General features: G+C 45.8%; 1 protein-coding gene across 1 annotated transcript; it reads left to right on the top strand.

Moving 5' to 3' along the window:
* Window positions 1-35167: 35167 nt before the first annotated feature.
* Window positions 35168-108904, top strand: HSPB8 (heat shock protein family B (small) member 8). The gene is made up of 3 exons (XM_077292095.1): window positions 35168-35998; window positions 60244-60307; window positions 107892-108904. The coding sequence occupies exons 1-3, from the start codon at window positions 35620-35622 to the stop codon at window positions 108049-108051; spliced, it is 603 nt and encodes a 200-aa protein (XP_077148210.1). The 5' UTR covers window positions 35168-35619; the 3' UTR covers window positions 108052-108904.
* The last annotated feature ends 35275 nt before the right edge of the window (window positions 108905-144179 follow it).

Genomic DNA, 144179 nt, shown 5'->3' with positions numbered 1-144179 from the left:
AGTGCTTATTGAAAACTTATCCTGGGTTCTCCGACCTGCTCCTCAAAGTGCGTGCACTTTGCTCACATATCCGACGTTCGCCTGTACACGCCAGCCGTATGCAGACCTATCAGCGGTCTTTGAACCTTCCCCAGCATCGCCTAATCATAGACGTTGCAACAAGGTGGAACTCAACACTGCACATGCTTCAGAGACTGTGCGAACAGAGGCGTGCTGTTATTTATTTGTGGGAGGATACACGGGCAGGCAGTAGGATGGCAGACATGGAGTTGTCAGGTGTGCAGTGGTCTAAGATACAAGACATGTGTCAAGTCCTTCAGTGTTTTGAGGAATGCACACGGCTGGTTAGTGCAGACAACGCCGTAATAAGCATGAGCATCCCCCTAATGCGTCTGCTGATGCAAAGTTTGACGCACATAAAGGAGCAGGCGTCTGCACCAGAGGAAGAGGAAAGCCTTGATGACAGTCAGCCATTGTCTGGTCAGGGCAGTGTACAGGACGAGGTAGCGGGCGAAGAGGAGGTGGAGGACGAGGAGGATGATGGGGATGAGTATATTTTTAATGCCGAACCTTTCCCGGGGGCACAGGAAATTGGTTGCGTGTCACGGCCGGGTTCTGGTTTTTTGAGGGACACAAGTGACGTAGATTTGCCTGCAACTGCCCCTCAACCAATCACAACCGGAGATTTGACAACTGGAACTTTGGCCCACATGGCGGATTATGCCTTACGTATCCTAAAAAGGGACACACGCATTACGAAAATGATGAACGATGACGATTACTGGTTGGCCTGCCTCCTTGATCCACGCTATAAAGGCAAATTGCAAAATATTATGCCACATGAGAACTTGGAACTAATATTAGCAACCAAACAATCAACTCTTGTTGACCGTTTGCTTCAGGCATTCCCAGCACACAGCGCACGTGATCGTTCTCACACGAGCTCCAGGGGGCAGCAGACTAGGAGTGTTAGGGGTGCACACATCAGAAGTGGCGTTGGACAGAGGGGTTTTCTGACCAGGTTGTGGAGTGATTTTGCTATGACCGCAGACAGGACAGGTACTGCTGCATCAATTGAAAGTGACAGGAGACAACATTTGTCCAGTATGGTTACTAACTATTTTTCATCCCTTATCGATGTTCTCCCTCAACCGTCATTCCCATTTGATTACTGGGCCTCCAAATTAGACACCTGGCCAGAATTGGCAGAATATGCATTGCAGGAGCTTGCTTGCCCGGCAGCAAGTGTCCTATCAGAAAGAGTATTCAGTGCTGCAGGTTCAATATTAACCGAAAAAAGGACTCGTCTGGCTACCCAAAATGTTGACGATCTAACATTCATTAAAATGAACCACAACTGGATTTCGAAATCTTTTGCCCCACCTTGCCCGGCCGACACCTAGCTTTCCTATGAAAAGCTCTTGCCTGTGAATTACTTTTCTAATGTCTAATTTGCTGCAGCTGATTGTACAGCATACGACATGTTTACACCTCCCTAAATGGCAAAACTCCCCACACGGGGCCGTGGTATCGCGACTTGGCGCAAGCACCCGTGAGACTGCTGTTTGTCTGAAGAGGTGGGTGTGCTCGCTTTTGGTTGACGGCATTGCTACTGGGTCCCTCATAGTACAATGTAGTGTCTCTGGCGGTGGTGGTGCGCACCCAACGTCAGACACACCGTTGTAACATGAGGGGCCCTGGGGCGGTCCCGCCGGCCTCAAGAGAGTTCCCCCCTACCCCAGCTCAAAATGTGCTCTACCACGTGCAAAATTATGTCGCACAGCTCCACCAATCTTTAGTCTATTCGCTGACATCATTCAATGTCTGGCACTGACAATACAAATTTGTAGACATCTATGATGCAACTTAAAGTAGTCTGTGTCTGTGTCCTATATTGGCACCATTAAATAGTTACTGCCAAATTACTATGTCAGAAACTCAGTAGATGAGCCCACCCCTGTACCTAAGTATGCCACCTTTTTTTTTGTTTTGGTTGTTTTGCGAGACATTAACATCTATTTATATTTTGGGAGTACTGGGACAGACACTCCTTGCACTACTCCTCCACTCACCACCAAGCTGCCTGTGTATCCATGTAACCGCTGTAAAGCTGCCATGAGCCTATTGTTTGTTATTTTAGGCCTTTGATAGCCTGTCTGCGGTCCCTACTTTAAATACTCCTCCACTCACCACCAAGCTGCCCGTGTATCCATGTAACCGCTGTAAAACTGCCATGAGCCTATTGTTTGTTATTTTAGGCCTTTGATAGCCTGTCTGCGGTCCCTACTTTAAATACTCCTCCACTGACCACCAAGCTGCCTGTGTATCCATGTAACCGCTGTAAAGCTGCCATGAGCCTATTGTTTGTTATTTTAGGCCTTTGATAGCCTGTCTGCGGTCCCTACTTTAAATACTCCTCCACTGACCACCAAGCTGCCTGCCCGTGTATCCATGTAACCGCTGTAAAACTGCCATGAGCCTATTGTTTGTTATTTTAGGCCTTTGATAGCCTGTCTGCGGTCCCTACTTTAAATACTCCTCCACTGACCACCAAGCTGCCTGCCCGTGTATCCATGTAACCGCTGTAAAGCTGCCATGAGCCTATTGTTTGTTATTTTAGGCCTTTGATAGCCTGTCTGCGGTCCCTACTTTAAATACTCCTCCACTGACCACCAAGCTGCCTGCCCGTGTATCCATGTAACCGCTGTAAAACTGCCATGAGCCTATTGTTTGTTATTTTAGGCCTTTGATAGCCTGTCTGCGGTCCCTACTTTAAATACTCCTCCACTCACCACCAAGCTGCCTGTGTATCCATGTAACCGCTGTAAAGCTGCCATGAGCCTATTGTTTGTTATTTTAGGCCTTTGATAGCCTGTCTGCGGTCCCTACTTTAAATACTCCTCCACTCACCACCAAGCTGCCCGTGTATCCATGTAACCGCTGTAAAACTGCCATGAGCCTATTGTTTGTTATTTTAGGCCTTTGATAGCCTGTCTGCGGTCCCTACTTTAAATACTCCTCCACTGACCACCAAGCTGCCTGTGTATCCATGTAACCGCTGTAAAGCTGCCATGAGCCTATTGTTTGTTATTTTAGGCCTTTGATAGCCTGTCTGCGGTCCCTACTTTAAATACTCCTCCACTGACCACCAAGCTGCCTGCCCGTGTATCCATGTAACCGCTGTAAAACTGCCATGAGCCTATTGTTTGTTATTTTAGGCCTTTGATAGCCGGTCTGCGGTCCCTACTTTAAATACTCCTCCACTCACCACCAAGCTGCCTGCCCGTGTATCCATGTAACCGCTGTAAAACTGCCATAAGCCTATTGTTTGTTATTTTAGGCCTTTGATAGCCTGTCTGCGGTCCCTACTTTAAATACTCCTCCACTGACCACCAAGCTGCCTGTGTATCCATGTAACCGCTGTAAAGCTGCCATGAGCCTATTGTTTTTGTTATTTTAGGCCTTTGATAGCCTGTCTGCGGTCCCTACTTTAAATACTCCTCCACTCACCACCAAGCTGCCTGTGTATCCATGTAACCGCTGTAAAGCTGCCATGAGCCTATTGTTTGTTATTTTAGGCCTTTGATAGCCTGTCTGCGGTCCCTACTTTAAATACTCCTCCACTCACCACCAAGCTGCCCGTGTATCCATGTAACCGCTGTAAAACTGCCATGAGCCTATTGTTTGTTATTTTAGGCCTTTGATAGCCTGTCTGCGGTCCCTACTTTAAATACTCCTCCACTGACCACCAAGCTGCCTGTGTATCCATGTAACCGCTGTAAAGCTGCCATGAGCCTATTGTTTGTTATTTTAGGCCTTTGATAGCCTGTCTGCGGTCCCTACTTTAAATACTCCTCCACTGACCACCAAGCTGCCTGCCCGTGTATCCATGTAACCGCTGTAAAACTGCCATGAGCCTATTGTTTGTTATTTTAGGCCTTCGAAGCCTGTCTGCGGTCCCTCCTTCCACTAGGCCTCCACTGACCAGACCACTGCTGCCCGTGTACCCCTGGAACCAATTTTAAAGTGCCTACAGCCAGCCCATTTTATTGTGTTAGGCCTTCGAAGCCTGTCTGCGGTCCCTCCTTCCACTAGGCCTCCACTGACCAGACCACTGCTGCCCGTGTACCCCTGGAACCAATTTTAAAGTGCCTACCGCCAGCCCATTTTATTATGTTAGGCCTTCGAAGCCTGTCTAAGGTCCCTCCTTCCACTAGGCCTCCACTCACCTGACCACTGCTGCCCGTGTACCCCTGGAACCAATAATAAAGTGCCTAGAGCCTATTTTTTTATTTAATTTAATATTAATAAAGCCAGGATGAACTACGATATACCACGCTATGAGCTACCCAGTTGACAATTCTTTTGCGAGAAAAGCCATCCCACCCCTCCACCTGCATGTTAAAGACCGCATTGTCCTTGCATTCTGTCAATTTGTCAGTCCAAAGGTATACCTGACAACAGACACATGGACCTGTAGGCCTGGCCACGGAAGGTTACGTGTCCTTTGTGGCTAAATGGGTTAATGTATTGGATGCATGGTCCACACAGGGGACAGCCTGCAAAGTCTGTCTGCAGTCCCTAATTCAAGTTGTCCTCAACTGAATAAAGCTGAGCTTCTACCTTCTGGCTCTGATTAACTGCTGTTTTTAAAAAAATTGGCTGTTCCGTCCTTCTAAAGGTGTCTGCCCCTGCCTGGTGTTGTCCTCAACTGAATAAAGCTGAGCTTCAACCTTCAGTTCCAAACATACAACAGAAAACTGGTACAATACAAAAAGTGGCCTCCAGCTACAAAAACTTTCTCCTACAAGTAGTTAACTGACAGTTTTTTTTCCAGTGAAAACACAGATATGGCATCCAACGAGTGTTGTCCTGTCTCGTCTTCTTTATATTATTGCCAAGAAGCTGCAACTGAATAAAGCTGAGCTTCAACCTTCAGTTCCAAATTACCATTTTTAAAAATGCAATTGGCTGTTCCGGCCTACTAAAGGTGTCTGTCTGCCCCTGCCTGGTGTTGTCCTCAACTGAATAAAGCTGAGCTTCAACCTTCAGTTCCAAATTACCATTTTTAAAAATGCAATTGGCTGTTCCGGCCTACTAAAGGTGTCTGTCTGCCCCTGCCTGGTGTTGTCCTCAACTGAACAAAGCTGAGCTTCCACATTCTGGCTTTCGCCCTATACTATCAGATATTAAACTGCATTTGGCCTACTAGTGTGGTTATGCCCTTGAAACAGTGTCTGCTGCTCTTGGGTTTGCTACTCCACTGAACAAAGCAATGCCGCCTGTTTAGTCCTGTTACCAATTTTGAACTGCATTTAGCCTACTTTATTCTTTGGCCCTATATCTGTTTCCTCCTCATCCTGCCCATTGCCCAGCCACTGCTAGATGAGTCTGCTGGTACATTGACCTAGACCACTACATTCCCCTTATACTCTACACAGCCAGAATCTGACCCTGCTGAAAGTAAGGTTCCCCTTCCCGCATGTTATACCACCTTACACAGGGACAGAGAGGAAGGTGCAGATGAAAGTGCAGGTTCCTTCATCAGGTGGGGGGGCATACTCGTTGGCGACGTCACTGGCACAGGGCCCCTCAGAGTACGCAAAAGTGTCGCTGCTGGTGGGAGGCGCCCCCGCCATGCAAACACACATCGCTGTACTTTGAGGGGCCCTGTGCCAGTGCCAATGCGAACGAGTGGGCCCCCCCTGCTTGCTCAGGATCACAGCACTTGCAACGTTGAAATACTTACCTTTCCCTGCAACACCGCCGTGACGTAGTCCGCATTTCCTGGGCCCACGAAAAACTTGAGCCGGCCCTACTTCCCCCACAACTTTTGCCAAATGACCCCCAATTCCCTATGCCCAACTATTATTATAAAGTTAATTAAGATTGACAAGCTTCAGAAACAAGAATGGATGTTTTTGGCATTAAAATGGGCACTGTAGGTGTTTTCCTGGCCTCCACTCACTGCCGACTATGCTTCCCCATTGACTTGCATTGGGTTTCGTGTTTCGGTCGATCCCCGACTTTTAGCGATAATCGGCCGACTGCACTCGACTCGACTCTGGACAAAATCGGGTTTCACAAAACCCGACTCGATCTTAAAAAAATGAAAGTCGCTCAACTCTACTTGCACAGTATATTCCCTGACAGAGTGATGCCACCACATCCACCCATATAAAATATGACACCCCTATCAATTCCCAGACACATAGTATGAGGTCCCCCACAGTCCATCTACACTCAGTCATGCCCCCCAAAGTTGCCCCACATTGTATGATGCTCCCAAAGCCCTACACATATAGTTTTATGCCCCCACACAAACAACCCACTACTTGTGTGTCCTGCTTCTCTGCCGAGCTGCTCTTTGCTGCCAGTCATGTGATGCGTTCCTAGTATGTAACATTTTTTACTTTCTAAATATGCACTATTTTTTTCCAATATGTAAGTTGCAAAAAAAGTAATTGCGGCTGCGATCCTATATACAGACATTTTTAGTTGTGACTATAATGAGGATTCTGTGGCAATAAATATTACAGTTTTCTCTAATCACAGAACAGGGATTTCACTAATGTTTTGTGATTCAAACCATTTAACCTATAAAGCTCCATTATTCTCTAGCTGGTGATATTTGCCAGTCCCATGGTTACCTTCCATTTAATTCTTAGCTCTGAACGTTTACAGGTCACAATATAATGAAGTTTCCGTCATTGTGAAAGAATGAAGCTAGCTTTGTTAATTTTCTATATACAAACAAAACTGTAGCACAAGTCAAAGGAGTATTCCTGTTGTGAAAAGATGTACGTCACTAATGATCTTCATAGGTAATAAATACATAATGCTTTGTATAAGGTCACTGTAATTTTTAATTTTATATAAAACTTATTATTAATCCAAAATTATAGTTAAAACACAACGTGATCTCCATTGTACAGAATGGAAGTTTTGAAATGGAGGAATAGCGGAAATACGGAAATAATGATAACTCAAAAAATTCTTTACTATACTATGAGACTTAGGGCATTACACTCATTCTCATGTATAATTTTAACAAATCCATAAAGCCTTTGGGTAGGCAATCCATCATTAGTAAAGATTAAGTGAATGATACAATTTCTTCTCACTCCTTTTGGGTATGTGTACACAAGTTTTTTGTGGCAGTCAAAAATGTGTTTTCTGATATAAACGGCTACAGGAAATGCTACTTCTTTTAGAAGTTTTTACATTTTTTGTTTCCTGAAGTGAATTTGAAACATTTTTCAAGTATTTTTAGAGAGGTTTTTTTTTTATTGAAGCCTTTTGATTAGACAGTGCCTTCTTCGGAGCGTTTTTCATCAGGAAATATGAAAAAGTGACACGCACTTTCTATTCTCTCATTAGTTATTCCAAAGCTTGAAGAGAAAGAAAACTGCTCAATAGATTGATCTTACAATCAACTAATCGTTTTATAGTAGAAATCAATGAGAAGAGTATTTCAAGCATTTTTTGAGTGGTTTTTGAGGTGTCTTTTGAAGTAGACCCACCTCAATAAGCTACTCAAAAACTGTGTGCACATACCCTTATTGTACATTCATATAGCCTGTGAGGCAGTGACTCATGTCACGGGTAGGGGCGCTGTGTGTTCTCCCCAGGTTGTGCATGCAGACGGATGAAGTCCATAGGTGTGCATGGAAGTCACTGATTTCCGGTCTGGGTTTTCCATGTGGCTGAAGGCCACAGGTTTGTGTTGTTAAAAGCCCTGCAGTAAAGGGTATGGGTGTGTCTGTCAGGTGTGTGAGGTGCACGTCAGTGTCAGTCTGGTGTGTGCTGGTGTGCAGAGCAGAGGCCTGCAGAGCGCTGGCTGAGTGCATGGAGGCACAGGCCAGTGGAGCCAGCACCCAAGGCAGCTGACTAGCCTGGCACCCGCAGCATATACAGTGATGCAAGTCGTCCATGGTACTGGTCTCGGATGTGGACAGTCCTGTGCCTGGACGTGGATGACCTGTGCCCGTAGGAGTTGGATGTGGCCAGTCCTGTGCCCGAAAGAGAAGGATGTGGACAGTCCTGTGCCCGGAGGTTGATGTCCTATGCCCAAAAGAGACGGATGTGGACAGTCCTGTGCCCGGAGGTGGATGTCCTGTGCACGGAAGAGGACTAGCATGTGTAATGATTGCAAACAGGTGGATATGGTGCCCGGCTGCTATCCAGAGGATATCCTGGGCTGTGTACGGCTGTGTAAGTAAAGAGACTGTAAGAGACAGTGATGCAGGACACCCACGGGAACTAGTCAGAGGGGGCTGGCGTGTGTAGTGTCTGCAACATATGAGGCTGTGTGTATGGAGACTGTAATATGGCGTGCGGTCACCCAGGGAAACTGGACAAGGGAAGTCTGGCCTGTTTGGGACTGCAGATCTAAAGACATATGATATGTATTGCTTTGAACTGGTGTGAACTGAACACTGATAATATACACTGAAGTTATATGCATTTGTGTGAATTGGACTTTAATGCTGTGAGGAAACACATTAAAGAGACTTTTGTGTTGGAACTTTATGGGTCAATGCCTCTTCACTGTGTACGATGCTTCCACAATCTTACAAGCCATACAATATTACCTAGAAACCCACCATTTTTCCGGTGCCCTAAAAGCTGTGACCTAGTCAGAAGCCCTAAAGTCAAAACTCATACAGTGGTGGAGATTAATTGGAAATATCATAAAGTTGCCTAGAAAAAACTAAAGGAGAACCTGTCACGTGAGAAAATGCTAGTAACCTGCAGATATAGTGTTTACCTGTAGTTTAATAGTGTTCTGAACCTGCCGGTGGTGGCACTTAGACCAACGCTGTCAGGAGGAAATTAACTTTATTCCTCCTGGCAGCGTTCGGGTTTCAGTCACAGGGGTGGCGCTGGTGCCCAGAACGATCATTGTTACCAGTGGCACCTTATCTTGTTATTCTGCGCAGTGTGATTGTGACACATTTACACAAGACAAATGCTCTTTCTCAATTACCAGCTTTTCTAAATGTGCCTTTAGACTAGACAGTCTTAGCCCCTTGACCACCTTGCAATTTTCCATTTTTGCGCTTTTGTTTTTTTTTTTATCCCCTTATTCAGCTTCAGCACTATGGGTAGCAAAAATCATGATCACCTATGAAAAGCTGGCCTCGGCATTCATAGGAGAATCACAATTACAGGCACAAGGGTCCTCTGCAGACCCCCGACTGTCATGACAACTCATCATGTGACAAGAGTACCGATGAACGGGACTTGATGTGCTTCCACCTGACTCATGTTAAACTGATTAATAGCCGAGGGGGATCTTGGATCCACCTGCGACTGTTAGAGGCACATGACTTGTGATCTGATCAGCTGTCATGCGAGGGGAAAGATGCAGGCTCATTGTCGGAGCCCACATCAAAGGCAGAGACACAACCTTGAACATACCTATACGTCCAAATGTGTGAGAGGGTTAAAATGTGAAAGATTTATCATAGTGCTTCATGATGTTTAAATATGCTACACTAGATGGCAGCCCGATTCTAAAGAATCGGGAGTCTAGAATCCATATATACTTTATTTATTCAAATGTAAGAATAATACAATTAATAAATAATAGTAAGAAAGAACAAAAAATGGCTGCACTCACCAGCTCTTGACAATTCTTGACAGTACGGCACATTTCTGATTGGTCGCTCGCGGCAGGCGGCAACCAATCAGAAAAGTGCCGCGCACCACGAAGGCATATATCTTTGTCCACCCTGAGCGGGTGTAGGACGCTGGTGACGTCACTTATCTCCGGACATTATCTCCGGACAAAGCCAAAGAAGTTGGCACAAATTGCCGGAAGTAGTATTCTAGGCAATTATATATTAGATTTTAATGTTATCAGTGTTTACCTTTGAACGTTTATATTGTATTGTCCTGTCACCAGCCATGTGTACGATTATCGGCCGAAAGCCTCTCTGGAACCAATAATCACCCCATGTAAAGGTATCTTTATAAGTTAAAGATTCAGAATACTATGACTTTTATCATATCCTGAACAGTCAAGTTTTTTATGAACCGTTAAGGTTTTCTGGTTGAAGTAAAAAAAACTCTGAGTGTTTACAGTTTGAAACCATAAAATGTTGAAAAATTATGTCATTCTTGAGTATATCACTCAATGGTGCTCATAAACGTGTCAAATTTGATCTATAATATACTTTAATATACGTTACTTTAATCTTTAATATACTTAAGAACAGGGCCCCAGACATCACACACGGGGTCTGAAACACCGCACAGTGGTCCAAAATATCGCTGTGCTCTGCCTGGGGCCCCATATGCTGCCTGGGGCCCCTGTGCTCTGCCTGGGGCCCCATATGCTGCCTGGGGCCCCTGTGCTCTGCCTGGGGCCCCATAGGCTGCATGGGGCCCCTGTGCTCTACCTGGGACCACTGTGCTCTGCCTGGGGCCCCATATGCTGCCTGCGGCCCCTGTGCTCTGCCTGGGGCCCCTGTGCTCTGCCTGGGGCCCCATGTTCTGCCTGGGGCCACTGTGCTCTGCCTGGGGCCCCATAGGCTGCCTGGGGCCCCTGTGCTCTGCCTGGGACCACTGTGCTCTGCCTGGGGCCCCATATGCTGCCTGTGGGCCCTGTGCTCTGCCTGGGGCCACTGTGCTCTGCCTGGGGCCCCATATGCTGCCTGGGGCCCCTGTGCTCTGCCTGGGGCCCCATAGGCTGCCTGGGGGCCTTGTGCTCTACCTGGGACCACTGTGCTCTGCCTGGGGCCCCATATGCTGCCTGGGGCCCCTGTGCTCTGCCTGGGGCCACTGTGCTCTGCCTGGGGCCCCATATGCTGCCTGGGGCCCCTGTGCTCTGCCTGGGGCCCCATATGCTGCCTGGGGCCCCTGTGCTCTGCCTGGGGCCCCTGTGCTCTGCCTGGGGCCCCATGTTCTGCCTGGGGCGCCTGTGCTCTGCCTGGGGCCACTGTGCTCTGCCTGGGGCCCCATATGCTGCCTGGGGCCCCTGTGCTCTGCCTGGGGCCCCATATGCTGCCTGGGGCCCCTGTGCTCTGCCTGGGGCCCCTGTGCTCTGCCTGGGGCCCCATGTTCTTCCTGGGGCCACTGTGCTCTGCCTAGGGCCCCATAGGCTGCCTGGGGCCCCTGTGCTCTGCCTGGGACCACTGTGCTCTGCCTGGGGCCCCATATGCTGCCTGGGGCCCCTGTGCTCTGCCTGGGACCACTGTACTCTGCCTGGGGCCCCATATGCTGCCTGGGGCCCCTGTGCTCTGCCTGGGGCCACTGTGCTCTGCCTGGGGCCCCATATGCTGCCTGGGGCCCCTGTGTTCTGCCTGGGGCCCCATGTTCTGCCTGGGGCCCCTGTGCTCTGCCTGGGGCCCCATATGCTGCCTGGGGCCCCTGTGCTCTGCCTGGGGCCCCATGTTCTGCCTGGGGCCCCTGTGCTCTGCCTGGGGCCCCATGTTCTGCCTGGGGCCACTGTGCTCTGCCTGGGGCCCCATAAGCTGCCTGGGGCCCCTGTGCTCTGCCTGGGACCACTGTGCTCTGCCAGGGGCCCCATATGCTGCCTGGGGCCCCTGTGCTCTGCCTGGGGCCCCATGTTCTGCCTGGGGCCCCTGTGCTCTGCCTGGGGCCCCATGTTCTGCCTGGGGCCACTGTGCTCTGCCTGGGGCCCCATAAGCTGCCTGGGGCCCTTGTGCTCTGCCTGGGACCACTGTGCTCTGCCAGGGGCCCCATATGCTGCCTGGGGCCCCTGTGCTCTGCCTGGGGCCACTGTGCTCTGCCTGGGGCCCCATGTGCTGCCTGAGGCCACTGTGCTCTGCCTGGGGCCCCATATGCTGCCTGGGGCCCCTGTGCTCTGCCTGGAGCCCCATATGCTGCCTGGGGCCCCTGTGCTCTGCCTGGGGCCCCATGTTCTGCCTGGGGCCCCTGTGCTCTGCCTGGGGCCACTGTGCTCTGCCTGGGGCCCCATATGCTGCCTGGGGCCCCTGTGCTCTGCCTGGGGCCCCTGTGCTCTGCCTGGGGCCACTGTGCTCTGCCTGGGGCCACTGTGCTCTGCCTGGGGCCCCATATGCTTCCTGGGGCCCCTGTGCTCTGCCTGGGGCCCCATATGCTGCCTGGGGCCCCTGTGCTCTGCCTGGGGCCCCATAGGCTGCATGGGGCCCCTGTGCTCTACCTGGGACCACTGTGCTCTGCCTGGGGCCCCATATGCTGCCTGCGGCCCCTGTGCTCTGCCTGGGGCCCCTGTGCTCTGCCTGGCGCCCCATGTTCTGCCTGGGGCCCCTGTGCTCTGCCTGGGGCCCCATATGCTGCCTGGGGCCCCTGTGCTCTGCCTGGGGCCACTGTGCTCTGCCTGGGGCCCCATATGCTGCCTGGGGCCCCTGTGTTCTGCCTGGGGCCCCATATGCTGCCTGGGGCCCCTGTGCTCTGCCTGGGGCCCCTGTGCTCTGCCTGGGGCCCCATGTTCTGCCTGGGGCCCCTGTGCTCTGCCTGGGGCCCCATGTTCTGCCTGGGGCCACTGTGCTCTGCCTGGGGCCCCATAAGCTGCCTGGGGCCCCTGTGCTCTGCCTGGGACCACTGTGCTCTGCCAGGGGCCCCATATGCTGCCTGGGGCCCCTGTGCTCTGCCTGGGGCCACTGTGCTCTGCCTGGGGCCCCATATGCTGCCTGGGGCCACTGTGCTCTGCCTGGGGCCCCATATGCTGCCTGGGGCCCCTGTGCTCTGCCTGGAGCCCCATATGCTGCCTGGGGCCCCTGTGCTCTGCCTGGGGCCCCATGTTCTGCCTGGGGCCCCTGTGCTCTGCCTGGGGCCACTGTGCTCTGCCTGGGGCCCCATATGCTGCCTGGGGCCCCTGTGCTCTGCCTGGGGCCCCTGTGCTCTGCCTGGGGCCACTGTGCTCTGCCTGGGGCCACTGTGCTCTGCCTGGGGCCCCATATGCTTCCTGGGGCCCCTGTGCTCTGCCTGGGGCCCCATATGCTGCCTGGGGCCCCTGTGCTCTGCCTGGGGCCCCATAGGCTGCATGGGGCCCCTGTGCTCTACCTGGGACCACTGTGCTCTGCCTGGGGCCCCATATGCTGCCTGCGGCCCCTGTGCTCTGCCTGGGGCCCCTGTGCTCTGCCTGGGGCCCCATGTTCTGCCTGGGGCCCCTGTGCTCTGCCTGGGGCCCCATATGCTGCCTGGGGCCCCTGTGCTCTGCCTGGGGCCCCATAGGCTGCCTGGGGCCCCTGTGCTCTGCCTGGGACCACTGTGCTCTGCCTGGGGCCCCATATGCTGCCTGTGGGCCCTGTGCTCTGCCTGGGGCCACTGTGCTCTGCCTGGGGCCCCATTTGCTGCCTGGGGCCCCTGTGCTCTGCCTGGGGCCCCATATGCTGCCTGGGGCCCCTTTGCTCTGCCTGGGGCCCCATAGGCTGCCTGGGGCCCCTGTGCTCTACCTGGGACCACTGTGCTCTGCCTGGGGCCCCATATGCTGCCTGGGGCCCCTGTGCTCTGCCTGGGGCCACTGTGCTCTGCCTGGGGCCCCATATGCTGCCTGGGGCCCCTGTGCTCTGCCTGGGGCCCCATATGCTGCCTGGGGCCCCTGTGCTCTGCCTGGGGCCCCTGTGCTCTGCCTGGGGCCCCATGTTCTGCCTGGGGCCACTGTGCTCTGCCTGGGGCCCCATAGGCTGCCTGGGGCCCCTGTGCTCTGCCTGGGACCACTGTGCTCTGCCTGGGGCCCCACATGCTGCCTGGGGCCCCTGTGCTCTGCCTGGGACCACTGTACTCTGCCTGGGGCCCCATATGCTGCCTGGGGCCCCTGTCCTCTGCCTGGGGCCACTGTGCTCTGCCTGGGGCCCCATATGCTGCCTGGGGCCCCTGTGTTCTGCCTGGGGCCCCATATGCTGCCTGGGGCCCCTGTGCTCTGCCTGGGGCCCCTGTGCTCTGCCTGGGGCCCCATGTTCTGCCTGGGGCCCCTGTGCTCTGCCTGGGGCCACTGTGCTCTGCCTGGGGCCCCATGTTCTGCCTGGGGCCACTGTGCTCTGTCTGGGGCCCCATAAGCTGCCTGGGGCCCCTGTGCTCTGCCTGGGACCACTGTGCTCTGCCAGGGGCCCAATATGCTGCCTGGGGCCCCTGTGCTCTGCCTGGGGCCCCATATGCTGCCTGGGGCCCCTGTGCTCTGCCTGGGGCCACTGTGCTCTGCCTGGGGCCCCATAGGCTGCCTGGGGCCCCTGTGCTCTGCCTGGGACCACTGTGCTCTGCCTGGGGCCCCATATGCTGCCTGGGGCCCCTGTGCTCTGCCTGGGGCCACTGTGCTCTGCCTGGGGCCCCATATGCTGCCTGGGGCCCCTGTGCTCTGCCTGGGTGTAGGACACTGGTGACGTCACTTATCTCCGGACATTAGCTCCGGACATTAGCTCCGGACATTATCTCCGGACATTAGCTCCGGACATTATCTCCGGACATTAGCTCCGGACAAAGCCACGGAAGTTGGCACAAATTGCAGGAAGTAGTATTCTAGGCAATTATATATTAGATTTTAGACTGTCTAGTCTAAGTTAACACCATCTATTAGTTTAAAGGGACTCTGTCACCTGAATTTGGAGGGAACAATTTTCAGTCATATGGGCGGGGTTTTCGGGTGTTTGATTCACCCGTTCCTTACCCGCTGGCTGCATGCTGGCTGCAATATTGGATTGAAGTTCATTCTATGTCCTCCGTAGTACATGCCTGCACAAGGCAATCTTGCCTTACGCAGGCGTGTACTATGGAGGACAGAGAATGAACTTCAATCCAATATTGCAGCCAGCTTGCAGCCAGCGGGTAAGGAAAGGGTGAATCAAACACCCGAAAACCCCGCCCATATGACTGAAAATTGTTCCCTCCAAATTCAGGTGACAGAGTCACTTTAATTACTTTGTACCTGAAACATGCACCAAAATTTTGATGTAATTTTTTACACACAGGTTGGATGATACATTAGCACCCCTTTTTGCTAAGCCATGCGTCTTATCAGCGATGTCACACAATAATGACATGACTTAGGATATTTAGTCAAGCCAGAGTGTTCTCCAGAAGGGATAGACATCCATCTAGACAGCTGTTTCGGTGTTCAAGCCCCTCGTCGTGCAGAGTAAGATACTGTTTGACAGGGTGAGATGCCATTGCAAAAGAGTTAGGAGTAAAGTTTGACTGTGTGGTGCTCATTTTGCCAGAGCTGTTAAAGAAATTAAATCTGAGCTGTGGTAGCTATGATTTTCTTTAGACAGTTTTAATAAATGAGTGTTTCAATTTTTAGCACTTAGCAGAAGTAACATGTATGCGTATAGTTTCATAGTTTTTAAAGTAGACATAAGTCTTCAAAGTTCAACCTATAGCCTAAAATGCTGATAAAGAGGAGAGGAAAAACCCCATGAGGCAGATGCTAATCACCCCATATTAAGGGAAAAATGTCTTCTTGACTCCACATACAGCGGAGTCAGTCTCCTGGATAAACATACCATCACAGAATCTAGTACCCAAAACCAGGCCCTCCTTGAACTTTTTTTAGTGAATCATCGCTGTTATAATAAAGAATTGCTGCCTGTAATTGTGATCAAACTTCAATTCCTCTAGACATAGAGGCTGCACACTAGTCACCGTTGCAGGCCTAGGTGTCAAAAGATCATTGGAAAGATCTCTGTATTGTCCATTGTAATAATGTCGCCCTCCACCAGCAGCCATTTTATGGACAAGAGCTGTGCAGTCTGTGAGGAAAGCTGCACTATCAAGAGTGGGATAATAATCGGTCATACTAATATAATAGTGAGTGCCACACAATCATGTCCCCAACACATCTCTTAATACATAGATAATGTAGCCAACTCCTTTAACTCTCTCTGCAGCCAGCAATAGACAGTGTAATACAGTAGCGATAGGAGACAAACAGTACAAAATTCTTAATGAAACCTCTTTGCAAAAAATATTTTTTTTAGCCCCAATTGCATGAATTTAAGTAAGAAAAATAAAATAATTCCCAAAAGTGGACAACCCCTTTAAATGATAGTCTTCTGTTTTGATTGCTTTTCAGTGTTTGGTTACATCTGCAAATATGGAAATTATGCTCTGTGTGCTCGCTACAAAATAATTAATAAATATTTTAAAAAGAAGAGGGCCTAATACTGACCCCTGTCATACCATACTGTTAACTGTGACCTAATCAGAGTGTGCTCCATTAATAACCATCCTCTGCTTCCAATCACTGAGACAGTTTTTAACCCAATTACACATATCCACCTAGTCCCATTGCCCCTGGAGCGCCCCGTCAGGGCAATGGGGTACTTGGTACCGGGTCCGGTCGGCTCAAAGGGGATGTCACGGCGGCGACCTGGTCCGTGGACCTGGGATGTCTATATAAAGGGGGAAAGGTCTTTAAAGGGATAAAGTTTATGTTCGTGATGCCACCTGTGGTATTCGGTCAGTGTGACTGACGCTGCTTTAAGGGGTCCACTTGAGTGATGTTATGGCAGCTAGGTAGTATACCTTCCCACAGGTGAAGTATATCCCCAGGGCTTCCCGGTGTGTAGATAGTGGAATAGTGAGAGGTGCAGAGAAGAACGAGGACACAGGATTGTAGTTTCTTTACCTTGTTTACTGTTGGTTTCAGCAGCCACAGTCCAGGGCACCAGATCACAGGGCAGGCAGAGTCTGGCCGGTTTGGAGGCAAGTCCAGAGTCCACTTGTCCAGGTGGAAATCATAAGCCTTCCCTTGCACTGTAGTGGTGTAGTCCCTTACTGCATAAGCTTCAAATAAGGTCCTCACTGATGTTGTGTCTCTCTGTCCCCTGTAGTCGGATAGGACAAAACCCGTATGACTGGTGGCTTGAGGCTGTTTATAGGGACTCTAGCATGCCCCGGCCTCTGAGGGGTGCCAACATGCCTCCTGGGTGTAGGTGCGGACAGGTAACATGCAATTAGCTGTCCTGCCGGTCTCTGAAGTAAGGCATAGAGGTCCTTACTACCTTGGTGCTCCGGCTACTGGTGATCTGCGCCTCAGAAGGAGTCAGCCTGTTCGGGGCTGGTCCCCTTCTGGTATCCTATCCTTTGCTTTCCTTCACGCTCGCTGCAATACAATTATGCTTCAAAATGTCTCTTTCTGAGAACTGCAGCTCTGAGGGCATGCACAGCTCCGTGGACCCTTTCTTCTGTCCTCTGACAGGAATTCGCTCCTGCCAGGAACAGCTTCCCTGAAGGACTGACTGTGTCCAGGAACTTACTGACTTTCCCTACAGACTACCAGTTATATATACTGTATATGGGAAGTCACCTAGTAAATAGGATCAAAAGCTCCCCTTGGTGGCCTGGAGTGTGAATGTGTTGCATGTTTGTGATACCTGGATGCAGTTATCCTTCCTTGCTTCCAAACGTAGCATCACTCTCCCCTAGAGGAAAGCAATACCACTGTGATGGCCAGGACCCTGGGGCGCCAAACCCCCATTTTATGTATCAATCTTTTGTGCGTATCAAATGCATTTGAATAGTCAAGATTGCCACAATTAGTTCAGTCTGAAATTTTTCTTCTCATAGAAATTTTCAATTTTCTTTAGACAGGACTAATCCCTCATAAACCCATATTGATGCCTAGAAATGGCTGCAGAAATACCAGTAACACAGTCCAATGATGGGACCCAGTTGCCACTGATTTACACTCTCCCCCTGGTTTCTCACTGTAGGCTTCGAAGTACGAAATAAAATACAAGCTGGAAAAGCAGCAGTAACCCTATGCACAGAGTGAAACTGAGCAAGATGCTTGGAACGACGTCTCTGCTGAGCAGACTCCACTGCGGCTGGAGAAGAATGGGAGACCGCAGCGGAGATGGTTCGAGATTCCCCCTGTGCAGAGGCGGGAACTCGACACCTAACGTTGGACCTCACTACGCTCGAAGGCAGCAATGAGCTGTGGAGCTCGAATGTGTTCAGCAGGCTCCCAGGACCTGTCCTCTGGGCCATAACCCTTCCAATCCACCAAATAGAATCATTTGCCATGTACCACCTTGCACCCCAAAATAGTGTTCACCTCGTAATCGTCCGTAGACGAACCCGATGTCCCGGCAGATGACTCGGAAAACCGGGACATGTATATGGGCTTCAAGAGGGACACATGAAAGGTGTCGGTGATACCCAGGTGTGGAGGAAGAGCCAGACGGTAGACCACAGGGTTAACCTGTTCGAGGACCTTGAAGGGACCCAAGTAGCGAGGTGCAAACTTAGTGGACTCAACACGCAGCCTGATGTTACGGGCGGAGAGCCACACTAAGTCGCCAGGAGCAAAGGTCGGAGCGGGGCGCCAATGAGCATCGGTGGAGGACCTCATTCTCTCCTTGGAGGCCCGAATGGCATCCTGAGTGCGGTCCCAAATGCCCCATGCCTCCACAGCCCAGTCTGCCACCCTGGAGTCGACGGCAGACACCAGCATGGGCACAGGGACACGCGGATGCTGGCCGTAATTTAGGAGGAATGGAGTCTGACCTGTGGAGTTGGCTACGGCGTTGTTAAGCGCAAACTCTGCCCACGGTAGCAAGGATGCCCAGTCATCCTGCCTGGCAGAAACAAAATTTCATAAATATGTGACCACGGTCTGGTTGGCCCTCTCTACCAACCCATTCATCTCGGGATGATATGCTGAAGAGAGATTCAACTCAATACTGAGTAGACGACAAATCTCTCTCCAGAATCGAGATGCAAACTGGGAACCCCGGTCACTGACAATTTTGTCCGGCATACCGTGTAGGCGAAAGATATGTTTGATGAACAACGCAGCCAGAGCCCATGCAGAAGGTATCCGTGGAAGAGGCACCAAGTGCCCCATTTTGGAAAAATGGTCGGTGATCACTCAGATAATGGTGCAGCTACGAGACTTGGGTAAGCCCACCACAAAGTCCATCCCAACCATCTCCCAGGGCCTATCCGCCACCGGCAGGGGGTAAAGCAACCCAGCTGGCCATTGCCGAGGAGACTTGTTCTTGGCGCAGGAGACACAAGCCCAAACATAGTCTATGACGTCATGAGCCATATGTGGCCTCCAGTATGTCCTCGCCAAGGGCTCAGATGTCCTCTTTGTCCCAAAATGTCCACCCACCCTGGACGAGTGAGCCCAAGAGAGAACCTCCGGTCGCAAATTAGATGGAACGAAAGTCTTGCCTGGGGGCACAGACTCTAGCGAAACCGGAGCCACAGTTCTCAGGCTCTCTGAAGGGACAATAAGCCGAGGCTCCACCTCCTCCACCTCTGATGACATTACAGAGCGAAAGAGAGCATCGGCACGAACGTTCTTCTCCCCGGAAAGAAAATGGAGGGTGAATTGGGACCGGGAGAAGAACAGGGACCATCTAGCCTGACGAGAATTTAGCCGCTGGGCTGTCTGTAAATACACCAAGTTCTTGTGGTCTGTGAACACCTGGAAGGGAAAGCGAGCTCCCTCCAGAAGATGTCTCCACTCTGAGAAAGCCAACTTCATAGCTAGCAACTCCCTGTCCCCAATGGAATAATTCCTCTCCTCTGGTGAAAAGGTCTTAGAGAAGAAGAAGCAAGGATGCTTCCAACCTTGAGCATCCTTTTGGAAGAGGACTGCTCCAGCACCAATGGATGAGGCATCCACCTCCATAATAAATGGCCTATCTACATCGGGGTGATGTAGGATGGGAGCGGTAGCGAAGTGTGACTTAATCGAGAGAAAGGCTTTGGAGACCTCCTCCGACCACAACTTGGGATTTGCCCCCTTCTTGGTGAGGGCAACCAAGGGAGCTACCAAAGTTGAGAAGTGGGGAATGAACTGGTGATAGTAATTAATGAACCTCATAAAGCGCTGCACCGCTTTGAGAGAATGGGGTTCCTGCCAGTCCATCACAGCCTGTAGCTTGGCAGGATCCATAGCCAATCCCTGGGCAGAGACGATATAGCCAAGGAAAGGCAAGGATTCCTGCTCAAACACACACTTCTGCAAATTGGCATAGAGGGAGTTAGCCTGTAGGAGGTCGAAGACCTTGCAAACATCTCTCCGGTGGGAGTCTATATCTGGAGAGTAGATGAGAATATCATCCACATAAACTACGACCGAGGTGGAAAGCATATCCCGGAAGATGTAGTTTACAAAGTCTTGGAAAACGGCTGGGGCATTACAGAGCCTGAAGGGCATCACCAGATATTCATAGTGCCCATCCCTGGTGTTAAAAGCCGTCTTCCATTCGTCCCCCTCAAGGATGCGAATCAGGTTGTAAGCATCCCACAGATCTAATGTAGTAAATACCCTTGCTCCCCGTAGCCTATCAAAAAGCTCAGATATCAGGGGTAGTGGGTACTTATTTTTAACGGTGATCGCATTAAGACCTCTGTAGTCTATGCATGGACGTAGTTCTCCACTCTTCTTCTGTACGAAGAAGAACCCAGCCCCTGCAGGTGACACTGACTTCCTAATGAATCTTCTTGCCAGATTCCCTTGGATATACTGTGACATTGCCTCCGTCTCCGGGAGAGACAAAGGATAGACTCGACCCCAGGGAGGCTCAGCACCAGGCAAGAGGTCAATAGGGCAGTCATAGGGGCAGTGAGGCGGAAGGGTCTCCGCAGCCCTTTTGGAGAACACATCCGCATAGGGCCAATATTGCTTGGGAAGAGGATAAATCTGCGGGTAACTCAGTAGTAGCAACCTGAATGCTCTCCCTCTGACATCTACCCCCACCAGATTCACCCCATCCTAAAATTCTGCCTGTGGACCACTCGATATGAGGAGAGTGATACCGTAGCCAAGGCATCCCTAACAGGATCTCATCAATTCCCTCAGGAATGACGAGCAGAGATATAATCTCCTGATGAGATGGCAACAAGGACAGAGTGAAAGGGATGGTTTGGTGTGTTACCTGTGAGGGCAGTGTTGACCCATTCACCACTCGTACAGTTACTGGTTGAGCTAGCATTACCAGGGGTATTGCGTGATGCTGGGCGAAGGCAGAAGACATAAAATTGCCCTCCGCTCCAGAATCCACGCAGAGCTCTACCGAGTGAGTGAATGAGCCTATTGTAATTGTCCCCTTAAAGGACAATTTGGAGGCAAACGTCACCGTGTCTAGTGTACCTCCAGCTACTACCACTAGACGCTGACATTTCCTCGACCGCTGCGGACATCTGGTGGCAAGATGTCCTGACTGCTGGCAAACATGACAAACCTGGAGTGCACGAGCGGTCTTGAACTTAGATCCCGCTTGTGACACTTCCATGGCCTCATGTGACTCAGGGGCCTGGACTGGAGATTCCAAAGGTTTGGCGAAGGTGGGAGCCAGCCGAAACCTCTGCCTACACTGGGCTCGTTCTAACCTCCGCTCGTGAAAACAGAGGTCAATACGAGTGGACACTGCTATTAACTCCTCCAGTGTGGCGGGAATCTCTCTAGTGGCCAGGGCATCCTTCACGTGGTCAGCCAGCCCCCTCCAAAATATCGGAATAAGGGCTTTATCTGACCACTCCAGCTCAGATGCTAGGGTGTGGAAGTGGATGGCAAAATGGCTGATCAAGGACGAGCCCTGAGTCAATGCCAACAGTTGGAGCGCCGTATCATTGGTGACACGAGGTCCTAAAAAGATCTGCTTCAGAGTGCTCAGAAACAACGAAGCACTCTGCACCACATGATCGTCACGCTCCCACAGCAGCGTAGCCCACTCCAACGCCCTGTCCGACAGGAGAGACACAATAAACCCCACCTTAGCCCACTCTGTAGGGAAACGAGAGGCCAGAAGCTCAAGATGTATAGAGCACTGGCTCACGAAACCCTACAAGACTTACTATCACCAGAAAATGTTTCTGGCAGCGGGAGGCGAGATAGTCGGTACAGGGGTGGCAGTGGACAAGGTTGCTGCAGCCACGCTAGCAGCCTGAACAGCAACTGCGGTTACATCCACAGCTGAGGTTGTGCGCTCAAGAGCCGCGAACCTACCCTCCAGCTGGTGGATGTACAGCAAGGATTGCTGTTTGTCCGTCATTACTAGCCAGACCCTGGCGCTAGTGTAATGTTAGGGCTAGCGGAACGCACCAAATAATTAGGACAGAGTAAGGTGCGTTCGCAGCCCCGGATCCATCGTGCAGAGATGGAACCTGCTGCTAAGTAATAACGGACTATATGGTGGTACAATGTGGATACACACACGGGTTAACTTCACCCTGTGTGGAGGAAGCGAACCCTTTTGCATCACAGGGCCGCGGTAAAGCACCAAGAGCGCAAGCAAGGAGTCCCAGAACTCAATCCCAAGACACAGGATTTGAGTTCATATAGACCTCTCGCGCTCGACACCGCAACTGGGGTGTCAGAGAGAAAGAAATAATATTAGTAAAGATGCACGAGAGTGCGTGTGGTGCCGCACTGGCGGACGCCACTAACCACCCAGGCTTGGGTCAGGAAAGCGTTGTGAAAGCACACGGCGCCGCACTGGCAGTCACAGCAATAGATGCTGTTTTGTGTGTTACATGCTGATGGCTAAGTCGAGCGCTAGGTATCAATCATCCACCTTACGCGAGCATTCATTCAATAGGGATGGGATATTTAAGGACGAATTGCACTCATCAACACACACATATATACAAATGTACACTAGCGCATGGCCGTGCGGTCATGCAAACCTTTTATAGCTGCAGCATGTACAGGACCTTCCCAGAAGGACCAATGGGAAGCTGCCACAGAAGTTGAGCACCTTCAGGACCCTCCTGGAGGACCAATGGAATCTACTGCAGTATCTGAGCTTGTGACCCTCGATCTCCAATGGGAGATCTTGCCCTGGGAATGCTCAGAAGGGGAAAAGCAGGATCCCCAAAACCTCTGCCGCTGCCCAGCACTGGCTTCAATGGCAGAAGCTGGGAAAGCAGCAGTAGCCCTATGCACAGAGTGAAACTGAGCAAGACGCTGGGACCGACGTCTCCACTGTGCAGACTCCACTGCAGCTGGAGAAGAATGGGAAACCGCAGCGGAGATGGTTCAAGATTCCCCCTGTGCAGAGGTGGGAACTCAACAGCAGAGTGTGGCTGTGTAACTGCCTGCTTCCAGTTTCACTGGAAGAAAAGACTGCAAAGACTTAACTGTTGTGAACTCTATTTTTGGGCTCCCTCTAGTGGTCACAAGCGGTACTGTGTAGTGTTGTCTTTCTGCAGGTTAGCAGCATCAGCTGGTTCGTTATCCTTGGTTGGTTTCCTATTTAGCTCACCTGGATACTCAGTTCCTTGCCTGCTGTCAATGTATTCAGTGCTCCTCAGATTCCTTGTGACTACCTTGCTCCCAGTCTCTCCAAGACAAGCTAAGTTTTTGTTTGTTCATTTTTTGATTATCAGCATTCATTATGTTTCTTGTCCAGCTTGCTAAAATGTGATTTCCTCGCTTGCTGGTTGCTCTAGGGGACTGAGTTTCTCCCCCCACACCGTTAGTTGGTGTGGAGGTTCTTGAAATCTCAGAGTGGATATTTTGTAAGGGTTTTTTACTGACCGCATAGATTCCCTTTTCTATTTTCTGCTATCAAGTATTAGTGGGCCTCATTTGCTGCATCTGCTTTCACCCCTGTGTATGTGCCTTCCTCTTACCTCACCGTTATTATTTGTTGGGGGCTTCTATATCTTTGGGGATTATTTCTCTGGAGGCAAGAGAGGTCTTTCTTTCTCTCTAGGGGTAGTTAGTTCCTCAGGCTGGCTCGAGACGTCTAGGATTTTTAGGCACGTTCACCGGCTACTTCTAGTGTGTTTGGATAGGTTCAGATTTGCGGTCAGTCCAGTTTGCCACCTCCCTAGAGCTTGTCCTATGTTTGTTACTTAGCTGGAGTAATTTGTGATCCTCAACCACTAAGTATCATAACAGTATAGCAGGCCAAAAAGTGTTTAATGCATCGCAGAAGTGGGATAAAAAGAATACCTGAGTAAATTTTTTTTTTTTCCTCCCGCTTTTCCTTTGCTGCAGTCTTTTTAGCTTCTTTCATCCCCTTGAACTCTGGGTGGTTTTGAGCTCAGCTGCAGACATGAATATTCAGACTCTGACTTCTAGTGTGGATCATCTTACGGCACGGGTGCCAAGTATTCAGGATTTTGTTATTCATAGCCCTATGTCAGAACCAAAGATACCCATTCCTGAGTTGTTTTCTGGAGATAGATCTAGGTTTCTAAATTTTAAAAATAATTGTAGGTTATTTCTATCTCTGAGACCTCGTTCCTCTGGTGATTCCGCTCAGCAAGTTAAAATTGTTATCTCCTTGTTGCGTGGCGACCCTCAAGATTGGGCTTTCTCTCTGGCGCCAGGAGATCCTGCATTGCTTAATGTAGATGCATTTTTTCTGGCTCTTGGACTGCTTTATGAGGAGCCTAATCTTGAGAATCAGGCAGAAAAAGCGTTGCTGGCTATCTCTCAAGGTCAGGATGAAGCAGAGGTGTATTGTCAAAAATTTCGGAAATGGTCGGTGCTTACTCAATGGAATGAGTGTGCCCTGGCTGCAAATTTCAGAGAAGGTCTTTCTGAGGCTGTTAAGAATGTTTTGGTGGGGTTTCCCACCCCTACAAGTCTGAGTGATTCTATGGCTTTAGCCATTCAGGTTGATCGGCGTTTGCGGGAGAGCAAATCTGCTCATCCTTTGGCGGTGTTTTCTGAACAGAGACCTGAGTCTATGCAATGTGACCGAACTCTGACCGGAATTGAGCGACAAAGTCATAGACGTCAAAATGGGTTGTGCTTTTACTGTGGTGATTCTACTCATGTTATCTCAGCATGCTCTAAACGCTTAAAAAAATTCGCTAAACCTGTCACCATTGGTACTATACAGCCTAAATTTATTTTGTCTGTTACTTTGATTTGTTCTATGTCGTCCTACCCGGTTATGGCTTTTGTGGATTCGGGTGCTGCCCTGAATCTGATGGATTTGTCGTTTGCCAGGCACTGTGGTTTTGTCCTGGAGCCTTTGGAATTTCCTATTCCTCTGAGGGGAATTGATGCTACGCCATTGGCTGAGAATAAGCCTCAGTATTGGACGCAAATGACCATGTGCATGACTCCCGTACATCAGGAGGTGATTCGCTTTCTTGTTCTGCATAATTTGCATGATGTTGTCGTTTTGGGTCTGCCATGGCTGCAGGCTCATAATCCAGTTTTAGATTGGAAAGCTATGTCTGTGTCAAGTTGGGGTTGTCAGGGAATTCATGGCGATACTCCGTTGGTGTCTATTGCTTCTTCCACTCCTTCTGAGGTCCCTGAGTTTTTGTCTGACTACCAGGATGTATTTGATGAGCCCAGGTCCAGTGCCCTGCCCCCTCATAGGGATTGTGACTGTGCTATAAATCTAATTCCTGGTAGTAAATTTCCTAAGGGACGACTTTTTAATTTGTCTATACCAGAGCATGCCGCGATGCGGAGTTATATAAAGGAGTCTTTGGAGAAGGGACATATTCGCCCATCCTCTTCCCCTCTTGGTGCAGGATTTTTTTTTGTGGCCAAGAAGGACGGTTCTTTGAGACTTTGTATAGATTATCGTCTTCTGAATAAAATCACAGTCAAATTTCAGTATCCTTTGCCACTATTGTCTGATTTGTTTGCTCGGATTAAGGGTGCCAGTTGGTTCACCAAGATAGATCTCCGTGGTGCGTATAACCTTGTGCGCATTAAGCAGGGAGATGAATGGAAAACAGCATTTAATACGCCCGAAGGCCATTTTGAGTACTTGGTGATGCCTTTTAGACTCTCTAATGCCCCTTCTGTGTTTCAGTCCTTCATGCATGACATCTTCCGAGAATATCTGGATAAATTTATGATTGTTTATCTGGATGACATTTTGGTCTTTTCTGATGATTGGGAGTCCCATGTGAAGCAGGTCAGGATGGTGTTTCAGGTCCTGCGTGCTAATGCTTTATTTGTGAAGGGCTCAAAATGTCTCTTCGGAGTACAGAAGGTCTCCTTTTTGGGTTTTATTTTTTCTCCTTCTACTGTGGAGATGGACCCAGTCAAGGTCCAGGCTATTCATGACTGGACTCAGCCCACGTCTGTTAAGAGTCTTCAGAAGTTCTTGGGTTTTGCTAATTTTTACCGTCGTTTCATCGCTAATTTTTCTAGCATGGATAAACCTTTGACGGATTTGACCAAGAAGGGTTCTGATGTGACTAATTGGTCTCCTGCGGCCGTGGAGGCCTTTCGGGAGCTGAAGCACCGGTTTTCTTCAGCTCCAGTCTTATGTCAGCCAGATGTCTCTCTCCCCTTCCAGGTCGAGGTTGATGCTTCTGAGATTGGAGCAGGGGCTGTTTTGTCGCAGAGAAGCTCTGATGGCTCTGTGATGAAGCCATGTGCTTTCTTTTCAAGAAAGTTTTCGCCTGCCGAGCGGAATTATGATGTTGGTAATTGGGAGTTGTTGGCTATGAAGTGGGCATTTGAGGAGTGGAGACATTGGCTCGAAGGAGCTAAACATCGTGTGGTGGTCTTGACTGATCACAAAAATCTGATTTATCTTGAATCTGCCAAGCGCCTGAATCCTAGACAGGCTCGTTGGTCGTTGTTTTTCTCCCGTTTCAACTTTGTGGTCTCATACCTGCCTGGTTCGAAGAACGTGAAAGCTGATGCACTTTCTAGGAGTTTTGTGCCTGACTCTCCGGGAGTTTCTGAGCCGGCTGGTATTATCAGAGAGGGAGTGATTTTGTCTGCCATTTCCCCAGATTTGTGACGAGTGCTGCAGAAATTTCAGGCGGATAGACCTGACCGTTGTCCACCAGAGAGACTGTTTGTCCCGGATAGATGGACCAGCAGAGTTATTTCCGAGGTCCATTCTTCGGTGTTGGCGGGTCATCCTGGGATTTTTGGTACCAGAGATTTGGTGGCTAGGTCCTTCTGGTGGCCTTCCTTGTCGCGGGATGTGCGTTTCTTTGTGCAGTTTTGTGGGATTTGTGCTCGGGCTAAGCCTTGCTGTTCTCATGCCAGCGGTTTGCTTTTGCCTTTGCCTGTTCCGAAAAGGCCTTGGATGCACATTTCCATGGATTTTATTTCGGATCTTCCAGTATCTCAGAAAATGTCTGTCATCTGGGTGGTGTGTGATCGTTTTTCCAAATGGTCCATTTGGTGCCCTTGCCTAAGTTGCCTTCTTCCTCCGATTTGGTTCCTCTATTTTTTCAGAATGTGGTTCGCTTGCACGGCATTCCTGAAAATATTGTGTCTGATAGAGGATCCCAGTTTGTGTCCAGGTTTTGGCGGACTTTTTGTGCTAAGATGGGCATTGATTTGTCTTTTTCGTCGGCCTTCCATCCTCAGACTAATGGCCAAACCGAGCGAACTAATCAGACGTTGGAAACTTATTTGAGATGTTTTGTTTCTGCTGATCAGGATGATTGGGTGACTTTTTTGCCATTGGCCGAGTTTGCCCTTAATAATCGGGCTAGTTCTGCTACTTTGGTTTCGCCTTTTTTCTGCAATTCTGGTTTCCATCCTCGTTTTTCCTCGGGTCAGGTTGAGCCTTCTGACTGTCCTGGGGTGGATTCTGTGGTGGATAGGTTGCAGCAGATTTGGAACCATGTGGTGGACAATTTGAGGTTGTCACAGGAGAAGGCTCAGCGCTTTGCCAACCGCCGCCGCGGTGTGGGTCCCCGACTTCGTGTTGGGGATTTGGTGTGGCTGTCTTCTTGGTATGTTCCTATGAAGGTCTCCTCTCCTAAATTTAAGCCTCGCTTCATCGGTCCTTATAAGATCTTGGAAATCCTTAACCCGGTGTCTTTTCGTTTGGATCTCCCAGCATCGTTTGCCATTCATAATGTGTTCCATAGGTCTTTGTTGCGGAGGTATGTGGTACCTGTGGTTCCTTCTGTTGAGCCTCCTGCTCCGGTGCTGGTCGAGGGCGAATTGGAGTACGTGGTGGAGAAGATTTTGGATTCTCGTGTCTCTAGACGGAGGCTTCAGTATTTGGTTAAGTGGAAGGGCTATGGTCAGGAGGATAATTCCTGGGTTGTCGCCTCTGATGTTCATGCGGCCGATTTGGTTAGTGCCTTCCACGCGGCTCATCCTGATCGCCCTGGGGTTCTTGATGAGGGTTCGGTGACCCCTCCTCAAGGGGGGGGTACTGTTGTGAACTCTATTTTTGGGCTCCCTCTAGTGGTCACAAGCGGTACTGTGTAGTGTTGTCTTTCTGCAGGTTGGCAGCATCAGCTGGTTCGTTATCCTTGGTTGGTTTCCTATTTAGCTCACCTGGATACTCAGTTCCTTGCCTGCTATCAATGTATTCAGTGCTCTTCAGATTCCTTGTGACTACCTTGCTCCCAGTCTCTCCAAGACAAGCTAAGTTTTTGTTTGTTCATTTTTTGATTATCAGCATTCATTATGTTTCCTGTCCAGCTTGCTAAAATATGATTTCCTTGCTTGCTGGTTGCTCTAGGGGACTGAGTTTCTCCCCCCACACCGTTAGTTGGTGTGGGGGTTCTTGAAATCTCAGAGTGGATATTTTGTAAGGGTTTTTTACTGACCGCATAGATTCCCTTTTCTATTTTCTGCTATCTAGTATTAGTGGGCCTCATTTGCTGCATCTGCTTTCACCCCTGTGTATGTGCCTTCCTCTTACCTCACCATTATTATTTGTTGGGGGCTTCTATATCTTTGGGGATTATTTCTCTGGAGGCAAGAGAGGTCTTTCTTTCTCTCTAGGGGTAGTTAGTTCCTCAGGCTGGCTCGAGACGTCTAGGATTTTTAGGCACGTTCACTGGCTACTTCTAGTGTGTTTGGATAGGTTCAGATTTGCGGTCAGTCCAGTTTGCCACCTCCCTAGAGCTTGTCCTATGTTTGTTACTTAGCTGGAGTAATTTGTGATCCTCAACCACTAAGGATCATAACACTTAACCCCAGAGTCTACAGTTCCCAGGAGACAGAGGAGAGACTTCAGGATCTTCAAGTGCTGCTGGTGACTGTACCCACGTCCACCGCCCTGGACTGATAAGTTACAAGAACATTCGTTAACGTTTTGATTCTGCTTAACTGTTTACTGTTTGCTTTACCTCTGTTAACCCCCTGTTTACTCACTGCAAGGAGAATCTTACTCCTGTTAATAAATTCCCCTCAACAGTTGGACTGTCTGTTCCATGGTGACATACTCAACCCTGCACTCTATTACACTTGGCGTAGTCGGCAGGATGTCACACGGTAGCGTGGAAAGGGCAGACCAAGCAGTTGGGGGAGGCCCCAGGTCTAGCATCTCCCTGGGAGCCATGTTGGTTAACCTGCCAAAATTCTCGGGGAGCGATGTCATGTTGTGGAGTTGGACGGAGCGCATCCGAGGGATGATGCGGATGCATCCTATGACGCCAGCTCTTCAGGCGGAAATAGCTGTGATGGCCCTAGAAGGGATGCACAGGACTCTGTTATGCACAGACCCCCCCAGGCAAGAGATACCCTGGACAAAGTATTACGTATACTTGAGAAGACGCATGGGGACCCCACTGACATAGGGGAGCTGCGCATGCGACTGTTTCGCTGGGTACAAATAGAGGGGGAGACCGTGATGCAATATATGAATGCCCTGCAGGAGCTTCATGCTGCCATTATACGGAAGGACGGCATAGGTGTGGGGTCAGTTGACATTGTGCGGTGAGACCAACTGGTGACAGGCTTGCGAGATGTGTTGATGAAACAGGCCCTGCGAGAGCGCATGCGCATAAAGCCAGATATGACCTTCTCTGAGGTCGGGAGTGAGGCACGCACACGTGAGCAAGAGCAAGGGGTGGTAGTGCCAGAGGGAAAGGTATGGAGCGGGGAGGTAACAGCCCCTCAATGAGTAGAAGACTTGAAGAAGGAGGTTAAGCGGGTCCGTGAGGAAGTGGCTGAATATAAGAAGACCCCTGCTGCAGAGTACAGCCCTCCGGTGCGAGAAAGAGAGACCACCCCCGAAAGTGAGACTAGTGCCGCTCGGTGAAGAAGACTGCCGACATGCTACAATTGCGGAGCACCCAGTCAGAATGAAAAGGAGATGACATGGACCCGGGATTCCCGGTTGAAGATAAGAAAAATCTGGGAAGAGATTGAGAGTCTGGGGAAAGCCCTGACTGTCATTTTGGGGACCAGCGGCATACCCCGAGGTAACGTGTGGAAGCAGCCAGAAAGAGCTAGCGGAGAGGTGAAAAGCATGAAGAAGGCTTCAGTGGTGGCCCCAGAGTGTAATTCCGTATCCTGGGGTGAAGAGCATCCACAGATGAGAGATGTCTCCCGCCGAGGTCGATGATCCAGACTAAAGCGCCCTCCAGATAGACGCAGGCGTGAGTGTTGGTCATGCAGAAGGGTGGGACACATGTCCAGAAATTGCCCTACCCGAGAAGAGCAGTGGAAGAGATCCGCTCACCCCTCTGAGGGTCCTGCTAACTGGAGGGAACGTCGCCCCTGGAGAGAGTAGTACGGCAGGAAGAGAAGAGCCCCACCTAGAGCAAGACAGTACCACAATGTTGGATGCCCAGGAGAAGGGGAAAAAGTGCCAAGTGTTTCTGCGACGCTCGTTTTCAAGGTCCTAGTCGATGAGAAGGAGGAACCACTGATGTCGCCCCCAGAGGTGAAGAGTGTTTGGCTGTCAGCTCACAAGATCCTGATCAGACAGAGGAAATGGAACAGCTGTTTGAGACAGGGCGTGTGGCTGAGAAGCCCTGGGAAGTGATGCCCGCAGAGCTAGACACAGATGACAAAGAGTCCGGCCTGCATGGTCTTAATTCATCTGGTTCTAGTTTCAACGAAGAATGCTCCTGTCAAAGAGAGGGGGAGCTATGGAGAATAATTACTTGTACTAAGCCCCCAGACTGAGGAGCCCAGGCAAGAAATCCTTAAAGTTTCCGATAACTACAAGGAAAAGGAAGAATCGTCTATGCAAGCATCTGCTAGCGGCAAAGCCAAAAAGAAGAAGAAAAAGAAGAGGACAGTGAATGCTGTTGGAAAATCTAATGTAACAACACAAAATTCATCTGAGGAATTTTCTTCTATGGCTGCCGATGAGGTAGAGGAAGAATATCTCAACCTCACTGATGAACAACTCCTAGACCATTTAGTTTGGCAGTATGTGAAAGAAAGGCAGATGCAGATGCGAGAATTGCAGGTATCTGACTCCCCTCAAAAGAACAAAGAGAAGCACGAAGAGTCCTTGCCCGTGGAATGGCGAGCTTCAAGAGAGGGGGAATGTAAGGAGGTTGCTTTCCCTGGGGAAAGAGCGCACGAGACAGAGGGGACAGCATGCCAGAGAGAGAGCAGGCTGCAGCACCACACTCCCTGAAAGAGAGTGCTCCCCGTGAGGGCACTCTAAGGCCGAGATACCAGCCGTAGTGAAGGCTGGATGTGAGAGTGTGGACTTGGAAGCCTCCATAATCAGAGAAGACGTATCCCCTTACAGTGACCTGAGCGCACAGCTCCGGTGACCACACTGACAAGCCAGGACCCCTGAGTGTGACAAAGTAAACTGCTCAGTGTGTCTGTAGCATTGCTGCTGCAGAGAGAGAGACTGCCAGCCTAATATAATATACTGAGACTCGCAGCAGAGTGTGGCTGTGTTACTGCCTGCTTCCAGCTTCACTGGGAGAAAAGACTGCAAATACTTAACCCCGGAGTCTCCAGTTCCCAGGAGACAGAGGAGAGACTTCAGGATCTTCAAGCGCTGCTGGTGACTGTACCCACATTGGAATAAGGACCCTCCAGTCAGGACCGCCCTGGACTGGTAAGTTACAAGAACATTCGTTAACCGTTTCGATTCCGCTTAACTGTTTACTGTTTGCTTTATCTTTATTAACCCCCTGTTTACTCCCTGGGAAGAGAATCTTACTCCTGTTAATAAATTCCAATCAACAGTTGGTCTGTCTGTTCCGTGGTGACATACTCAACCCTGCACTCTATTACAAGGCATCCTGACTAACACCACATGCACATTATATCCAATAGTTATAGGTACAGAGGTGAAATATCGACACATACCATTGAACGAGGTGTGTACTACTATGGAAATCTACATAATGTGACCCATCTGATCATATGTTACCGTCATGGGGGCTAGTGTCCCGTTTGGGATGAGGATGTACTACAGGGACTCCCTTATCAACCACCAACTCTTGACTCTCAGGCTCGGGTCCCTTAACAGTTACCTCTTGGTAATTATACATCCGCTGAACTCTCCCCCTACTGAGGACAGCATGGGATTTGTGGTTGATGCAATGTTCGGCCCAACAGGGGGTAGAAGATGACTTCATGTGCATGATTTACAATAGTCCTTAGTGTCAGCTCTCATTCTTGGCCAGTAGAATCGATCGGCTCTACAGTCATTGGTCTTCTTAATACCCAGGTGCCCATGGTCATCATGCAGCAGTCTCATGACCATCTTCCAAAGAGAGTGGGATGTACCCACTGTATGCGAACTTCCCCATTGACACTTGACCTCTAGATATAACAGTCCATTTCTCACAACTAGGGACTCCAAAAGTTGAATAAACAAAGCAGAGCCTTCTGTCTTTGTCTTTGTCTGTCTTTGTTCCTCTCAGGCTCAAGGCCACTTTTCATGGACCATTGAACTACCCCTACAGAAGGGTCTTCCTGTTGAGACTTCTCAACCTGGCTTTGCATCAATGGTGGCAGAGAGAAGGTATTCACCTTAGCCAACTGGTAGGACAAATGTGCAGAGACTTCTTCTTAAATTCTCGAAAACTGAGCACTGGCCCTTGATGAAATAATCTTGCATCGGATTTGGTGACACTTGAATTCAGTTCCATGGCTAGGCATCTCCCGTTTGGAAGGTGGCCCAATACAGGACTCTTCATCTACAGATAACTTTTTCTCATGTTGGGGGAAAGACAGGAACTTCTTTAAACCTCACTGCTTTGAGCACTGACTAGCCATGTGATTGGGATTCCCACAGACAATGCATCCCTAGGAAGCCCACCATGCGAAATGCGCGTCGTGGCTGTGGCAAAAGCGTTCACCATCATATTGTCCCACACAGGTAAGCACTTTTTAATAGCACTTCTAATAGCACTTTATGTATATGTAGGGTTTTGGAAATAACAGTCCATACATGGCCTTGTTGGAGGTATTTGACTTGATTGTATCTCGGGATACATACTGTGAGATATTACAATCTCATGAACTTTATTATAAGTCTCATGAATTTTATACATAAAAGGACTACTTTGTGGCTTTTCTACTCCATTATCCGGACTGCACACATATGTATGTGAGCCTCTCAGTATTTTTTATAGTCTAACACTTTGTATTTGGAATGTACCATATGTACCGGTTGCTGGCCGGTGTTGTGGGTGTCTCCGGTGCCCAGTGATGCTGCGTGGGTGTCCAGCGCTGCCCAGGGCTCTGCCAACATTTTGTGACAGGCCAGAGCCCTGGTAATTCCATGGTTCCCTGTGCGTGTGCGGTGGACTCTGGGAATATGGCCGCCGCCGGGGGTGGCGCATGCGCAGATGGTGAACTCGGGACCAAGATCTCGAGAGATTAGATTTCAGAGCTGAGATCTCATCTCTCGAGATCTTGGTCTCGAGAGCATCATCTACGCATGAGCCACCCCCTGGCGGCAGCCATGTTCCTGGAGTCCACCGCACACGCACAGGTAACCGTGGAATTAACAGGGCTCTGGCCTGTAGCAAAATTTTGTCAGAGCCACGGGCAGTGCCGGACATCCATGCAGCACCGCTGGGCACCGGAGACACCCGCAGCATCGGCCAGCAACTGCCGGGCACATGGAGACACCCGGACACCCCCTCATCCCAGCCTGCGGCCTATACCCAAGGTATCGGTAAAGCATGTCCACTTTGTAAGATGCACCCCCCATTTTCCTCCTAACTTTGAGGGAAAGAAAAGTGCATCCTACAAAGCGAAAAATATGGTATATTATTTCTGATCACTGAGCTTTTTTGACTTTGCGACGTGCTATTATTGATGGCGTTGCTTCCCTTGTCTTAACCAATTGCACCCATCCTCACTGTGTTTGTATTTACCCTCTTTTATGTGAGTGAGAAATTTATAAACTTTCTAATATTACTATATATATGATCGTGACTCTCATCTCATTCATTCCTTTGGAGCACAGTGCTCCAATTTTTTGTAGGATTCTAGTATTAAGGGAGTTGCCCCCCTATTGCTTTTCTCTGTCTGGTTATGGTTCCTTATATACATGTGTATCTGGCATGTCATATTGTGTTAAACCTAATTCATCAATATTGTTGCTGAGACTTCTGGAATTAGTATACAAGCAATTTATATATTTTTCTGTATCTCCTTTCTCTATTAACTGTTCTAACCCGTTCCTCCCATATTACCCCCTATCTTTCCCTACTGTATAGTAATTCCCTCCAACAGTCCCTTGTTTAAACACCCTTCCAACATTCTAGCCATTTTTCGCTCCTACCAGTAATTTGCACACTTGATCCACTGTGTGTTGAACTGAAGTGCCAGGCAGGGATGCTATCTTGACTTTTTATTTTTTCTGGACAGCTTACGAAAAAATCACGGACAGACAATATTTTTATGGACACTTTGGAAAGCCATATTAATTATTATGATGAGTGATACATGTCTACAGCCCATAATTCTAATAGGAAGACTGCATTCACCATGAACTTTAAAATAATGATAATTACAGTGAGAATAATTTTCATAAGTTTCATCACTCATCAGCTTAAAAAAAATCACAGATGCCTTAATTTTTTTATGGACATGGCAAAAAAAGGTTACTATTTTTATTTACTGTCCTGGAATTTCTGGACTGCTGGCTACCCAGGAGCCAAGAAGGCAACACACCATTCTGGCCATTGTGACAAATTCCCCTAATTGACTTCTCTACTACCAGCACCTGTCTGACTTGCCCTGTGCACCTATTTCCCGCCTTACTGGAGAAACTCCCCTGGTTTTCAGACCGAGGATATGTCTTGTTGCAACAATGCTCTTCTATATTGACATCCACCTCATCTAAAATCTTGATGGGTTGTGTCACATCAGGACTAGCCTTCCCGACATTCTTCTCTCTAACATCTAAATTTTAACTTTCACCCATATATAACAACCGATGTAAATTCACTTGAAGCTGGATTAGAATAACACTTTTCAATTCCAGGAATGAAATCCTCGAAGTTATAGTCATACAAATGTGTTCAGGCACAACCCTGCCTAGCAAAAGAAGGGAGGATGACACAGAAGAGGGGGTTGTAAAAAAGGAGAGTGGTAAAGGAGGGACCAGCAAGAGAAGGCAGTCTAAAATTGGACACCCTGAGTTACAGGTCCAGTGTCTTCTGGGAGTCATCAGCTGTTAGAGGAGCAGATTCTTAGAGGGTGTTTCATAGGCTCCAAATACCCAGCTGACAGTCCACAGGCTGCAAGCATGAACAGGAAGATATAAATAGGAGCCTTTCACTGGCACACAGAAGTTTACAGAACTTTCTCGGCTGAAGGCAGTGATGTATATTACTGGTGGTGCAGGACATTTGCAGACTGAATCTGGAGGATTAAGACGCTGCTCTCACTCCCAATGACTTTGCTTAATTCTCTGAAGAATTTATAATACTTATAGTTTTTCTTGGCTCAGCTTCATTCTCTTTGCATATCCATTCTTTGGAAGTAACTGATCAGAGCTGCATACTTTGCCTGAAAACAATTCACTTCATCCGGAATTATTCTTTTTTTCCTTAAATCTTTCTGCGGATATGGCAGACAGTCAATTGCCCTTCTCTTGTCATTATCCTGCAAGCAGACTTGGCAGAGGCCGGGATCCTTTTCGAGAGCAAGGCCTGTCTACACGTATCCTGGATGATGATTTTGGATTTCCAGATGATTTAACTATGGACTGGCCAGACTGGGCAAGGCCCAGGCTAACTGCCTCTTGGTCAGGGCCTTTGAGATCAGGCCTGGCACGGACATCTGGTATATCCCCTCCTGGATATAGTGCTAGATACACTGGTTACCCTGAACCTCGTAATACTGTGGCCACCCCAAGCCAACCCTGGAAGGTGTGTGTTAATGTACAAAGTTTCAAGCCAGAAGAACTGACAGTGAAAACCAAAGAAGGATATGTAGAAGTGTCAGGTGAGTGAATGGTAAACTAACCTTGACTTAAAAAAATCATATGGCTGCCCAGACCATGTCACATTCTTTAGGACTATAACTTAGATTGACAGAAATAGCTTTGGATGCCAATCATACCAGATCAGTCATTTTATCCTTATTCAGCAATAGGAGTTTGTATTTGAGCCAAGAGATGAAGTACAGAAGTCTCAAACAATTGTATATAGTGTTTAGTTTGGCCATTCTCATACCACAATAATTTTAGCTACTTCAAACCCAAGAACATTTTGTCTTTTAAGCTACTGACCTTCAACCACAGTCACAAACCAATAAATGTTTGACACCTCCTGTTATTATGATGTGTGGAAGAGATTCTTAAAGGTATAGCACTACATTTCAGAATCGATACAATGTTGCATTGTAAGAGGTCACTTAGTTCTAATAGTTTATATGCAAAAGTATATAATGAACAAAAAGGGTTTATAAAAAGCTAAACCTAATGATCTGCCTCTGTAAACTTGGTGACCATCACCTGACAAACATGCAAAATGCTCGGTCATCAGGTGATAGGATCTTTTATGCCAGCAGGGGATGTGCAGCTGATAACATAATGCTGTATTTGGACACAACAATCCTATGTAGATCATTGTGTCCCCATCTTTGTTCATCGGTCAGTCTAAACAGGCAAGAAAACAAGCACCAAAGGGCTTTTATATAGTTGATCGCAGTCATGAAGGGAGCATTGATGAACCAAAATTGGCACATCTAAATGCATCATAAGGTTGGGACCACATACAGATCTAGCGAAAGTTGTCTTGATTCAGTTAACACATCACTGAGAAATCACAACTGATGCCTAAATTGATTCAAAAATGCAACAATTGTCATTAGTCTTTTTCACCATTTCCTAGCAGGTGCTGGTCCAGGGCCGTTCCACATATTTTGCATAAAACATTGTGACATGGCCCCAAGATCAACGCCAGCTCCCGTCTGGTGCACAGTTCAGATGGTAAGGTTCCTATGCGAACAATGGAATCAGATCCTCCACTAGTTTCCAATTTGTTTAGTTAATCAAGGAAAACTCAATAAGTGCAGGCCACTTTATAAAGTACATTTTAATATTAAGGTTTTGGGGTAAAAGGACTGAGAACCACGAGCACAACTTAGGAGATAGTAGGGTTTTCTTTTCAATGCTGTGACCATATACGTAGCTGTAAGGAAGCATGGTGTTAATACAGACGAATATACACAGTAATGTTAGTAATCATAGATCCCAACTTCACCATAAGTCACAAGGCCCCAGCATTTAGGATTTAGGATTCTGCAAATCCTCTTGTATGTAAGATCTCAGTATTAATAACCTTAAATTTACAGTGGATTTTTTTTACTATTATTAGTATTGAAAGTAACAAACAGAAACTGTATGTTTTAGCAGCTATACCATGTTTTCAGCAGACAATATGAGGTAAGAAAAAATATAACTAATGACTGGGACAGGTAATCGCTGTTTTATAGTTAGCTTAGTCTCAGGTGAGGCCTGTATTATATTTTTCATATTTTTCTTCATGCAAATATTATGGTCGTTTCACACACAGTTAGGCCTCTATTATCAAAACTATCTAAACGCAAAACCTGTCTTTGTTGCCCATAGTAACCAATCACAGCACAGCTTATATTTCTAACATAGCTTTGGTAAAATGAAAGCTGTGCTGTGATTGGTTGCTATGGACAAAACAGTCAGTTTTTCTTTTAAATAGTTTTCAGAATTCTACTCTACTTTCTTTTTTTTCATAAGAAAACCACTACAGTTTATTATGTAATGTTTTAGCCAAAGCCAGAAGTTGATAAACAAGAATGAGAAATAAAAGTCCTTCCTGTGTAACTCCCTTTTTCTTTTTTCTTCGACTTCTGGTTTTGGCTCAAAAACCTACATAAAAAAATCCTAGGGGTATTTTTTTCTAAGATATCTATGTTAATGATTCAAGAACATAAATTGTTGTCACAGTAGCTTCATAATAGATGCACACTTTTCATTTATTTTTAAAGGAAACCTGTCACCATGAAAATGCAGTCCAGTGTGCAGGGACCATGTTATATAGCAGGGGGAGCTAAGCAGATTGATGTATAATTTTGTGAGAATAGTTTCAGTATAACCTGTTTATTCATCATTTAATCCTCTGCTCCATTTGGAATTTTTGGTCCAGTGGGCAGTCCTGTCAGTGACTGATAGCTATGTCTGTAGGCACACTTATGCAAAAAAAGCTGTCAGTCACTGACAGGACCGCCCACTGGACTGAAAGTCTCAGCTAGAGCAGAGGATCAAATGATTAAATCACAGGTTATACTGAGTCTTTTTTCACTAAAATATAAATCAATCTCCTAAGCTCTCCTTGCTCTGTAACATGGGTCCTGCACATTGGATTGCATTTTCAGGGTGACAGGTTCCTTTAAATAGATTATTACATATAAAATAATTTATAACAAAATCAGCTTTGATATAATAAAGTATATATATTCATACTTTGAGAACTATCTTATCTGCAGAATTCATATGAAAGACACATGTCGCAATCCCTGGCAATCAGTTGATATAAAACCAAACAAACTGAACCCCACTAAAAGATATCATTTATTAGATGTGTAATAAAAATAGTGAACAAATATGGCATAGGTAAACAATAAAAAATATACATACTGGGGCAGAAAAGGAGATGTTTTAAAGATGTACCCTTTCAAATAGCAGCATGTATTGGGAACAAATAGGACAGTGAAACACTAATATTAGAAAGGGTCAATATGTGCACTTTCATTTAATGCAGTACCAGCAAAATTGCCAAAAATTGCAACATATGTAAGGTGAAAGTATAACCTCAGACACAATTCCATGAAATAGTAAATTTGCACAAAGCAACATTTATCCAAAAGGGTAGGCATAGGTACACACATGGTCAAAATTGTTGGTACCCCTCGGTTAATGACCGAAAAACCCACAATGGTCACAGAAATAACTTGAATCTGACAAAAGTAGTAATAAATTAAAAATCTATGAAAATGAACAAATGAAAGTCAGACATTGCGTTTCAACCATGTTTCCACAGAATGTGAAAAAAATAAAACTCATGAAATAGGCGTGGACAGAAATTATGGTACCCTTAGGGTACCGTCACACAGTGCAATTTTCATCGCTACAACGGCACGATCCGTGACATCGCAGCGTCGTATGATTATCGCTCCAGCGTCGTAGACTGCGGTCACACTTTGCAATCACGGCGCTGGAGCGATGCCGAAGTCCCCGGGTAACCAGGGTAAACATCGGGTTACTAAGCGCAGGGCCGCGCTTAGTAACCCGATGTTTACCCTGGTTACCAGCGTAAACGTAAAAAAAAAAACCAGTACATACTCACATTCCGGTGTCTGTCCTCCGGCGTTCTGCTTCTCTGCACTGTGTAAGCACAGCGGCCGGAAAGCAGAGCGGTGACGTCACCTCTGTGCTCGCTTTCCGGCCGGCAGGCGCTCACAGTGCAGAGAAGCTGAGACGCCGGAGGACAGACACCGGAATGTGAGTATGTACTGTTTGTTTTTTTTCGTTTACGCTGGTAACCAGGGTAAACATCGGGTTACTAAGCACGGCCCTGCGCTTAGTTACCCGATGTTTACCCTGGTTACAAGCGAACACATCGCTGGATCGGTGTCACACACAACGATCCAGCGATGTCAGCGGGTGATCAAGCGACGAAAGAAAGTTCCAAACGATCTGCTACGACGTACGATTCTCAGCGTGATGTCTGATCGCAGTAGCGTGTCAGACACAATGATATCGTAACGATATCGCTAGAACGTCACGAGTCGTGCCGTCGTAGCGATGAAAATGGCACTGTGTGACGGTACCCTTAGCTTAATATTTTGTTGCACAACGTTTTGAGGCAATCACTGCAATCAAACGATTAACTGTCAATGAGACTTCTGCACCTCTTGACAGGTATTTTGGCCCACTCCTCAAGAGCAATCTGCTCCAGTTGTCTCGTGTTTGAAGGTTGCCTTTTCCAGACGGCATGTTTTAACTCTTTCCAAAGATGCTCAATAGTAATTAGGTCAGTGTTCTTTTCTTGATATGCTTCATTTTTCCGTCTGTGAACATAGAGCTGATGTGCCTTGCCAAAAAGTTCCAAAAGTTCTCCCAAAAGCTTTGTGACTTTTCAACATGTATTTTGGCAAATTCCAGTCTGGCTTTGTTATGATTTTTTTCAAAAATGGTGTCCTCCTTGGCCATCTCCCCTGAAGTCCACTTTGGCTCAAACAAAGATGGATGGTGCGATCTGACACTGATGTTCCTTGAGCTTGAAGCTCACCTTTAATCTGTTTACACGTTTTCCTGGGCTCTTTTGTTACCATTCGTATTATCCGTCTCTTTGATTTGTCATCAATTTTCTTCCTGCGGCCACATCCAGGGAGGTTGACTACAGTCCCATGGATCTTACATTTCTGAATAATATGTGCAACTGTAGTCACAGGAACATCAATCTGCTTGGAGATGGTCTTATAACTTTTATCTTTAACATGTTTGTCTATAATTTTCTTTCTGATCTCCTGAGACACCTCTTTCTTTCGCTTCCTCTGGTCCATTTGAGCGTGATACACACCATGTCACCAAACAGCACAGTGAGTATCTGTAGCCCTATATACAGGCCCACTCACTGATTCCAAGATTGTAGACACCTGTGATGCTAGTTAGTGGACACACCTTGATTTAACATGTCCCTTTTGTCACATTATTTTCAGGGGTACCATCATTTCTGTCTAGGCCTCTTTCATGAGTTTTATTTTTTTTAAATTCTGTGGAAGCATGGTTAAAAAGCAATGTCTGACTTTTATTTGTCCATTATCATAGATTTTTTAGTTATTATTACTTTTGTCAGATTCAAGTTATTTCTGTGACCATTGTGAATTTTTCTGTCATTAAACAAGGGGTGCCAACAATTTTGACCACGTGTGTAGGTAGTACAGACAAGGAAAAAATAAAATAATAATTACTATTCCTGTTAATCCCTACCTGACTGCAGAGGATGGAACCATAAAATTAATATATACAATATGGTGCCCCCTACTTGGACATCGACTCACCCTATAGTCACATCCTAGTGTATGACCCACCCTTAATATAGAGACACTGTCACAGACAAAAATATTACAAGTGTAAACCAAGATAGCATCCCATGAACATCAAACACCACAGAGAGCAGCAAAAGCTTCAATGGCACAAGTGGACTCAGTAAGAAGGGGAAGTATAACTCCTTCCTTTATATCTCACATTTCTTTCACCTCTATTTATTGATTTGGGTCAAATCCTTTGAAAACCACAGTGACATTTAAAAAACCTCCCATATGTCAAAGACTCAAGAGCAAATAGTGCTATCATTGTACCTTTATAATAAGAGAAAGTCTTTGTTCTTTTTAATGATTGCTTAGTAATCACATTAAGTTGTCTGCATTTCATTTATTTTTAAATATATTATTCCATATAAAATAGTCACCTGATATATTTGAGGATGCTACAGACACTACACATTTACCCTTTATCAATAAAAGTGGGGGATATGCTATGTTATTACAGAGTACCGAGATTACTTGTGCAGGAAAAACTGTTTACAGCAGCTCTTTGCCCTGGTGGGCCCGTATAATACACTCATATGCCTTGAGAGGTCATATGGAAAGGAGCTGTCATGTTGAGACATTCCTATAGAACCTTTGAAATTTAAAAAGTCCAATCATGTAATTCACTGGACAGAACAATGCATAATCCTGCGTGGTGCTAAAGGAAACACCATGGCCCAGTTTCATCAAGACTAGCGTTGTTCATTATATTCTTGATGAGGCAGCGTGGTGGAGTCAATGGCACCTAATTCATTAAAATGGGCACACCTCCTAATAAATCCGACTCATCTGAAAAGTGGTGACCACGTTTGGCAAATCCTGTTCTAGTTGGAGACTTGAGTAAGATTTCTGGCAAAAGGCATGACATAGCTCATCATGAATTAGACAAACTTTGGTGTCATGCCCCCATTCTGCTTCAGCTCCACTAATTTTGGTGGAACTGGACAAAACTGGCGTGAAAACAGCAAAAGTTACAAAAATTATGCACAACCCTAAGTTGTGCAAAAATATTGCAAATTATCAAAGTGTTTCCACCAGATTTGTGGCCAAAACACTTTGATGAACTTGGGCTTATACCTGTAAATAGTACACATAGCAGTATAGTATTGTAATAGAATTTATTATATCATTTAGTACTGAACAAGGAGTAAAACTAAAACACCATTCCATCTGTTTTTTTTTCAGAGCTGGAGTAGCGCTTTAAATGTAAGCCCCTGCTCCTGTTCTTATACTCACCTTCCAGCGGCTTCACTTTTTAAGGACAACCGCTCCGGTCCCGCAGCACCATCATGTGCCCATAACCTCTGACAGGCCGGACGTCAGAAATTGCATCACAAGTGCTCAATGCCTCGTTCTGGCTCTCATAGACTTGTATTGAAAAGTGACCTCAGCAACGCTTCATGAAACACTGGAGCTGCCGGCTGGTCACTTTTCGCAGAGACCATTAGGAGCAAAGCTTGTGAATATGAAACAGGGAGAAGGGGAATTACCTTTAACCCCTTAATCTCATTGGACGTACTATCCCGTCGAGGTGACCTGAGACTTAATTCCCAGTGACGGGATAGTACGTCCAGCGCGATCAGTCGCGCTCACAGGGGGAGCGTGGCCGATCGCCGCCGGGTGTCAGCTGATTATTACAGCTGACATCCGGCACATTAACCCCCGGAACACTGCGATCAAACATGAGCGCAGCGTTCCAGCGGCACAGGGAAGCATCGTGCAGGGAGGGGGCTCCATGCATGCTTCCCTGAGACCCTCGGAGCAACGCGATGTGATTGCGTTGCTCTGAGGGTCTCCTACCTCCTCCTCCCTGCAGGCCTGGATCCAAAATGGCAATGGGGGGCCTTCCGAGTCCTGCAGGGCGGTGGCTTTCAAGCGCCTGCTCTGAGCAGGCGCCGGGTAGCCTCCCTGCAGTGCCTGTGTGATCGCTGATCTGACACAGTGCACTGCAAAGTGTCAGATCAGTGATCTGTCACTATAATGTGATGTCCCCCCCTGGGGCAATGTAAAAAAGTTAAAAAAATAATATTTACATGTGTAAAAAAAAAAAATATATATATATATATATATATATATTGTTCCAATAAATAAATTTCTTTATCTAAATAAAAAAAAGAAAACAATAAATGTACATATATTTAGCATCGCCGCGTCCGTAACGACCCAACCTATAAAACTGTCCCACTAGTTAACTTCTTCAGTGAACACCGTAAAAAAAAAAACAATGCAAAAAACGACGCTTTATTATCATACCGCCAAACAAAAAGGGGAATAACACGCAATCAAAAAGACGGATATAAATAACCATGGTACCGCTGAAAACGTCATCTTGCCCCACAAAAAGCGAGCCGCCATACAGCATCATCAATGAAAAAATAAAAAAGTTATAGTCCTCAGAATAAAGCGATGCAAAAATAATTATTTTTTATATAAAATAGTTTTCATCGTATAAAAGCGCCAAAACATAAAAAATTATATAAATGAGGTATCACTGTAATCGTTCTGACCAGAAGAATAAAACTGCTTTATCAATTTTACCAAACGTGGAACGGTATAAGCGCCCCCCCAAAACAAATTCATGAATAGCTGGTTTTTGTTCATTCTATCTCACAAAAATCGGAATAAAAAGCAATCAAAAAATGTCACGTGCCCGAAAATGGTACCAATAAAAACGTCAACTCGTCCCACAGAAAAACAAGACATCACATGACTCTGTGGACCAAAATATGGAAAAATTATAGCTCTCAAAATGTGGAGACGCAAAACTATTTTTTGCAATAAAAAGCATCTTTTAGTGTGTGACGGCTTCCAGTCATAAAAATCCGCTAAAAAAAACGCTATAAAAGTAAATCAAAACCCCCTTCATCACCCCTTAGTTAGGGAAAAATAATACAAATTTTAAAAATGCATTTATTTCCATTTTCCCATTAGGGTTAGGGTTAAAGTGGGGGCTAAAGTTAGGGTTAGGGTTAGGGTTGGGGCTAAAGTTAGGGTTAGGGTTGGGGCTAAAGTTAGGGTTAGGGTTGGGGCTAAAGTTAGGGTTGGAGCTACAGTTAGGGTTGAGGTTAGGGTTAGGGTTGGGGTTAGGGTTAGGGTTGGGGCTAAAGTTAGGGTTAGGGCTAAAGTTAGGGTTAGGGTTGGGGTTAAAGTTAGGGTTATGGTAGGGGCTAAAGTTAGGGTTGGGGCTAAAGTTAGGGTTATGGTTGGGGCTAAAGTTTGGGTTTGGATTACATTTACGGTTGGGACATCAGGGGCTCTCTAAACACAACATGGCACCCGATCTCAATTCCAGCCAATTCTGAAAATGTAAAACAGTGCTCCTTAACCTTCCGAGCTCTGTCATGCGCCCAAACGGTGGTCCCCCCCACATATGGGGTATCCGCGTACTCAGGACAAATTGGACAACAACTTATGGGGTCCAATTTCTCCTGTTACCCTTGGGAAAATACAAAACTGGGGGCTAAAAAATAATTTTTGTGGAAAAAAAAGAATTTTTATTTTCACGGCTCTGCGTTATAAACTGTAGTGAAACACTTGGAGGTTCAAAGGTTTCACAACACATCTAGATAAGTTTCTTAGGGGGTCTTCTTTCCAAAATGGTGTCACTTGTGGGGGCTTTCAATGTTTAGGCACATCAGGGGCTCTCCAAACGCAACATGGCGTCCCATCTCAATTCCAGTCAATTTTGCATTGAAAAGTCAACGGAGCTCCTTCCCTTCCGAGCTCTGCTATGCGCCCAAACAGTGGTTTACCACCACATATGGGGTATCAGCGTACTCAGGACAATTTGTACAACAACTTTTGAGGTCCAATTTCTTTTGTTACCCTTGGTAAAATAAAACAAATTGTAGCTGAAATAAATTTTTTGTTAAAAAAAAAGTTAAATGTTCTTTTTTTTTTTAAACATTCCAAAAATTCCTGTGAAACACCTGAAGGGTTAATAAACTTCTTGAATGTGGTTTTGAGCACCTTGAGGGGTGCAGTTTTTAGAATGGTGTCACACTTAGTTATTTTCTATCATATAGACCCCTCAAAGTGACTTCAAATGTGATGTGGTCCCTAAAAAAAAATGGTGTTGTAAAAATGAGAAATTGCTGGTCAATTTTTAACCCTTATAACTCCCTAACAAAAAAAATGTTGGTTCCAAAATTGTGCTAATGTAAAGTAGACATGTGAGAAATGTTACGAGTTAAGTATTTTGTGTGACATATCTCTGTGATTTAAGAAAATTGCGAAATTTTCTAAATTTTCGCCAAATTTCTGTTTTTTTCACAAATAAACACAAGTAATATCAAAGAAATTTTACCACTATCATGAAGTACAATATGTGATAAGAAAACACTGTCAGAATAATCATGATCCGTTGAAGCGTTCCAGAGTTATAACCTCATAAAGGGACAGTGGTCAGAATTGTAAAAATTGGCCCGGTCATTAACGTGCAAACCACCCTTGGGGCTCAAGGGGTTAAAGCACCACTCCAGTAGTGCAATAAAAAAAACCTGGAGTGGTTAATTGGCCAAAAAACAATATCAATGTGTTGTGACAACTTTACACTGAAAATCACAAAAAGCTAAATCTTGACCGTTTGATCAGACAATGTCAGATACTCAGAAGTGAAAAAAACAAACCGATAAGTGAAAATGGTACTAGATACTGCAGTTCATATGTCTAAATGGAAGTCATTAGCATACATACAGAAATTTTTATTGTAGGTACATTTCAACTGTGAGAGATACACTCACTGGCCACTTTATTAGGTACACCTGTCCAACTTCTTGTTAACACTTAATTTCTAATCAGCCAATCACATGGCGGCAACTCAGTGCATTTAGGCATGTAGACATGGTCAAGACAATCTCCTGCAGTTCAAACCGAGCATCAGTATGGGGAAGAAAGGTGATTTGAGTGCCTTTGAACGTGGCATGGTTGTTGGTGCCAGAAGGGCTGGTCTGAGTATTTCAGAAACTGCTGATCTACTGGGATTTTCACGCACAACCATCTCTAGGGTTTACAGAGAATGGTCCGAAAAAGAAAAAAAATCCAGTGAGCGGCAGTTCTGTGGGCGGAAATGCCTTGTTGATGCCAGAGGTCAGAGGAGAATGGGCAGACTGGTTCGAGCTGATAGAAAGGCAACAGTGACTCAAATCGCCACCCGTTACAACCAAGGTAGGCCTAAGAGCATCTCTGAATGCACAGTGCGTCGAACTTTGAGGCAGATGGGCTACAGCAGCAGAAGACCACACCGGGTACCACTCCTTTCAGCTAAGAACAGGAAACTGAGGCTACAATTTGTACAAGCTCATCGAAATTGGACAGTAGAAGATTGGAAAAACGTTGCTTGGTCTGATGAGTCTCGATTTCTGCTGCGACATTCGGATGGTAGGGTCAGAATTTGGCGTAAACAACATGAAAGCATGGATCCATCCTGCCTTGTATGGAGCATCTTTGGGATGTGCAGCCGACAAATCTGCGGCAACTGTGTGATGCCATCATGTCAATATGGACCAAAATCTCTGAGGAATGCTTCCAGCACCTTGTTGAATCTATGCCACGAAGAATTGAGGCAGTTCTGAAGGCAAAAGGGGGTCCAACCCGTTACTAGCATGGTGTACCTAATAAAGTGACCGGTGAGTGTATATCCTGTTGTTCTTGACCAAGTTTGCACACACTGCTTTTGGCTTACTCCTCCATACAGATCTTATCCAGATATTTCAGGTTTCTATGCTGTAGCTGGGCAACATTGAGTTTCAGCTCCCTCCAAAGATTTTCTATTGGGTTCAGGTCTCAAAACTGCCTAGGCCACTCCTGGACCTTGAACTTCCTCTTATTGAGCCCCTTCTTAGTTGCTCTGGCTGCGAGTTTCGGATCATTGTCATGCTGGCAGATCCAGCCATTACCCATCTTCAATGCTCTTACTGAGGGAAGGAGGTTGTTGGTCAAAATCTCGCGATACCTGACTCCATCTATTCTCCCCTCAATATGGTGCAGTTGTCCTGTCTGCTTTGCAGAAAAGCACCCTCAAAGTATGAAGTTTCCCCCACCATGCTACACAGTTGTGATGGTGTTCTTGGAGATCTACACATCCTTCTTCTTCCTCCAAACATGGTGAGTGGAGTTGATACCAAAAATTTCTAGTTTGGTCTTATATGACCACATGACCCTCTCCCATGCCTCCTCTTGACAATCCAGATCGTCACTGGAAAAGTTCAAACAGGCCTGAACATGTACTGGCGTGAGCAGGGGGACCTGGCATGCCCTGCAGTATTTTAATCCATGATGACGTAGTGTGTTACTAACGGTAATGTTTGAGACTGTGGTCCTGTGAAGGAAAAAATGGCTAATGAAATCAATTATTAAACCTTATATAAGTCAGTTCAGATATGGTGTAGCAAGATGGCGATTGTGTCTTTGAAGCTGTCTTGGAGATCCTTGAAACTGTCCTGGAAGGAATCTTTGGAATGCAGGAGTGAAGGCACTGGAATACACCATATGGAAATGAAGCTTGGACTGAACCAATTACAAAGTGACTAGTTGTTCAAAAGTTGTGTGACCCCCCTATTTCCTGCTCTTAGTATATTCTTTTGTTTTGAGAATAAAGTTCAGTTGGGCATAATCTTTGACTGAGAGAGGAGTGTGTATCGTCTCTGTGAATATGATACATTCTTAGCCTCTAAGCTAGCACTTCGCTTATATTTGGTCAGGTGCAAGCAATCATATAGATCTCGCTTTAAGAGATCACCCTCACAGTCCCAGCTCTCTTCAGGTCATTATCCGGATCCTCCCATGTAGTTCTGGGCTGATTCTTGACTTTTTTCTCAGAATCATCCTTACCCCATGAGGTGAGACCTTGCATGGAGCCCCAGACCGAGGAAGCTTGACAGTCATCTAGTGTTTCATCCATTTTCCAATAATTGTGCCAACAGTTGTTGCCTCCTTATCAAGCTGCTTGCCAATTGTCCTGTAGCCCATCCCAGACCTGTGCAGGTCTATAATTTTTTCCCTGGTGTCCTTAGACAGCTCTTTGGTCTTGGCCATGGTGGAGAGGTTGAAGTGTGATTGATTGTGTGGACAGGTGCCTTTTATACATTCAACAAGTTCAAACATGTGCAATGAATACAGGTAATGAGTGTAGAGTAGGAGAGCTTATTAAAGAAAAACTAACAGGTCTGTGAGAGCCAAAATTTTTGCTGGTTGGTAGGTGATCATATACTTATTTCATACAAGGAAGTTATATTTAGTAATTTAAAAATCATACAATGTGATTTTCTGCTTTTTATTTTTAGATTCTGTCTCTCACAGTTGAACTGTACCTATGATAAAAATTACAGAACTATCCATTCTTTGTTGGTGGGAAAACTTGCAAAATCAGCCATCAGTGTATCAAATACTTATTTTCCACACTGTGTATGCTTCTAACATAAATGTTTAGCTATTCATGGACCTTACATACTTTCCTTCAAATCTCATAAAGAAATCAGTGATTCTTCCTGTAAGTAAAAACACCCACCGTAATTCATCAGTTTGCTAGATCTGAGTTCCATCAGTGTTTCATCAGTGATATTTCATGGATGGAAAAAAAATACACTGCATAGCTTCTTTTATCCAAAAGACCAGGTACACACATTCAGTATATGGTCAGTATTGTACATTAGAATTCAGTATTTGTAGCCAAAACCAGGAGTGGGACAATCAGAGGGAAAGTCTAATAGAAACATATGCACCACTTCTGTATTTATCACCCACTCCTGGTTTTGGCTTACAAATACTGAAGTAAAATGCTTTCCAAATATTGAATGTGTGAATGTGGCCTAACTAGGTTAAGCTTGAATAGCAAATGGATGGCACACAGATGTCATTTGTGTGCTGTCTGTGATTTTCAAGGACCCATATACTGGTATGGGTAATTTTAATTTGGCAAATAAAAAATGGACATGTCTGTGAAACATGGACGTAGGAACATCCCCACAGACTATAGTAATATGTTCTATCGATGAAGAACAATTCAAAGTTTAAGAAATTATTTAGATTCTATGGATAGTAAAACAAGACTGTTTAACCCCTTCCCAACATGCGCCGTACATTTACTACTCTTCAGGAGGTGCATTCCTACAAAGAGCAGTTTATCTATGGCGGCACGACCATGCGGCCTCACGCTGAGCGACGCAGCAATCGCATGCAGGTGTCAGTTGTATGTGACAGCTGACACACCGCAGCAATGGTAGCACCGATCGCGGGCATTTAACCCCTCTGATGTCGCTGTCAGTAGTGACAGTGGCATAAAGAAGCATCGCGCAGGGAGGGGGCTCCCTGCACGCTTCCATCAGAACAACGCAATGAATTCGCATATTAAATACACTAAATATAATGCATTTTGATTTGTAGAGTTTTTGGAGTCAATTGTGTTTCTACAAAAAATGTGAAGCATATGAAGCTTTTCAAAATAATTCCCTGTATAGATCTAGCCTTGCAGAAAATGGATCCTGGAATTAAATGAATAGAATATACTATATACTGTATATGCAATTCATCCAATGTAATCCTAAGTAATAATTTGCCATGCTATGAGTTTAGAGACTCTGAATCTCTGTTCTAAAAGATTCCTTGTATGCGATTAGTTAAATGAAATCCTGAAAAATAACTGGGATGTCTGCACACGCACAGTTAGCGAGCCATATACTAACAATGTGACAAGGGAACTATGAATTTAAGAGGATATTACTTTTTCAATGCATTAAACCAGTGGTTGCAAACTCGGCTGGGTATATGGGCCACACATAGAAAAAAAATTGAATTTGATGGGCCGCGTTCTTTGCAAAGTGAGATAACATTTTCCAATATAACTTTTTGATATTTTTAATGCCATTCATGGTATGGGTTATGGTACAATTTTATAGCTGCTCACCTTTTTATAGCAATGTCCTCATCCTGGTCACATTCTTGTAGTAATGTCCCCATCCTGGGCAACTTCTTGTAGCAATATCTTAATCCTTATCACCAGTGGCGTAACTACAAAGTTATGGGCCCCGGTGCGAACTTCCAAATGGGCCCCCCCCCCCCGCCATAAAATTCAATGTAACCCCCATAGAATACAATGCAGCCCCCCTCATAGTATAATGCAGCCCCTCCATACAGGGGCAGTGAGAAAGACACGAGCAAATGGTGACTAGGGGGCAGGGGAGAGGGCACAAGTGGGCAAGGAAGACAGGCACAAGGGGACACATGGGGGCTAGGAGGCAGGGGAGAAAGTTACAAGGGGACTAGTGGGCAAAGGAGACTGACACAAGGGGACAATGGAGACTGACACAAGGGGCACACGGGGACAAGTGGGCAAGGAAGACAGGCACAAGGGGACACATGGGGGCTAGGAGGCAGGGGAGAAAGTTACAAGGGGACTAGTGGGCAAGGGAGACTGACACAAGGGGACAATGGAGACTGACACAAGGGGCACACGGGGACAAGTGGGCAAGGAAGACTGGCACAAAGGGCACACGGGGACTAGTGGACAAGGGAGACTGGCACACGGGGACACAGGGACTAGTGGGCAAGGGAGACTGATACAAGGGGACTAGTGGGCAATGGAGACTGACACAAGGGGACACACGGGGACAAGGGACAAGCACAAGGGGACACACAGGGACTAGTGGGCAAGAGACTGACACAAGGGGACAAGGGATACAAGCACAAGGGGACACACAGGGACAAGTGGGAAAGGGAGACTGACACACAGGGACTAGTGGGCGAAGGAGACTGACACAAGCACAAGGGGACAAAGGAGACTGACACAAGCACAAGGGGACATAGGAGACAGGCACATGGGGACACAAGCATAAGGGAGACGGGCTCAAGGGGACACACGGCCCCCTGACCTGCCAGAGCCGCTTGCAGCTGCGACCGTGGTAGTTACGCCGCTGCCTCACACACACACATACTACAGATGTCACACACACACTACAGATATCACACACACACACACACACACACACATCAGTTATCACACACACACTACAGATATCACACACAGATACTACAGATATCACACACACACTACAGATATCACACACACACATCATATTACAGATATCACACATACTACAGTTATCACACACACACTACAGATATTACACACACACTACAGATATCACACACACACACAGACATACTACAGATATCACACACATACTACAGATATCACACACACACTACAGATATCACACACACACACACACACACACACATCATATTACAGATATCACACATACTACAGTTATCACACACACACTACAGATATCACACACACACACTACAGATATCACACACACACACACACACAGACATACTACAGATATCACACACATACTACAGATATCACACACACACTACAGATATCACACACACACTACAGATATCACACACACACACATCATACTACAGATATCACACACACGCTACAGATATCACACACACACACACATACTACAGATATCACACACACACACACACACACACACACACACACCAGAGATACCAGCTCATATACACAACTCACAATTTCCTCTCTGGTACAGGGGTGGCTGATGTAAACCGGCTGCAGCTTCAGCTTCTCCTGACTAAAGCGGCTCTGTCCCGCACCTCCCCCCTGCTCTCGCCTTCTGTCCCGGGGTTATTTTGGCTTTCTCTTAAATACGATCTCATTCAAACGTACATGAGATGTATGAGGGGGGAAAAAACAGATTGAGAAGCTGTCTCATCGTGATGACTGGAGCTGCTTCCTGTCTCTCACGTGCCCCGGCTGCCCCCTTCCCCTAGATACGCCTCGGACTGTTGCCGTGCAGGAGGAATCTCCTGCACTGCAACATGGTGTTGGGTGCCAGCACAGCCCGCACAGTGGTCTATCCAGCACAGCCCGCACAGTGGTCTATCCAGCACAGCCCACACAGTGGTCTATCCAGCACAGCCCACACAGTGGTCTATCCAGCACAGCCCACACAGTGGTCTATCCAGCACAGCCCACACAGTGGTCTATCCAGCACAGCCCGCACAGTGGTCTATCCAGCACAGCCCGCACAGTGGTCTATCCAGCACAGCCCGCACAGTGGTCTATCCAGCACAGCCCGCACAGTGGTCTATCCAGCACAGCCCGCACAGTGGTCTATCCAGCACAGCCCGCACAGTGGTCTATCCAGCACAGCCCGCACAGTGGTCTATCCAGCACAGCCCACACAGTGGTCTATCCAGCACAGCCCACACAGTGGTCTATCCAGCACAGCCCGCATAGTGGTCTATCCAGCACAGCCCGCAGTGGTCTATCCAGCACAGCCCACACAGTGGTATATACAGCACAGCCCGCATCTCTCGCCCCCCCCCCCCGAGAATGCCCCCACAGTCCAGTAAAAATACAAAAAAACACTCTCCTTACCTTTCCTCTTGCCAGCGTTGCTTCCTGCTCCGATCTCAGGCTCGGCTGCAGTCTGCCCGGGACACAGCAGGTGCGCGATGATATGACGTCATCGCGCACCTGCAGTGTCAGAGGCAGAGCAGGGAATGATGGGAGAGGGAGCGTCTGTAGACGCTCTCTCCTCCGTCATTGCATTTAACTGTACCAGCGTCATAGACGCCGGTATAGTTGAATGCGACGGCGGGGGGGTGAGGCGGATCGAGCAGCCCATGACTGGCACCGGCTCTTCTGGCATTTGCCAGAAGTGCCCGATGGCCAGTCCGGCCCTGCTCTGACCTGCCGGCCCCGGGCCCCTGACCTGCTGGACCCGGTTGCAGTGGCGACCGCTGCAACCGCGGTAGTTACGCCCCTGTCCATACTGTACAATGGCCACACAGTGCTCTATACTGTACAATGGCCACACATGATGCTCCATACTGTACAATGGCCACACATGATATTGCCTACAGTATAATGGCCACACATAGTTACTCCTACACACGCGGCTGAGCTCCGTACACATTGCACATGCGGCTCCCCTCCGTACACCTCGTACACACCCGGCTCCGCTCCGTACACCTTGCACACACGGCTCCGCTCCGTATACCTCGTACACACATGGCTCCGCTCCGTACACCTCGTACACACCCGGCTCTGCTCCGTATACCTCGTACACACCCGGCTCTGCTCCATATACCTCATACACACACGGTTCCGCTCCGTACACCTCGTACACACCCGGCTCCACTTCGTACACCTCATACCACCCAGCTCCGCCTTGTACACCTCATACACACCCAGCTCCGCCTTGTACACCTCATACACACACGGCTCCGCTCCGTACACCTCGTACACACGCGGCTCTGGTCCGTACACCTCGTACACACGCGGCTCTGGTCCGTACACCTCATACACACCTAGCTCTGCTCCGTACACCTCATACACACCCGGCTCCGCTCCGTACACCTCATACACACACGGCTCCGCTCCGTACACCTCATACACATGCGGCTCTGGTCCGTACACCTCGTACACACACGGCTCCGCTCCGTACACCTCATACACACCTAGCTCTGCTCCGTACACCTCATACACACCCGGCTCCGCTCCGTACACCTCATACACACACGGCTCCGCTCCGTACACCTCATACACACGCGGCTCTGGTCCGTACACCTCGTACACACACGGCTCCGCTCTGTACACCTCATACACACGCGGCTCTGGTCCGTACACCTCATACACACACTGCTCTGCTACATCCACACAAACCCCTCCTGACCTCACACAAAAGCTTACCCTCCTCCGGCACGATGACATCCAGCACTGCACTACTGTCCTGCACTACACGGAAGCCCTTGATCATGTGACTCCGACTCCTCCCCTCCTGTGACCTCATCACAGGTCCTGTGCGCACAGAGCAGCTGCAGCCATAGTTGTGGTGTTCGGCTCTGTGCGGTGGAGAGGCTCTGCTGCGGGACAAGTGCAGTCCCACCCGTGATCGCGCATGCACTGAGAGAGTGCACGCGCACCAGGGCCTGTAAAGAAGGTTTATTTAAAGGGCCGGCGGCCCATTTTGTAGCTCAGAGTTCTTAGGGGCCCCTAAGCACTGCGGGCCCCGTCGCAATTGCGACCCCTGCGACCGCGGTAGTTACGCCCCTGCTTATCACCTTGTTTTAGAAAATGTCTCCATCCTGGTCACCTTGTTGTAGCAATGTCTCCATCCTGGTCACCTTGTTGTTGCAAATGTCCCCATCTTGGTCACCATATGGTAGCAAATGTCCACATCTTGGTCACCTTTGTTGTAGCAATGTCCCCATCCTGGTAACCTTTTTCTAGCAATGTCCTCATACTGGTCACCTTATTCTAGCAATGTCCCCATCCTGGTCACCTTCTCATAGCAAATGCCCCAAATGTTACCGCTCTTCACATACACATAAAAAAATCCTTTTCACTTGACCTTGCTCTCTCAGAAAACAGCGACCTCTTCCTCCTAAACAGCTGGGGCAGCGCATGGCACTGACATCGTAAGCTGCTGCGCCGGGATGTCAATGTCAGCTGCCGGCCTCTGATTGCCCATTGGCTGGTTTTGGTATTCCGATGCAGAGAGATGGTCTCAGCGCCACAATATATTTCAATGGAATGTGCATTGGCGGCCCCTGGACCAGACAATCAAAAGAAATAAAAGCATGAGCTGTTCAGATACAATTGCCTTCCTTAAACCCATGAATCCATTTAGGGTAATGGCTGTAAACATCCCTAAAAATGTCCGACTATTTAAAGACCATAACACAAGACAAAGGCAATTGTCTTTTCATCTTTTCTACACATTTTTGAAAACTGTTACTATTGTATTAAAGTTTATTGTTCTAACTATCTGTACTCTGAATTCTCCTATTTTCAAATATTTATTTGGAGTGATTTTCTTTTTATGAATAATTATACCCACTGCAGTGTTTTCTTTCACAAATGCAATTGGGTTTCTATTTGGTTAATTTTACCTGTCATTATGTCTGACCTATTACAATAGGAACTTCAGTATGATATTGGACATAATTGCACCCACCTGTCTCCAAGAAGTGCCCGACATAACTGCTGAAAACAAAGCATTTTCTAGTTCATATCACTCGCTAAGGCCCCATTCAAATATCAGTGTTTATCAGGCGATGAGACCACAGCTGTTAACATGTTAAATGCTGCTGTCAATCTCTGACAGCAGAATTTAACATGATCGTACCGGAAGCAAACCCCGCCCATCAGAGCCCTTGTCACATGACCGCGGGTCGCCGATGGGTTGGTTGAAGGATACCCCTGTCATTGCGGAAAGCTAGGAGCTCCACCCAGTAGCGCTGAAGCCCTGCTATGTGTAGCACAGGCAATCAGAAAGTTGCAGCTTCAAGTCTCCCATGGAGACTATTGAAGCTAGCAAAAATAAAAAAAAAGAAAGTTTTTAAAAATATTTGAAAAATTAATAAAAAAAATTTAAATCACCACCAATTTGCCCTATTCAAAACAATTATAAAAAGTACACATATTTGGTATCGCCGAATTTAGAATTGCCCGATCTTTCAATATATAAAAATAATTAATCCAATCAGTAAACGACATAACGAGAAAAAAAATCAAAACACCAGAATTAAGTTCTTTTGGTTACCACAAAATTTCATTGAAAATAAAATAAAGGGCGATCAAAAGATCGTATTTACACCAAAATAGTATCAATAAACACGTCAGCTCGACACACAAAAAAACAGCTCTCAATCAGCCCCAGATCACAAAAAGTGGAGACGCTACTATTCTCTGAATTTTTTATTTTTTTTTGCCACTGAAATAAAAAAGAACCTATACATGTTTGGTATCTGTGAACTCACAATAACCTGGGAATCATAATTGAAGGTCAGTTTTAGCATTTAGTGAACATGGTAAAAAAAACAATGGTGGAATTGCACATTTTTTGTTCCCTTTTTCCAGTACGCTATATGGTAAAATCAATGGTGTCGTTCAAAAGTACAACTCGTTCTGCAAAAAACAAGCCTTCACATGGCCATATTGATGGAAAAATAAAAAGTTATGGCTCTGTGAAGAAGGGGAGCAAAAAACTAAAACTCAAATGTATTAACGCAAGGTGGTGAAGGGGTTAAAGGGAACCTACCAGCAATGTTTTCTCCTGACAACAAGATGTAGTGTAAGATAGGGCAGTGTACAACAATGGCAACAATAAATCTTGTTTCAACCAGTTGCAGATACGCAAATTAGGCCGGAGTCAGACTACTCTACAATACGGCCTAGTGCTATGCGATAAAACATTGCATTGCACTCGGACGAATGTTATTCCATGAGGCGATCCAGATCAGCGTTTTTTTCTCAGGCATATTCACTATTTTAAAATGCGCGCGTGTCCAGCCTCCCGTGACGTCACGGCTTGTGATTGGTCGCGTCGCCCATGTGACCGCGACGCGACCAATCACAAGCCAGAACGTAATTTTAAAATCCTGAAGGACCTAAAATTACGTCACGGCTTGCTGTGATTGGTCGCGTCGCGGCCACATGGGCGGCACGCGACCAATCACAAGCCGGGACTTCACGTAAGGAAGGAAAAGCGCGAATTTTATACAAACAACGCTGCCGGTTCCCTCGCTGAGGTCCAGGCTGCGTCGGAGAGGTGAGTATAGCAATATTTTTTTATTTTAATTCTCTCTTTTACACATTTTTACATTAATGTTGTTTCGATACCGATACCCGATACCACAAAAGTATCGGATCTCGGTATCGGAATTCCGATACCCGCAAGTATCGGCCGATACCCGATACTTGCGGTATCGGAATGCTCAACACTACCTGCAACCCATAAAAAAATCCCAGAACACGCCACGGATCAACAATCAGTGGCTAAGGATGGTTTCAAACTTGCATTTGGGTACAGTACGTAGGGCTGCGTACTTCCTCCCTTAAGCTCCGCCTACTTTCCAACTTAATTTCTTAAGCTCCACCTACTTCCGCATGCATTATATGTACCTATCTTTAACATTAGGTATGCAGGGACATGTGTTGTATATGGATGCGTCCGCATGTGGCATTTTGACGTGCCCGCCGAGTGCAAGAAAATGCAACATGTTGCGTTTGGCGGGCACATCAGCGGACATATCCACATACAACACATGTCCCTGCATACCCAATGTTAAAGATAGGTATGCAGGATGACGCAGGACACATGCGGAAGTAGGCGGAGCATAGGCAGAGCTTAAGGGAGGAAGTAAGCAGCCATACACAGGCCAGCCAAACGCAAGTGTGAACCCAGCCTAAGGCTCCCCAAAACATTGAGACAAGACCCAATGCAAAAGAAACCACTCAGTTGTGTTTACGGTTAGCCTGTCACACATGTTTTTTACAAACCAGGACAAACAAGACACCAGCAGGGCCTTTATTTGAAAGATTTGAGGACTAAACGTCTTGTGGAGCCAATGTATGGCCTTTTTTATTAGATTTTTATTCATCTCAGACTATAGAGCCAGTTAATTTAATGGGACGGTACACTGGGAAAATCTGTGAGAAATGTAAAGCCATACGGATGTCATACGGATAAATGGTTGAGAGAAAATAGCTTCATCGCACTGCAAATGCATTACACACAGATTACCATATGGCAGTGAGAATCGGACCAATTTTTTTACGTCTAGTGTGACTCCAGCCTTAGACTGCAAGTGCACCTATGGGTATACCAATGCACTTTTCTCTTTTGGCACAATCCTCTACTGCAGTGTTTCTCAACTCCAGTCCTCAAGACCCCACAACAGGCCATGTTTTCAGGATTTCCTTAGTATTGCATAGGCGATGGAATTAATGCTTGAGCAGGTGATGAAGTTATGACCTGTGCAATACTAAGGAAATCCTGAAAACTTGACCTGTTGTGGGGTCTTGAGGACTGGAGTTGAGAAACACTGCTCTACTGTTTGAATGACAGTGGAAAGAGTCTCTGCTGGTTGACATTACTTCTGCTCCTGGCTCAAAACTCAAACATGTAACACTCTTTGTTTGTCTAGCGCAGTGTTCCCCAACTCCCATCCTCAAGAGCAACCAACAGGTCATGTTTTCAGGATTTCCTTAGTATTGCACAGGTGATAATTGCATCACCTGGACAGGCAAGCATTCAATCACCTGTGCAATACTAAGGAAATCCTGAAAACATGACCTGTTGGTGGCTCTTGAGGACCGGAGTTGGGAAACACTGGTCTAGCGCATATGCACTATGCTACTATGTGCTGTCCAAATCCATAGTCTTATACTGCACATGCGCTGGCCAAAACCAAGAGAAGAGTGTCGCTTGCTCAAGATTTAATTTGGAGGCAGAGTTGACGTACCAAGACTCTGCGCTGTAGGTGCACCTGCAAGATCAGTCTAATGAAAATCTACATTGCAGAGCATGAACTGATGCCACATTTTCATCAATGGTCGACAATCAGTTAATGAATCAAACTACTAGTCCAATGATATCTACTAGACATATGGTGAACATTTCTGACTAGCATGGGCTGCATTATGCTGATGTATTTGATCAGTTTGTTTATTTTTAGATCCTAGGAGAATAATACTATTTGTAAGTATATTCTGACAACTGGAGTGTGAATATCTTCAGAGCTGCAAATGACCCTTCTGACATCTCCAGTAACAGCTGCACTAAAGGGCCATGTGCACGAGAATAAATTAAGGAACAGCTGATAGGGAGGGTTGCAAGAAAGCACAAAGTAACAGCTCGGATCATTTTTATAATTAATATGCATTAAAGAATCTAAGTAGCTTATTGCCATATCATTGACTCTTCCTTGCTACTTTTTAATCCAATTAAAGAAATATGGTTCAAAAGGGTATAGGAAAATAACACAGATAATTTCCAGTAGCGATTGAATCTACTCATAGATTTAATTGCTGGCTCTAAAGTACAAAACATTGACATAAAAATGACTTATGATTAAAAAAAACTTAGCTAAGAAAAGCCTTCCATTTCTCAGAGTTATTTAACATATGCGTAATTAAATATGTTATCAGGTCAGGCAAAAGAACAACCTGAACCGGACATAAAGATATTATTAATTAAAATGTGTAAGTGAAATCAATATTTCCTTGCTACATAGGATTTATGTAATTAATAGGCCACTTGTTCTGTGCTCTCCAGGGGCAAATTTTACATAGGCATATTTTCCTATTTTCTCGTATGCGAAAAGAAAAAACTGATGGGGGATTCCCATTACTAGGCATGTAGATCAGGAGAGCAGACATCTCATTGCGAGGCATGTAGTTCAAAAGAGCAGACTGTCAGTTATTACATGTCTCACACTGGTAACGCCCCCTTTGATTTATAATAAGCTCTGGAGGCAGATTCTCAGGGAGATCTGTGCCTGGCCCATAGATCTTAACAACTCATTTACATAATAAGAAAAAAGTGGATTCTCTTGAATAAAATATCAGATCTTCAACAAATAACCTATATGTATGTAGGAGAGTGATCTTACAGACAGATTCCCTTTAATCTGGGTTACAATACTGGCAGACATAATATGTATTTTGATAGGATATAATCTGTAAGAAAGGAGGAAATACGGGAGCGCTATCTAAGCACAGTATTGAAAGTAATCAATGAAAACAAGGTGATAGAGGTATTGCTCACCTTATAGAGTTGTACAAGCAGGCACAACTCTGGGAGAAGTCAAATCACCAAATGAAGATCCTCGGCGGTGGCTTGCTGCCGGCGTGGTTGCCATAGACAATTCTGTGACCGGTTCCAAAGCACAAAAGGTAGATCAGAGAAAAACTAAACAAGCCAAGTGCGCTTCCTCTTGATGAAAAACGAATATCTGGAGGTGGAAAAAATCCTTTTTAATGTAAAAACTCTAATATCCAGTTTTCCACATTGACACATAAAAATTATTTTAAAAAAGTGAGAAACACAACGCATTTTGGCTATTCAGCTTTCATCAGCTTTCATATGTATTTTCCACAAGCTTCTAATATGTAATATTTCTTATGATAATTCAACATTTACAACATTTGTCATAACTAGCATTTTTTCATGAATTTACAATACATATTGCTACAAGTCTGGCTTCAATTTAGGGAGTTTGTATCTGTACTATACATTGGGTATGGATTTGTATCTTATTGTGTTCTCTGTTGTCTCTAATTCTAGGGACTCATGAGGAACAGCAGAAAGAGGGGGGAATCGTCTCCAAGAACTTTACCAAGAAGATTCAGTAAGTGCTTGTTAGTTGTTACTGCTGATCACAGCTGCTGACCCCAGACTCTTTGTCATTTAGAAAATGCCAGCAATGATCACTATCTGCACGTCGCTAGTTAAAGCTGCAATCGCATTTATTAGGGACAGTAAGCGGGGTGGTAGGAAAACTATACAATAATTAGCATATTATCATTCCATTAACATGCACATTGCCTGTGTGTTAGACAATTGCATGATTAAATACATTTTACTTTTTAATAAAATCACTGGCTTTAGAAGCAGCAGTGATACGAAAGCAGGTTATCAAATGTATCACTTTTAGTCCAGAAACCAATTAGAATGCCATGTAAAGATTATAAACCTACAATAGCTCTATAAGAGCTGCCACTGGCCCTCTTCTGCTCATAGGTTCCTAGTAGCCATGCAATCTGACACGTAATCCCACTCATAAAGGCACTGACTCTGAAAGTATAATGGCAGTAGAGATAATTGCTGTACATGCAAGCGTAAGTTGACACTTGGCTTACTAAAGGTAAACTTGTGCTTTATCTATAGGAAGAATATGCTTATTGATTTCAATGCAAAAAAGAGTTATGCATTTATTCATTTTCATATTCTCTCTCAATAAACGTTAGAAGAGAAGATTTCTAGATAGATTCTCTTGCTCATCATATCTTCAAAGTGGCGTTTTACATATGCTAGGCTTAGCAGAAAGTAAAAATGTATTTTTTTGCTAAGAATGAGAAGAAAAGTCAAGCCTGCAGACAAGACAGCTGTGATAGTTATGAGACTAATGAGCCATGATATTTTCAATATACATACAACTTGTAGATCTTCCTGCAAAAAGACGTAGGCCCCGATTTATCAAAGTTTTCCATCAGTTCTGGTATAAAACACTTTGGAAAGTAACAACATTTTTGCACAGCACAATGTTGAGAGAAAAATTAGCAACCTTAGGCAAGCAGAATAAAATAGTTTGGTGTTTTACTTTCTTTAATTTTGCTTCTCTATTGTGGAGATATTAGAATCAAACTTTGTGACATCTAATGAATTAACTTAAGTCCATGTAAAGGCCCCGTCTCACACAGCGACGCTGCAGCGATACAGACAATGATGCTGATCGCTGCAGCGTCGCTGTGTGGTCGCTGTGTGGTCGCTGGGGAGCTGTCACACAGACAGCTCTCTCCAGCGACCAACGATCAGGGGAACGACTTCGGCATCGTTGAAACTGTAAGTGTTATCAGAGTTTTCACCTGGGGCATGTACCTCTACCCCTGTATGATGCTGACTAATCATAAGCAGGCAGCATTACTCAAAGGAAAAAAGATTATGACCGCACCATAGCTTAGAGCTGATTCCAGTGTATGAAATGTATGACAGAGAGCACTGATCTAACATCTTACATCATTAGAAAGTGTTAGCAGATTAGAGCACAGATGGTTGACATCTTGACATCTTTTGTATAAGGTTCCTGTGGAGGAAGGTGCAGTGCAGCTGAGTTTAGCTGTGTCATATTACAAACCCTTCTCCCTTTCCTATCATGGTCAAGTTTGCCTGTCCACAGATGTATCAGTGTCAAACTTATGTCTAGTAGGTGCAACTTGTAATCGTTCTACTGTGAGAGCAGTGCAGGATGTCATTATATTTCACACATTAGTAGTTGAGAACAGACTGCTTCTTTGTGAGATGTAATGACAGTTCTTATCTTATTGAATAGTGATTATACGTTGCTTGAGCACAGCAGACATAAGTATGATACTGATATACTCAGTAATCAGGAGAGCTGATAAAAGGGTTTGTAATGTGACATAACTAAACTCAGCTGTCCTGCCCCTCCCCCCACACTAACTCATGCAGGAGATCAGAGCTGTATCATTGCATCTCACACACTGAGAAATCTGCTTTAAGCTTTGGAAGGCATATGTTTTTTTCTTTGAGTTTTGCTACCTGCTTATAATTGGTCAGCATCATACAGGGGAAAGAAGTACATGTGAAAACTATAACACTCACTTGGGCTTAAAGGGGTTGTCGGCCTTAGGGTGCTTTCACAATGCATTTTGACACCTGTTAATTCGTCCTTTCAGGGCTTATTTTCAATCAATAGGATTAGGGTGTATTCGCTGAGCGGGCAATAGACTATAATGGTGCTGAAAGAGTGAATGTGTGACAAGAGTTTTGCTAACATGTCATGATTGATATTGTATTCTTTTTAAATTGTGCAAAATTGGAAATTGTTTGCTAAGTATGGCCTCTTAAAGGCATTACAGATTGTGGGATTTAAGGCCTTTAGACCTGCATCAATTATAGTCTTTCTATTATGTTAAAGTAGATCTGTAACCAAATTTCCCAATAAAAAACATCATTACATAAACTTCTTATACCTGATGATGATACTGTACTTACTTTGAAAATTCATTTCACAATATAATAACCCCCAGAGCCCTTCCTCCCAACTACCCAGCCCTCCACCTCCAAAACCAACTTCTCCACCATTACAGAAGATCGACTCTCCACCCTACTCTCAAGATCGCATCTCACCATCTGTGCACTTGACCTGATCCCTTCCCACTTCATCCCAAACCTCGCCACAGTCTGCATCCCAACTCTAACCCATCTCTTCAACCTATCACTAACAACTGGTGTTTTCCCCTCAAGCTTTAAACATGCCTCAATCACACCTATTCTCAAAAAGCCCTCTCTTGACCCATCCTCTGTATCTAGCTATCGCCCTATATCACTTCTCCCCTATGCGTCAAAACTACTTGAACAGTATAGTAAATGACAAGAACAGCACAAAGGTGGATGTGCCGAAGAAATAGGTGCCCAGACCTTGTGATAACTATAGAGTATATACTTGGCACACTCTCGTGGGTCTGATGCAAAAGTGTTTATTACAATACATACAGTATCGCAATATTCGCAAACGTTTCAGTCAACTGTGGACCTTCATCAGTGTTCTCTATATAAGCAAGAGACGGGAAATGATGGGGTCTTTGCCAGCTGATCCGTGGCGGATACCGCGGCTGTCTCCTTTTCCTTAGCCCGATTTACGGCTTGATCGGCTGGTTATAGCCCTCTAACCACAGGATCCCCTGCTCAGGGTATAAATTGATGCAATTCTCTCAGATATTAGGGTCCGGGTCAAAAAACCCCATCATTTCCCATCTCTTGCTTATATAGAGAACACTGATGAAGGTCCACTGTTATGGACTGGTAATTTAGGAGCGACATGCGACTAGCTCTGAGCAGGTGGTAACTATACAGACCGCAGTTCCTGATCTTAACACAACACTAGCAGTAGCCGTGGGATGTTCCTGTCACTCCCTGGACACCTCGTCACAGCCGGACAACTAGCTACCCCTAAAGGTAGAAATAGGAAAGCTATCTTGCCTCAGAGAAAATCCCCAAAGGATAGGACAGCCCCCCACAAATAATGACTGTGAGAGGAGAAGGAAATTACATACTTAGTATGAAACAAGATTTAGCAAAGGAGGCCACTTCTAGCTAGATAGATAGTACAGGAAAGAACACTGTGCGGTCAGTAATAAAAACTAGAAAAAGTCCACCGCAGAGAAATGCAAAAATCTCCACACCTGACTAAAGGTGTGGAGGGCAAAATCTGCTGCCCAGAGCTTCCAGCTTAGCTGAATAGATCCATACTGATAAGCTGGACAAATGAGCAAAACATAGAATGTGCTGAACAATAAAGTCCACAACAAGTGGACTGCAAAAGGACAAGCAAGGACTTATCTTTGCTGAACTGGACAGAGTGTCAGGGAAATCCAAAAGATCAGTGACTCCAAGCAGGAACAATTGACAACTGGCATTGATTGAGGGATAAGACCAGACTAAAATAGCCAAGCCAGAAAGACGATCAGTGGAAGCAGCTGCTGATGCTAAATCCAAGAAGCAGCTATACCACTCAAAACCACAGGAGGGAGCCCAAGAGCAGAATTCACAAAAGTGCTACTTACAACCACCGAAGGGAGCCCAAGAGCGGAATTCACAACAGTCCACAGTTGACCAAAACGTTTGCGAATATTGTGATACTGTATGTATTGTAATAAACACTTTTGCATCAGACCCACGAGAGTGTGCCAAGTATATACTCTATAGTTATCACAAGGTCTGGGCACCTATTTCTCCATACCTAACTGACCGAACATTTAGCGTCTCCCATTCACACACCACCTCCTCACCTCGCCCCCTATCTGTCGGAGTCCCGCAAGGTTCAGTTCTAGGGCCCCTGCTCTTCTCCATTTACACTTTTGGCCTGGGACAGCTCATAGAATCTCACGGTTTTCAGTATCATCTCTATGCTGACGACACACAGATCTACATCTCTGGACCAGACATCACCACCCTATTAACCAGAATCCCACAATATCTGTCCGCTAATTCATCCTTCTTCTCCGCTAGATTTCTAAAAAACAGACTTCATTGTCTTTCCCCCCATCTCACGCGACCCCCCAACGAACCTATCCATTACAGTAAACGGCTGCCCACTCTCCCCAGTCCCACAAGCTCGCTGTCTCGGGGTAATCCTTGACAATGATCTCTCCTTCAAATCCTATATCCAAGCCCTTTCCACTTCCTGCCACCTTCAACTCAAAAATATTTCACATCACCCCTACTCTGGAACTCTCTACCACACTCTCACCTACCATCGAAACCTTCAAAAAGAACCTGAAGACTTACCTCTTCCGGCAAGCCTACAACCTGCAGTAACCACCGATCGACCAAGCCACTGCACGACCAGCTCTATCCTCACCTACTGTATCCTCACCCATCCCTTGTAGATTGTGAGCCCCTGCGGGCAGGGTCCTCTCTCCTCCTGTACCAGTTGTGACTTGTATTGTTCAAGATTATTGTACCTGTTTTTATTATGTATACCCCTCCTCACATGTAAAGCACCATGGAATAAATGGCGATATAATAATAAATAATAATAATAATAATAATAATAATTCTCAAATTAAATTAATCATTTTAATGTTAAGCAGGAAAATTGCCACAAAGGATTATTCATCCATTCTTGAATGGATTTTCAGAGTAAGCATTCGAGCCTCATTAGGTTTACAAGTTCTTTTTAATAATGCAGGTAATTTATATTGTGAATGCTGGTGACAAATCTGAATTAAAAGAAATCTGTCAGCAGATTTTTGCTATTTAATGTAACAGCAGCATGATGTAGGGGCAGTGAGTCAGATTTTAGGTATGTGACACTTATTAAACTGAGTGCTCTAGTTCCAATACAATCAGTATTTTATCAGCAGGACATTATCACTGCCTGACTAGGTCTCACATGCACAGTAGTCAGGGTAATATGTGTAACCCCACCCCCACCGTTGATTAGCAGCTTGCTGACAATGTGCATTGTACACAGTAAGCTGACAATTAGGCGTGTGAGTGGGGTTAGACATAGCTTAGCATTCTGCCCACTGCTACATCTACAGCAGAGTAAACAGGGATTTATCACAACTGCAACAAGCAGCCCTGTAAGTGACACATTGCTGGAATCAGGCTCTCTGATTCGACATTATGCTGCTTTCAGATTCCATAGCAAAAATCCTGTTGACAGATTCCCTTTGCCATTGGGATGATCTGTAGATTTCATTTTGGTGAACTTGTTACATTGTATCAGGCTATGATAAATTTCCTCTTCATCACTTGCTATTAATATGGCTGCAAAATTTCCATCATTGACTTTTGAAGGGATTCATCTTCCTTAGACAAGGTGAAGAGCCTCTGGTCTCACATTCTCTTCTTCTATACGTGCTATTGTAAAGCCTGTGGAAGACCTTTCCAAAAGTCCTTGTATGGATGAAAATGTATCGCAAGAGCTGGCTGCTTGCCATAAACGCTGCTGATTCCCGTCTTCAGCTCGCTGAAAGTTTAAGAAATGTCACAACAGGCACTTGTGATCGTAGTCCAAACGCTGCAGAAAGTTACAATGAGGTGTAAGGCAAACACTTTCTCAGCTTATTTATACACAACGTGCTGGAAGAACAGGAATCGTCTGTTCCCAAAGTTTATCGTGGACTGCTCAGATGATATGGGGCTTTTGTCATACAGTACTAGAGGCTTCTAAGTTTTCCAGCAATATATCCATAGTGTGTAAACCAATAGTCAGACAGGGGATCTGGAAAGATTATCTGAGTGTTTGAGTAATTTAGTTTTTCTGGGGTCTTTTTTCTCTCATTTTCTTGTTACTGTAACATTTTCAGACATCAAAACTTAAAAAACAGCAATTACAGATTTATTGTTGTAATGATCCAGGCGCCCATTGCTGAGAATTTCCAGAGACTGTTATTTTTACTTGTCTCTGGATAATATACAAGTTAAATATTATTTATGCTGAGTATATTAAAAGATGTTTGGGCTTACAAAGAAGGATTATGAAGATCTGAAAAACAGGTTTTGGAGGCAGCGAGGTCAGAGCAAGGTGCGCAAATAATAGAGTCTCTCAATGTAAAGAGATTAGTCAATTAATGAAGGGTGTGGTGAGATTTACTGGGTTTGTATTTCATCTCTGGAGCCAAAACTCCATGGAGATTCTACACGTGGTTATAATCGCTAGTTATGATTATGGTAATCTTTAATGGATTCAGTAGTATGGATTGTAGAAGGTAAAGGGGTTTGTTCGGTACGTTAATATTGTTGGTCAATCTTTAGAATAGGTTATCCATTTTTGGTTAGTGGTACTGCAACACCCAGGAAAGTGGTGGTGTTACACTAAGTAACCCGCAGATAACCTGCCTGTTCCCAGGGACACAGGTGGTCGGAAGGCCTCAGTTTCTGATCTGCACAGCACATCAACTGTAAATTGACTGTAGATGGATACTGCACATCCGTCCCTGTTGATTAGAATAAAGGGCAGATATGCAATACCTGGCTAAATTCACTAATATACAATTGAATACTTAAAGGAAATCTGTCAGTAGGACCCTCCTAAGCCTTTTATATGGGCATGTAGGTCATAAGAAGTTGAATAAAATAATACCTAGATATCTGCGATCCGATCTCTTATCCATGTTTTTCTTATATGTAAATGAGCCATTCAGGACTATAGATCCGGACACTGATCTACATGACAATCTGCCTCCAGAGCTTAATATAAATGAAAGTAGGAGTTACCCGTGTAATGTGCAGTTATCAGTGTGATGTGTAATGGCCGCTCACTGCCCTTGTATGTGTGTGTATGTCTGCGTACTGTGTGTGTATGTCTGTTTACTGTGTGTGCATGTCCGCATACTGTATGTGTATGTCTGCGTACTGTATGTGTATGTCTGCGTACTGTATGTGTGTGCATGTCTGCGTACTGTATGTGTGTGTACGTCTGTGTACTGCGTGTGTATGTCTGTTTACTGTGTGTGCATGTCTGCATACTGTATGTGTATGTCTGCGTACTGTATGTGTGTGGCTGCGTACTGTATGTGTGTGCATGTCTATGTACTGTATATGTGTATGTCTGCATACTGTATGTGTGTGCATGTCTGCATATTGTGTGTGTGTGTGTGCATGTCTCCGTATTGTGTTTGTGTATGTCTGGATATGTGAAGAACGAGGGGGAAGGCTAGGCCTTGTGTAGTACAATATATCTATATTTATCTCCCGTCCCTGTGCATCATGAATCGTGGTATGTGGGCCCACTGAGACTCTTTTGCCCGGGGCCCACAAAAACCTGGAGCTGGCCCTGTGTGTTAGTTTCATGTTTCACACTAGTAACGCCTCCTTTTATTTAAAACAAGCCATGGAGGCAGATTCTCATGCAGATCAATGTCGGGTCCATAGTCCTGAACAACTCACTTACATATTAAAAAAAAGGGGATTTCTCTGAAATAAGACATCTGATCGCAGATATAAAGGAGTTCATTTTTTTATTTCACGGATCCGTACATTCCTAAACCAAGAATCTGCAAAAACCCTAGTCCATGCCCTCATTATCTCTCGCCTTGACTACTGCAACCTCCTGCTCTGTGGCCTCCCCTCTAACACTCTCGCACCCCTCCAATCTATTCTAAACTCTGCTGCCCAACTAATCCACCTGTCCCCCCGCTATTCCCCGGCCTCTCCTCTCTGTCAATCCCTTCACTGGCTCCCCATTACCCAGAGACTCCAGTACAAAACCCTAACCATGACATACAAAGCCGTCCACAACCTGTCTCCTCCATACATCTGTGACCTCATCTCCCGGTACTTACCTGCACGCAACCTCCGATCCTCACAAGATCTCCTTCTCTACTCCCCTCTTATCTCCTCTTCCCACAATCGCAAACAAGATTTCTCTCGCGCATCACCCCTACTCTGGAACTCTCTACCACAACATATTAGACTCTCGCCTACCATCAAAACCTTCAAAAAGAACCTGAAGACCCACGTCTTCTGACATGCCTACAACCTGCAGTAATCGCCGATCGACCGAACCACTGCACAACCAGCTCTACCCTCACCAATTGTATCCTCACCCATCCCTTGTAGATTGTGAGCCCTCGCGGGAAGGGTCCTCTCTCATCCTGTACCAGTTGTGACTTGTACTGTGTAAAATTACTGGTCTTGTTTTTATTATGTATACCCCTCCTCACATGTAAAGCACCATGGAATAAATGGCGCTACAATAATAAATAATAATAATAATAATGCCGCTCCCTATGAACTGCATGCCCAAATAGATGGCTTAGGAGGCTTGATCCTACTGACAGATCCCCTTAATAAACCAAAACATTTTATATAAAAGTAGAGCATTTCTTTTTTATGGTCTTATATAAGGACTGAAAAATCTTGAATTTACTCGCATTACATGACTGATGTTAAAAATTGAATTTTTTAACCCCTTCACGACATGCACCATACTAGTATGGTGCATGTCGTGTCTCCCCCTTTGATGTGGGCTCCGACGCTGAGCCTACATCAAAGCCGCGACATGTCAGCTGTTTTGTACAGCTGACATGTGCCCGCAATAGTGGCGGATGGAATCGCGATCCACCTGCAGCTATTAACTAGTTAAATGCCGCTGTCAAACGCTGACAACCGCATTTAACTAGCGCTTCTGGCCATCAGGCGGGAAATGCGATCATCGCTGACCCCCATCACGTGCTCGGGGGTCAGCGATGTGTCGGCATGACAACCAGAGGTGTCCTTGAGACCTCTATGGTTGTTGATGCTGGATTTCTGTGAACGCCACCCTGTGGTCGGAGCTCATAGCAATGCAGGAATTCAGCTACATAGGAGCGATCTGAGCATTCCTTCTATGTAGCAGAGCCGATCAGGCTATGCCAGCTTCTAGCCTCCCATGGAGGCTATTAAAGCATGGCAAAAGTAAAAAAAAAATGTTTAAAAAAAAATATGAACAAAATAAAAAAAAATAAAAGTTTAAATCACCCCCCTTTCATCCCATTCAAAATAAAACAATAAAAAAAATCAAACATACACATATTTGCTATCGCCGAGTTCATTATCGCCCGATCTATCAATAAAAAAAATTAACCTGATCGCTAAACGGCGTGGTGAGAACAAAATTCAAAACGCTAAAATTACGCTTTTTTGGTCGCTGCAACATTACATTAAAATGCAATAACGGGCGATCAAAAAAACGTGTCTGCACCAACATGGTATCATTAAAAATGTCAGCTTGGCACGCAAAAAATAAGCCCTCACCCTACCCGAGATCCCGAAAAATGGAAACGCTACTTGTATCGGAAAATTGCGCAATTTTTTATATATTTTTTTAGCAAAGTTTGGAAATCTTTTTTACCACTTAGATAAAAAAAAACCTAGACATGTTTGGCGTCTATGAACTTGTAATGACCTGGAGAATCACATTGGCATTTAGTGAACCTAGCAAAAAAGCCAAACAAAAAACAAGTGTGGGATTGCACTTTTTTTGCAATTTCACCACAATTGGATTTTTTTTCCTGTTTTCTAGTACAAGACACGGTAAAACCAATGGTGTCGTTCAAAAGTACAACTCGTCCCGCAAAAATGTGATGTGATAGGCCTGCCTAAATATATGTAAATATATGTATATTTAGAACATGCTACAGTACCCTTATTGACTGACATAGAACTGATACAGGATGAGAAAAGTCTTGAAGGTGAAAATGGGAGATGTGAATTATGAACAATGTACATCTTAGATGATTAGCAGAACAGAGAGCATGGGTAGGGTGGTAGATGTAGTAAAGGAAAAAGATGTACTGTGGAGAGCTTTGTGAATGTAATAAGCGTTTTATGTATTCTGTAGTTGATGGCCAACCAGTGTAATTGCTGGAACAGGGTGAAAGCATTTATATATATATATATATATATATATATATATATATATATATATATATATATATATATATATATATATATATATATATATATATATATATATACATATATATATATATATATGCTTCAAATGTGTGCCTATAAAACTGTGTGAAAAAGACATAACTGACTGTATTTAGTATTGAAAACATTACTTATATCTAAAAAACAGAGTGCTAACCTATAATTAACGTCAGCCATGTGTTCATGGGTATCTGGCAATAAGGTTGATTGCTGTTGCCTCGATAGCTGGCTCAGATCTATGTTTCCCTGTCCAGCACACCACTAATGAGGAGGGCAATCTGCCCTCATTATTAGCTGCTCCTGCACCACTGGCCTGGGCCCTCTCCACCATTAGGCCACTGTGCAGCTGCACCAGCTACACTGGCGGTATGTCCGCACCTGACTGACAACATTCATACAATGCAGGCATTAAATATACATTTTGAATTATGCAAGCAAAAGAAACAAAATCATGCTTGTTCGTGCACTGACTATACCATATGATGTTCCAGTCCATCTTACAGAAAATAGTGTACTTTTATTCTGCACGCAGTTCGTGAGCAGCCACACTGCTCTGTCTAAAGAGCGCTCACACTGTCATGCCCACACAGCACAGTTTCTGAACCTACTCTGTATACCTACAGTACATCTATCTATGTGTAGATCACAATTTATCAAAGTGTGTCTGCCAGATTTCTGGTATAAAATATTTTGAAAAGTTGCAAAACTTTTAACATTAACATTGATCAAAATCCCGGCCAAATCCATCAAAGTCAGCAGTGCATTGGCAGAATGGGGCTTGATGAAGTCTGTCCAAAAAGTTCTTCAAAAGTTACACCGTTTTTGTGTCATAACCTCCAGTGTATCTTATGAAAACATCAGTCTTAATGATAGTGCTCTATTAATGTGTATCTGTGAAAAAAAGGAACGGTGTTGCTGATTGGTCCATCAGCTATCTCTTCCGACTCCCCAATACACATGACTGTTCAGTTTGGCTGAATGTTCATTTGTTTTCAAAGGGGAGAGTGGAGAAGGCTGCTGCCAGACAGCTCTGGCTGCGGCTTATCACTTGAATAACAAAGGCAACTGCTGAATTCTTACAATCTGTTGGGGGAAAGTCAGGAAACCCCAATGCACATTGGGTGGTTGGCTGTTCCCATCAATATCAGTGGTTCTGACAACTTTAGTCCAATGTATATGGTGACCTTGACTACCAGAACACTTATATGGACACATAGGAGAAGTGATTGTCTTTCACTGTATAAAACTTCACGAAAAACTTGAACTTTTATAGACAATGTATATTACATGTTCACGTCATTGTATAAATAGTTGTATACACCAAGAATAAGAGCAAGAGCTGTCATCTGTATATCAAAACCACTCCTAATCCTCAGATGTTCGTGCAATATAATTGATAGGCTAATTAGCATACCCACCCAAATTCTCTAATGTAATCAAGTTGCTTATTAATAATTCAATTTTTGATATGTTCGATAATTACTTGTCACCTGTGACAAACAGTTGGGTGAGTCTTTAAATGTTATATATTTTTGTGACCTTCATTTTTACAAAAGTTTATAGTTTGGGAATTTAGTTTTTCTATTCCATGCTATTTCTGGAAAAAGAATAGACAGCAATCACTCTAAGTGCATGTCCAACCTCTAACATTTTCTTCTTTTTAGCCTAATTATGTCCAGAATTCTGTGCTGACTGATTTGCTAATATATTATTTAAAGCGTTTGAAGCTCTGTTTTTCTCTTATTGACCTCCAAATCTTCAGCATAGATAATGATACATTTCTGGTTACCTGCAGTGGCTGCTCGCAGGAGACTAGGAGATTATTCCAGTTTTATTGTAAGCACAGTATATATGCAGCATGTAGTAGGCTCCTAGACTTATTTTAGAAGATGCAGCCAAAACTTTAACAATTAACTCTAAACAGAGAACATGAAGCTCCATAAAAAAAAAGAAATACGGTAGAAAAACGAAATGGACATACAAATCAGCTCTGTATTTTGGCCCCAATTCATTGAACAAATTTCACCTAAATTACGGCATAAATCACTTTGAACTGTTGCAAAATTTTTGTTTAATTTGTAGCAATAGGAACAATTTGCAATTTGTAGATATTACCCAGGGTATGTGCACATGACGTCTTAGTTCGTCCGGTGGAGCTGCCATGTTTTAGCGGCTTCATGAAAAGCATGCTGTCTACTTACAGAAGTGTCTCTACGGCATCTTTGCAGTAACTTTTGTGGTGGCTCTGCTGCCAGGATCTTTTTCTCTATATTTTACACTCTACTAGCGACAAGCGATCAACTGGCTACTGGAAGCAACCCAAAGATTGAGGGTGCTACTTCTTTTAACTGCTTTCGGACAATGAAGTGAGTAAAACAAGTAGCAAAAGTTGGAACAAGTACACAGCAGTATCGCTTTGACATTGCTGTGCATTATGTTCATTTTTGTGTGGAAGTCTTGTAGTGCTTTTTCAGGTGTATTTCTGATGGAATCATCTTGAAAAAAATGTCTTCTGCACATTCTCTAAGAAATGTATGTGTACACCAGATAATAAGGAGGTCCAATAACAATAATGTTTGGCATGACATGTCCTTTCTTATAGGGATGGTCTCATGGTCATCAATGGTTACAATTGTAGAGTGCTTATAAATACAAGAAAATTGTGTCCTACTAAAAAATCTATTCTCAAGAACATTGGGATTTTTAATTCTATAATTTACTGCTTGTGCCTGGCTTACTGGATACCTCAGAATGGGTGGTTTGCTTGGCAATGAGCGTGTACATGCAAGATGTTTGCTATACAGCTTTCAAGTACCTCTCTGAAGCTGGCCAGTTCAGTGGATCCAGCTAGCTTCAGTATACTTGTCAGGGTCATACATAGAAATGGTGGGGCCTTAGACATAAAAATTGTGGGGCCTTATAGGAGAAGTTTTAATTGAGCTTCCCCCTCAAAAAGAACTTAATATTTGTCAGGGTTACAGAAGAGCATATCTCACAACTTTGCATCCCTTACAAAGTGATTTTCATCCTATTGAAGCCTCTAGATTGCCCTTTTATTTCCCACATAAAATATGATGCTAACAATGATGTCCCCCGAAACACAGTGTTACCCACTCAGTGAATTCTTCCACAGTACTTTCCATAGAAACAGTATAATGACCCTACTATATCCCCTTCAACCCTCCCTGCACAATATGATGATCCCAACACCATATGATGCCCCAACTGTGATCTGCACAGAGCCCTCCATACAGATAATGGCATCCACACCCCTCCACTCACTATTAAGGCCCCAACACAACCATTCACACTGTATAATGGCCTCTACTAGCCCACTAAAAAGAATAATGGCCCCATATAGTCCTCCATACAGTGTTATGTGCCCCATATAGTCTTCCATACATTATTATTAGTGATGAGCGAATATACTCAATACTCGAGATTTCCCGAGCACGCTTGGGTGTCCTCAGAGTATTTTTTAGTGCTCGGAGATTTAGTTTTCATCACTGCAGCTGAATGATTTACATCTCTTAGCCAGCTTGATTACATGTGGGGATTCCCGAGCAACCAGGCAACCCCCACATGTACTTATGCTGGCTAACAGATGTAAATCATTCAGCTGAGGTGATGAAAACTAAATCTCCGAGCACTAAAAAATACTCGGAGGACACCCGAGCATGCTCGGGAAATCTCGAGTATCGAGTATATTCACTCATCACTAATTATTATGGATCCCATGTAGTACTCCATGCAATATTATGGGCCCTGTTGTGAAATTGGATTCTGGGCTCCCCCGGTGGCCACTTGTGGAATTGTACTTGTGTGCATCATCCCCTCTGTTCACCTGCTCCTATCAGGATGTGGGAGTCGCTATATAACCTTGCTCCTCTGTCAGTTTCATGCCGGTCATCAATGTAATCAGAAGCCTTTCTGTGCATGTTCCTGCTACTAGACAACTCCCAGCTAAGTTGGACTTTTGTCCTTGTGTGTTTTTGCATTTTGTTCCTGTTCACAGCTGCTGTTTCGTTACTGTGTCTGGAAAGCTCTTGTGAGCGGAAATTGCCACTCTGGTGTTATGAGTTAATGCTAGAGTCTTAAAGTAATTTCTGGATGGTGTTTTGATAGGGTTTTCTGCTGACCATGAAAGTGCCCTTTCTGTCTTCTTGCTATCTAGTAAGCGGACCTCGATTTTTGCTAAACCTATTTTCATACTACGTTTGTCATTTCATCTAAAATCACCGCCAATATATGTGGGGGCCTCTGTCTGCCTTTTGGGAAAATTTCTCTAGAGGTGAGCCAGGACTGTCTTTTCCTCTGCTAGGATTAGGTAGTTCCCCGGCTGGCGCTGGGCATCTAGGGATAAAAAAAACGTAGGCATGCTACCCGGCCACTTCTAGTTGTGCGGCAGGTTTAGTTCATGGTCAGTATAGTTTCCATCTTCCAAGAGCTAGTTCTCATATATGCTGGGCTATGTTCTCTCGCCATTGAGAATCATGACAGTTTGACCGGCCAAAAAAAAAGGGTTAAATTACTGGCTGAGAAAGGAGAGAAAAAAGAAGTCTGCTACAATTTTTTTTTTTTTTTTTTTTTTTCCTCTAGTTCTGAGTGTGCTCTTAATTGAATCACTTGCTAGTCTGCCTATACTGCAGCCTTCCTCTCTTTCTCTCCTTCTTATCCTTGAATGGCTCTGTGTTCACCTGTTTCAAATGGATCTTCAGAGTGTAGCTACAGGTTTGAATAATCTCGCCACAAAGGTACAAAATTTGCAAGATTTTGTTGTTCATGCACCTATGTCTGAGCCTAGAATTCCTTTGCCTGAATTCTTCTCGGGGAATAGATCTCACTTTCAAAATTTTAAAAATAATTGCAAATTGTTTTTGTCCCTGAAGTCTCGCTCTGCCGGAGACCCTGCACAGCAGGTCAGGATTGTAATTTCCTTGCTCCGGGGCGACCCTCAAGACTGGGCTTTTGCATTGGCACCAGGGGATCCTGCGTTGCTCAATGTGGATGCGTTTTTTCTGGCCTTGGGGTTGCTTTATGAGGAACCTCATTTAGAGCTTCAGGCGGAAAAGGCCTTGATGTCCTTGTCTCAGGGGCAAGATGAAGCTGAAATATACTGCCAAAAATTCCGCAAATGGTCTGTGCTTACTCAGTGGAATGAGTGCGCCCTGGCGGCGATTTTCAGAGAAGGTCTCTCTGATGCCATTAAGGATGTTATGGTGGGGTTCCCTGTGCCTGCGAGTCTGAATGAGTCCATGACGATGGCTATTCAGATCGATAGGCGTCTGCGGGAGCGCAAACCTGTGCACCATTTGGCGGTGTCTACTGAGAAAACGCCAGAAAATATGCAATGTGATAGAATTCTGTCCAGAAGCGAGCGGCAGAATTTTAGACGAAAAAATGGGTTGTGCTTCTATTGTGGTGATTCAACTCATGTTATATCAGCATGCTTTAAGCGTACTAAGAAGCCTGACAAGTCTGTTTCAATTAGCATTTTACAGTCTAAGTTTATTCTATCTGTGACCCTGATTTGTTCTTTGTCATCTATTACCGCGGACGCCTATGTCGACTCTGGCGCTGCTTTGAGTCTTATGGATTGGTCCTTTGCCAAACGCTGTGGGTATGATTTGGAGCCATTGGAGGCTCCGATACCTCTGAAAGGGATTGACTCCACCCCATTGGCTAGTAATAAACCACAATACTGGACACAAGTGACTATGCGTGTTAATCCGGATCACCAGGAGGTTATTCGCTTTCTGGTGCTGTATAATCTACATGATGTTTTGGTGCTGGGATTGCCATGGCTGCAATCTCATAACCCAGTCCTCGACTGGAGAGCTATGTCTGTGTTAAGCTGGGGATGTAAAGGAACTCATGGGGACGTACCTTTGGTTTCCATTTCATCATCTATTCCCTCTGAGATTCCTGAATTCTTGTCTGACTTTCGTGACGTTTTTGAAGAACCCAAGGTTGGTTCACTACCTCCGCACCGGGAGTGCGATTGTGCCATAGACTTGATTCCGGGTAGTAAATACCCTAAGGGTCGTTTATTTAATCTGTCTGTGCCTGAACACGCGGCTATGCGAGAATATATAAAGGAGTCCTTGGAAAAGGGACATATTCGTCCTTCGTCATCTCCCTTAGGAGCCGGTTTTTTCTTTGTGTCTAAGAAAGACGGCTCTTTGAGGCCGTGTATTGATTATCGACTTTTGAATAAAATCACGGTTAAATATCAATATCCGTTACCACTGCTTACTGATTTGTTTGCTCGTATAAAGGGGGCCAAGTGGTTCTCTAAGATTGATCTCCGTGGGGCGTATAATTTGGTGCGAATCAAGCAGGGGGATGAGTGGAAAACCGCATTTAATACGCCCGAGGGCCATTTTGAGTATTTGGTGATGCCTTTTGGTCTTTCAAATGCCCCTTCAGTCTTCCAGTCCTTTATGCATGACATTTTCCGCGATTATTTGGACAAATTTATGATTGTGTATCTGGATGATATTCTGATTTTTTCGGATGACTGGGACTCTCATGTCCAGCAGGTCAGGAGGGTTTTTCAGGTTTTGCGGTCTAATTCCTTGTGTGTGAAGGGTTCTAAGTGTGTTTTTGGGGTTCAAAAGATTTCCTTCTTGGGATACATTTTTTCCCCCTCTTCCATCGAGATGGATCCTGTCAAGGTTCAGGCTATTGGTGATTGGACGCAACCCTCTTCTCTTAAGAGTCTTCAGAAATTTTTGGGCTTTGCTAACTTTTATCGTCGATTTATTGCTGGTTTTTCTGATGTTGTAAAACCATTGACTGATTTGACTAAGAAGGGTGCTGATGTTGCTGATTGGTCCCCTGATGCTGTGGAGGCCTTTCGGGAGCTCAAGCGCCGCTTTTCTTCCGCCCCAGTGTTGCGTCAGCCTGATGTTGCTCTTCCTTTTCAGGTTGAGGTCGACGCTTCTGAAATCGGAGCTGGGGCGGTGTTGTCGCAGAGAAGTTCCGACTGCTCCGTGATGAGACCTTGTGCTTTTTTTTCCCGTAAATTTTCGCCCGCCGAGCGGAATTATGATATTGGGAATCGGGAGCTTTTGGCCATGAAGTGGGCTTTTGAGGAGTGGCGTCACTGGCTTGAGGGGGCCAGACATCAGGTGGTGGTATTGACTGACCACAAAAATTTAATTTACCTTGAGTCTGCCAGGCGCCTGAATCCTAGACAGGCGCGCTGGTCGTTGTTTTTCTCTCGGTTTAATTTTGTGGTGTCTTACCTACCGGGTTCTAAGAATGTTAAGGCGGATGCCCTTTCTAGGAGTTTTGAGCCTGACTCCCCTGGTAATTCTGAGCCCACAGGTATCCTTAAAGATGGAGTGATATTGTCTGCCGTTTCTCCAGACCTGCGGCGGGCCTTGCAGGAGTTTCAGGTGGATAGACCTGATCGTTGCCCACCTGGTAGACTGTTTGTTCCTGATGATTGGACCAGTAGAGTCATCTCTGAGGTTCATTCTTCTGCGTTGGCAGGTCATCCTGGAATCTTTGGTACCAGGGATTTGGTGGCAAGGTCCTTCTGGTGGCCTTCCCTGTCACGAGATGTGCGAGGCTTTGTGCAGTCTTGTGACGTTTGTGCTCGGGCCAAGCCTTGTTGTTCTCGGGCTAGTGGATTGTTGTTACCCTTGCCTATCCCGAAGAGGCCTTGGACGCACATCTCGATGGATTTTATTTCGGATCTGCCTGTTTCTCATAAGATGTCTGTCATCTGGGTGGTGTGTGACCGTTTCTCTAAGATGGTCCATCTGGTTCCCTTGCCTAAGTTGCCTTCTTCTTCCGAGTTGGTTCCTCTGTTTTTTCAAAATGTTGTTCGTTTGCATGGTATTCCGGAGAATATCGTTTCTGACAGAGGGACCCAATTCGTGTCTAGATTTTGGCGGGCATTCTGTGCTAGGATGGGCATAGATTTGTCTTTTTCGTCTGCTTTCCATCCTCAGACTAATGGCCAGACCGAGCGGACTAATCAGACCTTGGAGACATATTTGAGGTGTTTTGTGTCTGCGGATCAGGATGATTGGGTTGCTTTTTTGCCTTTGGCGGAGTTCGCCCTCAATAATCGGGCCAGCTCTGCCACCTTGGTGTCCCCGTTTTTCTGTAATTCGGGGTTTCATCCTCGATTTTCCTCCGGTCAAGTGGAATCTTCGGATTGTCCTGGAGTGGATGCTGTGGTGGAGAGGTTGCATCAGATTTGGGGGCAGGTGGTGGACAATTTGAAGTTGTCCCAGGAGAAGACTCAGCTTTTTGCCAACCGCCGTCGTCGTGTTGGTCCTCGGCTTTGTGTTGGGGACTTGGTGTGGTTGTCTTCTCGTTTTGTCCCTATGAGGGTTTCTTCTCCTAAGTTTAAGCCTCGGTTCATCGGCCCGTACAAGATATTGGAGATTCTTAACCCTGTGTCCTTCCGTTTGGACCTCCCTGCATCCTTTTCGATTCATAATGTTTTTCATCGGTCATTGTTGCGCAGGTATGAGGTACCGGCTGTGCCTTCCGTTGAGCCTCCTGCTCCGGTGTTGGTTGAGGGTGAGTTGGAGTACGTTGTGGAAAAGATCTTGGACTCTCGTGTTTCCAGACGGAAACTCCAGTATCTGGTCAAATGGAAGGGATACGGTCAGGAGGATAATTCTTGGGTCACTGCCTCTGATGTTCATGCCTCCGATCTTGTCCGTGCCTTTCATAGGGCTCATCCTGATCGCCCTGGTGGTTCTGGTGAGGGTTCGGTGCCCCCTCCTTGAGGGGGGGGTACTGTTGTGAAATTGGATTCTGGGCTCCCCCGGTGGCCACTTGTGGAATTGTACTTGTGTGCATCATCCCCTCTGTTCACCTGCTCCTATCAGGATGTGGGAGTCGCTATATAACCTTGCTCCTCTGTCAGTTTCATGCCGGTCATCAATGTAATCAGAAGCTTTTCTGTGCATGTTCCTGCTACTAGACAACTCCCAGCTAAGTTGGACTTTTGTCCTTGTGTGTTTTTGCATTTTGTTCCTGTTCACAGCTGCTGTTTCGTTACTGTGTCTGGAAAGCTCTTGTGAGCGGAAATTGCCACTCTGGTGTTATGAGTTAATGCTAGAGTCTTAAAGTAATTTCTGGATGGTGTTTTGATAGGGTTTTCTGCTGACCATGAAAGTGCCCTTTCTGTCTTCTTGCTATCTAGTAAGCGGACCTCGATTTTTGCTAAACCTATTTTCATACTACGTTTGTCATTTCATCTAAAATCACCGCCAATATATGTGGGGGCCTCTGTCTGCCTTTTGGGAAAATTTCTCTAGAGGTGAGCCAGGACTGTCTTTTCCTCTGCTAGGATTAGGTAGTTCCCCGGCTGGCGCTGGGCATCTAGGGATAAAAAAAACGTAGGCATGCTACCCGGCCACTTCTAGTTGTGCGGCAGGTTTAGTTCATGGTCAGTATAGTTTCCATCTTCCAAGAGCTAGTTCTCATATATGCTGGGCTATGTTCTCTCGCCATTGAGAATCATGACAGGGCCCCATATAGACTTCCATACATTATTATGGGTCACGTGTAGTCCTCCATACAACATTATGGACACCACATAGTGCTCTAAACAGAATTATGGGTACCACATAGTCCTTCATACAGTATAAAGGGTCCCATATTAAAAATAAATAAGTCAAAACTTACCTCTCCCCGTTCCCCCAGTGCTCAGAACTCCATGCATTATGGGTCACATGTAGTTGTCCATACGGTATTATGGGACCCTCAAATTCCTCCATATAGTATAATGGCCCCCACATAGCCCTCCAAACAGTAATATAGTCCCCACATAGCTCTGCAAACACTAAAATGGCCCCCACATAGCCCTCCAAACAGTATCATAGCCCCCACATAGTCCTCCAAACAAAAATATGGGCACCACATAGTCCTTCATACAGTATAATGAACCCCACATTAAAAATAAATGAGTACTCACCTCTCCCCATTCCTCCAGTGCTCTGATCTCTGCAGTGCATCTTCTGACCTTCTGCACCGCTCAGCACAGAGAGTGCTCAGTAGTGAGGTATTCGTACTGTCTGCGCTGAGACGTCAAAGAGCTCAGACGCAGATGGAAAATTATGGGAGCGGGAGCATCAGCTTATGGCTGCTTCTACCATCGATATTTGTAACTGGATCCAGGATGCCGATACAGTTGAAAGTATGATGCCGGGATTGGGGGCCCAGTGTCAGCGCTGGCACTGTACTCCCCCATCTCCCACACTTTAAGATGAATATATTTCACCTAAACAATCTCATAATATGTGTTTAACCCCGTCATACCATGGCAACTTTTCATTTTTTCTTTCCCTTTTATCAAGAGCCATGACTTTTTTATTTTTTTGTCCGCAATGCCATATGAGGGCTTGTTTTTCTTGGGACAAGTTGTACTTTTAAATGACACCATTCACTTTATCATGTGATGCACTGGAAAAACGAGATCAGCTGTAATGTGTCCCTAACAGCTGTGGATGGAATCGTGATCCACCCACGGCTGTTGCATGTTAAATGCCACTGTCAAACTCTGACACGCAGGTGTGTCATTAACACAAACTTTAGATTTTTTTTACCTCTTAAATAAAAAAGAACATATACATGTTTGGTATCTACGAACTCACAGTGACCTGGAGAATCATAATGACTGGTTAGTTTTAGCATTTAGAAAACATGGTAAAACAAAATCCAAAAAACAATTGTGGAATTGCACTTTTTTTGCAATTTCACCGCACTTTGAATTTATTTCCAGTTTTCCAGTTCATGATATGATAAAATCAATGGTGCCTTTCAAAAGTAAAACTCTTGCTGCAAAAAAAGAAAGCCCTCACATATTGTTGGAAAAAAAAAACAAAGTTATGGCTCTGGGATGAAGGAGAGCAAAAAATTAAAATGCAAAAACAGATATACCCTTATCCTTAAGGGGTTAAAGAGGACGTGTGCTCAGCTAAAACTCACGATCTTTTAATCTCAGTTATAGCACAGGTTCCAGCAGCATGCGGCACATGCATGACAATTATCCTTTTGTTCTTGGGGACATAAGCAGCTGGCAAAGAAGTTTACCAGCGCTTTCTCCCCTTTCCTTTTTCAGCATGTACATGTGTTAGTAGGCTGAGTAAGCATTCTAATGTGCATGACCACCTTTCGTTTGTTCTGTGAACTATAACCTTTTAGAAACAGGACTAATCTGCATATCTATTTAATTTTTTCTTGAATCATCCTCTTTGGACACTTGTATGGTGAATGGTACATTGTGCACATATAAAATGATGTTACTAGAAATAGGACATCACAGTTCTTTTTTTTCACAGTCAGTATCTCTGTCTATGTAGCGGTATACCTATTAACGCTAAATATTGTGGTTGTACTTTTATTTAAAAGAGGGTACATTTTGTATAGAACAAGCTTATTTTTACATTACTTTGTCTTTTAAGCTTTCCGTTGGCACTGAAAAAGTTAACATTGAATAATTTGAATCCATCTGTTTCAATTTCTAGTTACAACAGCAAATAGGGCATCATTCACAAGTGGTGCCATAAAAGAGGAAGATAAAAGTGATTTAAATTCCTTACAACTTCATGACTACACCATAGGATGCATCTGTTGTACACAGTGACATGTATAAATCAAGGAACTGGGAGGCCCAGATCCATTAAATGTTAACACATAGAGGAATAAAGTACGATTTCCAAAAAATCATTATAGCATTCTTCCTTGGGATGCCCAAATTCATCAAATATACATGTGAAAATGTAGGTTACAAGTTAGTGTCTACTGTAATATTGTGGGAGCACATGAAAAATTTGTTAAAATGAATGTCTGTATACATTTATCAATTGTTTCAAAAGTAGTTTCCTTTTGAACTGCATGATTGACCCCAAGTGGATAACTAAGTACTATCTAAACTGTTTAATTGAACATTATTTGTATCAGATACAGTGAAGAGCAAACGGATAACAATTAGAGATGGGTGAACCCAAACAGTAAAGTTCAGGGTCCTACTACACCTACTGTTCAGGCACGGACCCCAAAAAAGGACTTTACCAGGAAGTCCGTGTTAGGCTACTTTCACACTAGCGTTTTTTTCAATACGCCGCAATGCGTCGTTTTGGCAAAAAAAACGCATCCTGCAAAAGTGCTTGCAGGATGCGTTTTTTTCCCATTGACTAAAATTAGCGACACATTTGCGACGCATTGACACACGCCGTGTTGTGGCGGTCCGCCGGGAGCAAAAAACGTTACATGTAACGTTTTTTGCTGCCGACGGTCCGCTTTTTCTGACCGCGCATGCGCGGCCGGAACTCCGCCCCCACCTCCCCGCACCTCACAATGGGGCAGCGGATGCGCTGGAAAAATGCATCCGCTGCCCCTGTTGTGCGGCGCAGAGAACGCTAGCGTCGGTAACCTCGGCCCGACGCACTGCGACGGGCCGAGCCCGACGCTAGTGTGAAAGTAGCCTTACTGTTCAGGTTTGGCACCCTGAACACAGGGTGTTTCTCGCTCTGTCATCTGCATGACAATGCAAGAAACACCTGCAGCTCTGATCGGCCATAAGATTAATACCACCGATCAGAGCACCGCAGTTCTCACGCTGTCAGATGACAGAGTGAGCCCGCAGCTGTGACCGGAGGTAAAAAGTTTACCTCCAGTCACTGGCGTCAGATAATAGGACTACTAATGCCGTCAGCCTGCGCCTGCTATTGCTAATAACAGCGAGAGCAGGCTGATGGGACTACCATATTTTTCAGACTATACAGACTATAAGACGAACTGGATCATACGACGCACCCTAATTTTGTGGTGGAAAATAGCAGAAAAAAAGATTTTTATAAGATAGGGGTCCATCTTATTGTCCGAATTTAAGGCCTCTTACTCGAGGGTCCCTTCCTCAGGATGCCGGCGGTGGCAGAAGTGGGGCAATGCTGCAGTCCCGGGGGGCGATGCTGCGGGTCTGGTGTCGGGGGTGAGGCAACGCTGAGGCTCGGTGTCGGTGGAGGGTGGTGAGGAGTGCACCTGAGCAGGGTCCCTTCCTCAGGATGCCAACAGCAGAAATGTGGTGATGCCGCGGCCCGGTGTCCACGGCGGTCGACTTCCTAAAGCTGTGCATGTGCAGACTGAGATCTCGGCAGATCTCGGCTTCAGGAAAATGGCCACCGAGATCTTAATCTGTGCATGTGTGGCCTCTGGCAGCCATTTTGCTGAAGTCCTGGGCCGCTGAAATCTCAATCTGCGCATGCGCCGCCACTGGTGGCCCACGGCTTCAGGAAGAAGGCCACAGGGAAACCTGATGATGCACTTGGCTCTGCCCGCCGTGGACACCAGGCCGTGGTGTCAGCACATTTCTGCCACCAGCATGCTGAAGAAGGGACTCTGGTCAGGTGCACTATACACCGCCTAATGCCCACACCGAGCCATGGAATCGACTCTCCTCTGCCGCCTCTATACCACTGCCACAACCCCCCAGTAAGGCCTGCATTAGCACTACACCATGTTCCAAATTGTTACGCAAATTATATTTTTCTCGTATTTTCGTAAATGGTCGGTGCAAATAACAGTCAGTCTAATAAAGGTCAGCACCCGTTAGAGTATACATCGAATGTTATTGAAGAAACCTCTCAATGATAACAGTATAATCTCCAAAATGAATAAAAACTCAAAATGCACTGTTCCACATTATTAAGCACAGTAGAATTTCTAAACATTTGATATGTTTTAAAGAGCTGAAAATGCTCATTTATGGAATTTGCAGCATTAGGAGGTCACATTCACAGAACAAAAAAGCTATTTAACTCCAAAACATCCTAACAGGCCAAGTTACCTGTTAACATAGGAACCCTTCTTTGATATCACCTTCACAATTCTTGCATCCATTGAACTTGTGAGTTTTTGGAGAGTTTCTGCTTGTATTTCTTTGCATAAATACAGAATAGCCTCCCAGAGCTGCTGTTTTGATGTGAACTGCCTCCCACCCTCATAGATCTTTTGCTTGATGATACTCCAAAGGTTCTCTATAGGGTTGAGGTCAGGGGAAGATGGTGGCCACACCATGAGTTTATCTCCTTTTATGACCATAGTAGCCAATGACTCAGAGGTATTCTTTGCAGCATGAGATGGTGCACTGTCATGCATGAAGATGATTTTTCTCCTGAAGACACGTTTCTGCTTTTTATACCATGGAAGAAAGTTATCAGTCAGAAACTCTATATAAATTGCAGAGGTAATTTTCAAACCTTCAGGAACCTTAAAGGGCCCTGCCGGCTGTTTCCTCATGATTCCAGCCCAAAACATGACTCCTCCACCTCCTTGCTGACGTCGCAGCCTTGTTGGGACATGATGGCCATTCACCAACCATCCACTACTCCACCATCCAGGGTTGCATGACACTCATCAGTAAACAAGACTGTTTGAAAATTGGTCTTCATGTATGTCAGGGCCCACTGCAACCATTTCTGCTTGTGAACACTGTTTAGGAGTGGCCAAATAGTAGATTTATGCACCACAGCAAGCTCTTGAGAGATCCTACACTTTGAGGGACTCCAGAGGCTCCAGCAGCTTCAAATATCTGTTTGTTGTTTTTTAATGGCTTTTTAGCAGCAGCTCTCTTAATCCGATCAACTTGCCTGGCAGAAACCTTCCTCATTCTGCCTTTATCAGCACGAACACATCTGTGCGCAGAATCAGCCACAAATCTCTTAACAGTACAATGATCGCGCTTATGTTTTGGGGAAATATCTAATGTTTTCATCCCTTCACCAAGGCATTTACCTATTTGATCCTTTTTGGCAACAGAGAGATCCTTTTTCTTTCCCACATTACTTGAAAACTGTGGCCTGCTTAATAATGTGGAACATCATTTTTAAGTAGCTTTCCTTTAATAAGAATAACCTGGAAAACTAATTATCACATGTGTTTTAGATTGATTTTAGTGATCCATTGAGCCCTGAGATACAATACCAGCCATGAATTTATTTGAAAAACAAAACATTTTAATCTTTATGACACTTAAATCCAATTTGCATAATAATTTGGAACACGGTGTATAACATGCACCCCCCATTTTCCCCACAATTTTTTTGGGGAAAAAGTGCATCTTAAAGTCCGAAAAATACGGTATTCATAAATAAGTAATTGAAAAAAAAATGACATGAGTTCCCCTGTATTTTTCATAACCGGCCAGGCAAAACTGACAGCTGCAGGCTGTAACTCTCAGCTGTCAGCTTTAGCAAAGTTGGTTATTAAGAATAGAAGGGTTACCATGCCATTTCTTTTTAATTATTTAAATAATTTCAAAAAATCTCATGTGGTTCCATTTTTGACAACCAACCCACCTAAAGCAGACAACTGGGGGCTGGCATACTCAGGCTGGTAAGGAGCCATGGATATTCCCCCCCCCCCCAGCCTAAAAACAGCATCCTACAGCTGCACAGAAAAGGTGTATCTATTAGATGCATCAATCCTGGCGCTTTGCCTGGCTCTTCCCACTAGCCCTGTGGCGGTGGCAAGTGGGATTCATATTTCTGGGATTGATGTCACCTTTGTATTGTCTGGTGACATCAAGCCCACCGCCCACATTTACTTTTTTATTTAAAAATAACAAACAGAGTTATACTCACCTAGCGCTAATTCCACTGAAGCCATGGTCTCCTGAAAAAAACAAAACTAAAAAGCAATTATATCTCTCACCTCTTCGTCATTCTGTCCCATGACATAATCCATGTCTGGGGATAAACAGTTTTCAACCTTGACAGTGCCAAACACGACTAGACCAAAATGTGAAAGGGTCCAAACCCTCCCTGATGGTATGGATATTCAGTTCTAGATACTCCTGAACCTTCCTCTTCATTCGTTCACCATGTGTCAGACTTGGACTCTGTTGTGCTGGTGCATTAGTTGGTGTAAAAAAAGTGTCAAAGGACTCACAGAAATTGCTTCTTCCACTTACATTACTGCAGCTGCTAATGTTTTGACGTTGACGAATTGATGTGCCAGAGGTTGGAAGTCTAGAGCTGTGATGCACAATGTGTGCCTCACTGCTGTCATGGGGAAAATCTCGCATAAAGTTGTGTGAAAGAGTGTTTCGATACTCCAGCATTCACGGATCCCTTTCCAGGGTGGAAAGCTTCTGGCAAAATTTGATCTTTTATAACTTGGATCTAACAGAATGGCAACCCAGTAGTTAGCACTATTTTGAATCATAACTATACGGGGATCATGTTGCAGATAATTCATCAAGAAGGAAATCATATGTCAGGCTCTTCCATGAGGTCCAAGTCTACGCTGTGTTGCTGGCTGGGTAACACTGATGCTTGTTTCCTCTGTCCCCTCCCACCAACCACGATCACCAGACAGGGATGATTTTCCTCTTCATCTCCTGACAGTTGCTTTCCCATCACATCTTCCTCCTCCATTTGTTCCTCTGGTCTTGCACCTTCACTAACAGTTTGTCTGTTATCACCAGCTCCCCTCGATAACATTAATCCACCCTCACTTGGCAACCACCTGTGTGACAACAGTCTGGAACTTTGAGACAATGTTGTCCCTTACGCATCCTTCTCTGCCTCCTCCTCTTCTTCTGGGACCACTACCTCCTCCCACAGGCTATTAAAAGTCTGCTCCAGCATGCAGATGACTGGAATAATGATGCTGATGATGGCGGCATCAGTTCTAACCATCTTAATAGCCATTTTGAAACTGTGCAGTAGGGTACAGGGGTCTTTAATCTGTGTCCTCTCTGTAAACATGATATGCGCCACATCCGTACTGCGTTGGCCCAGGCTATACAACATGACTTACTGCATCAGTTCCACCTTGTCGACACATCACTTATCAACCTGTTAACTGACATAGACAAAGACCTCTCTATTGATGCAAGTCGATGACCTGAGGGGTGGCAAAGAAAACGTTGTACCACCAGGTTGAGGACATGAACCATGCAAGGCAGGTGTGTGAGCTTGCTTCACTGTAAGGCCGCCACCAGGATTGCATCGTTATCAAACATGTCCTTCCCTGGATGCAGATTAAGCAGAGACAGCCATTGCTCAAACTCGGCCTTCAGAGCTGTCAACAACTCTTCAGCTGTATGACTGCGATCGCCAAGGCATATCAATTTTAACACTGCCTGACTGCGGTAAGCCCTGGCTGCACAGTACAAAGGTGGTGGGTATTCGCTCTGCACTGTTGGAATGAGTGTCTCATTAAGGCAGAGGTTCAGGGTGCAGGTGGAGGCCCTAAAAGAGGTCGAGGAGTAGGCAGAAGCAGTGGAGGAAGTGTGAAATATAGATGTTTGCCCTGCAAGCCATTGGTATTTCAAGACTTGTGGAGTAGTGCCTGCCCCCACAGCCACCAGAGTCACCTAGTGCCCAGTCAGAGAGATTTAACACCCTTGGCCATGTTTACTTTTCTTAGTGTCTGTTGTGAAATGCACCCTGGCAGACAAAGATTTAGTCAAGAAATGGGTGATTTTGTGTGTGACATGCAGGTGTAGTGCATGTACAGCTTTCTTAGAAAAGTAATGGTGACTTGGCAACTGGTACTGGGGGACTGCGATGGCCATCAGCTTTCAGAAACTATCTGTATCTACCAGGTGGAAAGTCAACATTTCTGTGGCCAACAGATTTGAGATGGTGGAGTTCAACCTCTTAGCTTTGTCATGCATAGGAGGAAACAATCCTTTAACTGACCACAACTGCGAGATCATAGGCTGGCTGCAGCGCTGAGAGAGGGCGGAGTATGGTGAACCGGACAAACTGCTGGACCGTAAGGGAGGTGCAGGAGGAGATGTTACGGTGGATTGAGAAAGTTGTGGTGTGCTTGATCTCTTAGATCAGTCAAAAATAGCAGGCATGTCTGCATCTGTTACAGCTGAGTAAGCGTGACTGGAGTGGGTAAAGAACCTGAGGTTCTGCAGTTGGAGACCTGCGTCACAATACTTGCACAGTAACAGAGGAGGAGGAAGAAGAAGCATATGCGATTGATGGAGTAGCTGATGGTTGTTGAGGTCCACTGGTCCACATTTTAGCGCAGTGGGATTCCCAGAGAAACGTATGTTGATTGAAGGTTTATACATGTAGTATTCAAATTATTGCACTTTTTCCCTCTTTTCAGGTTTTTTTGCAAAGTTGTCTGATTACATGAGTTGGCTCATCCTTTGCAGTTTCAAAAAGGCCCAGGCTAGGCAACCCTTCCCACCCCTGCGAGCTGCAGAACCATGAACGCTGCTGGTCACAGCCACAGTTGTGGCTGACGATACATTGCTCGATGTGGCTGCATCACTACGTGTCTGCAACGTATGGCACAATGTAACCTCCTTGTCTTTCTCCTCAGATAACCTACTAAGCTGTGTGCCTTTGTGTTCATGCCAACTGAGATCTAACACCTTATCATCATCGTCCTCTGTGTTATCACATTCCTCACCCTTAGAGTCGCCCTCCTCTTCTTCCTGCCCTGACAGCACAGTACAGTCCACATGAGCCTCAGATATATGAGTCTTGTCAGGATCAACTTTCCCCAAGGGTTAACGTCTGGTGATGAGGGTCAGGATGCTACTCGGACCCTACTTCATCCTGCCGCAGATCCAAGCTAAAAAAGTTTTGGGCATCGGTGCAGATTTCCTCCTATTGATTCATTGTAGCTTTTGAGTACACTTCTGATGCCCATGGCATACATAGAATGTATTAACAGCTCTTCAGTGATGTTGTTGGTTAACTAGTGCTTTCGCAAATATTACCACCTATCCCATGTACACCTTGAACACCAAGCCTAATCCCCCTTCTTCCACCACAATCTCGCTTTTTCTCAGTCTTGTTATTCAGATAATGTGGTAGGAGCACAGTATTAGCAACAAAATAATTGATTTTGAACTCTGCACCAGCTCTGCAAACAGGTGAATTTCTGCGGCAGTACATGACAAGGTGAAATATGGCGTGCTGAATCACGTTTGTCACAGAGCAAAGAATTATTTGTGTGTGGTTGAGGCCTGTATGACAAAGATGATATGATCCAAACAATTTTAAACTTAGATTTCCCCTACTGTATGACATTAGTAACACAAGAAATATTTTTAGGCCTGTGGATGAGGTATGTATAACAGACTAGATACTACAAACTATTTCAAAGTGAGATCTCCAATATTGTAGACTGTTAGTAACAGAATAAATATTTTTTTGTTGTTGGATGAAGACTGTATAACATAAACTAGACGCTGCAAACAATATGAAAGTGAGATGTCCCCTACTGTGTGACTTTAGTAACAGAAAAAAATTTTGGGCGCTTGTGGATGAGGACTGTATAACGCTGAATAGATGCTACAAACAATTTGAAAGTGAGATGTCCCCTATTCTATGACATTAGTAAACAAAGACTTTTTTGGGGGCCTGTGGATGAGGTCTGTATAACATAGACTAGATGCTACAAACAATTTGAAAGTGAGATATTCCCTACTGTATGATGTTAGTAACCAAAGAAATTTTGAGGGGCATGTGGACGAGGCCTGTATAAGATGGACTAGATGCTACAAACAATTTGAAAGTGAGATGTCCTCTGCTGTATAACATTAGTAACTGAAGACATTTTTTTTGGCCTGTGGATGAGGCCTGTATAACATAGACTAGATACTATAAACAGCGTCTGCTGTTTTTAGGCTGGGAGGGCTATATTAATTGCCCTTTACCAGCCTGAGAATACCAGCCCCCAGCTGTGAGCTTTAGTAAGGGTACTGTCACACAGTGGCACTTTTGTCGCTACGACGGTACGATCCGTGACGTTCCAGCGATATCCATACGATATCGCTGTGTCTGACACGCAGCAGCGATCAGGGACCCTGCTGAGAATCGTACGTCGTAGCAGATCGTTTGGAACTTTCTTTCGTCGCTGGATCTCCCACTGTCATCGTTGGATCGGTGTGTGTGACACCGATCCAATGATGCGTTCGCTTGTAACCAGGGTAAACATCGGGTTACTAAGCGCAGGGCCGCGCTTAGTAACCCGATGTTTACCCTGGTTACCATCGTAAAAGTAAAAAAAAAAAAAAACGTACATATTCACATTCCGGTGTCCGTCAGGTCCCTTGCAGTCTGCTTCCCGCTCTGACTGACTGCCGGCTGGAATGTAAGAGCAGAGCACCGCGGTGACGTCACCTTGCTGAAGCTGACAGCTGAGGATTGCAGCCCCCATATGTGAGTTTTGCCTGGTTGATTCAAGAAAATAAGGAGAACCCACGTTGGGTTTTTCATTCATTTATTTCGTTAGATTGCAGTCGGCGGCTGAGGAATACCCCCGATCATCCGCTCCTACTGTCACTGTTATTAGGGGCAGCAGGTGTCGGATGATGGGAGTAAGAGTCCCAAAATACCCCACTTGCTGTCATCGTTCGGACTTTAATGTAACTCTCATAATTCTTCTCTACTTGCACCGATCGCCGGCAGAGCAGGGGAGAATGATGAGAGCCGTCTTCAGCACCCGCAACCGGGGAACAGTGCTTACTGTAGTCCATGTGGTACTGATGCAGCACACGGGCAGCACATGGTTGACACACGATTGCCGCAAGTATTACATTCACAACACACGGACACGAATATCTCTGGTACGGTTTTTTCCGGTACCGGAAATAAACGGACTTGTGAAAGAGGCCTAAGGCTACTTTCATACTAGCGTCGGGTTGAGGTCACCGATGCTAGCGTTGTCTCCGCCGCGCAACGGGGGCAGCGGATGCATTTTTCCAGCGCATCCGCTGCCCCATTGTGAGGTGCGGGGAAGTGCGGGGAGGTGGGTGCGGAGCTCCGGCCGCGCATGTAACGTTTTTTGCTCCCGGCGGACCGCCACAACACGGCGCAACCGTCTCACGACGGTTGCGAAGTGTGGCAGTCCGTCGCAATGCGTCGCAAATGGAGCGCCCCCACTGCCGCAGGGCCGAGGGGTACCCGGTACCGGGCCTCTGAGTCTCTGTTCTGGGGGGTGGTCACGGTGGCTAGACCCGGTCCATGACCCTGCTGAGGGGCGTCCAGTGAAAGTGTGGTAGTGAGGTTGCGGTGTGGTGCAGGTCGCAGTTAATAACGAGGACACCAGGGGTGCAGTCTCTTTACCTCTTTACTGAAGATCTCTGAGTCCTCAATCCGGAATACGGTTAACCAGACTGCGCGAGTCCGGCCGGTCCGATGGCACCTCCAGAGTTCCCTTTGCAGGTGGAAATCTGTGCCTTCCTGCTAGCGCTATGTGTTGTGGTCTTCCCCTGCTGTGCTTACGGGATAGTCCCCACAACTGTTGTGTCTGTTTCTCGTGTTCCCTCACAACTCGATTAGATGATGTTCTGCTAATCCGTCCCTCCCGGTGTTATGGTTGGGACACACCCGTATGACGGGTAGGCTCGGAGCTCTTCCGGGACCCTAGAGTCGCCCCTCTGTTGTGAATTAGACTTTTTGGCTCCCTCTTGTGGTCACTAGTGATATGACTCTGGGATTGTCTTTCTTCAGTTGGGCACTCACCTGGGTCGTTAGTCCAGGGGTGTCGCTATATAAACTTCCTGGATCCTTAGTCCAGTGCCTGGCATCGTTGTTATCAGATCCTTCTGTTGCACCTGTCTGCTGGTCCTGGCTCTTGCAAAATTAAGCTAAGTCCTGCTTCTTTGTTTTTTGAGTTACTTGCTTTGCTTCTATTTTTGTCCAGCTTGTACTAAATGTGATTTCTGACTTTGCTGGAAACTCTAGGGGGCTGGTGTTCTCCCCCCGGCCGTTAGACGGTTCGGGGGTTCTTGAATATCCAGCGTGGATATTTTAATAGGGTTTTTGCTGACCATATAAGTCATCTTACTATATTCTGCTATTAGCTAGTGGGCCTCTCTTTGCTAAATACCTAGCTCATTCTTATGTTTGTCTTTTCCTCTTACCTCACCGTTATTATTTGTTGGGGGCTTGTATCCAACTTTTGGGGTCTTTTCTCTGGAGGCAAGAAAGGTCTTTCTTTTCCCTTCTAGGGTTAGTTAGTTCTCCGGCTGGCGCGAGACGTCTAGAACCAACGTAGGCACGTTCCCCGGCTACTTCTATTTGTGGTGCTAGGATTAGATATATGGTCAGCCCAGTTACCACTGCCCTATGAGCTGGTTTTTTGTGTTTGCAGACTTGGTATTTATTCCTGAGACCCTCTGCCATTGGGGTCATAACAGTATCCCGCTACCTGCCGGGTCATAGAACCTCTCAGTGTGGAGTAAAGCGGCATTCCTGAGAATATTGTGTCTGACAGGATCCCAGTTTGTTTCCAGGTTCTGGCAATCCTTTTGTGCTAGGATGGGCATTGAGTTGTCGTTTTCGTCGGCCTTTCATCCTCAGACTAATGGACAAACGGAGCGAACTAATCAGACTCTGGAGGCTTATTTGAGGTGTTTTGTTTCTGCGGATCAGGATGATTGGGTGACCTTCTTGCCGTTGGCTGAGTTTGCCCTTAATAATCGGGCTAGTTCCGCTACATTGGTTTCGCCATTTTTCTGCAACTCTGGTTTCCATCCTCGTTTTTCCTCGGGACATGTGGAGCCTTCTGACTGTCCTGGGGTAGATTCTGTGGTGGATAGGTTGCAGCAGATCTGGAATCATGTGGTGGACAACTTAAAGTTGTCACAAGAGAAGGCTCAGCGTTTTGCCAACCGCCGCCGCGGTGTGGGTCCCCGACTTCGTGTTGGGGATTTGGTATGGCTGTCTTCTCGATTTGTTCCTATGAAGGTCTCCTCTCCTAAATTTAAGCCTCGCTTCATCGGTCCTTACAAGATATTGGAAATCCTTAATCCTGTGTCCTTTTGCTTGGATCTTCCGGTGTCGTTTGCCATTCACAACGTGTTCCATAGGTCTTTATTGCGGCGGTACGTTGTACCTGTGGTTCCTTCTGTTGAGCCTCCTGCTCCGGTGTTGGTTGAGGGCGAGTTGGAGTACGTGGTGGAGAAGATCTTGGATTCTCGTCTCTCCAGGCGGAGGCTTCAGTATCTGGTCAAGTGGAAGGGCTATGGTCAGGAGGATAATTCCTGGGTGGTTGCCTCTGATGTGCATGTGGCTGATTTAGTTCGTGCCTTTCACGCTGCTCATCCTGATCGTCCTGGTGGTCTTGGTGAGGGTTCGGTGACCCCTCCTTAAGGGGGGGGTACTGTTGTGAATTAGACATTTTGGCTCCCTCTTGTGGTCACTAGTGATATGACTCTGGGATTGTCTTTCTTCAGTTGGGCACTCACCTGGGTCGTTAGTCCAGGGGTGTCGCTATATAAACTTCCTGGATCCTTAGTCCAGTGCCTGGCATCGTTGTTATCAGATCCTTCTGTTGCTCCTGTCTGCTGGTCCTGGCTCTTGCAAAATTAAGCTAAGTCCTGCTTCTTTGTTTTTTGAGTTACTTGCTTTGCTTCTATTTTTGTCCAGCTTGTACTAAATGTGATTTCTGACTTTGCTGGAAACTCTAGGGGGCTGGTGTTCTCCCCCCGGCCGTTAGACGGTTCGGGGGTTCTTGAATATCCAGCGTGGATATTTTAATAGGGTTTTTGCTGACCATATAAGTCATCTTACTATATTCTGCTATTAGCTAGTGGGCCTCTCTTTGCTAAATACCTAGCTCATTCTTATGTTTGTCTTTTCCTCTTACCTCACCGTTATTATTTGTTGGGGGCTTGTATCCAACTTTTGGGGTCTTTTCTCTGGAGGCAAGAAAGGTCTTTCTTTTCCCTTCTAGGGTTAGTTAGTTCTCCGGCTGGCGCGAGACGTCTAGAACCAACGTAGGCACGTTCCCCGGCTACTTCTATTTGTGGTGCTAGGATTAGATATATGGTCAGCCCAGTTACCACTGCCCTATGAGCTGGTTTTTTGTGTTTGCAGACTTGGTATTTATTCCTGAGACCCTCTGCCATTGGGGTCATAACACCCCTCTCCACAGGTTGCCCCCTATGTCTTCTTAGGTGATTTAGGTGAGACAGCCCGCCTATGACTGACTGTCCTGCCGTTGGTTTGAAGTATTGCCTGAAGCTATATATATAGAAATACTTCCTCGTCGTTCCGGCCGCCGGCTGTGCGCCTCAGTAGGATGTTGCCTCGGTCTTACAGCACGACTCCTACTGGGATTCTCCTTCTTGCTTTGATCTTGTTTCTCACTCAGCACAATATATCTCGCTTCTGATCCTTTCTTAGGGCACCGCCGCTATGCTGAGCAGGCACGGTCCCGTGACGTTCTTTCTCGTTGCCAGGCCTCTGTCAGGGTCCCAAACCTGACAGGGACCCTACCGAATCTTCCCCTACAACACCCTCTGCCACCAGGTGTTGTCTGGTTCCAACCCAGTCAGCTTTCTCCCTCACTTCCTGCCTGACCCCCAGTTTTACCAGTATGTGAGGAGTGGCCTAATGAATAGTACCCTTAGCTCCCCCTGGAGGCCCGACTGTGAAATGTATTGGTGTCTGTGATACCTGGTCAGATGAACTCCTTCAGTGCCATCAGACGTTCCATAGCCCCCCTTAGCGGCGGAGCCACAGTACTGCAACAACCAGGACTCTGGGGCGCTGCACTAATGTTAGTCAATGGAGAAAAAACGCATCCTGCAAACACTTTTGCAGGATGCGTTTTTTCTGCAAAATGACGCATTGTGACGGATTGCAGTTAACGCTAGTGTGAAAGTAGCCTAAGTTGTAATTTTTTACCTCTTCCTACTTGGAATGTAAGTCATTTATTGATGCTTGTACCAATGTGGAATTAGGCAATATTGTCACACATAGAAATTCCATTACATTGGTTATTCCCAAACGTTAAAACTTATAGCTTTCTAATCAGCAATGGGGTCGGAAAAATGGGACCTCCTCCAATCCTGAGAACAAGGCTCCAAAATAACCTGTTGAAATGGAATGGTGGCAAATCACTCACACCACCACTGCATTCATTGACTATGGGATTGCCAAAAGGTGCACTAAGCTATCTTTCGGCAGTCCCATAGACCACAATGATGCACATGCTTTTTTCAGTTGCCCATTTCTGAGACCTGTTCTCAGGATACATAGGGTGTCCCAGAGGTTAGACCTGCACTGTTCAGAAAGCTATCCTTCTGATTGGAGATACTTTTCAATACTAGGAATTAAGCTTTAATGTATATAGGCTGTTTTTGCTTCATTAATTTCCACAGTGATTTTTTTGTTAAGTATGTCACAATATATTTTTATATTATTAATAATAATTATAACAAAAAAAGATTTTTACAGCGAAATGTAATATTATAAAATGCCATATATTACGAATGGCCTGTGCTTGAGTAGGATACAGCTTGTTAAAGTACACAGTGCGATCAGTCCATCCACAAACCTTTATGTAGCACCCATATGTAAATTAGGATAAATGTATGCAAAAAAGAAACTAATAAGTTATTTTACTCTATAGAGATGGTCCTAGTGTTCGGCTGATGTAAGAAAATCCTTAGCGGCATGAACTCTGGAGAATGGTGCAAATCTATGATACGTAATATATTGTTGCATTATAAGTGATAAGTAAATAAGTGACTGAGAGGGAAACCCTTTAAAGATTTGCTCAGTGTACTGCATGGAAATGATCATTTTTATCTAAAAAATAGGGTCCAGATCAGTGTTAAGGTGAAAGTCTGTGTGCTTGTAATCTTTCAAACAAGCAGTATACATACATGGGCGTAACCACATTGTGTGCAGGGCTTGCAGTCGCACCAAATTCTAGGAGCCGAGTAAGCCGTAAAAGTTCCATTGGCCCATATGAGAAGAGCGATAATATTTATGACCCTTAGGGTATGTTCCCACGGTCTGTATTAGGTAGCGCTTTGGACGCAGCACATATCCACTCCGCCCAAAGCGCTGCCAGCTTCTGAACACAGGTAATTCCACACTGGGTGTCTCCGCAAGATAAATAGACATGCTGTGGTCTGGAAAGATGCACCGCATGTCCGTCTCCACAGGGAAGCCGGAGGCATCCGTACACACATAGTGGAGATGGAATTTCTTGAAATCAAATCCTCTATGCTGTAACATCTGGCCGCTGCGGATTGGACGCTGCGGATGTACTCAACGTCCAACCCGCAGCGTTTACTGACCGTGTGAGCATACCCTTAGGGGCTGTGCACACATTGCTGATTTGTCGCGTTCTTTTCTGGCCAGATCTGTCACAAAACCTGAAGGGTTTACTTATGCCAGCAAAGTGAATGACAATCCTGAAGTGTCATGCCCAAATTACTTATTTGTGACTTGCAGATTTGGTTCAGATTTAAATCTGGAATATGTTAATTCTTTCATACTAATGAGTGGGGAAAAATCTGCACCTAAAATGCATGTAAAAACACATACAAAACACGGTAAAAATGGGCCCATATATCTCACAAAATTAAAATATCATCAATTCTTCAATGCAAAAAGTAAAACTCATATTTTAGATAGAGTCTTTATTAGTGAAGAGCGAGTGTACTCGTTGCTCGGGTTTTCCCAAGCACGCTCGGATGACCTCCGAGTATTTGTTAGTGTTCGGAGATTAAGGTTTCATCACAGCAGCTGAATGATTTACAGCTATTAGCCAGGCTGAGTACATGTGGGGGTTGCCTGGTTGCTAGGTAATCCCTACATGTAATCAAGCTGGCTAATAGCTGTAAATCATGCTGCTGAAGTGATGAAAACTTAATCTCCGAGCAGTCATAAATACTCGGAGACAACCCGAGCGTGCTCTGGAAAACCCGAGCAACGAGTACACTCGCTCATCACTAGTCATTATAAATAGAGTGATGTATTTCAAGTGTTTATTTATGTTAATGTTGAGGATTATGGCTTACAGAAAATGAAAACCCAAAAGTCATTATCTCAGTAAATTAGAATACTTTATAACACCAGCTTGAAAAAAGGATTTTAACATCTGAAATGTTGGCCTACTGATAAGTATGCTCAGTAACTGCACTCAATACTTGAGCTCTTTTTGCATCAAAGAGATGGAGGCGATCAGCCTGTGGCACTGCTGAGGTGTTATGGAAGCCCAGGTTGCTTTGATAGCAGTCAGCTTGTATGCATTGTGGGGTCTGTTGTCTTTCATCTTCCTCTTGACAATACCCCATAAATTCTTTATGGGGTTAAGGTCAGACGAGTTTGCTGGCCAATCAAGCACAGTGATACTGTTGTTTTTAAACCAGGTATTGGTACTTTTGGCAGTGTGGACAGGTGCCAAGTCCTGCTGGAGAATCAAATTTCCATCTCCAAAAAGCTTATTGGCAGAGGGAATCATGAAGTGCTCTAAAATTGCCTGGTAGACGGCTGTGCTGACTATGGTCTTGATAAAACACAGTGGACCTACAACAGCAGATGACATGGCTCCCAAAACCATAATTGATTGTGGATACTTCACACTAGACCTTGGATATCAAGGTCCCAGTGTCTGGAGGAAGAGTGGAGAGACAGACATTCCAAGCTGCTTGAGATCTAGTGTGAAGTTTCCACAATCAGTGATGGTTTGGGGAGCCATGTCATCGACTGATATAAGTACCCTGTTTTATCAAGACCAAAGTCAGCGCAGCCATCTACCAGGAAATTTGAGAGCACTTTATGCTTCCCTCTGCAGAAAAGCTTTTTAGAGATGGAAATTTAACTCTCCAGCAGAACTTGGCAGCTGTCCATACTGCCAAAAGTACCAATACCTGGTTTAAAAACAACAGTTTCACTGTGCTTGATTGCCAAGCAAACTTGCCTGACCTTAACCCCATAGAGAATCTATGGGGTATTGTCAAGAGGAAGATGAGACATCAGACCCAACAATGCAGATGAGCCGAAGGCTGCTATCAAAGCAACCAGGGCTTCCATAACACCTCAGCAGTGTCACAGACTGATCGCCTCCATGTCATGCCGCATTGATGCAGTAATTGATGCAAAAGTAGCCCCGACCAAGTATTACTTAGCATACATTTCAGTAGGCCAACATTTTGGAACTTAAAATCATTTTTTCAAGCTGGTGTTATAAAGCATTCTAATTTACTGAGATAATGCCTTTTGAGTTTTCATTGGCTGTAAGCCATAATCATCAACATTAGCAGAAATAAACACTTGAAATAGATCACTCTGATGGTAATGACTCTATATAATATACGAGTCTCACTTTTTGTATTGAAGAACTGAAATAAATTTACTTTTTGATGATATTCTAATTTTGTGAGATGCACCTGTAGTTTAAGTTATACAACTGGCAGTAAATATATAACTTTTTAGACATATGATTCACCAATCTTATACAATGGTCACAAAACCTGTGGGTGTATAGAGAGACATGGTCATCTCAAGATCACAGGGAACTTTCAAGTGTATTATTATATTTCAGAGAGCAGCGGAATCAGTGGCGGCTGCTGGATTCCTCTTTGTTCCAACAAAACATGAACCTGGTAATCTGCACAATAGGGATTTTGGTAAAAGGCGAGCAATAAATAGCTTAAGTAATGTTATGGAAAGTTTCAATACAAAAGGTTGACATTTTGTGTGGGAGGGTATGTGCCTGATGGAAATTAAAAGCAGGGAGGAATAGCACTGTACAACAAGCACCCAGCAGCAAAATAGCTTCCACCGACGATGATGATTGTATTGGCTGAGCTGCATTTTATATCATGTGTCTACGAACAAGGAGCTACTATAATAATTTATTCATGGTTTATGCTTACAATTGTTTTTCTTAGGAACTTTGTTATAAAAGGTGAAATTAATTTTGCAACCCTCGCATGATTAAGGATACCTTCTGTTATCCCTTGCTAAAAACACTCACTAGTTTGGACCTAAAGTCTTTTTTTTAAGCATCTCTTATTTCAATTTAATGTTCAGATAATTAATAACAAATTGCAAGTGGTCCAAACATTAATATTCTGTTAAAGTGGTATTACCATATTCTAAAGTTACGCCAGGACATGCCACAACATAATAATGGGTATGGGTCCGACCTCTGGTACCCCGATGACTAAGAAGGGCCTCAGTGCAGTCCATTGCAAGTGAATATGGCTGACTTCACTTGCACGGCTGAATGTCCCTGCCCACGGTTATACTGGTATGTCAGGTGGGCTAAAAAGCCTATTTGAGCTGAGCAGTCCACCATAACAAATAAAATCTGTATGATCAAAATGCTCTGTAGTGGTTAGATAGAGTGAGGTCCATTGATAACAATATTGGCCCCCACAATGCGATCAATGGGTGCAAATAGATTCAAAGAACACCCAAGGGCTTTATGATGATCCTGAGGCCTGCCATCTTCATTCTGATATTAAGCCCTGCCACAGGATTTACACTACAGTATATAAGGGTATTGTTAAGCAATTGCATATGTAAGCCCTCTAGTGGTTAAAAGTTAAATAAAAAAGTTTAATAAAGTTTAGTAAAATGGTTCAGAGTTGTAAACAAAATAAAAATCACTAAAATTCCCCTTGTCATCATACATTAAAAATATATTTTACTATACAGAATAAAAATAACTTTGTAATAGAAGAAAAAGTAATAAAAACAAAGTATATGCTGTAATCAATAATGGCATAAAAAACAATTGCTTACCCAACCAAACAACAAGCCCTTACACAGCTCCATTATTGACAAAAAAGTTTGGACTCTCAGAGCTTTTTAAGGTACAGTGGGTACCTTAAAAATATTCAGACCTCTTTAAATTTTTCACTCTTTCTTTCATTGCAGCCATTTAGTAAGTTCAAAAAGGTTTATTTTTTCACATTAATGTACACTCTGCACCCCATCTTGCCTGAAAAAAACAAAAATGTAGAAATTTTTGCAAATTTAATAAAAAAGAACAACTGAAATATCACATGGTCATAAGTATTCAGACCCTTTGCTCAGACACTCATATTTAAGTCACATGCTGTCCATTTCCTTGTGATCCTCCTTGAGATGGTTCTACTCCTTCATTGGAGTCCAGCTGTGTTTAATTAAACTGATAGGACTTGATTTGGAAAGGCGCACACCTGTCTATATAAGACCTCACAGCTCACAGTACATGTCAGACCAAATGAGAATCATGAGGTCAAAGGAACTGGCGAAGGAGCTCAGAGACAAAATTATGGCAAGGCACAGATCTGGCCAAGGTTACAACAGAATTTCTGCAGTACTCAAGGTTCCCAAGAGCACAGTGACCTCCATAATCCTTAAATGGAAGAACTTTGGGATCACCAGAAGACTTCTTAGACCTGGCCGTCCAGCCAAACTGAGCAATCGTGGGAGAAGAGCCTTGGTGAGAGGGGTAAAGAATAACCCAAAGATCACTGTAGCTCAGCTCCAGAGATGCAGTTTCAACTGAATCGTAAATTGAGAAATTATAAACTCTCAGCAAATCCAAGGATTTTCTGAGACCATTCTGACTCCTAGTAAATGAGCTGCAACAGTCAGAAGACCAGGAGACCAGTTTTAGTTAACCTAGGCTGATAACAGTCAAAGAAGTTATTTAAAGATACACTCTGCTCTATGTTACTCCCTATTTTACAGAAAATGCCCCCCACTCCTCATAGTGTCTGCACTTATTAGAAAAGGATTCCATTCATAGTGCACATGCAGTATCTCAATGCAAATAGTTCTAGGCATGGTCTTCTATTATTTACTGTATAATGTAGGAATTAGACAAACACAATAAAGTGCTATGACAGAGGTTGTAATCTTTTAATTACAGCTTTATGTCACTTCTATAGTAAAGGAAGGAAGGATAATAATTAAGCTCATAGATATAGCAATGGAAGGAGAAGCTTTGTCTACTGTGTTGGATTCATAAACTTCATTATTTGAAATTATAATTTAAAGCACCACTCCAGGTTTGTTTTTAATTTACCTCTGGAATGGAGTCACTTATATAAGCTTCCTGCCCCATGTATTATATTTACCAGCCTCCATCTTCTTTTGTTATCATACCTGCTTCGGTCATCTTCTGCAGGTTGTGACCTGTCAGATCGCTCCAATGTAATGGCAACCAATCTACAACATCTGAATGGGTCATGGGGTGCACATGAGATTACAAAAGAAGCTCCTTCGCTCTATCTAATTATCTCAATTTACAGTCACTGTTGAATGAGATTTCTAGAAGGTTCAAATTTAGTAGTCCTCCCTGGTCTTCCATGTTGACTACTCCTGTATAATAGCAGGCTGTGCATTGCTTGCAGAACTATTTTTTCCCCTTTCAACAAATTTTACCCAAGCAGACCTTATAATAATCAATTGGGCCCCTATGCTTCTGTCTGTATAAGTGATGCAACGGATCAGGAGAGGAATATCTGAACGGACATCGGAGAACAATCTTACCTGTAGATGTAAACAGATTACTTTTTAGCTGTTTACAGAAAAAATAAATAAATTAGGCTTCATGTTTCAAATAGCTTAAATATTAGAACGATGCATTGATTGTATCAGGCTGATGACTATCTTGGCTCCATCAGCCTATCATTATGTGTTCTGATTCATGAAATGACCCTGGTGAAGTGGGTAAAGTGAGCGTAGATCCTATAAGTCCATGATACCAGGGTGAGCTGATGTATGGTCAAAAGTCACATTGCACACATCAACACTTATGAATAAACTGCCTTTAGGCTTTAACTTTTCTACTCATTTTAGTTGTTACTTAGTGGCTACTGTAATAGTCCATATAGATCTAAGAAGCTGAAGAATAATGCTCCTGTTCTAGAAACACAGATACATCGTGTTATACCTAGTACATGGCCTTCATATGAGGTACATAACATAGGGATGCCTTAGGTTTCATTCACACACTTCAGTATTTGGTCAGTATTTTACTTCAGTTTTTCAAAGAATAAACCAGGAGTGGAACTTACAGAGAAAAACTATAACAGAAAGATTGACACCTGCTCTGTATTTTAGAGAGACTTTTGGTTTTGGCATCCAAATACTGATCAAAAATAGTGATGTGTGAATTAAGCCGTACACACAGTGGGGCTGATCAAGAAAATTGACTCAATAAAAACTTTCTTTGTTTCCCATACCTATCAATCATAGTACAGCGTTAATATTTCAAGAGCATAGTACAGAATAAAAGCTGCACGCTGCTGGCTATGGGCAACAAAGACAATAATCTGTTATTAACATTTCCTAAGCTTCCGTCAGTGCACTGTATTAGTTTGGCCTGGAGTGTTCCTATAATAAATGTTTGGTTTGAGGTCTGGTGCCCACTAAATGAACAAATACATAGTTTACATGTATAGCTAAAATAAAATAAAGCTGAAAATGAAGTGTATTATTTTCATAACCATATGGAAGTGTAAAATAAAAGCTTCATTTGTGCCATTCCAATATACTGAACTACTACTGAATTACTACCAGTAACCGTCTATGCCAAGTATATGACATAAAGCCTTATAGCTGGATTCAATTACTCTTCTATGAAGCTTTCAGAAGACAAAGAATAGGAGCAGATGATACGTTGTACTGAAGTTGCTACAGTACGGATAGGATCATGATTCTTATGTTTAACTGGAAATTGGACCATTAAGTAAAAATAAGTATTATCTGACACAGAGATAAAACTGCAAACGATTTGAGTGGTAAAAGGTTTTTACTATATTAATATAATGACGATCTGTTTATAACAGATTTTCATATAAGAGAAGAACCGGCCTATGTATATGACACTTCCATAACTATAGAATAACCAAAAAAGCAGAAATAGGAAGCCAAAGTCATAAGTACAAATTTGCACAGAAAACTTTATTAAATATTTTTTAAAAACACTCCTTTAAATATATTAAAAAATGGAGACAACACATGTCAGAAAAACTACACAAAGTAAGCCACGGATGACATATCACCGTTACACCATCAAATTGGTTACTCCAAAGAGCTGCTGACCACCCCTATTGCTTTAACTATGTGGACTCTAATTTTACCCACTGATTTTAGTCCTATGGTGGACATAACACAATGTCTATGCTGTATATAAATATAAGGTGCATAGTGCTTCACTAGACATTAAGCAGTGATTAGTCCACAGGTTGTTACCATAAATATAGGCCAAATCCTATTGTGAGCCAAACCATATCACAGTATACTGCTGGTTAAAGTAAACGAATACTGTATTAAGCAAATACATTGGAGGTTTAAATGTCATACATGACCTGCACGTGTAGTCCTGAACCCCAACGCACGTTTCGCGTTAGCTTCGTCCGGGGGAATGTAAGTATTCGTTTACTTTAACCAGCAGTATACTGTGATATGGTTTGGCTCACAATAGGATTTGGCCTATATTTATGGTAACAACCTGTGGACTAATCACTGCTTAATGTCTAGTGAAGCACTATGCACCTTATATTTATATACAGCATAGACATTGTGTTATGTCCACCATAGGACTAAAATCAGTGGGTAAAATTAGAGTCCACATACTTAAAGCAATAGGGGTGGTCAGCAGCTCTTTGGAGTAACCAATTTGATGGTGTAACGGTGATATGTCATCCGTGGCTTACTTTGTGTAGTTTTTCTGACATGTGTTGTCTCCATTTTTTAATATATTTAAAGGAGTGTTTTTAAAAAATATTTAATAAAGTTTTCTGTGCAAATTTGTACTTATGACTTTGGCTTCCTATTTCTGCTTTTTTGTGTTTATAACAGGATGAGGGCACAGAGACATCCCCTGAAAAGGGCATATCTGTCCTTGAAAGCCAAACTTAGCTTCTTACAAAATATTAAACATCTGCTTGAAAGAGAAAATTCAACCTAATGTTCCATTTGCACAGACCAACCGGCGGCACTATACAACTGCCTATCGGTAAACTTTTACAGATCAGAGGTCATTTGAATGCCTGTTTACACATACAGACCAAATTAAACGATACCCATTAAGCAATATATATTAGATTGCACATATGCTGCCATTGTTCCTGGCAGAGCGAGTCCTGGATACATGAGAAGATACACCGCCGAAAATGTTGATCTTTTATGCTGCATAAAATGATCACTTGTTATGCTCCTGTATTCAATCCCTTGAGTTTGTGTTCTGTGGTTGGCTTCTCTTTCTGCTGAGACACACTTTTTCTCTGGGTGTTTGGGTTCTGCTTTTCTGGTTGCAGTCTGCTTAGCATAACACAGGTGTTTTCATTTGTCCACCTGCTGGCATTTCATGCAGGTGATAGATCCATTTGGATGTTCTGACATTCTATTGATGTTTGGAGCCAGTCTGTGAGATTACAGCTAAGGGTTTTTGCATTAAGGCCCCATCTCACACAGCGACGCTGCAGCGATACAGACAACGATGCTGATCGCTGCAGCGTCGCTGTGTGGTCGCTGTGTGGTCGCTGGGGAGCTGTCACACAGACAGCTCTCTCCAGCGACCAACGATCAGGGGAACGACTTCGGCATCGTTGAAACTGTCTTCAACGATGCCGAAGTCCCCCTGCAGCACCCGGGTAACCAGGGTAAACATCGGGTTACTAAGCGCAGGGCCGCGCTTAGTAACCCGATGTTTACTGTGGTTACCAGCGTAAATGTAAAAAAAACAAACACTACATACTCACCATCTGTTGCCCGTCAGGTCCCTTGCCGTCCGCTTCCTGCTCTGACAGTGCACCCGTACAGTGAGAGCTGAGCGCAGCGGTGACGTCACTGCTGTGCTCTCACTTTATGGCGGCTCAGTCAGAGCAGGAAGCAGACGCCGGGGGACCTGACGGGCAACAGATGGTGAGTATGTAGTGTTTGTTTTTTTTTACATTTACGCTGGTAACCAGGGTAAACATCGGGTTACTAAGCGCGGCCCTGCGCTTAGTAACCCGATGTTTACCCTGGTTACCAGTGAAGACATCGCTGGATCGGTGTCACACACACCGATTCAGCGATGTCAGCGGGACCTCAACGACCAAAAAAAGGTCCAGGCCATTCTGACACGACCAGCGATCTCGCAGCAGGGGCCTGATCGCTGGTACGTGTCACACATAGCGAGATCGCTACTGAGGTCGCTGTTGCGTCACAAAACTTGTGACTCAGCAGCGATCTCGCTAGCGATCTCGCTATGTGAGACGGGGCCTTTACTGTTTCTTTGCTACACCTTGCTCTTATCTTCCTATTTATCATTAGGAAGAAGGGAGTATATTAGTTAACAGTACTTGATTGATTCTTTGTTTGGTATTTCGTTATTTACTTTACTCACTCTGAGATCTTTCTTTTGTTCAGCACACTTCTTGTCTTGTTTGTTATTCACACTCTGCTATGCCCCCTGGTTCTTTAGGAGGAGAAGCAACTCATCTGCCTTTTAGGCAGTTTATGCCAGAGTTGCCATCTCCTAGTCTGTGGTTAGGTCTATTTCTGCACCCGCAGGTACCACTATGGACTGCAAAGTCAGGATATCTAGTCTGCACAGCTACCGATAGGGTGAGTTGCAGTTTTTAGTGTACAACTTATTTTCCCTAGTGAGTTGCAACACAGGCATAGCTATTCTAGAAGCTGCTAGAAATATTCATGGTGAGTCGGCATCGAGGTCATGTAGGGACAGACCACTGTCAGAGTTGAACACTTTGCAGTCTGAACAAGGATCTGTCAGGTTCAGCTATCCATACCCTTGGTTTGTATGCTGCCTGTGTGGGTGTGCAGTCATAACACATTTCACCTATTTTGCTCATTCATTGGGTGATTGTCAGCCTATTTACACAGCAGAATAATCATGAAAAAAGCATTTTTAACATTGCTCATTCATGATTATCTTGCAGTGCAAATATGCCCCTTAAGTTTCAGTTTGACACTATTTGACAATAGCAGGATGTTAAGTGCTCTGCTATCTTACTATTATTGAACATTATAGGAATGATTGTCGCTATTTAAAAAAAAAATGACTGAAAGCTGGAAATGTGTTAACATATTTAACCTTTTATTTACCTACACATTCACCTGCCAATCCAGCACCCCACTCTGGTAGTGTCTGCCAGTCTGGCAGACATAACATCGCATCCATCAGACTATGCAGCTAATTACTGGTCTCAGCCATGATGTTTCCATGTAGAACAAGTGACTGTTGGGAATAGAGATGAGCGAATATCTTCGGCTCCCTCAATATTTGTCAAGTTATAGCGCTTACCGAAGAAGCTGCAGCGGGAACCTAGATACCTGGAGCACTCCCGATAATCAGGTGTCCGGCGCCGCAGCTGCATGTTTCACAGTTGTGTGACAGTCACAACATATGCATGGAGAGCCTGTGTGTTGTGACTGTCACACAGTCACGGGAAACAGATATTCGGGCTCCCGATGCTGCTTCTTCGGTAAGCGCTATAGTTTGCCGAACAAGGAGGGAGCCAACGAATATTTGCTTATCTCTTGTTAGGACCATCTTACTTTTTCCATACTATGGATCTTAGACTGACATTTAACTGTGCGCTGCCCCCTTACACTGTAACCTTGCATAAAACTGAGTGGTGTTGGGCTCTTTAGGTCTAAGGACTAAATACAGCTGTAATGTCCACCAAACTACTGTGGCACTCTACTTACATCCATGGTGTTTAGAAAGTGACACACAACATTGCAGCACTACTCAGTAGATGCCATATATGTAGACGACATTAAGAAACTGATGTTCTGTGCTTATTGTCATTGTACATCTGTATTCTTGTGAATTGCAGTTGTCACAAGTTAATCAGCTGACATTTCAATTTTGTGCAGTTTTGAAGAAAATAATCCAACTCACTAATATAATATTTACAATAACAATTAAAAATATAATCATAATCTGTATTTTTATATGGCGCTAACATAATCCGCAGCGCTTTACAGTTTGCACACATTATTATCGCTGTCCCCAGTGGGGTTCCCAATCTAGATTTCCTATCAGTATGTCTTTGGAAGTCTTTACAAGTGTCTAAAAAGAGGGCCTCCCCTTTAAGGGGAATAATAAAATGATACAGAATACAAGTTTGTTCACATAACCATATCATTGTGTTTGGCATATATTGGCACTTATTGTGGTCAGTGTCAATAAAGATTTGCAATTCTTTTTGCTATATTTTAAGTATACTGAAATCAGATTTCCTAAGTTTTTGTGCCTTGTGATTATTTTATTCCCTTAATCACATAAATAAATGATAAATAATGAGACTGACTACTACAGTTTCTTGTCCTGATGAGAGTACCATACTGAAATAACTGCATCACTTATATATCTATATATATATATATGTTGGTAATACTCTGCAAGTACTTTATAGTTCTTTTTTTAAGCCATGATTGCTACTTCACGTATAGGGAGTAATCAATGGACAGCATGTATTGTAAGAATTGGTCAATATATAATTACTAACTGCGCCTGTCCTATCTTTTTTTTAGATTGCCCCAAGAAGTGGATCCCTTGACAGTGTTTGCCTCTCTTTCTCCAGAAGGTCTACTTATAATTGAAGCACCTCTAGTCCCTTCCTACAACCAGCAAGGAGATGATACTTACACCTATGTGCTTCCTCTAGACCCCCAAGAAGTTAGTACTTCCTAATCTAAACCAAGGAAATGCCTCCTCTGGAGGATTTCACTTGAATTCCACAAGGCTGCATTAGTGACCCAGAAGAGTACAATATATCTTGTATGTTTTCATTCATGTATAACTTAGCCTTGGTAAAGTTCCACTCTAGACATAGACATACAATATTTCTGGAACCATTAAAGGCACTTGATATGTCTTGGATGCAGTGACAGCTGAATTGCTACATATCCAATACTGATTTTAGATCATGATGTACACAATTTTGTAAATGGGAAAGCCTACAAATAAAATGCTGAATATTATCTATTATTATACTCTGACAACCCCAACAAAAATAAAGAAAATATTATCTTTGATGTACTATATAACATTCAGTTTGTATAATAATGTCAGCATAAGATACATTTTTTTTAACTAAACTGTTCTATAACATTTAAAGAAATTAATATATTCTAAACGTCAGCATTGGACATCACGTCCCACATCTAGATTACTGTGTATTTGACGCTATGCCCATATACCCAGTTTACATTAATTACAAATCACTAATGATTACACTGCTATGTGTCATTTAATGATGCCTTCGTCTCCTAATTAATGATCGCAATAGACCAACATGCAACACTGATTTGTATTCTTGAGGTCTTACATGTTTTTTTGATTTGTGTCAGTTTGTATTCTTTATCAGAGATCACAAAAGCTGAGCTTTTTCCATTGTGCACTGTGGGTTGAAATATAAAGTTGGCTTATGTACCTGGTTGTGATATAACTTTAGGATTGTATGTATATTGGAGAATTTAGAGGGTGTTTTTCATTTGATTGTCTTGCAAAAATGATGGGTATATTAAATATTTATAAACAAGTATGACGAATATGTGTTTTTATTCATTTATTTTCAAATTATTGCTATAAATACAATACCTCTTTTTTACATGATCATTATTCAAATAAAAGATAAGGTGTGAAAAACTTTCAGATATTACAGGCATGTGAAAACATTTCTAAGGGCAGTGCACATGATCGTATACTCTCTCATTAGAGAGAACAGGCTTTGTGTAAGCATAATGTGTTCCGATTCTCTTGGGTTAGGAGAAGATGGAGAAAAAAATGTCTCCATCTTCTCCATTATGTCAGTGCATGAAAATCGGACTGCAATAAGATGTCATCCAAGTACAGCCCGATAGCAAGTCAATGAGTCCATGGAAACTATCAAATCAAACTTGGACATGCAGTGATCTTTTCCTGGGACCGATGTGGTCCAAGTAAAAGATCTTAGATGTGCACAGCACCATAGACTAACATTGGTCCAAGTGCAATTCTTTTCTGGTTGCACCTGGACCGAAAATACGCTCGTCTGCACCTCGCTAAGAGAACACTTCTCTGGGCCCCCCAGAGGAAATAATTCTGTATGTCAACCAATCATATATACAGAACTTGTTCGCATCCACTTTTATTTTAATTCTTGTTTCCTGTGCTAAAATAAATTTTAGGAATACATTTACATAAAAGTAATATGCCAAATAAAAATGTTCAACATTTCAAACAATTCTACATTCAGACCACTCAATCAGACAATGCAGAGACTGATAAACTATAAGTTGCGCACTGTGGTTTAGCATTTTGTTTATCAAAAGTAATTAAAAAAAATAAGATTTTGCTTTTGGCACCAATAAAAAATTCACTTTATTGAGAAAATAAGTTAAGAAATCCCAGATAACACCAAAATAAGTGAATGCTGCCTATTATTTTGTTGAATATGTATTAACTCTCTACTAACAAGGCAGCAGAGACCTCCTGGATCATAAGCTTCTTATGAATCTATTCATCATGTACAGATCCATAGTCCTATGATCCCTCTTCGTTACTGTTATTGACCCCAGCATAGTTATCAACATAACCCATGGAAAGTATCACCTGCTCCATGCTTCATAAATAAGTATACACATTAGAGACACCCTCTGAAAATCTGGCCTTAAAACATACTCAACTCGTGTTAACTTTTATTGCACTTTTACAAATTATACAATAGAATACAAAAGTGACAAAAGGATATAGGACATTTGGCAACATGAGAAATTGAATACTTATTATAATCGAAAGTTATTGCAATCTGTCTTTAGCAATAAATGTACAAGTCAATAAAAGAGAAAACATTAGTTTGTTAGATTGATGTTTGTGAATTATTAGGCAATCAAGCTAAGACCTTGTTCAGACATCCATTTTTTTGTACTTGAAAAAATGGATTGATTTCTAACAATGTTTTTGATCAGCTTTTCATTAATATTTGGCCAGTATGTCAATTTGTACTATCAATGTGGAGCGCCCCCACACCGCCGCAGGGCCGAGGGGTACCCGGAGCCGGGCCTCTGGGACTCAGTCCTGGGGTTGTCACGGTGGCTAGACCCGGTCCGTGGCCCTGTCCGTCAGTGGGGGACGTCCGGTGCAATAAGTGGTGGTGTAGCGGTGCAGTTGTGGGGTGCAGGTTGCGGTAAATAACGAGGACACCAGGTTGCAGTCTCTTTACCTCTTTACTGAAGGTTTTGGAGACCTCAGTCCAGAGCGCTGTTAACTGGGTTGTCAGAGACCGGCCGGTCCAAGGGCACATCAGGAGTTCTCTTTACAGGTGGGAATCAGTGTCTACCTTCTAGCGCTGGGTGTTGTAGTTCTTCCCTGCTGAGCTCCCGGGATAGTCCTCACAACTGTTTCTGTCTGTCTCTATTGTTCGTTCTCCTCGTCCTCCAGGTGATATGGTAGGATGCACCCGTATGACGGGGTAGGCCTGGAGTTCTTCCGGGACCCTAGAGTCGCCCCTCTCCCACAGCTGCCTCCATTGTCTGCTTAGGTGTTAAGTGAGACAGCCAACCTGTAATTAGCTGTCCGGCCGTGGTTTGCAGTGTACTTAAAGTCTCTTACTTGCTCGGCGTTCCGGCCACCGACTGTTTGCGCCTCAGAAGGATGTTGCCTCGGTCTAACAGCACGACTCCTTCTGGTCCCAATACTTCTTTACTGTATTCCCGTTAGGCACTGGTTAGTTCTTGCTCTGAGGAGTCTGCCAGGATCCCATCCCTGACAGGTCCTCTCACTAGCTCTTCCCAGCTACTTCTCCCTGTCTTCCTGTCCAACCCCCAGTTTTACCATAGTGTGAGGAGTGGCCTACTAGATAGGACCACCCCCCCTGGTGGCCGGAGTGTGAAGTGTAGTGAGGTGTTACCTGATCAGAGAAACTCCTTTAGTGCAATCAGACGTACCATAGCTCCCCATAGTGGCGGAGCCACAGTACTGCAACAACCAGGACTCTGGGGTGCTGCACTCCCCCCCGGTTAAATCCAGTACTCCGGGACTGGGAAAACAAGAACAATAATACATGTTAACAGAAAACACACAAATTTTTGAAATAGCATAAACAATTAAACATAACAATGCTTCCCTTTACGGGAGGTGAGGACTCTTGAACGTTGCGAAAGTTAGGTCATGCACAGTTTATGACTCTCAGTTCAGTGGTTGAAACAGCGGGGACCCCGGGTAAACAAAGGGGCCCCCTTTTTGAAAGTTTTTGAGCAATTCACCGTCCATTACTCTAGTGTCCATTTAAAAACCTGTAACAAAAAGATATATATACAACCATTTACAATTAAATAGCAGCCCTTATTAATACCTCCATGTTTTGTAGCGGAGGGGGGTTTGATTTTGAGTGCTGCGTGTGGACCTTCGCAGCGCAGGGGTTGCTATTGGCCTAACAGGGCCCGCTATGCTTGCTACCGCTGGTGTAGTGCGCTGTCTTCTAACTACACTTCTAGTGAGTCTGGGTAGCACTGGCAGGTTGGGGCTCTCAGAGCTGCAGTTATCAACAGTGGGTACAGCAGATTCACTGATAGCAGAGGGAGGACTTGCCGGTTCAACGGTTGGCAGGGCTTCATCAGGTAAGGCTTGTTGAGGTAGTGGAGCCAGATGATCTGGTACCACCATTGTTTCTGGCGGGTCCGGCTGTTGAAACATTACGACAGGTACCACAACGGCTTGGTTTATCTGAGTCCAGGACTGGGGAAAGTCACCAAGGACAGTATGGAACATTTTCTCCTTTTCCACCGGCGGGGAGATTTCTGGGGCCGTGCCCCTCTCTTTCAACTTATCGGGGCAGACCTTAAGGTGATCCCTGGATACCGCTGTCGAGGTCTCCCCTCTGTCCTTGCTGATGAGACAGACCTTAGTGTTGTCGAAGTCGGATGGCAAGATGGTATACGGTTCCGCTTCCCATTGGTCATCGAGCTTGTGTAACCTCCTCTTTCGTTTAAGCACTTGCTCACCAGGTGACAGGGGAATCGCAGGAGCGTGTTGATTGTAGTCCCTTTCTTGTTTCTGCCTAGCCTGGGCGAGACTTCTCTCTACACACTCCTGTACTTCGCGGTATCTTCGCTGCCTTTCTGTATCCCAATCTGCCTCTGGCGAGGTATCTTCGGGTACTAGGACCCCCATGTCCAGATCAACGGGTAACCGACTAGACCTTCCTCGCATCAGGTACGCTGGAGTACAGTTGGTGGAACTTACTGGGATGTGGTTGTACATATCCACCAGGTCAGGCAACTTTGTCGGCCACAGGTTCCGTTCCTCCACAGGCAAGGTCTTCAATAAATCGATTACTACCTGGTTCATCTTCTCGCACATCCCGTTGGTTTGAGGGTGGTACGGGGTGGTTCTGATCTTCTTACACCCGTACAGCTGGCAGAATTCTTGGAACACTTCCGCTTCGAATGCAGGCCCCTGATCGGTCAGTACTTTCTCTGGGTAGCCATGGGGCCTACAAAAGTGCTGCTGGAAGGCCCTGGCGGCAGTCCTATCCGTTAGATCCTTGACAGGCACAACCACCAAAAACCTGGAGTAGTGGTCCACGATGGTAAGGGCGTAGATATAGCCCGACCGGCTAGGTGTCAGCTTCACATGATCCAGCGCGACCAATTCGAGTGGCCGTTTGGTGATGATAGGCCGCAGGGGAGCCCGTTGACTGTCACGGTCCTTCCTGCGCAGACTACATGGACCACACTCCCGACACCACTTCTCAATGGTTCTCTTCATGCCAATCCAATAGAACCTCCCTCGGAGCAGCTTCTCTAGCTTCCTCCATCCGAAGTGTCCGGCTCCATCATGGTAGGCTCCCAGAACCATGGGCGCATCTCGCCTTGGCACCACTATCTGCCACACCAATTCATGAGTACGTGGGTCGATGCTCCTCCTGCACAACTTGCCATCATGGATAAACAGTTTGCTTCTCCCCTTCCACAGCTGTTGGGTTTCTTGTGGATCATCTGGGCCAGGGTGCAACCCAGCCTGCGTCAAGAGCTCCTTCACCTGACGGACCGCGGGGTCACTATCCTGGGTTTCTGCCCATCCGTGGTGGGGCAGGGGATTGAGCGTGGCATCCGGTTGGTTCTTGTGCCTATTCTTCACCTGATGAGAGTTTTGGGTGGCTTTGGGGTGATGGAATGCAGGCAGCTCCACCTCTTCAAGTGCCTCCGGGTCTTCTCCCACTTCTGGTAAATTGGGCATTCGGGACAGAGCATCGGCATTGGCATTCTGGTGTCCTGCCCGATATTTGATGGTGAAATCATAGTTGGACAGCCGGGCCATCCACCGCTGTTCCAAAGCCCCGAGTTTGGCAGTACCCAGATGCGTTAGCGGATTGTTGTCCGTAAAGACGGTGAATTTCGCGGAGGCCAGGTAGTGCTTAAACCTCTCTGTCACTGCCCAGACAAGGGCAAGGAATTCCAGTTTGAAGGAACTGTAGTTGTCAGGGTTCCTTTCCGTGGGACGGAGTTTCCTGCTGGCGTAAGCGATCACTTGTTACCGCTGCCACTGCTTCTGCCCGCCGCGCTCTCACCGCTCCCGCTGTCCGCCGCGCTTCTGCCTCGGACTCCGGATGTCTCCGCTCTGCCTCTGCAGCTGCAGCTTCTGTTGCCGCTGCTGCGCGCCCCCGTCGCTCGGGCGCTCTCCTTCCCTCTGCAGCGGCACGCGCCCGGCATTCCACTTCCGGGTCCAGCTTTGCCGGCAGTTCCCCTGCACTTCCGGTGTCTTCGGTCTCTGGAGGAGTGCAGGGGTTGCGCAGGCGCCCTAGTTTCCCTAACATGCGCAGGCGCGTAGTGACCAATCCACTCCCTGGGATCTAAGGTCTGTAACCTCTCCTCCAATCCCGTTTCTGCCTCTGCTATAAGAGGCAGTCTCTCCTGCGTTTGGGTGCCTGATTATCATAGCATTGTCTGTGCGTCTGGTCCTGCATTTCTGTGCTCTGTACTCTTGTACTCTGTACCGCCCGTTCTGTGTTTAGCATTTCCTAGCCCTGCTCTTTGTTATCCGTATCCCTCTGGGTTTCCCCCTTGTGCTTGGTTTCATCCCTTACTTTTCCTTTTGTTATTGTTTCCACAGTCCCTTTCCGTTCCAGTCTCCTGCCTCCAGTTTGTCTTCAGCTTCCCGGTTTTCCATTCCCTGTGTCCTCCTCCTGCGAGCCGTCCCTCTTGGTACTTCACCGTGGGTAAGTCTCCTCTGGGCCTGTCCCTGACGGTCCCTGTATAGGGGTCGGTTCCATCTAGGTCCGCTCGCCCAGGGGTAGGTCTCCCACGGTCCAGAGGGTCCACTCTCTTCCCTACCTAGACCGTTATAGAATAATCAGGCCATGGACCCCGCCAGTACACCTTTTTCGGCTCAGAAGGAGTTGGCTCATTTGCGCGAAAATCAGCAGCGCATAATGGCGTTCATGAAGACCATGGAATCACGCTTAGCGTCCCTGCAAGCAGCGGATCCTGTGAATGCCGCCCAGTTGGCGACCCTTCAGCAGGAGTTGTCCCAACAGCGTGATACTCAGACCCGCATGCTGAGTTACATGGCATCAATAGATGATCGCCTGTTTAGTCTTCAGTCGGTACCTGCTATCTCCGCCTCAGTGTCTCCCCTAGATTCCACTCCTATATCCTCCTCTCATCCTCCTCCTCGTTTGGGTAAACCTCCCCGGTATAGTGGCGATCCTAAACTCTGCAGGGGGTTTCTAAATCAATGTCGGCTCCATTTTGAGCTTCTGCCCCAGCAGTACCCTACCGATCGTGCTAGAGTTGCTTTTATTGTATCTCATTTGGAGGGGGAGGCTCTGGCTTGGGTCAATCCCCTGTGGGAGCGTGATGACCCCGTAGTATCTCGCTTGGAGGAATTCCTTGAGACCTTTCGCAAGGTCTTCGACGAGCCTGGACGTTTAGCTTCCACGACTGAGTCTTTATTTTGTTTACGTCAAGGTTCCCTCTCTGTCGGACAGTACGCTATCCGCTTTCGTACTCTGGCTTCGGAACTGGCATGGAATAACGAGGCTCTTGTAGGCGCTTTCTGGCGGGGTCTGTCTAGCCGAATAAAGGACGAGCTCGCCGGACGTGATACACCTACCACTCTAGAAGATCTTATCTCGCTCGCTACCCGTATAGATCTTCGCTTCCAAGAACGTTCCCGAGAGTCGGCCAGAGAGAGGAGACCTAATTTTCCTTCCCCGTCCTCCCGTCAGTCTAGCAGTCCTCGAGCTCCCGTCCCAACCACAACTACCTTCGCTTCTCCCGAACCTATGCAAATTGATCGGGTAAAAATGGCGGAACAACGCCGAAAGGAGAGACGTACTCAGGGCCTCTGTTTTTATTGTGGTAGTGCTGCCCATTTGCTCCGTAGCTGTCCTGAAAGACCGGAAAACTCCTCCGCCTAGGACAGGTAAGAGAGGCCTTCCTAGGTGATCCCCCTTCCTCTCAACCTTTAACTCTTTCTGTTTTACTCATTTCTAACCAGGGTCGTTCCTCCGAGGTTGCGTATGTGGATTCGGGCGCGGCAGGTAATTTTATCAGCCTTGAAGCAACTCGGAGGCTTCGCATTCCAGTATTCTCATTGGACCCTCCCCGATTAATTGCTTCTGTGGACGGAAGACCCTTACAAGAAACGATTTCTTCGATTACGGAGGAAGTGGAGTTACAAATCGGGGCTCTACACCATGAAAAGATCGCTTTCTACGTCCTGCCTAACCTCTCTCATGCCATATTGCTCGGACTTCCTTGGCTTTGTGTTCATGAGCCTATCCTAAATTGGCGTACCGGAGATGTGCAACGATGGGGTGCCACTTGTCATGCTCAATGTCTTCAGTCTGTTCGTCCAGTTACCTCTCCGCTATCCATCTGTGTTCCTGAGGGATTACCTCCTCCTTACTGGTCTTATGCGGACGTTTTCAACAAGCAAGAGGCGGAGAGTCTTCCTCCACACCGGCCCTACGATTGCCCAATTGATCTCTTGCCCGGTTGTTCTCCGCCTAGAGGAAGAATTTACCCTTTATCAGCAGCTGAGACCCAGTCTATGACTGAATACATTAAGGAGAATCTGGCTAGAGGTTTCATCCGAAAATCTTCCTCCCCCGCAGGAGCGGGTTTCTTCTTCGTAAAGAAAAAAGACGGTACTTTACGTCCTTGTATCGATTATCGAGGCTTGAACGACATCACTGTAAAAAACAGGTACCCCCTGCCTCTCATCCCTGAACTCTTCGACCGTCTTCGTGGAGCTCGTATCTTTACGAAACTTGACTTACGGGGAGCTTATAACTTGGTTCGTATCCGCTCCGGCGACGAATGGAAGACTGCATTTAACACCCGAGACGGCCACTACGAGTATTTGGTCATGCCTTTCGGTCTTTGCAATGCTCCCGCAGTCTTTCAAGAATTTGTCAACGATGTATTTCGAGATCTTCTCTACTCATGTGTAGTGGTATATTTGGATGACATTCTTGTTTTTTCCCCCGACCTTCCATCTCATCGAAGAAGTGTTCGCCAAGTCCTGCCATGTCTGAGAGAAAACCATTTGTACGCCAAGTATGAGAAATGTCTATTTGAACGGACCTCCCTGCCATTTCTCGGGTACGTCATCTCAGATTCCGGCCTGAAGATGGATCCTGAAAAGGTAACTGCTATTTTGAATTGGCCGCGTCCTTGTGGAGTAAAAGCTATCCAACGGTTTATTGGGTTTGCCAACTACTATAGACAATTCATTCCGCATTTTTCGTCTGTGATCCAGCCTCTCTCTGTTCTCACTCGTAAGAAATCCTGCCCAATGGCCTGGACCTCGGATGCTGAGATTTCCTTTGAATCCCTTAAGAAGTCCTTCTCCTCCGCCCCAGTCTTGCATCACCCTGAAGTTAATAAACCCTTCATTCTGGAAGTAGATGCTTCCTCTACGGGTGCTGGAGCTGTACTCTCGCAAAGAACTTCTGAAGGTCGAGTGGTTCCCTGTGGCTTCTATTCTAAAGCCTTTTCTGACTCCGAACGAAATTATACTATTGGAGATCGAGAGTTGTTGGCCATCAAGATGGCTTTGGAAGAATGGAGGTATTTGTTGGAGGGTTCTGTACATCCATTCGTAATCTACTCTGATCATAAGAATCTTGCGTATCTTCAAACTGCACAAAGACTTAATCCTCGACAAGCCCGATGGTCTCTCTTCTTTGCCCGCTTCGAGTTTGAGTTACGTTTTCGACCCGGCAACAAGAATGTCAAGGCAGATGCATTGTCTAGGTCTTTTCAGCCTTCCGATACTGTGGAACAACCGGCATACATCATTGATCCCTCCAAGGTCCTTACGGTGGCGCCACTACAAGTGTGTCTCCCTCCGCCTGGTAAAACCCTCGTCTCCGATAATGACAAAGTGAGAGTATTGTCCTGGGGTCATTCTTCAAAACTGGCTGGACATGCAGGATCTAAGAAGACCTTCCTCCTCATCTCTCGCTATTATTGGTGGCCAACGTTGCGTCAGGACGTCTATGAGTTTGTCGCGTCTTGCCCTTCCTGTGCAAGGAATAAGGTACCTCGACACTTACCGTTTGGCAGTCTCCTTCCTCTCCCAGTTCCATCAACACCTTGGCAGCATATTGCCATGGATTTCATTACTGATTTACCAAATTCTTCTGGATGTACAGTTATCCTAGTCGTAGTAGATCGGTTTTCCAAAATGGCTCACTTTGTTCCGTTATCAGGGCTACCTTCTGCTCCTCAGTTAGCGAAGATATTCATCCAAAACATTTTCAGACTCCACGGTTTCCCTCTTCACATCGTGTCTGACAGGGGGACTCAGTTTACTTCCCGCTTCTGGAGAGCTTTGTGCAAACTTCTTGGGGTATCTCTGGACTTTTCTTCCTCTTATCACCCACAGACCAACGGTCAAGCTGAGCGAACCAACCAGACTTTAGCTGCCTATCTGCGACACTTCACCAATGCTCATCATAATGACTGGGTCGATCTGCTTCCGTGGGCCGAATTCGCTTTCAACAACCACTCCAGTGAAGCGTCAGCGAAAACTCCTTTTTTTGTGGTTTCCGGACAGCATCCCAGTCTGCCTCTACCAGTCTCTTCTGTCTCTGGGGTCCCAGCCGCGGACTCTTTGGCTCGCAACTTTTCCACGATTTGGGGTGAGGTTGAGAACTCACTTGGTAAAGCTTCCCTAAGGATGAAAAGACTTGCCGACAAAAGACGTTTGGATTCCCCTCCTTTCATGCCTGGTGATAAGGTTTGGCTTTCTTCAAGATACATAAGGCTCAAGGTTCCGTCCTACAAGCTTGGTCCACGCTACGTCGGTCCTTTTGAGATTCTGCGTCGGGTCAACGACGTTGCTTACAAGCTGAAATTGCCTGCCTCGCTCCGTATTCCCAATACCTTCCATGTGTCTCTACTTAAACCAGTGGTCTTTAACCGCTTCCATCCTTCCTCTGAGTTCTCTTCACAACCAGTTAGTGCTGACAACGTTTTCGAGGTGAAGGATATTTTAGCGGTTAAAAAGATTCGTGGAAAAAACTTTTTCTTGGTGGACTGGAAAGGTTTTGGTCCCGAGGAGAGATCTTGGGAGCCTAAAGAAAACATTGATGCTCCTCGTATTCTTAACAGATTTTTTGCCAGTTTACGCAGGGGGAACTGTAAGGAAGGGGGTACTGTTACCGCTGCCACTGCTTCTGCCCGCCGCGCTCTCACCGCTCCCGCTGTCCGCCGCGCTTCTGCCTCGGACTCCGGATGTCTCCGCTCTGCCTCTGCAGCTGCAGCTTCTGTTGCCGCTGCTGCGCGCCCCCGTCGCTCGGGCGCTCTCCTTCCCTCTGCAGCGGCACGCGCCCGGCATTCCACTTCCGGGTCCAGCTTTGCCGGCAGTTCCCCTGCACTTCCGGTGTCTTCGGTCTCTGGAGGAGTGCAGGGGTTGCGCAGGCGCCCTAGTTTCCCTAACATGCGCAGGCGCGTAGTGACCAATCCACTCCCTGGGATCTAAGGTCTGTAACCTCTCCTCCAATCCCGTTTCTGCCTCTGCTATAAGAGGCAGTCTCTCCTGCGTTTGGGTGCCTGATTATCATAGCATTGTCTGTGCGTCTGGTCCTGCATTTCTGTGCTCTGTACTCTTGTACTCTGTACCGCCCGTTCTGTGTTTAGCATTTCCTAGCCCTGCTCTTTGTTATCCGTATCCCTCTGGGTTTCCCCCTTGTGCTTGGTTTCGTCCCTTACTTTTCCTTTTGTTATTGTTTCCACAGTCCCTTTCCGTTCCAGTCTCCTGCCTCCAGTTTGTCTTCAGCTTCCCGGTTTTCCATTCCCTGTGTCCTCCTCCTGCGAGCCGTCCCTCTTGGTACTTCACCGTGGGTAAGTCTCCTCTGGGCCTGTCCCTGACGGTCCCTGTATAGGGGTCGGTTCCATCTAGGTCCGCTCGCCCAGGGGTAGGTCTCCCACGGTCCAGAGGGTCCACTCTCTTCCCTACCTAGACCGTTATATCACTCTTTCCTTGCCTTTCTGGACTTGAGACAGCACGGCTCCTAGTCCCACATTACTGGCATCTGTGTACAGCACAAACGGTTGGTCGTATTCGGGGTAAGCCAGTACCTCTTCTCCCGTCAGTGCCGACTTCAAACAGGTGAAGGATTCCTCCAGCTCTTCGTTCCAATCAAAGGGGGTGTTCCTCCCCTTGGTCTTCTTTGGTTGGCCCACCAACAGGTTTTGCAAGGGTGCGGCCTTCTTGGTGAAGTCCTTAATGAACCTCCGGTAATAGCCTACCAGCCCGAGGAACTGCCGGACTTCGTGGAGGTCACTGGGCTTTGGCCAGTCCTTAATCACTGTGACCTTGTCGGGGTCTGGGGCCACTCCTTCAGCGCTCACCACATGGCCCAGGTACTGCACTTTAGGTTTCAGCAGATGACACTTGGACGGTTTCACCTTTAAGCCAAAGTTGGATAGGGCTTCAAACACCTCGGCCAGGTGCTTCAGGTGGTCTTCGTAGGTCTTAGAGAAGACAATGACATCATCCAAATATAGCAGCACGGTTTCAAAGTTCAGGTGTCCCAGGCAGCACTCCATCATCCTCTGGAACGTTCCGGGAGCATTGCACAATCCGAAGGGCATGTAGTTGAACTCACAGAGACCCATTGGCGTCGTGAAGGCCATCTTCTCTTTGTCCGCCTCCGCTACAGGAACCTGCCAGTACCCACTGGTGAGATGTAAGGTAGAGAAGTAGTTAGCAGATTTTAAGGCAGCCAGAGACTCCTCTATCCTAGGCAGTGGGTATGCGTCCTTATGTGTAATGCGATTCAACTGCCTGTAATCAACACACATCCTCATTGTACCATCTTTCTTTTTAACAAGGACTAACGGAGCTGCCCAGGGGCTACAGCTGTCTCTCACCACCCCAGCCTCCTTCATTTCCCGCAACATGTCCTTGGCACACTGGTAATGAGCTGGGGGTACAGGGCGATATCTCTCTTTTATGGGTCGGTGATCTCCCATGGGGATGTGATGTTGGATCCCTTTCACCTGCCCAAAATCTGAGGGGTGTTTGCTGAATATCTGCTCGTACTCGTGTACCACCCCGTAGGCCCCCTGTTTTTGATGGGATGGGGTAGAGTCAGTGCCCACATGCAATTCCCGACACCAGTCCTTCGAGGGCTCTGCAGAACCTTTGTTCTCCGCCAAGTTTGGCGGGACCAAGGGTTCAGGTGTCTGTATCACATTATTATTGACAGTGAACAATTTGGCGAGCGTGGTATACTTGGTGAGGTGAACCTCTTCCTCCCCACAATTGAGGACACGTACGGGCACTCTCCCCTGACGGACGTCGACCACCCCCCGGGCTGTCAGAACAGTAGGCCTATTGTCTGAATATACGGGTTCTACCAAGGCCTGGTAGTCCTTACCCCTGAGGCCTATGGCTGCTCGACACCATATTAACATTTCACTCTTGGGGGGTATCGCGATGGGGTTTGAATCACTCACAGTGACACGACCAATCTCACCACCAGTCAGCTCTACCTGCTGTCTCTGCATCAGAGCTCTGATTTCCTTCTGCAGGGCACGTTGCTCACTGTGGCCAGCGGTTTCTGCCACCTGTTGCAACAAAACAATCACTTCTGCAAGACAATTTTCTATAACATTAGTACCAAGAGTCATCATGGGATTACATTCTCGACGATCAATATCAACAATCACAATCCCTTGGGCTTTCAATTCCACCCGCCCCACTTTGATGGTGACCTCCTTATACCCCACTTGTGGCAACGGCTGACCATTACTGGCGATTATGGTGAAATCATCGTCAGGGCCACGAGTAATATCAGCGTCCTCCCAATACCGTTTGTAGAGCACGTAAGGTATAGTCGTCACCTGAGAACCAGTGTCCAGCAAAGCATTCAAGGGGATTCCATCAATCACTACAGGGAGAACTGGTCGTCCTCCAATATACTTGGTTCTCCAATGCTGCGGGCCTGACCGTCCTACTCCTGGGGGTTGGCCCTTTGCCCCAGGGGTTGCTCGTTTAAAGGACAGTACCTTGCAAGATGGCCCACCTGGTGACATCGGCGGCAGATGGGTCGTCCGTCCTGATGGAAACGATCGCTGTCCCGGCCTCTGGTCGGTGGGGTCCTCTTCTGTCGCGTCCAGGGAACATCCTCTGGTCCGGAGGCTAGCTGGATCTTTTTCTTGGGGGCCTCCTGTAGGGACTGCACCGTCCGGGCTAGGGCAGCAACGTTCTTGGTCAGCTCCTGCATCTGAAGACGGAGTCCTGCAGGGGAGTCGTCCTCGAAGCTCTGGGCGTCGGCCTCCGCGGCAACTGGGGTATCCGATGCCACCTCCTGGTGGTATGTGAGAGCGGGGCGCCTGGGTGGTATTGCGCGGCTGGGCTGTCGCTCCTGCAATGCCTGGATAGCTTTATCTTTGAACTGCGCAAAAGTCAAGTCTGGATTTTGCATGGCCAGGAAGTGCAATTGGCCCCGCTGGTGACTGCACAGGAGCCCCTCAATGAACCGCTCCTTCAGAAGTTTATCCTCATCCTGCATGCTGCCGGGGTCACTCTGCTTAATGGCCCGCATCGCCTCCTGGAGATTAAGGGCATAGTCCCGTAAGCTATCCTGTGGCCTCTGTTTGCATCCATAAAAAGTCAGTTTAATTTCCGTAGCAGTGCGAGTATCAAAGGTGGCTTTAAGCTTGGCAAAAATCTGTTGTGCAGTTCCTTTATCCTCAGCGGGCCAGGATTTCAATTCTCTCAGAGCCGCCCCAAAGAGTTGGCCGGTTATCATATGAACCTTCTGGGGCTCTGTCAGGGGATAGAACTCGAGCAGGCTGCAGAGCCCTTCCTTAAAGTCAGTGAATGTATGCGACTCCCCAGAGTATCGTGGGAGCCAGGCCGCTCCGGGCAGGTACGGCATAGAAAAGGGCATTATGGCTTTTGTGTTAGCGGCAGTGTCCGGCTGGCTGAGGGGAACAGCGGGTTCTGCGGCAACCGGTGGTGGTATTAGGGCCGCGGCTTCGCCCGCTGCGTGGACCGGAGCTGCCCCTACGTCCGCGGCTGCGACCGCCACCTCCTCTCCTCCCGACTCAGACATGGCTGTCCCTTCCTCCCACTAACCTGCTGGAGGTCGGAGTTCCTCTTCCGGGATTGGCGCCTTACCGCGCTTTCTGTTCCGCGCTTCTTTTGGCTGGTTCCGCCCGCGTAGCTAGGGCTCCTCCCTCCGTGCGCGGCAATGGCGAATTTTGGCGGTAAATGGCACAGCACACAGTCTTTTCAATAAAGTACAGTCCAAGCACAATAAATCACAGTTCCAAGGCACACATGACCTGATTCTTCAGGCTTAAGTAAATCCTGTTCGTGACGCCAAATTGGAGCGCCCCCACACCGCCGCAGGGCCGAGGGGTACCCGGAGCCGGGCCTCTGGGACTCAGTCCTGGGGTTGTCACGGTGGCTAGACCCGGTCCGTGGCCCTGTCCGTCAGTGGGGGACGTCCGGTGCAATAAGTGGTGGTGTAGCGGTGCAGTTGTGGGGTGCAGGTCGCGGTAAATAACGAGGACACCAGGTTGCAGTCTCTTTACCTCTTTACTGAAGGTTTTGGAGACCTCAGTCCAGAGCGCTGTTAACTGGGTTGTCAGAGACCGGCCGGTCCAAGGGCACATCAGGAGTTCTCTTTACAGGTGGGAATCAGTGTCTACCTTCTAGCGCTGGGTGTTGTAGTTCTTCCCTGCTGAGCTCCCGGGATAGTCCTCACAACTGTTTCTGTCTGTCTCTATTGTTCGTTCTCCTCGTCCTCCAGGTGATATGGTAGGACGCACCCGTATGACGGGGTAGGCCTGGAGTTCTTCCGGGACCCTAGAGTCGCCCCTCTCCCACAGCTGCCTCCGTTGTCTGCTTAGGTGTTAAGTGAGACAGCCAACCTGTAATTAGCTGTCCGGCCGTGGTTTGCAGTGTACTTAAAGTCTCTTACTTGCTCGGCGTTCCGGCCACCGACTGTTTGCGCCTCAGAAGGATGTTGCCTCGGTCTAACAGCACGACTCCTTCTGGTCCCAATACTTCTTTACTGTATTCCCGTTAGGCACTGGTTAGTTCTTGCTCTGAGGAGTCTGCCAGGATCCCATCCCTGACAGGTCCTCTCACTAGCTCTTCCCAGCTACTTCTCCCTGTCTTCCTGTCCAACCCCCAGTTTTACCATAGTGTGAGGAGTGGCCTACTAGATAGGACCACCCCCCCTGGTGGCCGGAGTGTGAAGTGTAGTGAGGTGTTACCTGATCAGAGAAACTCCTTTAGTGCAATCAGACGTACCATAGCTCCCCATAGTGGCGGAGCCACAGTACTGCAACAACCAGGACTCTGGGGTGCTGCAAATGCTTCATAAGTTATTTTCTCTTCTGCCAAAAAAATTTGCAAAGCTTCTCAGGTCAATTTCAAAGTTAAAAATAGACAGCACATGAATTGCACACGGCACGGATGGCATCCATGTAATGTGAGTGATTTTCATGGACCCAGAGCGTTGTGTGGGTGATATTGATACATGACTCAAATCAAAAATGGACATAAGCCCACAAAAACACTGACATGTGAACAGCACCACAGATTATAAAAACACGGATAGAACACATACTTGCAAAATGGGCATCTGAATAAAGCCTAAAACAGAAGGACAGATAAGGCCATCTCGAAATCAGTAATTACTGTATTTTTTGGAATATAAGACACACCCCAAATTTTCAGTAGGAAAAAAATTGAATGCAACCATCATACAGTCTGAATTCAGCTTACCAGCGGGTGGAGGAATGGGGTCACAGAAGGTGTTTGGAGGCACGATGATCCGGGGTGATGCGGTGAGCTCTATCCCAGACTGGAAGCAGGGGGTGTTCCTCGCTACTTGCTGGTCCGGGGGCCTCTGCCAACATTTTCTGAAAGCCTGGAGCCCTTGCACTTCCGTGGTTTCAATGCAGTGGTCTCTATGAAAATGGCTGCTGGAGGTGATGCATGTGCAGATTTCGATCTTGGAAGATGAAGTCTCAGCACCGACATCTCAATCTGCACATGTGCCACCACCGGCGGCCATTTTCCTGGAATCCATTGTATTGAAACCATGGTAGTGCAGAGGCTCCGGGCTGTCACAAAATGTTGGTGGAGCCCCCACATTGTAAGTACCCCCTCCTACCAGCCTGATACTCACAGCATCACCCAGCAGCATAGTGCCTCTGAACACCCCATCCTCTCAGTCCAGGGCCCACAGTATTGCCCGACTCCTGCTGCCACCACCACCCGGTAAGCTGCATTAGAGCTATAAGACACATCCCCATTCTCCTCCCAAATTTTGCGGAAAAAGTGAGTTTTATAGTCTGAAAAATACAATAATAAAGGAAGGGTACAGCCAATGGGGAGAAATGAGAATAAAAATAAATATTAACCTAATCTGTGCATCAAATCAATCAAAGGGAATCTGTTGCCAGGTTTTTTCTATGTAATCTGAAAGAAGCATGATGTAGGGTCTGAGACTCTGATTTCAGCGATTTTACACTTGCTAATCTGCATACTGTCATTCTGATACAATCACTGCTTTCTCCGCTGCAAATCTAGCAGTGCTCTAAATGTCGACCCATGTATATCTCTGCCTACACCACAGATTGTACAGTGTCCAGAGAAAGCTGCCATTGACAGAAAGTTGCTAACCAGTGGTGGGTTACAAAGAGCAGTTGACTAGGAGGCATGAGACGCTTCGTCCTGCAGTGATAATTTCCTGCTGATAAACCACTGATTTTATTAAAACTAAAGCCTAATATCCCTTTCCCTACCTTTACCGTACATGTATGGCACTGCAGGAAGTGTGTTCTCTCACACCGCCATACATGTACAGCGTGATAATCGCATGGGCTCACTCTAAGCAGCAGTGCGATCAAAAGTGAATGTCAGCTCTATATCAGAGCTGACATCTGGTGGCAACGCCCACGACCGATGTGAGATTGTGGGTATTTAGCCCCTCTGAAACCATTGTCACAGCAACATTAATCGGGTTGCAGAGGGAGAAAGCTCCTTCTCTGCTTCGATCATTACTATTGTGCCGTGTTGATGGTCTCCATGATGATCCCGGGTCAAAAGATGTCCACAGGGTCACCCAGGTATGATGGCCTGTAAGTTCCTGCAGTGAATCATTTGGCTGATCCCTGTGGCAGATGCACGACATGTCTACAGGCAGAGGAAGCCGGTCACATTAAAAGGGTTTTCCCACAAACTAAAGTTCATTTTAAATATTGACTGTGTCTCACCGTGTACGGAGAATACCACATCTCCTGGGAAGGGGAGGAAGCAAAAGATAATACTGACATTACAGCAGGGGATTACAGTGGATTAATTTTGTGAGGTAAAATATTTCACTGACTGCTTTTAAAAAATATTTTACCTCAGAAAATGTATCTTCTGCGATCTCCTGCTGTAAAGGTACCGTCACACTAAGCGACGCTGCAGCGATACAGACAACGATGCCGATCGCTGCAGCGTCGCTGTTTGGTCGCTGGAGAGCTGTCACACAGACCGCTCTCCAGCGACCAACGATGCCGAGGTCCGTGGGTAACCAGGGTAAACATCAGGTTGCTAAGCGCAGGGCCGCGCTTAGTAACCCGATGTTTACCCTGGTTACCAGTGTAAAATGTAAAAAAACAAACACTACATACTCACCTTCGCGTCCCCCTGCGTCCGCTTCCTGCACTGACTGAGCGCCGGCCCTAACAGCAGAGCGGTGACGTCACCGCTGTGCTGTACTTTCATTTTACGGCCGGCAGTCAGTCAGTGCAGGAAGCGGACGGCGGGGGACGCGAAGGTGAGTATGTAGTGTTTGTTTTTTTACATTTTACACTGGTAACCAGGGTAAACATCGGGTTACTAAGCGCGGCCCTGTGCTTAGTAACCCGATATTTACCCTGGTTACCATTGTAAAACATCGCTGGTATCGTTGTTTTTGCTGTCAAACACAATGATACACGGCGATCTGACGACCAAATAAAGTTCTGAACTTTAATCAACGACCAGCGATATCACGGCAGGATCCTGATCGCTGCTGCGTGTCAAACACAATGATACCGCTAGCCAGGACGCTGCAACGTCACGGATCGCTAGCGATATCTTTTAGTGTGACGGTACCTTAATGTCAGTATTGTCTTTTGCTTCCTCCCCTGCCCAGGAGCTGTGGTATGTTTGGTACATGGTCAGACACAGACAACTTTAAAATGAACTTTTGTTTGTGGGAAAACCCCTTTAAAAAGCAAATATCAATGCCAACATGGTGCTAGGGTTGGCGGAATGCACCAAATATATATATATATATATATATATATATATGAGAGTGTTGGTACGCTCGCATCCCGGGGTCCACCGTGCAAGAGAGAAACCTGCTGCTAGTAATATGCGGTACTATATGGCGGTATTAGCGAACTCTGTTACTTCACAGATTTGCTAGAATAACAAGATGCTGTGCCCTGTTATCCGCACAGAGGAACACAGCTACCAAACAGAGCAAAACTGTGGTCATGCAGTTAGAATAGCAGCCAAACAACTCCTCATTGGCGGTGCCGGTATTCTAGGGGCTTATTTCAGCCAAAGCTCTGAATCTAAACATACAAACTTCTCACCGGAGGTGCCGGTATTCTAGGGGCTTAGTTCAGCCAAACCCTGACCACATACAAGCATGACCACACTGGCGCTGAGCTCTTTATCATTGGTTTGATACTAGCGCATGGCCATGCGGCCATGTGAACCTTTTATAGTTTTAGCACTCAAGGACCTTCCTAGTGGTCCAACAGGAACCACTTCAGGACCTGCGCATGTGACCCTCGACCTCCAATGGGAGATCGTCCCGTGGGCATGCCCAGTATGGGAAAAGCAGGACTTAGTCCCAGAAAGAGCTGCTCGCTACTGATCAGCGCTGGCTACAAAGGCAGCCTGGAAGAAGAGTAGTAACCAGTCGCCCAGTATCAGCCTGAGTCAGACGCTGGGACCGACATCTCCGCTGAGCAGGCTCCACTGCGGCAGGAGAAGAATGGGAGACTGCAGCAGAGACGGTTTGAGATTCCCCTTTTGCAGAGGTGGGAACTCGACACCTAACATGGCCCCCCTCCTTGGACCTCGCTACGCTCGAATGAAGCAATGAGCTGTGGAGCTCCAATGAGCTGTGGAGCTCGAATGTGCTCAGCAGGCTCCCAGGACCTGTGCTCTGGGCTATAACCCTTCCAGTCCACCAAATAAAATTTTTTGCCACGTACCACCTTGCATCCCAAAATAGAATTTACCTCGTAATCGTCCATAGATGAACCCGATTTCCCAGCAGATTACTTGGTAAACCGGGCTTTAAGAGGGACACATGAAAGGTGTCAGTGATACCTAGGCGTGGAGGAAGGGCCAGACGGTAGACCACAGGGTTAACCTGTTCGAGGACCTTGAAGGGACCCAAGTAGCGAGGTGCAAACTTAGTGGACTCAACTTGCAGCCTGATGTTATGGGCAGAGAGCCACACTAAGTCACCAGGAGCAAAGGTCGGAGCAGGGCACCGACGTGCATCGGCGGAAGACCTCATTCTCTCCTTAGAGGACTGGATGGCATCCTGAGTGTGGTCCCAAATGTCCCCTGTGTCTACAGCCCAGTCTGCCACCCTGGAGTCGGCGGAAGACACGGGCATAGGCACAGGAACCCACGGATGCTGGCCGTAATTAAGGAGGAAAGGAGTCTGACTGGTGGAGTCGGCTATGGCATTGTTAAGCGCAAACTCCGCCCACGGTAGCAAGGATAAAAGTCATCCTGCCTGGCAGAAACAAAATGTTGTAGATATGTGAACAGGGTCTGGTTGGCCCTCTCTATCAACCCATTCGTCTCGGGATGATATGCTGAGGAGAGATTCAACTCAATGCTGAGTAGACAACAAAGCTCTCTCCAGAATCGAGACACAAACTGGGGACCCCGGTCACTGACAATTTTGTCCGGCATACTGTGTAGGCGAAAGATATGTTTGATAAACAACGCCACCAGAGCCCGTGCAGAAGGTAGCCGAGGAAGAGGCGCCAAGTGCACCATTTTTGAAAAATGATCGGTGATGACCCAAATAATTGTGCAGCTACGAGACTTGGGTAAGCCCACCACAAAATTCAGCCCAACCTTCTCCCAGGGCCTGTCCGCCACCGGCAGGGGGTGAAGCAACCCAGCTGGCCAATGACGAGGAGAGTTGTTCTTGGCGCAGGAGACACACGCCCGAACATAGTCTGCGACGTCACGGGCCATATGCGGCCACCAGTATGTCATCGCCAGTAGCTCAGATGTCCTTTTGGTCCTAAAATGTCCACCCACCCTGGACGAGTGAGCCCAAAAGAGAACCTCCGGATGCAAACTTGATGGTACAAAAGTCTTGCCCGGAGGCACAGACTCTAGCGAAACTGGGGCCACAGTTCTCAAGCTCTCGGAAGGGACAATAAACCGAGGCTCCTCTTCCTCCTCCTCAGATGATACAACGAAGCGAGAGAGAGCGTCAGCACAAATGTTCTTCTCCCCGGAAAGAAAATGAAGGGTGAAATGGAACTGGGAGAAGAACAAAGACCATCTGACCTGGTGAGAATTTAACCGCTGGGCTGTTTGTAAATAGACCAAATTCTTGTGGTCTGTGAATACTTGGAAGGGAAAGCGAGCCCCCTCCAAAAGATGTCTCTACTCTGAGAAGGCCAACTTCATTGCTAGCAACTCCCTGTCCCTGATAGAATAATTCCTCTCTGCTGGTGTGAAGGTCTTGGAAAAGAAGAAGCAAGGATGCTTCCGACCTTGAGCATCCTTTTGGAAGAGGACTGCTCCAGCACCAACGGATGAGGCATCCACCTCCATAATAAATGGATTATCTACATCGAGGCAATGTAGGATGGAAGCGCTAGCAAAATGAGATTTAATAAAAGTGAAGGCCTTGGAGACCTCAGAGATGACATACAGGTACATACTATATACAGGGGAGATGACACACAGGTATATACTATATACAGGGGAGATGACACACAGGTATATACTATATACAGGGGAGATGACACACAGGTATATACTATATACAGGAGGAGATGAGACACAGGTATATATTATATACAGGATGAGATGACACAGGTATACACTATATACAGGGGAGTGTTGTGAATTAGACTTTTTGGCTCCCTCTTGTGGTCACTAGTGGTATGACTCTGGGATTGTCTTTTTTCTGTTTGGCACTCACCTGGGTCGTTAGTCCAGGGGTGTCGCTATATTAACTTCCTGGATCCTTAGTCCAGTGCCTGGCATCGTTGTAATCAGATCCTTCTGTTGCTCCTGTCTGCTGGTCCTGGCTCTTGCAAAATTAAGCTAAGTCTTGCTTCTTTGTTTTTTGAGTTACTTGCTTTGCTACTATTTTTGTCCAGCTTGTACTAAATGTGATTTCTGACCTTGCTGGAAGCTCTAGGGGGCTGGTGTTCTCCCCCCGGCCGTTAGACGGTTCGGGGGTTCTTGAATATCCAGCGTGGATATTTTAATAGGGTTTTTGCTGACCATATAAGTCATCTTACTATATTCTGCTATTAGCTAGTGGGCCTCTCTTTGCTAAATACCTAGCTCATTCTTATGTTTGTCTTTTCCTCTTACCTCACCGTTATTATTTGTTGGGGGCTTGTATCCAACTTTTGGGGTCTTTTCTCTGGAGGCAAGAAAGGTCTTTATTTTCCCTTCTAGGGTTAGTTAGTTCTCCGGCTGGCGCGAGACGTCTAGAACCAACGTAGGCACGTTCCCCGGCTACTTCTATTTGTGGTGCTAGGATTAGATATATATGGTCAGCCCAGTTACCACTGCCCTATGAGCTGGTTTTTTGTGTTTGCAGACTTGGTATTGATTCCTGAGACCCTCTGCCATTGGGGTCATAACAGTATGCCAGGCCAACATTGAATGTTTAATGCATTGCAGAAGTGGGATATAAGAAAGGAAATTCTGAATTTTTTTTTTTTTCCTCTCTTCCTCCCCTTTACCTCTGAGTGGCTTGAGCTTGCTGCAGACATGAATGTCCAGACCTTGATTACAAGTGTGGACCAGCTTGCTGCTCGTGTGCAAAGCATACAAGATTTTGTTACCAGTAGTCCTATGTCTGAACCTAAAATACCTATTCCTGAACTGTTTTCTGGAGACCGATTTAAGTTTAGGAATTTCAGGGATAATTGTAAATTGTTTCTATCTCTGAGACCCCGTTCATCTGGAGACTCAGTTCAGCAAGTTAAGATTGTTATCTCTTTTTTACGGGGCGACCCTCAGGATTGGGCTTTCTCGCTAGCGTAAGGAGATCCGGCATTGGCAAATATTGATGCGTTTTTTCTGGCGCTCGGATTGCTTTACGAGGAACCCAATCTTGAGGTTCAGGCAGAAAAAGCCTTGCTGGCTATTTCTCAGGGCCAGGATGAAGCTGAAGTGTATTGCCAAAAATTTCGGAAATGGTCCATGCTTACTCAGTGGAATGAGTGTGCTCTGGCCGCAAACTTCAGAAATGGCCTTTCTGAAGCCATTAAGAATGTGATGGTGGGTTTCTCCATTCCTACAAGTCTGAATGATTCCATGGCGCTGGCTATTCAAATTGACCGGCGTTTGCGGGAGCGCAAAACCGCTAATCCTCTGGTGGTGTTGTCTAAACAAACACCTGATTTGATGCAATGTGATAGAATTCAGACCAGAAATGAGTGGAAAAATCATAGACGTCAGAATGGGTTGTGTTTTTACTGTGGTGATTCTACACATGTTATATCAGCATGCTCTAAACGCCTAACAAGGGTTGTTAGTCCTGTCGCCATTGGTAATTTGCAACCTAAATTTATTTTGTCTGTGACTTTAATTTGTTCATTGTCCTCTTACCCTGTTATGGCGTTTGTGGATTCAGGTGCTGCCCTGAGTCTTATGGATCTGTCATTTGCCAAGCGCTGTGGTTTTGTTCTTGAGCCGTTGGTTAATCCTATCCCTCTGAGGGGTATTGATGCTACGCCATTGGCGGAAAATAAACCGCAGTTTTGGACACAGGTAACCATGTGCATGACTCCTGAACATCGGGAGGTGATTCGTTTTCTTGTTCTGCATAAAATGCATGATTTGGTCGTTTTGGGTTTGCCATGGTTACAGACTCATAATCCAGTCTTGGATTGGAAGGCAATGTCTGTGTCAGGGTATTCATGGTGATTCCCCGCCGGTGTCTATTGCTTCCTCTACTCCTTCGGAAGTTCCTGAGTATTTGTCTGATTATCAGGATGTGTTCAGCGAGTCCAGGTCCAGTGTTCTGCCTCCTCATAGGGACTGTGACTGTGCCATAGATTTGATTCCAGGTAGCAAATTTCCTAAGGGAAGACTATTTAATCTGTCTGTACCTGAGCATACCGCAATGCGTTCGTATATCAAGGAATCTCTGGAGAAGGGGCATATCCGTCCTTCCTCTTCCCCTCTTGGTGCGGGATTTTTTTTTTGTGGCCAAGAAGGACGGATCTTTGAGACCTTGTATTGACTATCGGCTTTTGAATAAAATCACTGTTAAATTTCAGTATCCTTTGCCTCTGTTGTCAGACTTGTTTGCCCGAATTAAAGGTGCCAAGTGGTTCACCAAGATAGATCTTCGTGGTGCGTACAACCTTGTGCGCATTAAGCGAGGAGATGAATGGAAAACCGCGTTTAATACGCCCGAAGGTCATTTTGAGTACTTGGTGATGCCTTTTGGGCTCTCTAATGCTCCTTCAGTGTTTCAGTCCTTTATGCATGATATTTTCCGGAAGTATCTGGATAAATTTATGATCGTTTATCTGGATGATATTCTGTTTTTTTCTGATGACTGGGACTCGCATATAGAGCAGGTCAGGATGGTGTTTCAGGTTTTGCGTGAGAATGCTTTATTTGTTAAGGGCTCAAAGTGTCTCTTTGGAGTACAGAAGGTTCCCTTTTTGGGGTTTATTTTTTCCCCTTCTGCGGTGGAGATGGACCCAGTCAAGGTCCGTGCTATTCATGATTGGACTCAACCCACGTCAGTTAAGAGTCTTCAGAAGTTCTTGGGTTTTGCTAACTTCTACCGTCGTTTTATTGCTAATTTTTCTAGCATTGCTAAACCTTTGACGGATATGACCAAGAAAGGTTCTGATGTTGCTAACTGGGCTCCTGCAGCCGTGGAGGCTTTCCAGGAGTTGAAGCGCCGGTTTACTTCGGCGCCTGTTTTGTGCCAGCCTGATGTCTCACTTCCCTTTCAGGTTGAAGTGGATGCTTCTGAGATTGGGGCAGGGGCCGTTTTGTCGCAGAGAGGCCCTGGTTGCTCTGTGATGAGACCTTGTGCCTTTTTCTCGAGGAAGTTTTCGCCTGCTGAGCGGAATTATGATGTTGGCAATCGGGAGTTGTTGGCCATGAAGTGGGCATTTGAGGAGTGGCGTCATTGGCTCGAGGGTGCTAAGCATCGTGTGGTGGTCTTGACTGATCACAAAAATCTGATGTATCTCGAGTCTGCTAAACGCCTGAATCCTAGACAGGCCCGCTGGTCATTGTTTTTCTCCCGTTTTGACTTTGTGGTCTCGTATTTACCAGGTCCAAAGAATGTGAAGGCTGATGCTCTTTCAAGGAGCTTTGTGCCTGACTCTCCGGGAGTCGCAGAACCAGTTGGTATTCTTAAAGAGGGAGTTATCTTGTCAGCCATTTCTCCGGATTTGCGACATGTGTTGCAGAGATTTGAGGCTGGTAGACCTGACTCTTGTCCACCTGACAGACTGTTTGTTCCTGAAAAGTGGACCAGCAGAGTCATTTCCGAGGTTCATTCCTTGGTGTTGGCAGGGCATCCGGGAATTTTTGGCACCAGAGATCTGGTGGCTCGGTCCTTTTGGTGGCCTTCCTTGTCACGGGATGTGCGGTCGTTTGTGCAGTCCTGTGGGACTTGTGCTCGAGCTAAGCCTTGCTGTTCGCATGCCAGCGGGTTGCTCTTGCCCTTGCCTGTCCCGAAGAGGCCTTGGACACACATTTCCATGGATTTCATTTCAGATCTCCCGGTGTCTCAGGGCATGTCTGTCATCTGGGTGGTATGTGATCGCTTTTCTAAGATGGTCCATTTGGTACCTTTGCCTAAGCTGCCTTCCTCTTCCGATCTGGTTCCTGTGTTCTTTCAGAATGTGGTTCGTTTACACGGCATTCCTGAGAATATTGTGTCTGACAGAGGATCCCAGTTTGTTTCCAGGTTCTGGCGATCCTTTTGTGCTAGGATGGGCATTGAGTTGTCGTTTTCGTCTGCCTTTCATCCTCAGACTAATGGACAAACGGAGCGAACTAATCAGACTCTGGAGGCTTATTTGAGGTGTTTTGTTTCTGCGGATCAGGATGATTGGGTGACCTTCTTGCCGTTGGCTGAGTTTGCCCTTAATAATCGGGCTAGTTCCGCTACATTGGTTTCGCCATTTTTCTGCAACTCTGGTTTCCATCCTCGTTTTTCCTCGGGACATGTGGAGCCTTCTGACTGTCCTGGGGTAGATTCTGTGGTGGATAGGTTGCAGCAGATCTGGAATCATGTGGTGGACAACTTGAAGTTGTCACAAGAGAAGGCTCAGCGTTTTGCCAACCGCCGCCGCGGTGTGGGTCCCCGACTTCGTGTTGGGGATTTGGTATGGCTGTCTTCTCGATTTGTTCCTATGAAGGTCTCCTCTCCTAAATTTAAGCCTCGCTTCATCGGTCCTTACAAGATATTGGAAATCCTTAATCCTGTGTCCTTTCGCTTGGATCTTCCTGTGTCGTTTGCCATTCACAACGTGTTCCATAGGTCTTTGTTGCGGCGGTACGTTGTACCTGTGGTTCCTTCTGCAGAGCCTCCTGCTCCGGTGTTGGTTGAGGGCGAGTTGGAGTACGTGGTGGAGAAGATCTTGGATTCTCGTCTCTCCAGGCGGAGGCTTCAGTATCTGGTCAAGTGGAAGGGCTATGGTCAGGAGGATAATTCCTGGGTGGTTGCCTCTGATGTGCATGTGGCCGATTTAGTTCGTGCCTTTCACGCTGCTCATCCTGATCGCCCTGGTGGTCTTGGTGAGGGTTCGGTGACCCCTCCTTAAGGGGGGGGGTACTGTTGTGAATTAGACTTTTTGGCTCCCTCTTGTGGTCACTAGTGGTATGACTCTGGGATTGTCTTTTTTCTGTTTGGCACTCACCTGGGTCGTTAGTCCAGGGGTGTCGCTATATTAACTTCCTGGATCCTTAGTCCAGTGCCTGGCATCGTTGTAATCAGATCCTTCTGTTGCTCCTGTCTGCTGGTCCTGGCTCTTGCAAAATTAAGCTAAGTCTTGCTTCTTTGTTTTTTGAGTTACTTGCTTTGCTACTATTTTTGTCCAGCTTGTACTAAATGTGATTTCTGACCTTGCTGGAAGCTCTAGGGGGCTGGTGTTCTCCCCCCGGCCGTTAGACGGTTCGGGGGTTCTTGAATATCCAGCGTGGATATTTGAATAGGGTTTTTGCTGACCATATAAGTCATCTTACTATATTCTGCTATTAGCTAGTGGGCCTCTCTTTGCTAAATACCTAGCTCATTCTTATGTTTGTCTTTTCCTCTTACCTCACCGTTATTATTTGTTGGGGGCTTGTATCCAACTTTTGGGGTCTTTTCTCTGGAGGCAAGAAAGGTCTTTCTTTTCCCTTCTAGGGTTAGTTAGTTCTCCGGCTGGCGCGAGACGTCTAGAACCAACGTAGGCACGTTCCCCGGCTACTTCTATTTGTGGTGCTAGGATTAGATATATATGGTCAGCCCAGTTACCACTGCCCTATGAGCTGTTTTTTTGTGTTTGCAGACTTGGTATTGATTCCTGAGACCCTCTGCCATTGGGGTCATAACAGGGGAGATGACACACACACATATATACTATATACAGGGGAGATGACACACAGGTATATCCTATAAACAGGGGAGATGATACACAGGTATATACTATATACAGGAGGAGATGAGACACAGGTATATATTATATACAGGATGAGATGACACACAGGTATATACTATATACAGGGGAGATGACACACACATATATACTATGTACAGGGGAGATGACACATAGGTATATCCTATATACAGGGGAGATGACACACAGGTATATCCTATATACAGGGGAGATGACACACAGGCATATACTATATATAGGGGAGATGACACACAGGTATATACTATGTACAGAGGAGATGACACACAGGTATATACTATATACAGGATGAGATGACACAGGTATATACTATATACAGGGGAGATGACACACACATATATACTATATACAGGGGAGATGACACACAGGTATATACTATAAACAGGAGAAGATGACATACAGGTACATACTATATACAGGGGAGATGACATACAGTTATATACTATATATAGGAGGAGATGACATACAGGTATATAGTATATACAGAAGAGATGACATACAGGTATATACTATATACAGGAGGAGATGACATACAGCAGGTATATACTATTTACGGGGAGATGACATACAGGTATATACTATATACAGGAGATGACATACAGGTGTATACTATATATAAGGGAAATGACAAATATGTATATACTGAGGGGAAAATGAGAGGTGTGAGGTGAAAATGAGGGGTGTGAGGTGAAAATGAAAAGGTGTGAGTGCAAATTGAGAGGAGTGACGGAAAATAGTGGAGTGATCGGAAAATGACTGTCAGGGAGGGACTAGGTGAGCGAGACCTAATAACCCGGCCCCTGCAGTTTCCCTCAGACTAGGGAAATCCTGACTGACCCTCTACCTGGAGTTTACACTGAAGGTGTGCATGTCCAGGCCTCGAACCTCACCCTGTCTCCTGAGCTCATCCCTAGGCTGAAACCTCCGCCCACCACCCAGTGAAGATGTTATTCCCCAATACCCACAGTTAGCACAGACAAGGATAAAGGAACATATACACCACGCCGCAGTCACTCAGGAATACACTATAAATGTGCAGGGCAAAATAAATACAAATATAGGAAGGAGTAAATAAGACAAAGGAAAATACACCACCAGCAACGAATCTCCAACCACCAGCTCTCCTCACCAGACCGAGATAACAACGCACAAGACAGAAGCTATAATCGGCGACGCCCAAAGATCAGGAGAACTATTTAAAGGCAGTGGGCATAGCCCAGCTTCCAATCCAAGGATTAGGTTAATTAACCCCAGAACAGCTAGATAAAATCTAGCAGACGCCAATGAGCAAATAGTGGTCAAAAGCGGAATTACCGCTGTCTGTCGTACGACCTGGTCTGAACAGCGTCCGACATGACAGTACCCCGCCTTCTACGAGGGACCCAAGGACCCTCACGGCTAATAGGACCCGGCTTGTCCGGATGACGGCGGTGAAACAACCTGACCAGCCGGTCAGCATGAACGTCCGAGGCTGGTACCCAGGACCTCTCCTCAGGCCCATAACCACGCCAATGTACCAAGTACTGTAAAGTGCGACGCACTACATGAGAGTCAACCACCTTGGAGACTTCAAACTCCAAATTACCATCCACCAAGACTGGAGGTGGCATAGGCGCCGCGTCCACAGAACCCACCACCTTCTTTAGAAGAGACCTGTGGAACACGTTGTGTATCTTATACACCGTAGGGAGCTCGAATCGGTACGCTACTGGGTTAATGACGGCGGTGACCCTAAATGGACCAATAAACCGTGGACCCAATTTAAGGAATGGTATTTTGAGTCTTATGTTTTTTTGTGGATAACCACACCCAGTCATCCACACTCAGGTCCGGACCTGGCACACGCCTACTGTCAGCCACACGTTTGTACCTAGCACCCACACTCAACAGGCGCTGTTTAACTCTCCTCCAGACTGATGACAATTGTGTTCCTAACTGGTCCTCCTCTGGAACGCCGGAAGAGCCCCTCTGACTCAAGGTACAAAATTGAGGATGTAGCCCGTAAACACAAAAAAACGGAGACTCCCCAGACGACTCCTGTTGTGAATTCCGTTCTCGGACTCCCTCCTGTGGTCATGAATGGTACTTTGGTTAGTTCTGCTCTTGGACTCCCTCTGGTGGCTTCGAGCGGAACTGCTGGTCACTGAGGTTGGCTTCATCAGCTGCTCTCGTTTATTTCTATGCTGGCTTCCTATTTAACTCCACTCAGATCGTTACTTCATGCCAGCTGTCAATGTTCCAGTATTGGTTCAGATCTCTCTTGGCCTTCTCTGAGGACCTGTCTACTCCAGCAGAAGCTAAGTCTTTGCTAGTTCATTTGTTGTTACTGCTTCCTGAATATATTTCTTAGTACTGCTATTTCTAGTCCGGCTTGCTATCATGATATTCCTTTGCTAGCTGGAAGCTCTGGGGTGCAGAGTGGCACCTCCACACCGTGAGTCGGTGTGGGGAGTCTTTTTGCTTACTCTGCATGGTTTTTTGTAGTTTTTTGTGCTGACCGCATTTTTCCCTTTTCTATCCTCTGACTATTTAGTGAAATCTGGCCTCCTTTGCTAAAACCTGTTTCATTCCTGTGTTTGTGACTTTCCTCTTAACTCACAGTCAATATATGTGGGGGTGTGCCTTTACCTTTGGGGAATTTCTCTGAGGCAAGGTAAGGCTTCTATTTCTATCTTTAGGTGTAGTTAGCTCTTAGGCTGTGAAGAGGCATCTAGGGAGAGTTAGGTACGCTCCACGGCTATTTCTAGTGTGTGTGATAGGAGTAGCGTTTGCGGTCAGCAGAGTTCCCACTTCCCAGAGCTAGTCCCGATTTTGAGTTTACTCATCAGGTCATTCCGGGTGCTCCTAACCACCAGGTCCATAACAGTACAGCTGGCCCATAAAGTGTTAATGCATCTCAAAAGAGGGATAAGAGAAGTTCTGAACCCATTTTTTTTTCTTTGCAGTGTGTTTTGTCTCTCTTTTCCCCTTAACCTCTGGGTGGTTCAGGACTCAGGTGTAAATATGGATATTCAAGGTCTGTCCTCTTGTGTGGATCATCTCACTGCAAGGGTACAAAGCATTCAAGATTATGTAGTTCAGAATCCGATGTTAGAGCCTAGAATTCCAATTCCTGATTTGTTTTCTGGGGATAGATCTAAGTTTCTGAATTTCAAAAATAATTGTAAACTGTTTCTTGCTTTGAAACCCCGCTCCTCTGGTGACCCCATTCAGCAAGTAAAAATTATTATTTCTTTGTTGCGTTGCGACCCTCAAGACTGGGCATTCTCCCTTGCGCCAGGAGATCCTGCATTGCTTAATGTAGATGCGTTTTTTCTGGCGCTTGGATTGCTTTATGACGAACCGAATTCAGTGGATCAGGCAGAGAAAATCTTGCTAGCTTTGTGTCAGGGTCAGGATGAAGCGGAGATATATTGTCAGAAGTTTAGAAAATGGTCTGTGCTTACTCAATGGAATGAGTGTGCCCTGGCAGCAATTTTTAGAAAGAGTCTTTCTGAAGCCCTTAAGGATGTTATGGTGGGATTCCCCACGCCTGCTGGTCTGAATGAATCAATGTCCTTGGCCATCCAAATTGATCGGCGTTTGCGCGAGCGCAAAAGTGTGCACCATTTGGCGGTGTCCTCTGAGCAGAGGCCTGAGCCTATGCAATGTGATAGAACTTTGACCAGAACTGAACGGCAAGAACACAGACATCAGAATAGGCTGCGTTTTTACTGTGGTGACCCCACTCATGCTATCTCTGATTGTCCTAAGCGCACTAAGCGGTTCGCTAGGTCTGTCACCATTGGTACTGTACAGCCTAAATTTCTTTTGTCTGTTACTCTGATTTGCTCTTTGTCATCCTACTCGGTTATGGCATTTGTGGATTCAGGCGCTGCCCTGAATTTGATGGACTTGGAGTTTGCCAGGCGCTGTGGTTTTTTCTTGGAGCCTTTGCAGTATCCTATTCCATTAAGGGGAATTGATGCCATGCCGTTGGCCAAGAATAAACCTCAGTACTGGACTCAGTTGACCATGTGCATGGCTCCTGCACATCAGGAAGATATTCGCTTTTTGGTGTTGCATAATTTGCATGATGTGGTCATGTTGGGTTTGCCATGGCTACAGGTTCATAATCCAGTATTGGATTGGAAATCAATGTCTGTGTCTAGTTGGGGTTGTCAAGGGGTACATGGCGATGTTCCGTTGGTGTCAATTTCTGCTTCCACTCCTTCTGAAGTCCCTGAGTTTCTGTCGGATTACCAGGATGTATTTGATGAGCCCAAATCCAGTGTCCTACCCCCTCATAGGGATTGTGATTGTGCTATAAATTTGATTCCTGGTAGTAAGTTTCCTAAGGGCCGACTTTTTAATTTATCTGTGCCAGAGCACGCCGCTATGCGGAGTTATATAAAGGAGTCCTTGGAGAAAGGGCATATTCGCCCGTCTTCATCACCGTTGGGAGCAGGGTTCTTTTTTGTGGCCAAGAAGGATGGTTCTCTGAGACCCTGTATAGATTACCGCCTTCTCAATAAAATCACGGTCAAATTTCAGTACCCTTTGCCTCTGCTGTCTGATTTGTTTGCTCGGATTAAGGGGGCTAGTTGGTTCACCAAGATAGATCTTCGAGGGGCGTATAACCTTGTGCGTATTAAACAGGGCGATGAATGGAAAACAGCATTTAATACGCCCGAGGGCCATTTTGAGTACCTGGTAATGCCATTCAGGCTTTCAAATGCTCCATCTGTGTTTCAGTCCTTTATGCATGACATCTTCCGAAAGTATCTGGATAGATTCATGATTGTATATTTGGATGATATTTTGGTCTTTTCGGATGATTGGGAGTCTCATGTGAAACAGGTCAGAATGATATTCCAGGTCCTTCGTGCTAATTCCTTGTTTGTGAAGGGGTCTAAATGTCTCTTCGGAGTTCAGAAGGTTTCCTTTTTGGGCTTCATTTTTTCCCCTTCTACTATCGAGATGGATCCTGTTAAAGTTCAGGCCATTTATGATTGGACTCAACCTACATCTGTGAAGAGCCTCCAGAGATTCCTGGGCTTTGCTAATTTTTACCGTTGCTTCATCGCTAATTTTTCTAGTGTGGTTAAACCTTTGACTGATTTGACAAAGAAAGGTGCTGATGTGGTGAATTGGTCCTCTGTGGCCGTTGAGGCTTTTCAGGAGCTGAAACGTTGTTTTTCTTCGGCCCCTGTGTTGCGTCAGCCAGATGTTTCACTCCCTTTTCAGGTCGAGGTTGATGCTTCTGAGATTGGAGCAGGGGCTGTTTTGTCTCAAAGAAGTTCTGATGGCTCTGTGATGAAGCCATGTGCCTTCTTTTCTAGAAAGTTTTCGCCTGCTGAGCGTAATTATGATGTTGGCAATCGGGAGCTGCTAGCTATGAAGTGGGCATTCGAGGAGTGGCGACATTGGCTTGAGGGAGCCAAGCACCACGTGGTGGTCTTGACGGATCACAAAAATCTGACTTATCTCGAGTCTGCCAAGCGGTTGAATCCTAGACAGGCTCGATGGTCGCTGTTTTTCTCCCGTTTCGATTTTGTGGTCTCATACCTTCCAGGTTCTAAGAATGTGAAGGCGGATGCCCTTTCTAGGAGTTTTGTGCCTGATTCTCCGGGAGTCCCTGAGCCGGCTGGTATTCTCAAAGAGGGGGTAATTCTGTCTGCCATCTCCCCTGATTTGCGGCGGGTGTTGCAGGAGTTTCAGGCTGATAGACCTGACCGTTGTCCAGCAGAGAAACTGTTTGTCCCTGATAGATGGACTAGCAGAGTTATTTCTGAGGTTCATTGCTCGGTGTTGGCTGGTCATCCTGGGATTTTTGGTACCAGAGATTTGGTGGCTAGGTCCTTTTGGTGGCCTTCCTTGTCACGGGATGTGCGTTCTTTTGTGCAGTCCTGTGGGACTTGTGCTCGGGCTAAGCCCTGCTGTTCTCGTGCCAGTGGGTTGCTTTTGCCCTTGCCAGTCCCGAAAAGGCCTTGGACGCATGTTTCCATGGATTTTATTTCAGATCTTCCTGTCTCTCAAAAGATGTCTGTCATCTGGGTGGTTTGTGATTGCTTTTCTAAGATGGTCCATTTGGTACCCTTGCCTAAATTACCTTCCTCCTCTGATTTGGTGCCATTATTTTTTCAACATGTGGTTCATTTGCATGGCATTCCGGAGAACATTGTGTCAGACAGAGGTTCCAAGTTTGTCTCTAGGTTTTGGCGGTCCTTTTGTGCTAAGATGGGCATTGATTTGTCTTTTTCTTCGGCTTTCCATCCTCAAACAAATGGCCAAACCGAACGAACCAACCAGACTTTGGAAACCTATCTGAGATGCTTTGTTTCTGCTGATCAGGATGATTGGGTGACCTTCTTGCCATTGGCTGAGTTCGCCCTTAATAATCGGGCTAGTTCGGCTACTTTGGTTTCGCCTTTTTTTTGCAATTCTGGTTTTCATCCTCGTTTTTCTTCGGGGCAGGTTGAGCCTTCTGACTGTCCTGGTGTGGATTCTGTGGTGGACAGGTTGCAGCAAATTTGGACTCACGTAGTGGACAATCTGACATTGTCCCAGGAGAAGGCTCAACGTTTCGCTAACCGCCGTCGTTGTGTTGGTCCCCGACTTCGTGTTTGGGATTTGGTTTGGTTGTCTTCTCGTTATGTTCCTATGAAGGTTTCTTCTCCTAAGTTTAAGCCTCATTTCATTGGTCCTTATAAGATTTCTGAAATTCTCAACCCTGTGTCATTTCGTTTGGTCCTTCCAGCTTCTTTTGCCATCCATAATGTGTTCCATAGGTCGTTGTTGCGGAGGTACATGGCGCCTATGGTTCCCTCCGTTGATCCTCCTGCTCCGGTGTTGGTTGAGGGGGAGTTGGAGTATGTGGTGGAAAAAATTTTGGATTCTCGTATTTCGAGACGGAAGCTTCAGTACCTGGTTAAGTGGAAGGGCTATGGTCAGGAGGATAATTCCTGGGTTGTTGCCTCCGATGTCCATGCTGCCGATTTAGTTCGTGCCTTTCATTTGGCTCGTCCTGATCGGCCTGGGGGCCCTGGTGAGGGTTCGGTGACCCCTCCTCAAGGGGGTGGTACTGTTGTGAATTCCGACTCCCTCCTGTGGTCATGAATGGTACTTTGGTTAGTTCTGCTCTTGGACTCCCTCTGGTGGCTTCGAGCGGAACTGCTGGTCACTGAGGTTGGCTTCATCAGCTGCTCTCGTTTATTTCTATGCTGGCTTCCTATTTAACTCCACTCAGATCGTTACTTCATGCCAGCTGTCAATGTTCCAGTATTGGTTCAGATCTCTCTTGGCCTTCTCTGAGGACCTGTCTACTCCAGCAGAAGCTAAGTCTTTGCTAGTTCATTTGTTGTTACTGCTTCCTGAATATATTTCTTAGTACTGCTATTTCTAGTCTGGCTTGCTATCATGATATTCCGTTGCTAGCTGGAAGCTCTGGGGTGCAGAGTGGCACCTCCACACCGTGAGTCGGTGTGGGGAGTCTTTTTGCTTACTCTGCATGGTTTTTTGTAGTTTTTTGTGCTGACCGCATTTTTCCCTTTTCTATCCTCTGACTATTTAGTGAAATCTGGCCTCCTTTGCTAAAACCTGTTTCATTCCTGTGTTTGTGACTTTCCTCTTAACTCACAGTCAATATATGTAGGGGTGTGCCTTTACCTTTGGGGAATTTCTCTGAGGCAAGGTAAGGCTTCTATTTCTATCTTTAGGTGTAGTTAGCTCTTAGGCTGTGAAGAGGCGTCTAGGGAGAGTTAGGTACGCTCCACGGCTATTTCTAGTGTGTGTGATAGGAGTAGGGTTTGCGGTCAGCAGAGCTCCCACTTCCCAGAGCTAGTCCCGATTTTGAGTTTACTCATCAGGTCATTCCGGGTGCTGCTAACCACCAGGTCCATAACAGTACAGCTGGCCCATAAAGTGTTAATGCATCTCAAAAGAGGGATAAGAGAAGTTCTGAACCCATTTTTTTTTCTTTGCAGTGTGTTTTGTCTCTCTTTTCCCCTTAACCTCTGGGTGGTTCAGGACTCAGGTGTAAATATGGATATTCAAGGTCTGTCCTCTTGTGTGGATCATCTCACTGCAAGGGTACAAAGCATTCAAGATTATGTAGTTCAGAATCCGATGTTAGAGCCTAGAATTCCAATTCCTGATTTGTTTTCTGGGGATAGATCTAAGTTTCTGAATTTCAAAAATAATTGTAAACTGTTTCTTGCTTTGAAACCCCGCTCCTCTGGTGACCCCATTCAGCAAGTAAAAATTATTATTTCTTTGTTGCGTTGCGACCCTCAAGACTGGGCATTCTCCCTTGCGCCAGGAGATCCTACATTGCTTAATGTAGATGCGTTTTTTCTGGCGCTTGGATTGCTTTATGACGAACCGAATTCAGTGGATCAGGCAGAGAAAATCTTGCTAGCTTTGTGTCAGGGTCAG

This window comes from Ranitomeya variabilis, chromosome 1 (assembly GCF_051348905.1).
Source record: "Ranitomeya variabilis isolate aRanVar5 chromosome 1, aRanVar5.hap1, whole genome shotgun sequence".
Lineage (NCBI taxonomy): Eukaryota > Metazoa > Chordata > Amphibia > Anura > Dendrobatidae > Ranitomeya > Ranitomeya variabilis.
This window is presented reverse-complemented; position numbering and strand designations above follow the sequence as displayed.

Excerpts from the sequence above, each read along its gene's own strand:
- HSPB8 (XM_077292095.1), top strand. The coding sequence starts at position 35,620 with ATGGCAGACAGTCAATTGCCCTTCTCTTGTCATTATCCTGCAAGCAGA. Across the intron at positions 35,999-60,243 it reads AGGATATGTAGAAGTGTCAG|GGACTCATGAGGAACAGCAG; the intron begins GTGAGTGAATGG and ends CTCTAATTCTAG. Across the intron at positions 60,308-107,891 it reads AACTTTACCAAGAAGATTCA|ATTGCCCCAAGAAGTGGATC; the intron begins GTAAGTGCTTGT and ends TCTTTTTTTTAG.